At 33.5% G+C, this 118426-nt stretch overlaps 10 protein-coding genes and 2 long non-coding RNA genes across 15 annotated transcripts; 5 read left to right on the top strand and 7 right to left on the bottom strand.

Moving 5' to 3' along the window:
* Positions 1–14202: 14202 nt before the first annotated feature.
* Positions 14203–15996, top strand: LOC107434659 (probable esterase KAI2). Its single transcript, XM_016046144.4, has 2 exons — positions 14203–14721; positions 15305–15996. Exons 1-2 carry the CDS (start codon positions 14354–14356, stop codon positions 15747–15749), a joined length of 813 nt encoding a protein of 270 aa, XP_015901630.2. The 5' UTR covers positions 14203–14353; the 3' UTR covers positions 15750–15996.
* A 3540-nt stretch (positions 15997–19536) lies between these two features.
* LOC107434666 (suppressor of RPS4-RLD 1) lies at positions 19537–31543 on the top strand. The gene is made up of 24 exons (XM_016046153.4): positions 19537–19980; positions 20152–20261; positions 20923–21623; positions 21740–21784; positions 22019–22120; positions 22212–22292; positions 22732–22798; positions 23273–23373; positions 23468–23575; positions 24378–24448; positions 24585–24641; positions 25665–25773; positions 25863–25943; positions 26655–26741; positions 27350–27556; positions 27846–28180; positions 28726–28812; positions 28905–29004; positions 29267–29358; positions 29448–29486; positions 29572–29662; positions 29864–29961; positions 30048–30358; positions 31196–31543. The coding sequence occupies exons 1-23, from the start codon at positions 19859–19861 to the stop codon at positions 30334–30336; spliced, it is 3180 nt and encodes a 1059-aa protein (XP_015901639.2). The 5' UTR covers positions 19537–19858; the 3' UTR covers positions 30337–30358; positions 31196–31543.
* Positions 31544–32039: 496 nt separating this feature from the next.
* LOC107434647 (uncharacterized) lies at positions 32040–34502 on the bottom strand. The gene is made up of 2 exons (XM_016046133.4): positions 32631–34502; positions 32040–32515 (listed from the first exon to the last, which is right to left on the bottom strand). Exons 1-2 carry the CDS (start codon positions 34450–34452, stop codon positions 32301–32303), a joined length of 2037 nt encoding a protein of 678 aa, XP_015901619.2. The 5' UTR covers positions 34453–34502; the 3' UTR covers positions 32040–32300.
* Positions 34503–38976: 4474 nt separating this feature from the next.
* On the top strand, positions 38977–40638 carry LOC125423662 (lysine-rich arabinogalactan protein 18). Its single transcript, XM_048478445.2, has 2 exons — positions 38977–39683; positions 40341–40638. Exons 1-2 carry the CDS (start codon positions 39057–39059, stop codon positions 40422–40424), a joined length of 711 nt encoding a protein of 236 aa, XP_048334402.1. The 5' UTR covers positions 38977–39056; the 3' UTR covers positions 40425–40638.
* Positions 40639–44224: 3586 nt separating this feature from the next.
* Positions 44225–50869, top strand: LOC107434646 (protein DWD HYPERSENSITIVE TO UV-B 1). Of its 3 annotated transcripts, XR_009639693.1 has the most exons (11): positions 44225–44419; positions 44741–44807; positions 45047–45300; positions 46083–46689; positions 46810–47457; positions 47987–48427; positions 48594–48788; positions 48874–48930; positions 49255–49317; positions 50455–50568; positions 50729–50869. XR_009639693.1 is itself a non-coding variant. In XM_048479540.2 (10 exons), exons 1-10 carry the CDS (start codon positions 44385–44387, stop codon positions 49472–49474), a joined length of 2448 nt encoding a protein of 815 aa, XP_048335497.1. In that variant the 5' UTR covers positions 44226–44384; the 3' UTR covers positions 49475–49667. The 3 variants fall into 3 exon arrangements, 2 of the variants coding, with proteins under 2 accessions (XP_048335497.1, XP_048335499.1); XM_048479540.2 differs by lacking the exons at positions 50455–50568; positions 50729–50869 and adding an exon at positions 49394–49667 and having other exon boundaries at positions 44226–44419; XM_048479542.2 differs by lacking the exons at positions 44225–44419; positions 44741–44807; positions 50455–50568; positions 50729–50869 and adding an exon at positions 49394–49667 and having other exon boundaries at positions 45160–45300; positions 46096–46689.
* Positions 50870–51770: 901 nt separating this feature from the next.
* On the bottom strand, positions 51771–59766 carry LOC107434665 (U-box domain-containing protein 4). Of its 2 annotated transcripts, XM_016046152.4 has the most exons (7): positions 59593–59766; positions 58186–58370; positions 55572–55843; positions 54397–54513; positions 52141–54159; positions 51958–52045; positions 51771–51863 (listed from the first exon to the last, which is right to left on the bottom strand). In XM_016046152.4, the coding sequence occupies exons 3-6, from the start codon at positions 55836–55838 to the stop codon at positions 51986–51988; spliced, it is 2463 nt and encodes an 820-aa protein (XP_015901638.1). In that variant the 5' UTR covers positions 55839–55843; positions 58186–58370; positions 59593–59766; the 3' UTR covers positions 51771–51863; positions 51958–51985. The 2 variants fall into 2 exon arrangements, with proteins under 2 accessions (XP_015901638.1, XP_015901637.1); XM_016046151.4 differs by having other exon boundaries at positions 51771–52045; positions 59593–59765.
* A 1371-nt stretch (positions 59767–61137) lies between these two features.
* Positions 61138–66087, bottom strand: LOC107434653 (aspartic proteinase CDR1). The gene is made up of 12 exons (XM_016046138.4): positions 65535–66087; positions 65275–65395; positions 64516–64943; positions 64254–64410; positions 63754–63836; positions 63574–63670; positions 63293–63365; positions 62922–63128; positions 62304–62428; positions 62049–62150; positions 61804–61901; positions 61138–61651 (listed from the first exon to the last, which is right to left on the bottom strand). The coding sequence occupies exons 1-12, from the start codon at positions 65840–65842 to the stop codon at positions 61474–61476; spliced, it is 1977 nt and encodes a 658-aa protein (XP_015901624.1). The 5' UTR covers positions 65843–66087; the 3' UTR covers positions 61138–61473.
* A 2300-nt stretch (positions 66088–68387) lies between these two features.
* Positions 68388–72001, bottom strand: LOC107434654 (FRIGIDA-like protein 3). The gene is made up of 4 exons (XM_016046139.4): positions 71739–72001; positions 69572–70648; positions 69169–69344; positions 68388–69090 (listed from the first exon to the last, which is right to left on the bottom strand). The coding sequence occupies exons 2-4, from the start codon at positions 70611–70613 to the stop codon at positions 68587–68589; spliced, it is 1722 nt and encodes a 573-aa protein (XP_015901625.2). The 5' UTR covers positions 70614–70648; positions 71739–72001; the 3' UTR covers positions 68388–68586.
* A 927-nt stretch (positions 72002–72928) lies between these two features.
* LOC107434671 (metal transporter Nramp3.2) lies at positions 72929–77501 on the bottom strand. The gene is made up of 4 exons (XM_016046158.4): positions 76706–77501; positions 75728–75864; positions 74936–75588; positions 72929–73498 (listed from the first exon to the last, which is right to left on the bottom strand). The coding sequence occupies exons 1-4, from the start codon at positions 77227–77229 to the stop codon at positions 73283–73285; spliced, it is 1530 nt and encodes a 509-aa protein (XP_015901644.2). The 5' UTR covers positions 77230–77501; the 3' UTR covers positions 72929–73282.
* Positions 77502–82917: 5416 nt separating this feature from the next.
* On the bottom strand, positions 82918–85547 carry LOC107434660 (uncharacterized). The gene is made up of 6 exons (XR_007242404.2): positions 85394–85547; positions 85150–85289; positions 84435–84558; positions 84266–84335; positions 83900–84181; positions 82918–83786 (listed from the first exon to the last, which is right to left on the bottom strand). It is a non-coding gene; the product is annotated as an uncharacterized LOC107434660 (long non-coding RNA).
* A 10145-nt stretch (positions 85548–95692) lies between these two features.
* LOC107434645 (probable indole-3-acetic acid-amido synthetase GH3.1) lies at positions 95693–98800 on the bottom strand. The gene is made up of 3 exons (XM_016046131.4): positions 97897–98800; positions 97670–97771; positions 95693–97573 (listed from the first exon to the last, which is right to left on the bottom strand). The coding sequence occupies exons 1-3, from the start codon at positions 98214–98216 to the stop codon at positions 96199–96201; spliced, it is 1797 nt and encodes a 598-aa protein (XP_015901617.2). The 5' UTR covers positions 98217–98800; the 3' UTR covers positions 95693–96198.
* On the top strand, positions 97447–97893 carry LOC132804557 (uncharacterized). The gene is made up of 2 exons (XR_009639767.1): positions 97447–97585; positions 97672–97893. It is a non-coding gene; the product is annotated as an uncharacterized LOC132804557 (long non-coding RNA).
* Positions 98801–118426: the final 19626 nt, after the last annotated feature.

Here is a 118426-nt window from a genome sequence, read left to right as displayed (position 1 = left end):
ATGGATTTTTTTTTTTTATTATTAAACAAATTTGGACATTCACACACACACACACACACAATGTGATGGATTTTTTTTTTTTATTAAACAAATTTGGACATTTACACACACACACACACACACACACACACATATATTTTCTCTATATTGTAACAAGCCCAACTAATTACATTTTTTTAATAAATTGAATAGGTTTCATTTTTTTTAATTTCCTCTAATTTTTTTTTAGAACAATATGATTTTAATATTTTGAGAATGATTTGACATTTACAATAAATAGATAAAAAATTTATATAAAAAATAATCATAGTTCTTCTTTGAAGCAAAAAGAAAAAAAAGAAAATTATTTTAGATTTTATTTTACTTTAAAAGTTTGCTTTCAATCATAAGTTAGTTTTCGTTCTTTTGGAAGACAACTCACTGACAAAGTATTATCATTATATTTTTACAATAATTTTCGAAATCAAATCCACTTAATGATAAGGAAAAAAAAAAAACAAAGTAAGACTTGGAAGCTTGCTTTATCCTTGGTAAATGGTAGGATTTATGTTCTCTCTTGCAATTATTCTATTTGCCATATTAAGAAAGAAAAATCAACTTATGTTCTAGAATTTTGAGAAACAAACTTAGGCCCTTTATACTTGGGGCTTTTTTCCCTGTGAATATTGCATGTCCCTCTTCTTTTTCTTTTTTTTTTTTTTGGTTAGTCTGCCACTTCAACCTGGGCAGAAAAGGTAGATAGCGGTCTTGCCACTCTACCACTTCGAACTTGGGCAGAGATAGTAAAGAAGCCAGGCCTCAGCCAGCACGGATGCGACCGCAGCCGCTTGCATGTCCCTTGTCTAGTCTTCCTCTAAACAAGCATAGTATCACGATCCCACCATTCTAAGCGTACAACGGGGCCTTGCGGTGCTTACTCGCCCCTCGTGGGTAGTAAACCAACCGTTAATGTCCCTCGCAAGCAAATGACCCACACGATATTAGTATTATACATGTACTAAGCAAGCAATAAAATAAAACATGTAATCACAATCGTTAGAAAATGATCAGTAAACAAGGCAATAATACAATGAAATGGAAATGCGTTCGTTTTATTCGGTCTCAATAGAGAGAACAACAAAGAGGTTTACAAGCATACTATCAAGAGTTCTCACCTATGCTAGTGGTCTAGCCCAACATCTCGCCCACTAGCCACCCCCCTCCAAAGAGTTTATTGAGTCATTTTCATTCCGATAGGAATACATATTAAAATATACGAGGAATCATAATGGCACTATTTCGTATAACAAAAGCTAGGAATCTAAGTAAGTGACTATGGGCTTGACGAATGACCCTGGATGAACTTGGCTTGGTATTTACAATCAAAATGCGGAGGTGTGTGCGACTCTTACATCCTCCCCCACTCATTCTATCGATGCGCTCGACGAATCGGCTGCTTTGAACTCCTCGATCTGATGCTTGTAGGGTGCCAAGTTGCCTTCTTTCTCCCAACTGGTTTCTTCTTCTCCTAGTCCTTTCCACTTGATGAGATACTCTCGTACTGGCTGTCGATGCACGCGTCTGGTTCTTTCTGCAAGGATCTCCTCCACTTTCTTGGTTGTCTTCGACAGCTTGGTCTTGACTTCGGCTCTTGCTGGAGTGTTGCGCGCTGGATCCTCCTTGTCGGTATAGTATGGCTTGAGGTTGCTGACGTGAAATACCAGGTGCACTCTCATCCATCCTGGGATAATCACCTTATACGATGCCCTCCCTACTTTGGCGATGATCGGCATTGGTCCCTCATATTTTCTCATCAACCTGGGGTCTCTATCCCTTAACCAGCGAAATTGCTCCTGAGTTAGCTTAACCATCACCATATCCCCTGCATTGAACTCTAGGGGTCCCCGGTCTTTGTTTGCTTTCTTCATCCGATTTGTCGTCTTTTTCAAGTAGGCCTTGACTATTTCCATGTTGTTCTTCCACTCTTTGGTGAAGTTGAAAGCCCTTGGGTTCTTGCCTTGGTACTCATCGACTGTGTGTGGAAGTAAGGGCTTCTGACCGTTAACTATTTCGAATGGGCACTTACTTGTGGGAGATCCCTTTTGTGCGTTGAAGCAGAATTGGGCTACATCAAGGAGTTGCGCCCAATTCTTCTGGTTGGCACTAACAAAGTGTCGTAGGTACTCCTCCAACATGCCATTGAATCTTTCCGTCTGCCCATCCGTTCGCTGGTGATAACTGGAGGAAATGTTGAGCTGGGACCCAAAAAGCTTGAATAGTTCTGTCCAGAAAGATTCCGTGAACTTTGCATCTCTATCGCTTACAATGTGTCGGGGCACACCCCAATATTTCACCACAAACTTGAAGAATAAGCGGGCAGTTTCCTCGGCCGTACAATACTTTGAGGCAGGGATGAATGTTGCATATTTTGAGAATCGATCCATAATAACCAAAATACTCGAAAGATCCCCGATCTTTGGAAGGTTGGTGATGAAATCGATTGACACACTCTCCCATGGGCATGACGGGACGAATAGAGGTTCCAATAGCCTTGGTGGTTTCTGCCTCTCAACTTTGTCCTGTTGGCACACAAGACAGGTTCGGATGTAGTCCATAATATCGTCGCACATCTGTGGTAAATAATATCTCTGTTTGATTAAGGCATACGTTGTCAGGACCCGTCCAGAATTCCTTCCCCGGAACCCTAGACAGCCCTGATCCCAGGGAAACCCTACCGGACCCTCCAAAGGAAAATCCGACAGAGCCTCCCCTAAGGGATTTACTTACCACAAATTACCTGCACTGAAAACACACTTCTAAAAACATCCCCTTATTCCTCCCACAAACTACAAACTGATTCCACAAATTCCAGCACTTCTCAAAGCAACAACAGTCCAGTGCATAAATAAAACAGAAGTATTCCAATAGTATACAAAGCTTTAAGAAGTGCTAAACAACAGAAATACAACAAGGCTGAAAAGAAATAATACACTGAAATGAAAGAGTACAAAGAAACTTCTCGAAACACAACAGCAGCGGAAAACTTGGTTCGCTCCGGAAGAACGTCTACCACCACTTGCACCTAAGGGAACGGAATTTAAGAGTGTGAGATGCTAATCATCTCCGTGAGTAACCCGAACTACTGAACACCTTTTGATAATAATAATAAAATAATAACAATTAAGGAGTGGAACAAATACCAACAATTAATAATAAATAATAATAACCTTTGGAAAATAATGATTTCCCTCAAAACTCTCACCAATCGCTCCGTTTGAAATGTTCCCTTTTTAAAACCTTTTCGCAAAACCCAATGTGCATACCTCCCAAAAACCAAGGGATTAAATAATTTAACAACAACAATTAAATAAATACATACCCCAAATATATAATAAAAATATAATAAATTATAATAAATAAATTTTGAACACCTTTGGGGTTTAAACCATTATTTGCAATTACACCGACAATTACACCTGACGCACCACACCATATACCGGTGATGCCCTCCGATACCCAGCGTCCCGAGCACCGACTGGCGGGAGGTTAAAGAGAGAAACCTGCAGTGGTCACTTCGGCGTCCCGACAGTACCGACTGCTAAAAACCATCACCCGGCCAAGGAGGGGGGCGGCTGTGCGCAACAATAACCTTGCCTGCCCACGGTCCAATGGCAACTCACGGGTGAAGTAATAACCGCACGCTAAACCATATAATAACCGCGTGCTAAACCACGTGTCCATACACCATACACCAGAACACCAATACTGTATGAGTGCGTCTAAAAATAAACATAAACAACCAACCGTACCGTTTTTCCAAAAACCACCGTGGGAAGTATACCAAAATTTCACAAAACACCATCCCACATATTTTATCCAATCACCCGGTACGAAACAGCGATAACAACAAACCACAATTTTCCTCGAAATACGAAATGCAACCATAAAAATACCGCGGGCATAATTTATAAAATTTAACCAAATATTTTCAAAAAATATTTAACCCAATTATGCCCGAGAAATCACATTTGAAACCACGTAAAATTAATACCGAAACATACCTTGCTCATGCATAACAAATAATTTAAATTAAACCGCATTAAAATCATAATTAAACCACACCACATGAGCATAATTAAATACTAAATTAAATACCAATTAAATTTAATTAATTGCCCAAAATAATTTTTGAAGGTGGGTCACTCACCTGGAGAGCGCAAATCAACTAAGATCCTCCTCGGGATCCACTCCACTACTCGCGCGTGCACCTAAACAACCACAGTGCACAAACCAAAAATATTAATATTTTATTCGGGTAATTCCCAAATGGATACCCGGGGAGCGAACACCAAGCGACATCTAAGGGTTACGAGTTATATACCGAATCGAAGCTCGCGTGATGAGGATCACGGATTCGGTCTTACTTTCCGATGATCGTACCCGACGGGGTCGGAATTTTATCGGGAAGCTTTCCGGGTTTCGGCTCCGCAATTCTCCCAAACCGTCGCGAATTGGCGGAAACGGAAGCCGGATTTGGATTCAGGAGGTCAAACACTGCGGACTGGAGCTGGCCGGAATTTTCGGGTACTCGCCGGAACAGTATTTTCACCGTTTGAAGATTTTCGACCCCTCGCCGGAAAACGCTCCGATCCCGGCGCGTTGGTGGTCCGATGGCCGTGATTTTTGGTGGGTAGGCCGGACTTGAGGAGAGGATCAAGGCTGTCAGGCGCGTGTGGCCGGAAAATGGCCGGAACAGTGCCGATTCGCGGTGGCCGACGGTGGAGGGGAAAAATCGCCGCCAAACTTCGGACGTCCGTTCTGGGCGCGTCCGGCGGCCGTTCGCCGTGAAATTTGGAGGTTTTGCCGGAAATGAGGTGGGCAAGCTTTCTGTCCGACGCATGTACAGTAACTCGGCCGGAACAGTGGAAAACTCCGGTGGCCGGCGGTGGCTCTCTCTCTCTCTTTCTCTCTCCTCTCTCTCTTTCTCTCTCTTCTCTCTCTTTCTCTCTCTTCCCCGAGTGTTTTAACAAATAAAATCCCTGCGTGACACTGTTCATGCCACGTGGACCAATCAGAAACTGACACGTGGCGTTTCACTGTTCACCGACCCAAAAAAAAATATTAAAATAATACGGTATCCGGTAAACTTCAAACGTCCATAACTTTTTAACCGGATGTCCGTTTTGAGCGTGCCGCTAGTCTGTGAACTCGTATCGACGAGCACTTCACAACCATGCATGAGTCAAAGCTCAATTCCCCATAAACAAAAAGTCAACTCCAGCACCCCTTGGACAGTTTGGACCGCAACTTGTTTCGTCCATAACTTTCAAACCGTAGCTCCGTTTTCGACGTGCTACCAGTCTACGAACTCGTGGCATCGTGCACTTCACCACGGTACCCTAGTCATCTCGAAATTCCCACCGAGTCAAAAAGTCAACTTTTAACCCCTTTGGTCAACTGTCAACGGTCAACAGTCAACCTCGGTCAACGTGCACGGATTCCGGTGCGATTTGGGACGGGGTGTTACATACGTCCTTTGCCACCCCCGATGTCCAGCCCACAAAGTGTCGTGACATTCTCTCATTAATATCTTTCTTAGGTCTCCAGCCTTTGGGACAAACAACCTATTTCCTTTTGTCCACAGTAAGCCATCCTCCTCCCAAAATTGACGAGTTTTTCCCTCCTTGCACAGTTTGAGGATATGCACATTGATCTCCCCCTAGATGCTGCTTTATCAGCTCTCGCATTGAAGTCGCGATAGTACTTGCAGCCATGTTAGCCAACACCCTTAGTGCCGCAAGCTCTGTCTTACGACTTAGGGCATCCACCGCCTAGTTTTTGGTCCCCGCTTTGTGCTCGAAATGAAGGTCAAACTCCGCAATGAATTCCTGCCAATGAGCTTGTTTTGGGGTTAGTTTTGTTTGTGTAAGGAAGTGACTAACGGCTGAGTTATCAGTCTTTACTACAAAGCTTGACCCCAATAAGTAGTGCCTCCAAGTTCTTAAACAATGAATTACGGCAAGCATCTTCTTTTCTTGAGCCGTATAGTTTCTTTCTGCTGCTGATAACTTTCTGCTTTCGTAGGCGATAGGATGACCATTTTGGAGTAGGACTCCACCAAAAGTGAAGTCAGAAGCATCGGTTTGGACTTCGAAGGGTCTTATGATGTCTGGCAGGGCCAACACCGCGTCTTTCATCATAGCTTCCTTTAGATCCTCAAATGCGCCCTCGCATTCCTTACTCCACTCCCAAGGTACCTCCTTCTTTAGCAATTCCGTTAGGGAAGTTACTTTCTTCGAGTACCTTTTTACGAAACGACGGTAGTAATTTGCCAATTCCAGAAATGATCTAAGTTCTTTCACATTGGTGGGAGTTTTCCACTCTTGGATGGCTTTTACCTTTTCCATGTCCATACGGATCTTCCCCTCCTCGATGATGTGTCCTAGAAACTTGATTCGTCTCTTGCCAAATGCACATTTTGCCTTCTTCACAAATAATTGATTTTCTTGGAGTCTTTGGAATACCATTCGAATGTGTTCGACATGTTCTTCTAAGGTAGGGCTAAAGATTACAATGTCGTCAAAGTACACCACCATAAATTTGTCAAGGAAGTCTCAAAACACTTGGTTCATGAGAGTGCAAAATGTTGCTGGTGCATTCATCAACCCAGAAGGCATCACCAGGAATTCGAAGGCTCCGTATCGTGTAACGCAGGTGGTTTTCTCTTTGTCTCTTTCAACAATTCTCACCTGATAGTATCCCGATCTCAAATTCAATTTAGTGAAAAATTTGGCTCCACTTAGCTGGTCGAACGAGTCAGCTATTAAGGGGGTCAGGTATTTGTTTCTCACCGTGACCTTGTTCAGTGCTCGGTAATCTAGCACAGGCGCAAAGATCAATCTTTCTTCTTCTGGAATAATACTGGAGCGCCATAATGTGCCTTTGAGGGTCTCAGGAACCCTGCTTCCAAAAGTTCCCTAAGTTGTTTCCGTAGTTCTGCCAGCTCAGGTGGGGCCATCCAATAAGGTACTTTTGCTGGAGGTTTCGCTCCCGATATCAGTTCGATTTTGTGGTCAATATCTCGTCGAGGAGGTAGGTTCCTCGGTAAGTTGTCTGGCATCACATCGCCGAATGATTTCAAGGCATCTAGCACCATAGGAGGGGTAGTTTCATCATCTTCACCCTCCCTCGATACCACCAATGCTATGTAAGAGGGTTCTTTGCGTCTTACTCCCTTCTTAAATTAGAGAGCCAATAGAAGTTTAGGGTTGTTCAGTTACTTCCTCTGTATGGGAACTACTCTCGTTTGTTCCCCCATCATCAACAGGCTGTTAGCGGCGGGAATAGGGATTGCCTTCTTCTTCATTAGGAAGTCCATTCCCAAGATTACATCAAAGTCATCCATTGGTACTACAATCAAATCTACACGGTCCTCCCAAGTTCCTAACTTGAGAGGCACTTGTTTCGCCAGACCCATCGTAGGCAAGGCTTTGGAAGTTACTGCTTTCATTTGCCCCGCGTCCTTTTGTAAGCGTAGGCCTAACCTTCGAGCTTTAATCTCTGAACAAAAGTTGTGGGTGGCACCTGTGTCCAACATCACACTCTTTGCGGCCTTTCCATTTATTGCCGCATCCACAAACATAAGACCTTTCTCGTTGGTCTTTCTGGCCTGAATGACCTGTCCATTAAGGGCATTCAAGAATCTCAGCGCTCCCACTTGTGCGCCATCTTCTCCTTCTTCTACTGCCTCCTCTCGTCCTCCTTAGTGCTCTTGGGAGTGAATAGATGCTTGTAAAGCACTAAGAGAGGTCTTATGGGGGCATTCGCCCACTTTGTGGGGACCATTACATAGGAAACATGACATAGGTCGGGATCTAAATCCGAATGCATTGGGGTTCCGCGGTGGAGGCTCTCTCTTGCTCGAAGGTTTCCTATTGTCGCCTCCCCCAGGTCTTGTGAGATTGGTAGGCCTGAAGTGTCTACTGCTATTGGCATTTGAAGGAGGCGGTTGGGGCCTTCTATTGATGGGGCTCTCTGTTGAGTAGTCCATTAGGCGCTCTGCTACCCCTAGTGCGGAGGCTAAGTCTTATACTCTCAATCATTGAAGTTCTGTCCTAGCCCAAGGTTTCAGCCCTTCCAGGAAGTAAAAGAGCTTATCCTTCTCAGACATGTCACATATATCAAGCATGAGTGCCGAGAACGCTTTCACGTAGTCCCTTACATTATCAGTATGTCTCAGTTCTCTCAAATGTCGACGGGCAATGTAGTCCATGTTCTCGGGAAGGAATTAGTTTTTGAGTTCCTTCTGTAGCTGGTCCCATGTGTCAATGATGCATCGGTTGTTTTTGATATCTTCGTATTTAGATCGCCACCACAGTTTTGCATCATTGGTTAGGTACATTGTAGCCATGGTCACCTTCGTTTCCTCCGAATCCGGTTTTATTGCTCGAAAATATTATTCCATATCAAATAAAAAGTTTTCAAACTCCTTTGCATCTCGTGCCCCTTCATACGCTCGGGGCTCAGGCACTTTCATTCGTCCATAGTCCCCGCCCATTGGGACAGCAGGTCGATTTTCTACTGCTCGCATGGTGATGGCGAGCTTTGTATTTATTTGCCCCATTTCCATCTTTAAGGCTTCCATGGTGGCTCGAAGGTCCTCCATCAGTTCGTTGACCGTAGACATCAATCTCTCTATGGCCTCTTCCACGACTCCATCTTGCTCGCCTGCAGTAGAGCTCAAAGGGCCAGTATTCCCCCACGGGGTTTGTTTCCTCTCGAGTGCGCTCACTCGACTAGCTATGTCATCGACTGTCTCCATCTTTTCGAAGGCCTCTTGCCAGTTGTGGCCTTTGATATGTGCATCTACGACGCCAGCAAGCTCCCCGAGCTGCTAGTCAATGGTATCGAACCACATTTCGTTTGTCAGCTTCGGCATCCTGTGCGAGTGACTCCCAACCCCGCTCTGATACCAACTGTCACGGTCCTACCGTTCTAAGCGTACAACAGGGCCGTGCGGTGCTTACTCGCCTCTCGTGGGTAGTAAGCCAACCGTTAATGTCCCTCGCAAGCAAATAACCCACATGATATTAGTATTGTGCATGCACCAAACAAGCAATAAAATAAAGTATGTAATCACAATCGTTAGAAAATGGTCAGTAAACAAGGCAACAATACAATGAAATGGAAATGCGTTCATTTTATTCGGTCTCGATGGAGAGAACAGCAGAGAGGTTTACAAGCATGCTATCAAGAGTTCTCACCTATGCTAGTGGTCTAGCCCAATAACTCGCCGACTAGCCACTCCCCTCCAAAGAGTTTATTGATCATTTTTATTCCGACAGGAATACATATCAAAATATGTGAGGAAATCATAATAGTACTATTTCATATAATAAAAGCTAGGAATCCAAATAAGTGACCATAAATTTAACTAATGACCCTAGATAAATTTGGTTTGATATTTACAATCAAAATATGAAAGTATGTGCAACTCTTACACATAGCACATGTTTTGAATAAACCTTTAGAGCACATGTTTTGAATAAAACTTTGGGCCATTCGCTGTCTTTTCTTCTTTTTGTTGAATGCCTAGTGCCTTACTAAAAACAATATTTATTTTAATAAAAAAGCACTTGTCTCACTTACTTTCACTCTTGTTGGGTTGGTTATAAATGTCACCATGATGTTGTCACTTGTCAGTAACAAAATGCAATAAAACGAAAAATGTAAAACAAAAGTGAAAAACAGGGTAGAATTCTTTTGCCACGTCAAAAATATTTTCTGCCAGATAAGAGCTTCGTATGCAATCGCAATTTAACTTTCTAGAGCTATGTATTATTAGATAGAGATGTTTTGTCCTTATTTCTATCTTACAGTTATAAAAATTCTTTTTTTTAATTGATCGTCATAAAAAAATAAATTTTCCCTATTAAATATTAATATTAAAAAATAAATACTATAAATTAATATTGTTATATATAATTTATGTAATTTATTTTTTTATTAAATTTTTAATATTAAAAAATAAATTTAAAAATAAATATTATAAATTAATATGTTATATATAATTTGTTGATCATATTTCCATTTAATCAATTATAAAACGGATAAGATAGCACATTAATCTTAACTGTGATAAGATAGCACATTAATCATAACTGTCTAGTTATATATTATGACACATAATAAATTTGTATTGCTGGGCCCTTCAAAATTCAACCCCTACTTAATGAATATTAGAACTAAACTACCAACAAGATTTTCTTTCTTTTTTGGGTAAATAAAACTACCAACTGATTTGAAGTGTGAAACCCATTTAAGTAATATATATATATATATATATATGTATATATATGCCCTATATGTATATGCCCATTTAAGAACATATACTGAAGACTAAAGCCAATGCGTTAAAAGCGACATATATATAGTTATTTTATTGAAGTACTAAAGTAGTGGTGTGACTTGTGCCTATATTGATTTGGCTCTACCTCTCAACATTTCTGTTGAATAGTCGCATGACTATATCACTTTCAGTAGTAAACAAAGACAATTAAAAAGGGTATTTAATGGAAATGTACTTTTGTCTACTTAACACTCTATTGGTATACATATATACCAAGTGGAGGAACAAATTAACATTGTATCTTTCACTATAGATGTCTCTTTTCCTTCAGTGTCCTCCATATGATCTTATTTTGAACTTCACCAAAAATTAGCTGATGGCAATAAAAAAAAAAAAGAAAAAAGAAAAAAGAAAAAGACATTAAGCCGTCCTGGGAGGCAATCTTTTCCGTTTTGGAGATGGCTGGTACTCCCGCCTCTGATACACTGAGGATGAATTAGACAGCACATACTCCCGAAAGCATAACAGATTTTTTTCCCTTGGGGAGATATTCTCTAAGTGTTTGGTAGTTGTAGGAAAAGAAGAAAACATTGTGTGCAATATTACTCCATATCAGCATACCTGTTGTGGTGTCAACATTCATTATACGTTGCCATGTGTATAGAGCTATTAAAAAATAAAAAAAAATTACTCCACTTAAAATATTATATTTTTAATTATTAATCAGGTATTTTTTAATTTTCTACATTTAGATGTAGAAATTTAATCGTACTCTCTCTAGATTTTTTTACATTTTTTTTTTTTTTTTTTGGGTAATGTTTTCTCTCCACACTTTGTTAGAGGAGAAGAACTTCCAATATTGCCATCGAGAAGAACCCAGTCGACGTACGCTCATGTTGCCGCCAAAAACAACCCCAGGTCGTGTTGAATCTGAGAAGAATTCAGTGCCTCGTCGACATCCAGAAGAACACAGGCGCTGTTGAGAACAACCCAACCATCCCACCACCGAAAAGAATTGCTTTTTCTTTTCTTTGAACTCCATTTTTGGCGAGAAAATCTGAGTTGTTAATGCTTTATTTTGCTTCTACGGACACCTTTCCCTTTTGTATGACGTTTTCTATAAAAAAACAAAATTGATTTGGAGGACTAAATCATTTTTTGTTGTTGTTTCATTATACATATATGGCAGCATATAAATGAATCTTGACACACCACAATAGATATACTGATGTTCTTTGGAGTAACTACTGCATATAATACTTTCTCAAGAGAAGAGACTAACTGGCAGAATATAATCGGTTTAATTAATTTACTTCCGAACAGCAATTGACTCTTTTCATTGGCTTTAAAGATGGTTACGATTAAGCACTGAATATTACCCATATATATATATATATACACACATAAAGCACTGAAGCGCATAGTTGTTAAGGCTGGACACATTTTAGTTTTGACCAAAATATCAAAAAGTACCCGTCCATTCTATGTGAAAAAATTTACAATAGTTTGGAATATATATTCTGAAAAAAAAAAAAGCCAATTTTCTAGAATATATATTCTTAAAAAATTACAATATTTTCTAAATAAAAATTTTTCTAATTATTATCAATGATAATGATTATTAATGAAATCATTTGACATGACTATTTGTTATTAGTCGTATTTAATCATATAGTGATTTTTACTTTAAAATATAATTTAAAAAAGTGAACTTTTTTGGATATGAATTTCATGCTTATTGATAGTTCACGATCAACTTTCTTTTATAATACTTTATTCTTAGAGGAAGTTAAATCCCCGTTTTCTCTTTGAAAAAGAGATGTCCTGAACTACTAGATAATAAGGACATACTTGGGCCGATACAATAACAACTACTTACTTATGTCATGATATGAGATAAAAGTTAAGAATCCACTTATGTAATAGAATTGATCCCCTAAGGTATTGAGCAACGGTGTAGCATCACATCCTAACTAGTAAGTCTTTTTCTTCTTATGAAGAAAATCTCTTAATTATTTATATTGTTAAATAATATATATATATATATATATATGGATTTGTAGTGTTGATAGCTATCTAGTTAACAAATAACATTTTTTCTTCTCAAATATATATTCTTATACACTAATAACTATAAAATTTTGCAATAAAACGCTAACAAACACATGCATGCTATATTATATATAATTCGCTATTTGAGTACATGTAAAATATAATGTAATAAACCATATATAATTTGATGATATGCATGCGTTTTATAACAAAACTAAACAAATACATACATATATATATATATATATATATATATGTGTGTATGTATGTTATTTGTGGCTCACATCCGGCTCCATGTTATTGTGAAGGTGAGAAAATATATATATATATATATATATATAATGATTTCTTAGCAAGAGGTTGGAATTATAATATACAGAGACTCGAGCAAATCTGCGGGGAGAAAGTTATGTTTTTGTTATTGGGTTCAATAATTTGTTTGTAACCCAGCGAAGAAGTAGGACTGCGTTGTTCCAATATGAAATGGTAGGGTGGTTTTTGAATGCTTTAGTTGGGTTGGTTGGACCACGAGTAGCATATGCTGCAAAGTTGTCTTCGGTCCCCGCACACGCAAAAAATAAGAAAAGAAAGAATATTTTATTAGATAAGAAATTTTGTTTCATCATATGAAACTATGTTTGGGTATAACATTGAGATGGAAACTTGATTACGCACACAGACGATTCCAACAAGTGTTTTTAATTATATATAGTTACTTTTTAACTCGAATCCTTATCTTCATACATGAAACAATGTCAATATTACCACTAAATTACGTGTTAAAGGCCACATATTAAACAAGGTAATTTGATAATAGTTTATTAAGAAACATTATAGTGGTAAAATTGATTATTTTTCACATGTGGCTTTCGTCTAGGATTTTAGTAGATACAATAGATTTAAAAAACCAAATAATACCGCGATGATACTTTTTTTTTTTTTTTTTTTTTTTGGTTTGAGGAAATGAATTTTTCAGTCGGAAATAAACAGATTTTAACAATATCATGTGAATCAGTTGGCACAAATCGATTATTAATTAATAAACCACTTTAGAACTATCTTGCTTTATTCAAACCAAAACTCCCATGTCTTGATAAAAGTGTCACTTTTGCTTGCATTTGATCAATCTATGAGTTTGACGTTATTTTGGTTTATAACATATTTTCACATTTAATTACTTTATTGAGTTAATTAGTATATATATATATATATTTGTCGATGGTAATACAGAATAGTTCTAATAAGATTCAGGATTAATATTCAAATATCCTATCAATTTGTCCATCAACCTCTCTTTTTTTCTTTTTTTTCTTTTTTTTACATATATTCTTACTGGTTTGATTTCGTGTTCTTCATTTTATTTTATTTTTATAAAAGGTCAATTAATTAATATATCTAAATATTTTGATCATTGTGGAAAACTAAAAATTGATACAATTAGTTTACAACTTACTTCAGCAGTGGAGATCAAGACCACCATCGGGAACTTCTATTCTTTTTTATTTGTCTCTATTAATTAATATATATACTATCACCTCATTTAAAAAAATTAACCAAAAGAAATTAAAGAATAAAATTGAATGAAATAAAATTAGTATTTCAGCTGAGATTCTATCATTAGTCATTAATCACAAAGGAATAACGACAGAAAATTAAAGATAGGAGATGGATTCTCCATCTTTTATATATATATATATATATATATTAAAAAGGACGGAGATTCTATCACTGACTAATAAAAGAGTATTCACAGATGACGTGGACATCATGAAAGTAAAATGCTCGTGTACAGTAGTAGAACCGCATAAAACCTCAACCCAACTTATCACCCACCACCTTAGCCTTTCCAAGTTCAAAGCAATTAGTGTTTGCACTCGCAGTTCAAAGTACAGTAAGGCGTGGAAGAGGGTCAGGAGGGATAAGGAAGCTAAAATCAACAACAACCATTGCCAAAAAAAAAAAAAAAAAAAAAACATGGGAATCGTAGAGGAAGCTCACAACGTGAAGGTTCTAGGAACCGGAAAGGAATTTGTGGTTCTAGTCCACGGATTCGGCACGGACCAGTCGGTTTGGAAGCACTTGGTTCCCCACCTTGTGGAAGACTACCGGGTGGTTTTGTACGACAACATGGGCGCTGGAACCACAAACCCTGACTACTTCGATTTCGAAAGGTACGCAACGCTCGAAGGCTTTGCATATGATCTGCTTGCCATCCTTGAAGTCGTCCAAGTCCAATCCTGCATCTTTGTTGGTCACTCTCTCTCCGCCATGGTCGGCGTCATCGCTTCTGTCGCTCGTCCTGATCTTTTCTCTAAGATCGTCATGCTCTCCGCCTCCCCAAGGCAAGGAAATAAAATAAAAAACCGTTTGATGATAAAATCATTTTTTATTTTTCATTTTTATTGTATTTTTTTAAATTGTATATAGTTTGTTTATTTTAATGGTTTGATAATGTTAATTTATGATAATTAAATATATCTATTTACTACTACAAATGTTAAAAAAGAAAACCACAAACAGAAAATAAAATATAATTTAAAAATTATATTGGTTTCAATTTTTGTTTTTCTTTTATTCCTTTAATATTTGTAGGTTATTGAAATATATATATATATAATAAATAATAATTATTATTAATTAATACTAATAAAACTACACAACCATTTAAAAAAAATATAAACAAAATATGAAAAAATAGTTTTGTTATCCAACAGATTATTTCCGCTTTTTTTTTTTAATTATTATTGCAAGTTCAAGCTTTTTTTTTTTTTTAAAAAAAAAAAATTGATACTGGATTATAGTTGAATTTGGAATTAAAAAGCATGTTAACGTATATAACACAATTCCAATCCACACCTCTCTCTCTCTCTCTCAATAAGTTCGTTTTTTTGAGAACACTGGCATCCGCTTTTGAATTCGTGTTAGGTTTTTGAACGATGAGGATTACTATGGGGGATTCGAACAAGAGGATTTGGACCAGCTTTTCAAAGCGATACGGGCGAATTACGAAGCATGGTGCTCCGGTTTGGCCCCGCTGTCAGTAGGAGGAGACATGGACTCACTGGCGGTTCAAGAATTCAGCCGGACGCTGTTCACCATGAGACCGGACATAGCTTTTAGCATCGCAAGGACTATATTCCAGAGCGACATAAGGCAGCTACTGAAGCATGTAACAGTCCCTTGCCACATCATTCAGAGCGTCAAAGACATGGCCGTTCCGGTGGTCGTTTCCGAATACCTGCAACAGAATCTCGGCGGCAAGTCCATCCTGGAGGTAATGTCGACGGGGGGTCATCTGCCTCAGCTGAGTTCCCCGGACATAGTTATTCCGGCGCTTGTCCAACATATTCGATATGACATAGCAGAATAATCATAATCATATTAATAATAATAATAAACAAATTTCCAAGTCATTATATAGGTTTCATCGTTTTCGTTGTTTTTAATTTGTGTGCGAGACTACGTAGGTCTGTAAGGTCTTCTTTCAGTTCTCACGTTGCTTGTGTTTCTTTGGTAGAAATGTCTTTCGTTTGGCCTAGCTAGGCTATTGATAAATAGGAAAAGAGCAGACATGGCCGAATTAAGAAGACTAAGAGCTATTATTATTATTATTATTATTATAAGTGAAGACTAGTGAGAACTAATTCATAGAACAATTATATTCGAATTTGATTGTTACAGATTATAAGGACCCAACAAAAAGAATTGATGCAGTATGTGAAGTTGTAGTAGTAATTGGGACCACGACCAGGGACCATTATTTTTTTTTTTTTGCAATAGTAACAAGTACATATTTCTTACATCATAATAAGTCTACTAAGTTATAATAATGTAAAACTAATTAATAAAGTAAAAGGAAATAAAAGCTAAATTGAACTAAATATGCAAGATATTTATTACTTTATCGTAAAAGTAAATAAACATAATTATTTTACATCTCTTTTTAAATCTGCTTTAATCGGTAGAAGAACTGAACTCGTTGAGTCGTCCCAAGAGTTAACTAGCTACAGAGCTTGTCGCTGCCAGGATGGTTCCTCGACATACCCCAATCTCCAAGGGAAAAAAAAAGACAAAAAATATATATATATATATATATATATATTTATATATATGTAAAAGCAAAAAATTTTACTAGAGAGCCACGTGATGATGTTCCTCCCTTACTTCATAGTTCATGCTATCTAAAACAAATAAAGCTCATAATGTAGATAATTTGAGCAATTTAAAACAATCAAGACACATTTGAAATAAAAGAATAATAGTATTATTTTATTTTTTAGTACTAATGCTCATAATTTTTTTTTATAATAAAAATGCTCGTAATTAAGGTGCTGTTGTTAACCTTTTTGGATTTTTTTTTTTTTTTTTTTTTTTGTGCTTACTAAGATGTGAATAGAAAAAAACCTAAAGAATAGGTTGCAAATATTAACTAGTAATAATTAGACATTTCAATTAACTAGAAACTTAATTCAAGAGTTGAAAAAAAAAACATAAACATTAAATTAAATAAAAAAATGAAATACAATTTTTTTTTAAAGTTTTTTCTTCTTCTTTTTTTTCCTTTGTAATTAATTGATATTTAACACACAGTAATTATTTATAATTAATATTAACAAACAATTAAAATAAAAAAATTAAATACGATTTTAATAAAAACAAAACAAAACACGTTTAATTAAATTCATATCAATTCCAAGGAATAAAAACTTTGTGAAATATGTAAATAGAGTACATGTTATACTACAAAGTTTGCTCTATTTTCAACTCATAAGTTTGTCCGTTTGGGAGATAAGTCAAAGAGCTATTTTGTTGAACAATAATTTTGTAGTTAGAATCCTCCTAATAATAATAATATAATAATAATAATAAAAAGACAATAAAACTTGGAAGCTTGCAAATATTCTAATGGTTAAAATTAATTAAAGCGAAGAATGCCATTTAAGCAAGAAAAGGCAACCAATATTAGAACTTTTCTAGAATTTTCAGAAACAAACTTATATATTAGAATTTTTCTAGAATTTTCAGAAAGAAACTTATAAGGTCTTTTGTATGTTCTGGCTCTTGTATGTTTATCTTCTAGTCTTTCTCTAAACAAGCTCAGGACATGTTTTGGAAACAACTTTAGGCATTTATGTACTCTAGGCCATTCGCCCTTTTTTTTTTTTTTTTTTTTTGGGCCTTTCTATTATTATTATTATTATTTAAAAAAAATTTTTAATACAAAGCATAAGGCACTATATTAATAAAACAATATTTATTTTTAAAAAGCACTTGTTTCACAGATTATAACGTCACAATGATGTTGTCACTATAACAGAATGTTGCTAAACAAAGTGAAGGAGAAAGTAGATTTCTTTTGCCACGCTAAACACTTTTTCGAGCCGATAGGAGCTTCATATGCATCGTAATTAAACTTTGAAAAGTTGTACATTAATGGTTGAAAAACTTTTGTCCTTAAATCATCTTCAAAAGAATCTATTGATTACTAGTTTTTTTTTTTATTATTATATCAAAAAAATAAAAATCAAATTAAATTTTTTTTTTCAATGGATTTGTTTAAACACTTTGTTAAATTGTGATAACAAAGTTTAACATTATCAAATGTGACATTTTATTTTTGAAAAATATGTTAGGAATTCTAAAATTTCATTAAAAAAAAATAAAATAAAATTTTGTTTAAAAGATCAATTCTTTAAAAAAAAAAAAAAAAGCTGATAAAATATTTTATTAATTAACATTCACAGATTGTTAAACATTCTCAAATTTCAATAAAAACATAAAGTTTGTTGAAAAAGTTAATTCTTTCAAAAAAATAAACTGATAAAATATTTAATTAATTAATATTAGTAAATAAATTTATACATATTATTATTAAAAAATAATTTTATAATTAATTTAGTATATATATCATCTACATTTTAATAGTATTAAAATCTATCCTACATATAAAAGTAATTTATGATCATCGTTGAAGATGCTTTTATTATATATATTCGAGCACTTCTAAAAGTGTAACTTATTTAAAAAAACTTATTTTTTTCTCTTTTTCTTTAAATAAAAGGAAAAAAAAAATTATTATACCATGGCCGCAATGTCCCGAACAATTTAATTCATCAACTAAGCTCGTACAATTTCCTTTCTCACTACATGGATGAATTGAATTTCCTTCTTCCATTTTTCTTCTCCTTTTAAGTTATTACAATTTTGTAAACTGGAATATTCTTTATTTTGCTATACATATAATATGTAATAACAAATATATATATATAAATATATAATTCTTTAATAAAATATTTATATTTATATTATAATTGGAGTGAAGATGCAGGTAGGCTTGGCAAAATATTTCACGACCCATTAACATGATACGAATGTACACGATAATTACAGATTTAAATTTATAATATTAGATTTAATCCATATTAATATCATCAAATAAGATTTATTAAAAAAAATGCTAATGGATGGAACACGTTGCCAGGCCTAGATACAAGTTAGTTGGGAGATGGAATCAAATTTTCACCAAAAAAAACAAGATGGAACAAATGAGCAGATAAAAGATAATATGCATTTGACAAGACGTTTTATGTAATGCCGGATTTAATTCTTATAAGTAAAAGATATATTTTTTCTTTTCAATGTCAAGGATACATTTGAATAGATCCAAGTCCAGTGATCCATGAAAATCTTTTCAAACAGAAAAAAAAAAAAAGAAGAAAAGAAAAAGAATATATCCAACTAAAATGATGGTTTTTAATTTTTTTTAATATAATGTTATTTAAACAAAAGAATAAAAAAAGATAAATTAGAAGAAAGAGAAAAATCGATTTAAATTTTAAGTTTTGTTCACACATGTAAGCGAAGAGATGGCAAAATTGTTTTGTCACTGGCTGATCGAACACGGTAATCATTGCATTTTGTAATTGAGTAACAAAATTAAGAATTAAAAATATTGTTTCAACTGGGTTATAATTTCAAAACAAAAACCAAGATCTAAATGTAAAGATTTAAAATTTTAGAAATTAATTGAGATAATGAAAGTTATAAGAACTGAAAATTTTAATTTCATGAAAAGTAAAAACGCCCTAAAAAAGTCAAATAAAGGTACAGACAGGAGAAGTGGATATCATTTAGCATAAGCACAGCTCATAACGTCAAGGCACACGTGTGGTTCGCACGCATGAACACATCCCACCGCATCGCTCCCTTTTCTCCCCACACACCCGTTTCCTTCCTCTCCTTCCTTTCCTTCGCATTTCCAGCTTAGTCAGTTTCAAGTTTCAACCCTGCATTTATTTTTTCATTTTCTTTTTCTTTTTCTCTTCCTTTTTAATTTTCCCATTCTACCCCCACTTTTCCAGAGCCGTTGAAACAAAGAAAGGAATAGAGAGAAAAAGGAAAGACAGATACAAATCGCGAAGAGGCACTTCTCGATCCGTCCGAGCCGACTCAACTCGTCCCCGTTTCCGGTGATTCACTATGGTTTCCGCTATCTCCGAGAGAGTAGAGCTAGCCAAGCTCTGTAGCTCCCGTGACTGGTCCAAGGCAATCCGAGTCCTTGACTCGCTTCTCGCGCAGTCTTTTGCTATCCAAGACATCTGGTCAGAACACTCTCTGCCTCTCACCCTCTCTCTTTCATTTCGATTTACTCGTTTCTCTCTGATTCCGTGACCTTTCTGATCTTTAATCTTTTCCGAATTTGGCGTCTGATTGATTTGTAACTCTAAAATGTCGGGTTTTTTAATTTTTAATTTTTATTTTTATTTTTTCAGTAATCGAGCCTTCTGTTATAGCCAATTGGAGCTCCATAAGCATGTGATTAAGGATTGCGATAAGGCGCTTCAGCTTGACCCCACGCTTCTTCAAGCTTACATTCTCAAAGGTTTTTTCTTTTGTCCAATTTTGCCTCGCAATTTTATCACATTTGTAAAATTTTAGGTTCGATTTTTAATATTCTTTTGTAGGAATTAGTTAAATAATTAATGAGCTTATTTCGCTTCTCAGTGCGAATTCAACTTTGAGAATTGGGATGTCGAATTTGGACTGTGGAAGAAGAAGTCACCGTTTGTTAAATTTTGTATAATTTGAATGCGAATTTTTCAGTGTAAATTACACGGAGTACTGCAATTGAGTTGCATAGTGTATCTGAACGCGTATCTATCTAATTTATGCTGAATAAAAATCTTAATGATTTGTCGGTAGCATTTTTCATATTAATTTATTTATTGATTTTAATTTTTCTAAAATAAAATACTTGTTTGTAATTTTATGATTAAGAATTCTGAAAACTTCCAATTTGTATGCTCTAATTCTGAGTAACGTACTTGTTTGGGGAACTCTGACAGAACTTTTTTGGATACTGTCTTTCTGTGATAATCAAGTTAAACTTAAATCCAATTACAGGTTTTTTATTTTTTATTTTATTTTTAATTTTTCACTCATTGTTTTTATGATCTTTAACCTGATCAAGCTTCTGGTTTTAACTTGGAAATATTGCAATATAATTTATGTGGACTTTGTTTAATTCTTTTGATATAATCCAGGTCGCGCATTTTCTGCTTTGGGAAGGAAAGACGAAGCTCTTTTGGTGTGGGAGAAAGGTCATGAGCATGCTCTCAATCAATCTGCTGATCTAAAGCAATTGCTGGAACTGGAAGAGCTTCTAACAGCTGCGAAACAGGAAAGAAGTATCACACCTGAAATTCATGCAACAGAGTCTGATTCATCTATGCTGGCATCTGAATCTGGACCTCCTATCAGTGACAAGTCAAGTGAAACATTTGAGAATCATCATTCTCTGAGCGGTCATTCTAAATTAAGCTGTGAGCCAAGGGATGCATCTGAGGTCCAGAGTAAATCCAGTGACAATTTTGAATTGTGTAATGGAACAAAAGATAAAGCTAGAGGGAAGGAACATTTTGAATCGTGTAATGGAACAAAAGATAAAGCTAGAGGGAAGGAACATTTTGGTAGCCAAACAAATGGGAATCATTATATTCATGATAAATCGAGCTATGAGTCTGAATCGTCTAATGACTCAAGTGATACATGTAATGAATTATCTATAGTATGCAGCAGCTCAAGTGATTTAAGTCAAAACTCCAGCAAGATGAGCAATAAATTTGAGACAACTTGTGGTGAAATGATTAACGAGTCCAAGAAAAATAAAAAGTTCTGTGTCGCTAGGATTACAAAGTCCAAATCAATCAGTGTGGATTTTCGACTTTCCAGGGGTATAGCGGAGGTATGTTGCAATGCCTTTGCTTGGGAACAGATGCCCCTATTTTAAGTACAGTTATTAATTATTTGAATTGACAGTGTTACTAAGGATATATGTTTATAATCTGCCCTCTTATACAGGTTAATGAGGGGAAATATGCTCATGCTATATCAATCTTTGACCAGGTAAAACTTTAGACCCTATGAGTCACCCTGACAGGAGTTTTGGACATTGGAAATTTGCTCTCTCTCTCTCTCTCTTTATGTATATATGTGTGTTTGTATATATATGCATAAATTAATTTCTGTTCTTTTTCTTAAGGGAGGTTGGAGGGCTGGGATAATAGCTTTAGTCATTAGTCTGATGGGTTGATAAGTATGCGTTATGAAAATTTGCTTCTGCTACCATTGTATACACAGATATTGAAAGAGGATCCTAATTACCCTGAGGCACTGATAGGAAGAGGAACAGCGTATGCATTCCAACGAGAACTAGAGTCTGCAATAACTGATTTTACAAAGGTATTCAAATAACCAATATCTGGAACATGTAGAAAAATAATTAATCTCCTAGATGTAAGTGGTTTATTTGATTTATATATTTATATTTCAGGCCATACAAGTGAATCCATCAGCTTGTGAGGCATGGAAGCGTAGAGGGCAGGCTCGAGCCGCATTGGGATTATTTGTTGAGGTGAGATTGGTTGTCCTACCTCAAATCTGTGTGGCTTATATCCTCTACTTTTCATTTAGGCTCAAAAGCTATGCACAAAAGCTATGGCATATTCATTTACTTTCTTATAAAAATGGTTTTAAACTTTTAATCTTTCTTGTACACAGCAAGCTAGCTCCCAGTTATGATTAAAAAATGTTTTTCTAGTAAGAGAAGTTCATCAGACAAACTAGCAAGATATTTCCAATATCACCACATATTTGCTTCTATTTTTGCATATTCTTTTAGCATTATTTACAATGCATGAAATGGCAATTGCTAGTTCCAATTACTACATAGTACCTCCAAATTATTTGTGAAATAATTTTAAAAAATCTGGTTGCTTGTTATTACACTGGAAGTGGTGCTTGCTATTACAGTTGAACTGGGAGTTACCTATTATATGTTTAACTTCCTTCAGGCCATTGAAGACTTGTCCAAGGCATTAGAATTTGAACCAAACTCAGCAGATATTCTACATGAAAGGGGTAACTTGCTTGAACCCAGCCTTTATCTGTTCAACTGTCATGAAAGGTTGAGAGGTTTTAATTTTCTTTCTCTTGGTGAACAAAATTTTATGATGAAATTTTTAAATATGACAGTTGCATTGGAATTTCTTATAGATGATTTATTTGCATCTTCATTTGGTATGTCTTGGTAAGTACTTTTAAGCAGATGGACCTAATCCTTCCTAGTTGATGGCATAAACATTAAAATTGTAAGTTTGACATTTTAATCACTGAAACTGTACCTATGCAATAAGGGGCAAGTATGTCACTGTAGTTTACTGGCTCTGTTAAATTATTACCAACCATGAGTAACATAGTGGAAAAGGTGGGCATATCTTCATTAACTTCAGTTTATGCATATCGCATCAATAGAAAAATATGAGGATGTTTGTCAGTTAAAAGAGGACAATGAGCAATGTGGTGTACAAGTAATTAATTATTATACCTATGCAGGAATTGTCAATTTCAAGTTCAAGGATTTCTATGCTGCTGTAGATGACCTATCTGCATGTGTAATTCTTGATAAGGATAACACATCGGCATTAACATATTTGGTGAGTCTCCAACTACGCTGGTTTTTAAGTGTGGAAAAAGTTCATACAGTTTTGCTTATTTTGGATGATGTCTCTGACATATTGAATTTCATAGGGTTTGGCATTATCTTCAATTGGTGAATACAAACGGGCTGAGGAGGCACATTTGAAATCAATCCAACTGGATCGGAATTTTGTTGAGGCATGGGGACATCTAACTCAGGTATGATACTGTGTTTACCCAGTGGAATCAATTTTCATTTGATGTTTAGAAAGTATTCTTGGAGTCAACCACATGTCAATGCATTGCATGAATTGAGCATTACCAGTGAAATGATTACGACATTCAATTGTTTAGAGTTTAGACAATCAGGCTCCAGTCCCATTTGTAATAAAATGGTTGCTTACAATTTGATTAAAGCTTGGGAAAGAAGATTCCCTTCCAATGATCTCCTCAACCCCAAAAATATGAGGAGGGGAAAAAAAAAAAAAAAGGAAAGAGAAGATACAATGAAAAATCCAACATCTATGAAACTATGGGAAACTTTAAAATATCCATGAGGATTTTTGGTGCTTCATGGGCAATTGGCAATGTGTGATTATCTACAAAATCCTGTTTGTTACATGCAAGAAAGTACTGCTGAGATGTATTCTTCTTAATATCCAGCATATGCCATGAATACTGATGGAATTATTGCTGCATCAAGTTTTGGAAAATACTAATAATGCTTTGTGAAGAATTTATATTTCCTGTTTTATATGTAGAACCAAATTAGCATTGCCAACGCAATTATCTAGAGCAATATTATACTCTCTCTAGAATTTATATATTTCTGCCATCAGAGGCTCTTTAGTGATGTAGTATTAGTTGGAAATTGCCATGGTGAGGCTCATGCTTTATGGTAGGTTTTAGTTTTATAGTCTACTCTTGGATTGCTCCTCTGTTTTGTATGGGATTTACGTTTTTCGGCCAATACAATTCAAGCAGCTATTACAAGCATTGTTCTTGTGGACACTTGTTGCAGTTCTACCAAGATATGGCAAACCCAGCCAAGGCTTTGGAATGTATTCAGCAAGTGCTGCAAATTGATGCAAGGTGAGTATTGTTGATTCAGAGTTAAGTCATCCATCTTGGCAATGGCTTATGTTGATTTTGAGGTGTGTGATTTTAATATAAACGCCTGTTATTGATGCTTGTGATATAATTAGCAGTCTTTATTCCCTATTGATAGGTTCTCAAAGGCATATCACTTGCGTGGGCTACTTCTCCATGCGATGGGAGAGCACAGGTATATCTATCTCATATCAAATGGTCAGTTTAGAACGGATTGATCTTTTAATTAATGAGAATAGTACATAGTTTTAAAATGTTTATATGATTATTGTGAGCAATAGACGCTATTGAGATAGAACAAGCATCTGTTATGCATGAATGTCAAATATCAGCCTAGTGGTAATCATCCTCTCTTTTTCTCGGTAAAATGTGGGGATAGTGTTTTCTAGACTTCTGTGGTTTATGCTTGTTATATCTTAGTTCTAATATACGGTGAATGGTAAAACTACGTGGATTTTTGATTTTTGATTTATTTTTAATCATATTTGACGGTCATGCATAATAGATGCAAATGCAACTGGACTTCTGTTCTTAGGCTTGTAGTTAATTTTATAGCTATACGTGTTGAAGCAGATTTTGGATTTTCTTTTCAGCTAGAAGCTGCCACAGCTTCTACTTGTATGTTTATTGAATGTCTGCACTCTGCAGCATACCCTTCTAAGAACAGGTTACAACTTGTTCTTGTTAGCTATCCACATTAATTCATAAATTTCCACCTCTATCAATTTCTACTCGGGAGAAACCTAAAAAACTTTGAAAAAGAAAAAAAAAAAATGTCTACTTAAATTGCAACTAACATGCGTCGAATTATTGTTACCCTGCAACACGCTCTAATACTCATGTTTTAGTTTGGATAGGAAACTAAGATGGAAAAACAAAGAAGAGCTGAGAGAACATTTTCTATACAGAGCAAAGAATAAGATGAGAGGCCCATAAATCTGAGATATACAGGGAGAAGAAAAGCTTACAGAAGCTGAAAATATAGGCTTAACAACTGATAAGTAGGGTCCCAAGCTTGATGGCATCACATTTAGTATGATATTGGTCTCATAATTTCATATTGTACCATTTAGATGTTTGTGAATGTGCCTCAATTTGTTATGGTACTTATATTTCATTTTTTTTTTTTTTTTTCTTTCCCTCTCGAGCATGATTTTTCTTTATAGGAGGTTATTTAATGCCTGGGTATGCATTACAGGAAAGCCATCAAAGATTTGTCTACTGAGTTGAGCATTGAGAGTGCTAACGTTGAGTGTTTGTATTTGCGAGCTTCCTGCCATCATGCTATTGGAGAATATAAGGAGGCTGTAGGGGATTATTTTTCTTATTTATTTATTTATTTATTTTTTGGTAGGCTGCATGTTTGTTGCAATTAAATCACTTTTGTTTGGTACAGGTCAAGGATTATGATGCTGCACTAGATTTGGAGCTAGATTCGATGGAAAAGTTTGTGCTCCAATGCCTGGCCTTTTATCAGGTTAGGTTTAACTTGGAATAGTATAGTTTATTTGAATTCTCTCCCATTGGTACTCTCTTGATTTCTGCTTTCTTTACTTTATTGGAGTTAAGCAATATCCTTAACTTAGATTGGTTAGTTCATTTTCATTCAATATGAAAATTAGGCTCATTGCGATCATTTTGTTGTTACTTTGTTCACAAAAACATCTGAAACCCGTGTTTGGCCTTCACCTAGATAATGGACATTTGACTTTTCAAACCTCAACCCATTTGAATGGGATGAGTTGTTTTTCTCTGCTGATATAGCCGTTGACAAAAATGAATAAGCTTCTGAAAGGTGAATGGCATAGTTGGCTTGTGATATGACTGACTTGGTTTGCCTCCATTCTAGTGCCACAAATATGGACCGGGCTTGAGAAACATTATAGGATAGTAAAATTTGGTCTTTGCTTGTTTGTTCTTAGAGAAAACTAGATTACATGTTAGCCTTATTATTGATATCACTCTCTCTCAAATTCTGTTTTAGGTTTACATATGATACTATCCTCTTTCCTGAATAAATTATCATTTGGTTTCTTACATGTCTCTAATGTAAGGCCTGCTAATAGTTGGCCTCTTTTTATTTATTTATTTTTTTTTCCTTTACTATATCTTTTAGTCCTAGTTACTCATTGTGATCCTGGCAAAAACCTGGCACATATTACAAAATTTAACGCTGTACATTTTGCAGAAAGAGATTGCTTTATACACAGCTTCAAAGATCAACACCGAATTTTGCTGGTTTGATATTGATGGTGATTTAGATCCACTTTTCAAGGTAATGTTGTTGGTTTATTCTGTTGGTGATCTTCAGCGCCTTTGCAATTAGGTGCTTTACTTATTAGAAGATGTAAACATTAACACTTTCTTATGATTTCACAAATTTCAGTTCTTTTAAATGTTCATGGGTTCATGGTATGAAATATATCTCTAGGTAACAGCCTCATGGAAATTGGAATTAGTAATGCAATGCATAATGTATATGAAATATTAACTATATTTGTAATTGGGAGAATTGTTGTCTGGGTTTGCCTCTTTTGGAAGAAAATAAGTAGATCCATGCATAAAAAGTAGGTAGCAATCAATTTTTTGTATCCATTGGTTTTTTGGGAAAATTCTTCTAGGGTGGATCTTCTGTAACTGTGTGGTGTACGAATAGTAAGTGCTTTCTTATGCATGTGTAAACAAAAAAACAGCTTAGAGATTGAAATGTTTTCTTTTCAATAGCTTTAGAGGGCTGTTAAATTTGAACCAATGATCACTTGTACTACAGAACAAATAATGTTGCTCATATCGTGACAAACATTAACAAAATGCTTCCTCATGCATTATGTTTATTAATTTTCTTCTATAATGTTGATTTTATGTTCTTTAACAAATACTCAGGAGTATTGGTGTAAACGGTTGCACCCCAAAAATGTATGTGAAAAAGTTTACAGGCAACCTCCCCTACGAGAATCTTTGAAGAAGGGGAAGCTTAGAAAGCAAGATTTCGCTGTGACAAAGCATAAGACTGTTCTTCTACAGGCTGCCAATTCAATAGGCAGGAGAATCCAATATGATTGCGCTGGCTTCTTGCCAAATAGGCGTCAGGTGACTTTGCAGCTAGTTTATGAAGTGTATCTCCAATTGATTTATTGTTGCTTCTTTTGTTTGGTTTCGTACCTTTTTTTTCTTGTATTATTCTGTAGTGTAAATTTGTTCCCCCTCATTTGAAGGTTCAATGTAATAAAAAATATAGCCTTGAAATTGATTTTTGTCTTAGAAGCTGTTCTACCTGCAAAAAATGTCATTAGTTGTCTTTACAATTGTACGTGATCTACATAATGTTTATGTCTTTTTGTAACTTATGTTCTGTTTTCATGTTCTATATATATATCAGCATCGTATGGCGGGATTGGCTGCTATTGAAATTGCACAGAAGGTTTCAAAAGCTTGGCGTTCCTTGCGAGCGGAATGGAGATATTCTAATAAAGGCACAACTAAATCTGGTAAGCGGGCCCGTAGAAGGGAAAGAATCAATATGCCCAGCCAGAACAGGGGTGGTGCTGGCTGTAGTACTAGCAGCTCATCGGAGACCTCGTCTTCATATGGCACTGCAGAAGATAAATCATTTGGATATTCTATAATGTCATGGCAAGATGTTTACTCGTTGGCTGTTAGATGGAGACAAATCTCTGAACCTTGCGATCCTGTTTTGTGGATTAACAAGTTAAGGTACTACATCTTCATGTTGATTATTTTAGCATTACTGAATGAAATGTATTTCTTTAATTTGTAACACAATAAGTTATTCATGTAATCTCTAGCTCTGACAGTTTGACCTGGTAGATTATACGTCTTTACTATCTTTGTAAATCAGCATATGTAAAATATAAAACTTTATAGGTCCGGCATGCATGGACCTGAATTTTTAAGGTATATATGTGCTTAGCATTTTATTTGTAGAAAAGTATGAATTCTATCCATTCAAACAAAATGTGTCTATGATAATAATTAATAAGTTACTTGTATTAACTTTCGTTGGAATTAGAGACGTGGTAGATATGATAATTAAGCACTTGCTCCATTTTGGGAATAGGAAATTTTTTCAAGATGTAGTCAGGTATAGTGTGGCAAAATTTAATACATTCATGATCACTTGCTACTAGAGATTAATCATGTTTGGAAATTTTTTTTTTTTTTCTTTGTTTCTTTATTTTGAGATGATGATGAGCCAACTTGTATTTTTCTTGTGTGAATGCAAACTTCCTGCAATTCAGTGAAGAGTTCAATGCTGGATTTGGTTCTCACACACCATTGATTCTTGGACAAGCTAAAGTTGTTCGCTATTTCCCAAATTTTGAGAGGTAACGGTTATTGCATTTTAGTAGGCAGTAGTTTACACAACTTTATTTGCTTGAGAAAAAATGTCAATTACTTGTTAATGCTATTTCTGTAGAACATTGGATGTTGCGAAGACTGTCATGAAGGATAAGTCGTATGTCTATAACAAGGCAGATGGCATCATTGACCTATCCAGAGATGGGATATTGCAAGATGTGAGTTGTATTCCATGCTGAGAAGGGGCCTAGCGAAGTAAAATTTATATGAAGTTTGTATGGGAGCTTGTTTAGATGTTTTATATATAAGGGTCAATTTATATAGACTGTCATGGGTCTTTCATCAACTATGCTTCTTAAAACATCACTGAATGCATGATTGTTCTATCCTCTGTTTTTTCAGCTTTTTTTTTTTCATGGATGACTCTGCACATTTTTGCTTATAGATAAAGAGTTCACTAATATAACTATATTCTTGCAGATTATGCAAGCAAAATCCTGTTCTGATCTTTACAAAATTGTTGGCGAGGACTTTTGGTTGGCTACGTGGTGCAATAGTACTGCCTTTGAGGGGTAACATCAACATCCAGTTTAAAATTTAATGAAAAGGGCATGCTAAATTCATCCCGTAACTAGTTTCTGTTATTTATGCTTTGTTTCAGGAAGCAACTTGAAGGAACAAGAATTACCTTAGTGAAAATGTACGTCTCTTTGCTTCTGGGCTTGTAATTTTTCTATGGCTTTCTGTTTCTATTTATTTTTTGCCAATTGTTTTCGCTTGTCTAGGGGAGAGAATGGATTTGACTTTGCTATCAGAACACCTTGCACACCTGCTAGGTGGGATCAGTTTGATAGAGAAATGACAATGGCATGGGAGGTATGATACTGTCGACCTTGATGACATTGTCATCGAGTGCTCTAGTCATGATCTAAGATGCAATAACAATATGAATAATATATATTCTTTTTGTGGAGTTCTATACCGCCAAATATTTTTCCAATTGTCAGTAACTTTGTGGCATTACCATTCCACATTTCTTTTTTCGTATATTTAACAAGAGTAGCACATTATTCGCAGGCTGTATGTAATGCTTATTGTGGTGAAAATTATGGATCTACCGACTTCGATGTGCTTGAAAATGTGAGAGATGCAATTTTAAGGATGACATATTACTGGTAAAATACTTAACCGTCACACATGGATATGACATTTTGCTTTCGAATGATTAACAGTTCTGAGAGAAAAATTGAATTGCTTTCAGGTACAATTTTATGCCACTTTCAAGAGGCACAGCTGCAGTTGGGCTTGTGGTTATGCTTGGATTATTTCTTGCTGCTAACATGGAGTTCACCGGAAACATCCCAAAAGGTCTGCAGGTTGATTGGGAAGCTATTCTGAACTTTGATCCAAGCTACTTTGCAGATTCTGTAAAAAGCTGGTTGTATCCATCTCTTAAAATAACAACATCCTGGAAAGATTATCCCGACGTGGCATCAACTTTTGCAACAACAGGATCAGTTGTTGCTGCTCTTAGTTCCTATAATGATTGAGCTTGCTTTAAATCCTTAAGAGGTGAGTTAACCAATGAAATCGCAGTTTTTCTCTCTGCATCTCACATTTCTCAAAATTTAACCCTCGTTCCCCTATAAATTTATTCTAACACACAAGGCCCATTATCTCTTTACATATGAAATTACTTCAGCCAGAGCGCAAATTTTACCATCAAGAAGCCCCCATGTCTTGTACCCAAAACCTTATTCTCTCTTGCGTGATGGTTTGCATTCAGGCAAACGACCATGTTTTCTTGTACTGTATCTAATCTTTGAGAAAGAACAGTAATTTGGGTGCTCTTGATCTTTAGTTTGTGGTCCAAGATAAATAAAAGTTTCCCTTCCCTGAACCGAATTCTCCCCATAGTAGTTTTCTCATAGCTATTTAGACACAGATATGTCCTGAAAGATTTTTTTTTTTTTTTTTTTTTTTTTTTTTGTGGCCAAACTTGTAATCAGTTTAAAATGTGACGTACTTACTCTTATGTCTTATCTACGGTAATGTTTTCAACGTTATGCTGTGTTTGGTAGTAGTGTATTACATCCTGCATACCAACATTTTCAGTTTATAGTGTCATCTAAACTTATAATATGTACCATTCCAGAATTACATGCTGTTATATTATGTAATTGTCAATCTACGGTTATGAAATATGCATGGTGTGAAAATAAAAACTTACTCCATTAATTTTTAAAGATACCACGTTACTGTTGAATTTTTGGAGCTTTTGTTAATTTGTTTTAAGCTCGTTAAACTATGAAAAGCCGCAGCTCATGTTCATTGCCACCATGCATTGATATTGTGGTTTAAATTATATTCGAGTCAACCTAATATTCATGTTTGTCCTTGTGGTAGCAGAACATTTGGCAATTGGTTTTCTTCTCAAAGTTGACTTTAGTGTACGTTGGACCCGTAGAGAAAGGGCAGGTTAACTTACCTCGAGATGTCTCTCCACTTCCCCTGCTTAGCGCTTTGTAAACATGTCCCTGTTGTATGTTTGATTAATTAATAATTGTACAGTACTCTGGGCCAATAAAATTTGCCATTTCTTTTCATTTTTCTTTGGGCTTGATAATTTAGCATTCTATTCGAAGGTCAAAATAGGATTTGCTCTACTTCGTAAGAAATATTTCATCTGTTTTCTCAGCCATTACTTAATTGGAACTGACATGTTTGTGCAATTGAAACTTTAACTTGTTATGATTATTTTTCGTCTGCAATCCAGTTTGTGTAAACATTCTGCTTGAGTGCTTTGGATAAAGAAACAATAATTTTTTCTTGTGTTACATCAAGAGGAGTTATTGGAGTTCTAGTTATTTTATTTATTATTTTGTAATTTGTAATCTTCAGAGACAGGGTTTCAGCTTTGTCAAACAAATTCGATATCATATATATATATATATATATATATATATTTGATAAAAAATTCGATATCAAATATGCGTAGCATCAATACCTACCATTAGATATTTTAGAAGATATATTACTTTGTCAGGTATTTACCAAAAGCATTGAATTTTTTGTGGTGTTTGCTTACGTCGGAGTGCAATTAGACTGTGTTAGGTAGGATACCATTTGCATCAAATCTAATATCGAAATCGATTAGGATTTTTATAGGTTTTATGCGTGTTTTATAATGGTAATTAGGCAATGTGTCTTAATCTGTAAAAGTAGTCGGACTAGAAAAATGGAATCGGGCAAAGGACTAAAAAAAATAATAATAATAAATAAATGTGCTATCAGGTAGATTGCTCACCATATATGCACGATAAAGCAACAGGCCTTCTAGAAAAGTTAAGTTACAGTAACAAAGACATGTAAATATTATTCTTGAGTAATATAGTATGTCAGTTGTCCTACGACCAGTCGTACAGCCAAATCCGCCGTGCCGTATGGGTTATGTTCTTTTAGAATTACATGGAAGTCCTTGGTCCAAGTCCATGTCAGAGCTGATTCTTGCTGATCAACGGTTTGTATTCGTTGATAAAATTCTTCTATCCACCACCTCATGAATTTGTGATGCACAGCTCTTGATCACGTCCCTGTCCCTTACCCTGTTTACACTTTGTGACAATCCAGCAGTGAAACTGATACTTTTTTCACTTCTTCCATCACTTTGAAGCTTTCGTCTCCTCCATTGTTTTTCAACCAAAGGTTCTTCTACGATAGTGGGCTCATCTGTAAAAAGTAAATTGTCTTCGGTAAAAAGTTCAAGATAAGCTAATTTAAACAGTGAAGCTAAAAAAAATAATAATAATAATAAAAAGAGCAAAAAAATAATAATAATAAATACCGTGGAGAATGTTGACCAGGTCAATTTCATTTTGGTCGTTGGATTTTTGTACTTTGTCTTCGTCTTTGTTATATATCCTTGACCCGGATGGAGCAAAAATCCACGTGGCTTCCATCTGCTTGTTAATCATACGTGCTGCGTAGTATGGGATTCTAGCAAGTTTGGCTTTCTTAGACTTGACACGGCCTTTAACAAACAGCAAGCTGTCCATCAAGCTTTCTTTCCCCAACCCTTTCATGTCATAAGCTTGTGATCTTTTCCACAGGCTCTTACCGTGAGGACTAGTCGCACTGGATAAGCATAGAGCTCTGGTCGTGTCACTGATAGCTAAGTCTGGGTTTTTCAGCAGTAAATGACACTGAGCTCTGTTGCTGTGAAGCACAACTCTCTCTTTTCGCATTTTGAGTGGGCACAAATCCAAAGCTTCCGAGTACTTCATCACAGCCTTTTCAATTTCCCCTGACAAAAAGTGTAGATTTCCTTCCTTTTTCATCTGGGTCACAGACAATTTTCTCTTTCGAATTTCTTCATCAGACATTAGTTTCTCTCTCTTTTTCCTGTCAACCTTCAAATCCCAAATTTCCTCCAAAGCTTTCTCAGCATTTATGCTCTTCAATCTCAAACCACCATACCTGACCTTATGGTAATCCAGTAGCAGTGTCTGTGTGATAATCTCTCCAACTTTATGCCTTGCTCCAGTATTGCCTCTGAGTTCGACAAGATCAACGAGAAACAAAACTGCAATATCGATTACTTTGTATCTGGTTTCTGGGTCTTTGAGAAGTAGAAAAAGACAATCTATAGCCATCTCTTGCCAATCATCCGAGGACCTTGAGATATTGCCGAGTGTCTCTACAACTTCATGTAAATCTGCTATGCTTTGTCTTCCTGTTCTGGTGTTACACAGAGTTCTTATAAGTCCAATGCCAGCAGGCGAAGTAGGATTTGTCAAACCACCCCACATTCTGCATAATTTCCTCAAGAATTCTTTCCTGCATATTAAACTCAGAGACTTTTCTCTGCATGCAAAGCAATTTAGGAGATAGAGCGACCAGCATTGAAGCTGGCTAGCCCATTCCTCTGCTTTTCCATTCTCAATCTCCAATCCATCAAGCCCTCTTGTAAGCAGGTTGCAGTGGTATTTCAATCTGTTCGATTCCTTCTGGTCAATGAATTTTTGATAGACCTCGTCGAGACATGTTGAAGCTATCTCCATGACTAATTCTATGATTTCAGATTCATGCACAGCAATGTCTTTGAAGGTTCTGTCGTGGCTGGCAATATGACCCAGAGCTCGTACTGCAACTCGCTGCTCTACCCAAGTAATCCTTCCTCTCAAAAGCTCCAACAGTGCCGAAACCGCGCCTGATTTGATCGCCTTATCCACAAAACGAACCTTGCTCATGGTGTAGGAGCCGATAATATGTGCTGCGTAGTAAGGGATATAGATATTCTGATCTCTAAGCAGCCATTTCTTGTCACCGACGGCTCTGTGGATTAGTTTCGCCATGCATTCAAATATCCCAAGGGACGGGAATTCTGGATCGTCTGGTTTTGTCATGGCGATGTTCCACAGGCTGCTTAATGCGAAGATGAGTTCATCGTCATTCCTGGAAGGCATTTCTTTGAAGCACCGAATGATTTTAACTTTTCGAAGTGATGGATCTGGATCATTCATGGTGCAGAAGAAACATGAAATTTTCATGCAACCCTGCTCATCATCGAGCAGTTTGGTATCTCTCTCGTGGTCTTTTGTATTGTTCAGGTGTAGTGACTCCATGGATGTGTGCAAGAGAGTTGGAATTCTAGTCTCTTTCCTCATTTTTTCTTTTTTCTTTTTTTTGGTTGGTTATGGACATCAGAAAGATATATATATATATATATATATATAATAGGTTCGATAGGGTTAATATTGGTCTTCAAGAAACGACAACTAAGTAAAGCTATATATAAACTACAAGATTATTTATTAGAGTTTAATGCTATGGTTACGTGGAGAGAGATCCTAAACTATAATTATATACCAGTTGGTTAGTCAATAGTACCATCCAAAAACTGGGCCACATCATTGCCTCCCACATCAGATCCAAACATTATTTTTTCGACAAAGCTGCCAATGAAGTAGAGGATGATGATTGACGGCCACCCAGTTCCATTCTCTCTGGGACTAAAAACGAGACATTTGTTTTTTTAATTTTTACCATAAATTCTAATATAAAAGCAAGGGGGTATGGTGTCTCGAGCGCATAATCATATGGGTGTAGATGCGAAAAGCATACCACAATTTATCGAACCTCACTTGATAACTAAAAACAAGATATCGACTAGGATACCTTTTGAGTTTTTCCTTTCTTTTGAAGCAAATTTTGATGCATACCATATATGCTTCTTCTGCAGCCAAATTGACCTGACTAACTCATAGGTTATAATTGAGATTGAACCAAGACCCATAAATGGTAGAGGAACAACAATTCTATTCTGGGTCAATACACGTAGGTCAACTACATTTAAATCTTGTAAAGCAATGAACTAGCTATTGAGATTTTGCGTCTTCCATCATATGACCCTATTTGTTATGGTCACTGATTCCCTTCAATATTAAGCAAAAGTTCTCTCTGTTCTGGTCCCCTCCATAACAGGCCAATGAATGAGCTTGTATTCAAAAAGACATTGCTTGAAATATTGGGTGCTTTTTTAGCTTGGATTCAAAGTCAGTTGAAGTGGAAAAAAGCTGAGTGGAAATCACATAATATAAGGAAGCAAAGTACAAGTGTGTTGGTCTCAAGAAAATGCGGCTAACCATGCAAATGCGAAATTCCAAGCTAAAAGAAACATATATTTAAAAAAAATGCTAACTTGGTATAATAATGCCATTCTGCCTAAAACTATTTTAAGTTTGCTGTTCTGCGCGCGTGACCCCAAGATTTCTAGCCTTTATCTAGGCACGTGTTCTTGCAGATTGGCAACTCAGCAACCACCTCATTTTCCTTTCTTTTTTGTTATTAATCTTCTTTAATTTTGTTTTCCCTCCAAGACAGCGTGATTTATTTGCAAGTACTGCCAAGAGGTGCTTTAAATTGGTGCCACATACTTTGGTATCATAATCATCATCTAGTTACCATGACCAACCCTAACAGTTATTAAACATATTAAATACCAAACTAAAATTAAAAACCAGGATTCACATTATAAATCAAAATTTATTGAAATGAATTTGTCCAGCTCAAAATTAGCCCCCGCGTCGTCAAACAAACTGGAAATCTTGCTTGGATTATTCGTTTCTTGATGTGGTTGTTTCCTTAGAAAACTTAATCCAGATCAAGAAAAATAAAGTGGCCAATGAAGGGTACGTCCCATTAAGGGTTTTTTCGATAAATAGCCACCTTACAACTTCATTTTAGAAAAATAGCAAAAAAAATTTTTTTTTTTTAAAAACTAGCCACCTTGGAACAAAAATACCTTTGATAAAATTGAAAATTACGCAAAAGTTTTTTTTTTACCCTTTCCCTACACAGCCGTTCGTGGGGTTTCTACACAACCGTTCGTGGGGTTTCTCTAAGGTCACTCTTTGCATCTCATCGCCTCTCACTCTCATTTTTTTGTATTTTCTCATATCTCAAACTAAAATCAGGTAAAAATTTTATCTTTTTTCTTATTAGATGAAAGTAAGGAAATATATGTTTTTTTTGTTTTTTCTCTTTCTCTTTTTTCTTGTAAGTTTTATTAGTTTAGGGTTTTTTAAGCTTTTTATTTGATATGGGTATGCAAGAAATTAATTTATGAGATGTTATATGTGATTTTAAAGATATTTAGGTGGCATATGGTTTGAAAATGGGAGAAATTTTATGTAAAACTAAAAAATCGCGAAAAACAGTAAAAACGGAGGAAATTTGGCGAAAAAGATGAACTTCCGCCAATTTCCTCCAGTTTGTCAGTTTTCGCAAAATTTCCGCCAATTTTCCACCAATTTTCCACTTTTCCGCCAATTTTCCACCAGTTTTCCGTTATTTTTCTGCCAGTTCGTGGAAAATGGCGCTGCTTCTAAAGGAAAAGGGAAAATGGCGCTGCTGGTGTGTTTTTTGCTTGAAGTGAAAATGGCGCTGCTGGTGTGTTTCTAAAGGAAAAGGGAAAGCTTTGTTTTTATGCCCTAGTTCTGATTCGAAAGGAAAAGGGAATGGAGGAAAAAAAAAAACCAAAAACAACAAACTAAAACAAAGTTGCATTTCGGTAGAGAAAATAGACCCAAAAAAAAAGTACAAAAGAGTATTTTGGTCCTGATGTACTAAAAGGTGGTTATTTTTAAAAAAAAAAAATTTTTTTGCTATTTTTCTAAAATGAAGTTGTAAAGTAGCTATTTTTCGAAAAAAACCAAATTGAAACTTAGCCCATAATATACCTTGGGTAGACCTAGACTATTTTGTTGATATTGGGCTTTATAGTCCATTGATTAGTATTACACAACCTAGCCCAAATAACAGAGAGGTCTAGAAAAGGCCTATGGATCAATAAACCTTATAAATCCAGTGGTCATCTCCCATGTCATGGTTCAGTTTAAATTACCTTTCTTTTTCTCTTCTCGTCTTCAACTTTTTTTTTGGATAAAAACTTTAAATTACCCTTTCTTTCATCTCTACGGTTAGTGAGTAGATATAAATGAAATTTGATTCTTATTCGTTAGCCGTCAAGCTAAGAAGTGGAATTTTCCCCCTAATCACAATTTAAAAATCAAGAACTTTTAGCCCGTAATTTATGGGTATGTAGTAACCAACATTTTTCTTCAATTCACTGGTAGTAATAAAATTGTCAAGACCAAAGATTTCGTTTGGCAATATCTTTTTTTGGTTGCTCAATGTAATAATTAGTAATAATCAGGCTTTTTTAATTAGTGTTGTCAGAAGATTTTTATTTGTTGGTGGTTCAAATATTTTTGCCAATGAAACTGCTTCCTACGAAGTGTGCGCATAGCTGGGAATTGTTGGTTGCAAGGGATTTAAAATACCATCTGTCGCTTGTTGTAGGTGTTAATTATTGACTTTTTATATATGTTCTCACAAACAATTATTGTGTTGTCAAATTAAAACAGATCATGATTATGGTGCGGACCAAATTATCAAATTGCTCCCATTTTTTTTTTAAATAAAAAAAGGAATTTATGTGTAATAACCAAAAAGAGAACAAAGTGGAAAAATTCATTAACCAAAGGTCAAGTTAACATAAGATTCCTTCTTTAATTATTTGTTTCTCCGAAGCTTTAAAACATTTATTTTTGGGAATAAGATTCAAAATTTCAAGAACAATTCTTACAAATAATATTCAAGCTTTCAAATCTTTACACACACACACACACACACACAAAAAAAAAAAAATGGAGAAGAAAAATCAAAGTCTTCTCTATTGCACTTGTAACGCTTCCAAATCCGAACACTAACCGACACTAGATGGAATCAAATTTTTTTTTTGGTCAATGTCATGTTTCGCGTTTATTAAATTATTAGAGCCTTATTATTACATAATCACAGGCTGTATCTTAGCCAATTTTTATAGCGAACAAACAAGTTTTTAAAATAATGTTATACGAGGTCAAAAGAAAATGCGAGTTAATAACTTCAGAGAATTATGTATTATTTTCTATTTGCCTCTTTCGCTTCACGCCATGGCAAAACCTAGTCACCCGCTAAATATTGCGTTACAAGGCACGCTTACCTAGGCAAGCTTTAGTCGCGGCCCAGTAGGGCCCACAAGTTTTCTGACGGTGGGCTGAAGATCCAAGTAACAAATTTACCCAACCCCTCCGGTGAAGTGCTCCTCCATACAATCATTGTGGCAGCGGCTGACGTGCTCGATTCTCATTGGTTTGTCACACTGGCAAAGGTCCCCACCGAAATTCCATCCAGCTGTGTCAAACTCCGTCCTAACGTCCAAAGCCAGAACACAACCATTTTTATCATCAAAAATTCATTAAAATGCCCCAAAAGCGCGTGATGAAGGCGAACCAGATAGTTCATTCGTGGTCAAGTCCATTTGCAAATCTCTTTGATTCCACATGCACCTAATCACAGCTTGAATGGGCCCCAGCCAGACTGTTGTCGAGCGCCACATTACACGTCCGTTTTGTTTGATTCCATTTTGCCTGGGCCCCACACCTAAGGTAGGAACCTTCTTCTTTTCCTATTTTTATTTTTTTTTTCTTCTATAAAAATTCATCCAACGGCTAGTCTGGGCCCATCTAAAACGTAGGTCCCATTTTTATAATTGGGCGGTCATGATTTATCTACTTTCCACCCGTTACGGCAAGATTGGACCTCTATATGCGGGCCTCTATATATACACACTTCGCTACTATTTCTAATCTCGTCTTCCTCTTACTCTGTTAATCCAATCTTTTCTCTCTCTCTCTGTCTCGCATTCTTTTAGTTTTCCTGAGCGATGGATCGGAGAGGTGTGCTAACGTTCGCATTGATCTGCATTGTGGTTGCCGGCGTCGGAGGTCAATCAACTCCTGCCGCCGCGCCATCAACAACCCCAGCCGCTACTACGCCAGCTGCAGCACCTTCCAAGCCTAAATCACCGGCTCCGGTCGCATCGCCGACATCAACTCCACCGGCTTCAACTCCAGCTTCGGCTCCACCGAAGCCTGCTGCACCAGCTCCGGTGGCTAAAGCTCCTGCGTCTTCTCCACCGGCGGCTACTCCAGTGACCTCACCGCCTGCAGCGGTTCCCGTGAGCTCTCCACCAGCTTCAACTCCGGTTAAATCTCCACCTTCTCCGGCTCCAGTGAGCTCTCCACCTGCAGCAGTTCCAGTGAGCGCACCGACGAAATCTCCTCCGGCACCTGCACCGACAACTCCACCTGTGAGCTCTTCTCCTCCGGCACCGGTTGCCGCTCCGACGGCTGAGGTTCCAGCTCCTGCTCCGAGCAAGAAGAAGACGAAGAAGCATAAATCTCATGCTCCTGCACCAGCTCCAGAGTTGCTGGGTCCACCTGCTCCACCAGCTGAAGCCCCTGGACCAAGCTCTGAAGAGACAGCGCCTTCTCCTGCTCTTGCAGACGAGGTACGTTTTTCTTTCTCGGCTTCTGTTCTGGTTTTGTAATTTTGCGTCTAACATGCGCTTGGAGGAGCAATGCGCTTCCAGATCTGGAGCTTTCAAGTCTCAGATCACAATGTTCATAGATTTGATGTGGTAGTTACAGTTCCTCTGGCGCACAATAGAGAAAATCCGACTCGGTTTCCAAGAAACGAACCGAAGTCTCTCGTGCTTCGCACTAACGCTGTTTGGTCACTAGCTAAGCGTGACCCTCCGAAATGAGAGTGAAAATTAGTAACAATGTCGTACATTACCCTTTCTCACGCGCACCGGAAGCGCGTTGTCACACATTCCCATTGAATTACAGCTGTTCGCCGACAATACACCGTTATCTTAGGAAAATACAAATCATACAAGCCAGTTGGCAAATCTTACGCGCCATTAACGGCGGTGGGTAAGAGTAAGAATAATGATAAAAAATCTAACAGTGTCAGAATCTAATTATAGCGCGTGAGTCGGTGACAGTAATAATTACTGTAAATATTTTAAAATTAAAAAAATAATAACAATAAACAAATTAACAAGGAGATCTGACTTAATTAGAAGTAATTAATTAAAAAAAAAAACCCCAACTAGACGTTAATAATAAATACTGAATTTTGTTTGATTTGATCGAAATTGCAGAGTGGAGCAGAGTCTATCAGGGGAGTGCAGAAGTTGGTGGGAGGCATTGCATTGGGATGGGCTTTGCTGGCTTTGATCCTCTAGAGAGAAGACAGACAGAGACAGACGACGATGGGTTCATTATTGTGTTTATTATTTTAATCTTTTTCTCCTCTCTATGTTCTTGTTAATTATCAGTACGGCCTTACCAAATTGATATTTGTTTTACCATTTTGTTTTTTGTTTTTTTATTTTTTTCATAAAACTATATGGTGGATTGATTCATTTTGGTATATTACCGATTTACCATATTTTCCTACATTCTTTGGCAAGTTTCCTTCATTTTCCTTTGGCATTGATATTTAAAGCTTTATTTCATTTATTCAAATATTTCTAGCTGCAAGACAAATTAAAAAGAATAATTGCTAATGCCAAAGCAAACTATTATCAGACACTACAATTGTAGTTACTTTCCATTAATGCATAGTTCTATCATTTAAACAATTTTTAGACTTTTAATCCGTGTTCATTTTTATTAAATGTTTGAATATTTCAATGATTACGTAAAAACGCATTCGAGTCTCTATTGGTTGGCATAGTAATGGAGAACTTGTGAGGGAAGTTGGATATATATTTTAATTTCGCATCAAACCCAATTATTTATTAGGTTGAGAATGGCAGGTGGTGTTTGATTATTCCTGCCTTCCGGCTTTCATGGATATTGTGTTTGGAATTCGAGTCTGCACTAGTTGAACATTTTGAGCTCTTATTTAATGTATGCTCTTTTTTTTCCAAATGTCCTGCCACTTCTTAAATAAACAGTAATTCAAGACTAAACAAATTTGTTTATCAAATTTTAAATGCCAAATGATATATGTTAGATTAACTGGCTATAATTTAGATTTTGTTAATTTCGCCAACTAAAATCAAACTTTCATCATATTTAAATCCAAAATTCTCTTAAAGGTTTAATGTTCAAAATCTTCTTGTAGTTGTGAAATTCAATGCACAAATCTGCTATACAGTCCTCGTACATGGGGCCATCAGTTAATGAATTGCTTGTTAACGAATTGATTTTATATTTCTCTACAGAAAAAATGATAAAAATAAGTGCATTAAATGTGAAGAAAACACTATTAACATTGCGTGGATGGGCTCTCCATGTTTATCCTATCCGGGACTTTTTAAAGTTAAAATGAATCATTAATGTCGCAAACTCGGAATTCATATTTTCTTTTCTTTTTTTAATTTTTTGTCAAACAGAAAAAGAAAATTTACACCATTTCTTTTTTGTTGGGGTAGCAAATTTTTTTTTAAGAGATTTATTATTATACTTTTTTCCATTCGGACTTACTTTTTGTGACATTATTCTTTACCCAGAGACAGAAAAAAGTTTTCCTATATAATATATATATATATAAATATAAAAGGCATTATTTGTTCACAAGGGAATAAAAATCAGTGTATCACTGTGATTCCTGTGAGTACACAGAAAAAAGGGGAAAACATTGAAAAAGGTGGAGACAGAAGCAAGAAGCAAGAAGCAAAAGCAAATCTGTTTGCTTGTATTACAAGAAGAAGGCACCTTACTTTTGTGCATCACACGGACAGGAGGAGAGGACCACCACATTCCTCAAGAACCGAAAGCTGATATTCACTGACATTTACGTTTCAATTTGCTTTGGAGTTTTATGACATGACACCCAATAACAAAAAAAAAAAAAAAAAAAAAAAAAAAAAAAAAAAAAACTTGCTTTGGTCTTTATTATATAGATTATTTTATTTTATATACGGATAAAAAACTACTATGTGATCTGCAGATAGTAACCTGTGATGTTCGAGTTGGGCCATTGACAGCGGATTACAATCGTATACATTGGGCCAAACCCATGTTTTATTATTATATAATTTTTAATATGCAAACCGATCTTTTTACGAAGGTTTATAAAATATACACTCCTGCTAAACCTGGCAATTTGGATCATGAGACGGCAATACAATTTGAAAACGATACGGAATAAATGAGTTTGGATTTATTATAAATGGGTTTGGATCATAATCGGGTCAACCCGTTTAACACGATTATTAATCGTGTCATTTTCGGATTGATCTATTTAACTCGAAATTGACCCGTTACGACCTATTTATTAAACGTGTCAGTGTCAACCCGACACGATTATATACCTATTACAACCCATTTAAATTTAATTTCAAATTAATATTTTATCACTAATATAATATTTAATAACTAAAAAATATTATAAATTAAAAATTTTATAAAAATAATTTTCTATTACTAATTTTTTAAAAACAAAAAATACATTTTTAATAAAACAAAAACATAAAAATAAAAAAATAAAAAATTCAGGTTAATAGTTTAATTTTCGGATTATCGAGTTAATAGGTTAGTTTTCGGGTTAATAGGTCAATTTCAGGTTAACGGGTTAATAGGTCAACACGACCCTTTAAAATAATCGTGTTAAACGGGTCGTGTCGTGTTGACCTGTTTATAAACAGGTCGGGTTAGTTTTTTAGGTATCTGACACGATTAATAAATGGGTCGTGTTCATGTTAGGCATTTTTGACACGATTATTAAACGGGTTGACACGAACACAACCCACCAACACGAATTGCCAGATATAACTCCAGCTGAGGTGAAAAATATAAGTAGGCCTTTTTTTTTTTTTTTTTTGGTGAATGAAAAATATAAATACGCTTGGTTATCTAAAGTTGTTGAATTGCATACCACATTGTATATGTGTAATTTTCATTTGTTGGGAGCATAAGATAATTAGATATTTAACGATTCTGTTTAATATTAAATTTTATTCAACAATATTAAAGTTATTGAAATGTTTATCAAATGATGCAACATCGATTAATTGGTTTTTTTTTAATATAATTATTTATTTAAAATTTTTTAATATTTATATCATATGAATATATCAACTAATAATTATTTAACGTATTATTTGATAAATAAATTTGATAAATATTTTAATGCTTATAACATTATTGAATTTTATTTACTAAGTTATAAAAATAGACAACCAGTCAAAGAAAAATTTTCTAATAAAAAAAAAGGCACGGACCCTCTAGTAAATTTATCAGATATTCTAAATTTATTTAAAAAATAATTTTTTCTTAAAAATTTAATTATTAAAAAAATAATTAATTAACAAATAGTCACAAATAGTTTTTATTAATATTACAAAAATAACTTTCCAATTGACTACATTTATCCAACCTAAACTTAAATAGTAATAATTTCTATGTCACATATAAAATTTTTCACATCCACTGTTAAAGATGCTTTAAAAATTAATATTTGCTCAACTAAATGAGTTTTAAAGCATTAATTGATTATATTCCAAATCATGGATTTTATTATCTTATTTAGTAGATGTTTAGTCAACCATGGACTTTATTTTGAATATATTTGATTTTTTTTCTATTAAAGTATGTCATATTTCCCTAAATAAAACATATTGTCAAAATTGCTTATGCATGAACCAGCTCTAAAATTCAAATTTAATAGGTAAATTCAAATTTAATAGGTAATGCAATGTATATGAATAAAAATCAGATACCATATACAACCAATCTGCCAAGAATGACAAGAAAGGATAATTTCTGTATATATACTGTACATAAATATCCAATTCAACCTCTCTTTTTTTTATTTTTTTTAATTATTATTTCATTTATAATTAATACCTATACCTAACATTGGAAGTGAAAATTATTAAGTCTTTTTGGGCATCAAAATGTCACATGAACAATGTTATGAAATGTCGTTGACAAGAAGGCAAGGGGCCCGCAGGAGCAAACGTGGGGAGTCAAAAATAATCCGACTGATATTTGAGGTGATATGGAGTGGTTGTGCTTATCTCTTTGACATGTGTTTCTTTCTTCTCTTTATAATCCTATAATTGTACATTTGTACTGTTCATTCACTTTCCCAACCAGCTTGCCTTTTCACCATACCACACACTGCTTCAAACCTCAAATGTAGCTTTACTACCTGAATCTCAGTAGCAACAACAAGAATAAGAAAGAAAACTATGTCCTCCATGGACTTCATCAGCATTGAAGCTCGGTATTTCTCTGTTTATTATTCCATCTTTAATTCATTTTTACAATATATATATATATTTTTTTTCTTTTCTGGTATTCAACGAGCGGTTGACTGTTTTTACAGACATCCATGGAGTAAAAAGAATATTTATTTATTATTATTATTTTTTGTTATATATTGCCCTCCGTGGTTATAATTATATTTTCCAAGGCATGAGTGTGGCTGTGTTCTTTTTAAGATAAATTCTGAGCTAAAATTTCACTGTTTACAGTGTTTTTGTTAATCCTCATCAGTATTTTGTTAACCCATATTCTTAACCATTTTTCTATTTGTGCATGTTAGGTATTTTAGCTCTTGTATGAAGCATGAGGTGCTACCGAACCCAGCAGTACTCTTATGGTTAACTAAGGTATTTATTCATGAATTAGTATTTGTTGCATTCAGAATAATCCTCTCTTTGTGTTACATTGACATTTAGGAAAATAATGCTTTCAGCTAGGCTTCTTTGACTTTCTTTACACATGTATTAAACTTTTTGCTTAGGCTTGAAAATTTTTCCTGTGAAGCCAGCAACATGTTGCAAGGTTTAATGTGTTTTGTTATTTTTAATTTTTAATTTTTTATGTTGTTGTTGTTGTGAAACCTCAGGCCAAGATTGAAATAATCCAGAATGCGAAGTTTAGAATAGCAGTCTCAATAGACCAGCTAAAGGATGCTGATATTTCCCCAATAGTTGATATGGTGACAGGTGATGATTCTGATATTGATGCGGTTGACATAGTTCATGAATCATATGGTATTGTCCTGAGTGAAGAATGCATTATGGCTTTGATGCGTGCAATCAATTTCAAGCTCCGAGTTGTTGATCTCCGGGATATATCACTGGGGAAGGAATTTTTGCGGTCTGTATTCTCTACTGACAAATTTATTGCTTAGTTTAGGAAGTTATCAAATTACTAGCTTGAGAGTGCCTTCTCTGCACCTTTATATTTATATATATATATATATATATTGTCCTCTTTTGATATGTCTAATTTTTCCCCCCCTTTTTTTGGAGGATAAGGGGCTTTCTATGCCAAAAGCTGTTGAATGAACTGATATAAATATAGCCCTGTATTGGCAAATCTTATTTTAAGTACTAGCTTGAGGAATAACATCTTTGTCAAAAACCAAATACATCATGACAAATTCCAATTAAATACACTCACTTTTGAAAACTTATACAAAAACAAAGTCTTTAAGTTTGGTGTAAAATTATCTATTTTAGTGCACTTGTGGATTGACGTTAACTAGGCAAATCTTGGCTTAACAACTGGATACACTTTTGTATCACATTGCTATATTACATCAGATTTGTCAACCACAACATATGCGGACAAAATCAAGTTAGTGAACACCCCTTCCTGGCTCTGATATTCACTTGGAAATTACTTCAGGAGTTCTCGTGAAATCAATAATATAAACTAGTATACTTTTTGGTGATTTTGTGAAATGCATACCGTGCCTTAATGAATGTGCAATTGACCCCTTTTTGGTATTATTTTGATTCCTACAATACTTTTAATAAAGTCTCTTGAGTTTGCAATCTCAAGCTTTGTTGATAAAGTGCACATCTTTGCATTTAGAAAAAAATGTTTATGTTAGTCCCAGTAAATGCTACCATACTGATTTGGGTTTTCCTTAGGGATCTCTGCCAGGGTGGCTTGGCTTGCCAGGTCTTGAACTTAAGGTCTAACCATGTACAAAAACTCAACATGGCTGGAAGATTTATGCGGCTGCACACCCTTAATCTGGATTTTTGTACTGCACTCACTAGTCTGCAGCATGACTGTTTCTCTTGCATGCCAAATCTATCGCGTCTATCAATGTGTGAGACAAGAATCACTAACCTCTGGACAACATCTGCTGCTTTATCCAAACTTCCTTCTTTGACAGAACTACGTTTCCAAAATTGTTTATGCTGCAGTGATACTGGGCCATGTCCTTTATCACATGGTAAAGAAACAACTGCTCATGGGTTTGAGAGTAAAAAAAATGAGTGTTTAAACAATGGAGTCCCACCCACTGATGGTGGAGATGCTATAATCCAAGCTTCAAGAACAGGTGAAACATTCAGGGACACGCTTTATCTGGATCGGTCAATGTTAATTAGTGAGGTTCAAAGAAGAATGGAGAATTTATCAGCCAGCAATGAGGTAAAAGTTTCAAGTTATGACCTTCAGGGAATAGGATTGACAGAACCATCCACTGTTATTCCTGATTTATGTGGACAAGAAAAAAAGCAGAATGAGGTAAGAAAGAAATCTTAATACATGGTGCATATAATTTGACATTGACAAAGTATAAATAATTATTTATTGGAGATAAATTTAAAAGGGTCTAGTTAACAGGCTTCTTATGGTGAATTGCAGATTCAAGCGAAAGATGGATTCCTTACGAGTGTGCCAAAAGAAGATGTGAAGAATGCAGCTGTTGCATTAAAAAAGTATACATCTCATCATCCTGCACCTATATGCTTCGAGAAACATTATAGGGAATACATGATTGCATCACTGCCTTATCTAGAAGTTTTAGATAATAGGCCTGTCAGAAAAATGGACAGGGTGGTGGCCAAGACTATCTGTGCAAAATACTATGAATGCCTACCTTATAAACGACAATGCAAAGAAAGTGTTCTTAGTCTTTTGCATAGACGTGAAATGGGAGCAAGTAATACACACTGCCAAAGAACTTTAAAGCCAAAACAGCTTTATCCTCGTCATGCTAGTGAATATTTTTTCTCGAGGTCCCTTTCTGCTGCCAAACTTGGGTCTTCAGCTTGGCCACTCTTACATTCAGTATCCAAATTTAGGCACACATTTGGAAATGAAAGTAAAATGCTTCGTCCAAGGCAATTTGAGTATCATCCATCAGACCCTCGTCTTATGGTTTTTGGAACATTGGGTGGTGAAATAGTTGTTATCAACCATGAAAATGGTAACATGGTTAGTTATATCCCTTCTGCCGGAGCAATGAGCAGTGTCTTGGGCCTCTGTTGGCTCAAGAAGTATCCCTCAAAGGTATGTTCTCACCATTCCACATCCTTTAAGTTTGTAATGTTGGTGCAACATTTTCATGTTTTATTTTTTACATATTTATGTTCTTTGGAATATAAATATAATTAATCTGTTTATAGAATACGGCCCTTCTCTCAACCATGGGCCCCGGAATTTGACAAAAAATGTGTACGAAGATCTTTTTTATTAGAGCTAATTTGACATACCAACATATTTCTTCTGTTGGCCAAATGTTGTCTGAAGTTTTAGTTTGTTTAACCATGAAATCTCAAATTTTCGTGACCTGTACGAGATCCAACTTCATTGTGCCATGCAATATGCATAATCATGGAAGACTTCCAAATGAGATCATCGGGCAGAGTTTTGCCTATTTATTTGAAAACATAAATATATGAGTATGACACAACAACAGTCAAGGATATAGATTTTGTTCAGTAATTCAGATTCACAATGTGTCTTATTACTCAAAGTTGATCCTTGTCTTATTGCATTTCACTGATTATTTTTTTTCTTTTCCATCTTGAACAAGTAGCTTATTGCAGGTTCTGATAATGGTTCCTTGAAGTTGCTTGACATCAATCTAATGCCACCAGAATTTGTGGACTCCTGTCGCAGCTCTGTCAGGGTAACCTTTGATAAGTTTGATCAGTTAACCTCTCTTCACATCAATTCAACAGATGATCAGTTGCTCGCCAGTGGGTACTCCAAAGATGTTGCTCTATATGACATTGGCAGTGGGAAACGCTTAAAACTGTTCAATAATATTCATAAAGAACCAATCAATGTTGCCAAATTTGCTTGTCATTCCCCTTTCATGTTTGCTACTTCATCCTTTGACCATTGTGTGAAGATGTGGGATGTAAGACAGAACCCAATGCGACCTTGCTATACGGCTTTAAGTTCAAGAGGAAATGTGATGGTCTGCTTTTCTCCTGATGACCTCTACTTGCTGGTGTCGGCTGTTGATAATGAGGTATACCTACATACAAAATATTATTTACTTCGTTGCTGATATAACCAAAATCGAACATAGATCTCATTACACAAGTAGAATTATCCATTGAAGTTTACACTTTCTGGTCAGTAATGAAATGGGATTGCCACCTTCATTTCTAATGCTAACTTTTGAGGCTTACCAGGTTAAGCAACTGTCGGCTGCAGATGGGAGGCTCCACATGAATTTTGAGATCGCTTCCACAGGAAGTGCTCATAACTATACCCGTTCATACTACATGAATGGAAGGGACTATGTTATTAGTGGCAGTTGTGATGAACATGTTGTCCGCATTTGCTGTGCTCAGACTGGAAAGCGACTCAGGGATGTCTATTTGGAGGTATATCATTAGCTTTCATTTAGATTTTCTCTCTTTCCAAGTGTCTTCTCATTTTTGCCTATGCCCAATAACACACGAGCTGCAGGATTGGGAGTCAGGAAATTCAATGTTCGTGCAGTCATTAAGAGGTGATCCTTTTAGGGTAAGTTTCTTTCTTTCCCTTTGCTGATATAGTTGGATACTGTTTTTAATTTCTCCCATCTGGGATGATTCAATTCCAGTAACATGCCCATGAGGCACAATCCATCATCTCAAATGGTATTTATATGTTTATAACTAATCCATGATCAGGTTCTGAAAATTTTGGTTGTCCTCAAGTTTCATTCTTGTTTGGATACTTACCATCCCACAATTTTTATTTTTATTTTTTTATTTTAGTTAGACGAAAGCACATATGGTGTTATGAAATGCCTTGTTGATACAAAGATTGTCTTAATTTTTGTTGAAAAAACTATAAAATATACAGCATTTCAACATGAGCATCTTAGCAGCCTCTACACGTCCAAGCGCCAGGTGGGAGATAATCAAGGTAATTAATTTCCTTGTCTCTTTGTTTTTTGTTGTAAACAACATTGGGTGCTTAAATTAAGTGAAAAATTATGCAGGTGAATTTACTAGCTTCGAGTCACAATACTGAAGAATATAGCCAATTTTCCCCTACTTCTTTTAACAATCTGGGAGGTTGATGTAGTAAACATTTGACATCTTATGCTTCCAACCCCAAATGTATAGAGAATCATGGTTTTTTCATTGGACTCAAGGATGTATATATATATATATATGTATATACACACACACTAAACAGTATCTAATCTTGTTAATGACAGTAACCAATTGTACAGCAATATTCAGATTTTCAGAGCCAAATTTTATCTCTCAGACTGTTTTTCATTGGGAGCACCTTTAATTTCTATCTACCTCTCCACATGCATGCATAACAAATGACCTCAATTTTTTAATGATCAGAGTATTTTATCTGGGTTTTGCTAATTATGCTGTGAAGAAATTTTAAAACAAAATATGTATATATATAAATAATAAGTAAAACGGAACACTCGGACAGCAATGGCACTCGGATGCATTGTTCACCGAGAAAGGAATAATAGGTATAAATAATTACTAGTTGAAAGGAAATGTCCATGTTCTTTGTTAAAATGGTATGGAATCGATCAGGATACCAACTGGCAAAGATTTAGGTGGAAGATATTTTTATTGTTAACGTTACCAACTAGATATATATTTATATATATATATATATATAAAAGATTTAGATGGAAGATATTTTTATTGTTAATGTTACCAACTATATATATATATATATATATTATTCATAAACAATAAAATAAAACTTGATTAGGCCAAAAACTGGACCCCATTTTCCTATAAAGTAAAAACCACTTACTTGTACTACATCTTACAGTCTGGATTAAAGCTGTAAAGTTTGTCTTCCACAAAACCCATTTCTCATTTAGCAGGACAGATGGATTCCCACTTCCAAGAGTGGAGTATATATACCTACATAAAACTCATATATTCCCACTTCCAAGAGTGGAGTATATATACCTACTTAAAAACTCTTATATAGTTCATCACCTAAGGTGGCCTATTTCATAGTGATTCACCTTCTTTTATTACTGTGATCTTTTTTCCATTTCCTGCTACTTAGAAAATAAAGAAAAGATGAAGCTGGTGAATTTGCTATTTGTCTCATTGCTCTTGAGCTCTTCTTGTCTTCAAATCACAATGGCTGTGGCTGAACCACCAACCCTAGCTGCTCCAAGTAAGATCCTCTATACACCAACCACATTGCACATTGCACATAGCACATATCACAGGGCACAACTACTTTTTCTTATTAATATGAGAGAAATGACAGACATGAATACTAGATTGGTAATGGGGGACTAATGGGATTTTGAATTTACCGTGTTTTTTGCAAGGCTTTTGTGACTCGAAATGTGAGGAAAGGTGTGCAAATGCGGGAATGCAAGATCGGTGCAAGAGGTATTGTGGAATATGCTGCCAACAATGCAACTGTGTCCCTTCAGGGACGTATGGAAACAAGTCGGAATGTCCTTGCTATAGAGACAAGTTGAACTCCAAGGGAAAGCCAAAATGTCCTTAGGTTTTCTTTTTAAGATGCTACAAATTTTTCGTAAAATTTCTTTAAGATTCTGTGGTGATTGATATGGTCCATCCATCTTTCCATCGCATCTGATTTTGTTGGACATTGTTTTGGTAGTTGCAATTATTCATATTCAGATTCCTTCTGTGGTGTTCGTTCCTCAAATTCAAAGTAACTAATATGAGAATGTTGTGGTAGTAAGCCCGAATCAAATTAACCTGCCTTGTCTCCTTGGGGAGAGAACCATGGTTTGCTGGTTTTATGGTAATTTAGTATTTTATTTTTATTAAAATTTTATTCTTTCGGTCCACATAAGCTGCATGGTATTTCAATTATCAGAACTGTATCAAGTGAGTATCAATCGGCTGGAATGTTTGGCATATCAGAAGGACCTTCTGCTTCTTTTTCAACTTGGTAATTCACCACTTGAACTAAGCTAATGCTTAGCAACAACGAACCGTACACATATTTGTTCAGGTTTCTCTATTTGTCATCAACGGTATTGACAAACGGTAATGATAGCTGACATAGTAATTGCTAATTAACAATATTTACGTATTAACTTTTTATTCTATAATTTTAATTGGGAAAAATAAACCATTTTTAAATTATTACCTAAATGATACATATATAGCTCCTACTAATAATTGTTAATAATGGTAACAAATAGCTTTTTTTTTTTTTTCTTGTATCTTTTGTTAATAAAGATTCAAACAAGTTAAAATTAAAATTAAATGAGTTAGAAAATATTGTTCAAGGCATGCAAAAGGGAGAGACAAATACGGCCTACAACAGCCAAAATAAAACTGCTATTCATCTGCGAGGATCTTGCGCAAGCTCAAAGCAAAGACTAACAGTACAGGTATAAATTTTCTTCCCACATTCACATATGAGTATTTTACAGGGCTCAACCAAATCCTCCATAAATCGTTCTTTTCTTCTCTACATATCTGGTAAAAATTCACAAAACAAGAACTGCATAAGAATTATTTGCACCATCAAATGTACACACACTGTCTATGGAACTCGACTAGAAAACCTCACGTTACATCAAAAGTTTCCGTTTCCAAAATCAGCCTCGCCCAGCATTACCATGTCTATGGTTTCTGAAGTAGCTGAGAAGTGCCTGAGCCTGAGAAACATCACAAAATTTGTCATGATAAATTTCACAGAAACTGACACTAATAAATAATAAAAGCAAAAGAAGCAATGGTAATAGCTTAATACCTTCTCTTTGGCTCTCGGGGTGCCAGATTGTGACAATGCCACTAACGGTGGGACTGCTCCTTCTTGGAGCACTGCGTTGCAAAATCTACTACTGGTTGTGCAGAGTTGCAAAAGAGCAGCAGCTGCATTCTCCTTCCCTCTTGCAGATCCCAACTCAACAACCTCGACTAGGACAGGGATCCCATTCTCTGAACCAATAGCAGTCCTACCCTCAGGAATTGTCGCAAGATTAGCTAAAACAGCAACTGCCTTGTCCACCATTCCAGCTGCTGGGTCCATTAAATCCACAAGGTGCTTCACAGCACCAGCCTGAACAATACGGGCCTTGTTGTCATGATGTATTGACAAATTGAACAAAGCAGTCGCCGCATCTTTCTTCCCTCGCGGAGTCCCATTCCCCAATAAATCAACCAGAGGTTTAATAGCCCCAGATCTTCCAATCCTAATCTTGTTCTCCTCGATCACTGAAAGGCTAAATAGAGTGGCAGCTGAGTTTTCCTTGGCCTCAGCACTCCCAATCTCAAGGACACGAATCAAAGGTTCAATGGCGTTGGCATTGGCAATTGCACTTTTGTTGTTATCATTGATTGATAAATTCAGAAGTGCTGTAACAGCATTCTCCTGAACCTTTGCGTCTGTGGAGCGGAGCAATTCAACCAGCAAATTAATAGCACCACAATTTGCAATAACAATCCGATTATCCATATTGTGCTTTGCAAGTAACCTAAGTTCAGCCGTTGCCTCTCTTTGAGTGTCAAGTGAAGAGCTTTGCAGGCCCTCAACCAGCTTCCGAACTTCAGCTTCAATGCCAGAAAGATCAGCTCGTGTTTCAACAACAGGTGAAGAAACTATTCTAGTTGCATACCTCTCAGATGGTCGTCGCCAAATTTGACTTCGAGATCTTGTTGGAAGTGGAACAGCAGCCTGTGGCTCTGTTTTCACCTCTCCAGAAGCATCACTACTGTAGCCTGTCAAATTATTTGAAACTTGTAGCACCTCACTGGCACCACCTGGTGTTTCTCGAGGAGAATTTGCGTTAGAAAGTGTGCTCGAAGCTGATGAAGATCTATTATGGCTACGAGACGATTCTTCAGCTCCAGCTACATTAGAAAAATCTTTTCTAGATGGTGTCATAGAGGGTTGAGCAACAGAATCCATACTCTTTTCTACAGAGTTACCAGACCTGTCTTCAGAACCCGTCAGTGATAATCTTGCAACTTCTGAACCCAGTCCATTTTCAGCTACGCTAGACAATGAACCCTCTGATATACAACGAGCATGCAATGGGGAGCCTCCTTCTCTATGGAATCCACCAGATGAAGGTAAGTTCCTAGTTGGTGAACCTACTGAATGAGTTGATTCAGGTGAAACAGATTGGTTGCCCCTCACATGAGAAAAAATAGTCTCCTTGGGGGTGATAGATTCTGCATTCCCTAGATGGTGTGACGGCTGATTTAAGATCATAGATTTTGCTGGATCAGGTAGCTTCACATTATTTGACTCACACCAGTTTGCAATTAATGCCTTAACAGTGTAATTGGGTATTAAATTTGTGTGAGCAAGAGTCTGCCTTGTCTTAGGACAAACGGTGAGCCCAAGGTCAATCCAATTCTTGATGAAAGCCCGCTCATATGTTTGTCCTGATGCCACGATAACTGGATCTGTCATCAGTTCAAGAGAGAGAGGACAACAGAAGTCAGGAGGTATAGGAACTGGGCTGCAGCTCTGTGACTGCTCTATCACAATAAGACGCTCATGCATCCGAGTTACCAGGCCAATCATATTATCGATAAACTCAGCTTCCCCGGTTTTTTCAGATTGTTCAGCATTCTCCTTCAACTTTTCAAGTGCCACAGCCTCAATAAGAATCTCCTGGTTCGACCTCAGGCTAAGGCATTCTGCAATCTTAACCAGGGTCTCTGAGCTGGGTCCAACACCATCCACTTGCTCCCTTATAGCATCTTTAATGACACTGGACATCTGTTCATATTCCATGTGCTTAATTTTCTGTATGCAGTGCTGCAATCAATCATGATGACTATCAGACTTTATAAGAAGACAAACCCATAACCACGTCCACTAAAAAGACAAGCAATCATTTAAAGAATATATGACTGATAATGATTTGACCATCAAATAGACGGCTTTTCATCAAAATGGAACCTAATGAGCAATCAACCAGAGGAACTGATGGTTGAAAAACAATAGTAAAATACAGAATTAAAAACTTATAACTTGTTTACTCTCATTCACAACCTCAAGAGACATTGAGCCCAATTCATCAGGGAGATCTTGATCAGGAGACTTCAGCAGCTGGAAGATGTCCAAGCCAGAAGTCTGAATCTTTGATATCAATGATTCAATTTGCAGAACCTAGACAGCAGTCAAAAGATAAGTATTGTTAAGCAAATGCAAATATCACTTCAACACAATGCACCTTTCTCCATCTGTATTCCAAGGCAATGTCATAGAATCTACCTTGTTATATGCAATAGACATGATCAACTACATATGCAAAGCCTACAAAAACAGCTTATAGTATAGAGTTTGGCATCTTTGTTTTCTAACAGGCAATTATGGTGCAATCAAATTTATTGTAAAACCTACATTCCATCATTTAGAAATTCGCCAAACCAAACCTCCAACAAAAAGCAACTTAAATCCATTAAATCCAACTGGCAAAAGCCTACAAAAACAGCTTATAGTATAGAGTTTGGCATCTTTGTTTTCTGACAGGCAATTATGGTGCTCAAATTTATTGTAAAACCTATATTCCATGATTTAGAAATTCGCCAAACCAAACCTCCAACAAAAAGCAACTTAAATCCATTAAATCCAACTGGCAAAATGACTTCAGAGATGGTGCTGAAAGCAAGAATTGGCACTGGATACTTAATCCCAATTCTTGTATGTTGGGTGCAACCTTTGGTTGAATAATATTCCTAGAAATACATCAAGAAACCTGAAGTAGTAATGTTATTATTTATTCAACTGTTTCACCACCGCAGCTACCTCCAGCAAACACTCAAATTCTCCCACCGATATCACAAGAAACCTTCAAAATGATAACTAGCACCAACTCAAGCAGCTTGTAAGATATAACTGGTACTGACACCACCGTGCCTCATCACCAATCAATTAATACCCTGCCTTCTAACAAAAATCTAACAGAATATATGGCTCATTCAACGGATAGAAAACATGGAAGAACAAATTAAGCTAGAACTGAACAGACAAACAAGTACACTTTTCGAACTATTTAATATGAAACACTACATATATATAGAGACAGACAGACGTACAGACAGACAGATCAATTATGAAGATGCTGACCTCTAGAAGAACAATTTAGGTACTTCCACCTTAAACTAATAAGCAATAAATGAGTTATTCTAATTCACAAACTACAACTGAATAAAGTAGCAACTTACAAAATAAACTTTACTCGACAACGGTTGCCAGTTTTCAAACTGCTCTCTTGAATCATCAATAGAGTGACTTAGTTCTTCAAATGACTTTTTAAACACTTCATCTCTTTGAAAGTGAACAACCTCCAGTACTGTGTTCAACAATTTCAATATTTCTTCTGTCCTTTGGTAATACTTCGAAACTGGTTCCAAATTTATGTTATCACAGGAGGATAAATGGAGAAACGAAGAGATGTTTTTAAGAAGAGCTTTTAACAGCGATATCTCCATCACACCTGGTTCAATATGTCAGAATCATAAATGGTCCTTCGAAGAACCAAATAAACAGTTCAAAAATTAATGGACATGCAAATTTAGTATATATTTCAATCCCAGTGATGATTACATCACACAATTACCTTAACAAAAAGGTCAAGAAGTAATTAATCATTAAAAAATCCATATAATACTCATCTTCTGGAGAAAAAACTACTTACAGTGAAAAATAAACAAATAATTAAAAACTTATTGACAACATTTTTTCAGACAAAGTGCTCATGCATGCCTGTTAATACCAATAACATCGGTGGTCCCAATTGCTCTTTCATGAACATTTTCAATTAAGCAAGGAAATCTATTGTGATAAGAACAAAACAGTTTAGCAACTACAGAGGGAGTAGAGAAGGTAAAGCAGATCTACACAGAAGATTCTCAAAAACAAGAATTAAACTGCTCTCAGCTTTCCTATATTGATTTTATATTAATCCTAGGTTAAGTTACCAAAGAGGTACTTAAAGGTAAGTCTTAAAACTTAATGAAGGTCAACAACTAAAGTGCAACTCATAAAGCTCAAACCATCATAGCAAAAATCTAAACCACAAAAACAGTTTCAAATGGTAACCAAAATTATCAGCATTCATAGAAGACTAAATAAATAACAAACACAAAACTCAAATGCAGGACAAGTAGCCTACTATTTAAAAATTAATCACAAATAAAAATTCAACCTCCCTAGTTTTTGATTATTGAGAAAAACAATAATACGTTGAATCAATTTGTAAAACCTCCATTGTTTTTGGTTAACTTATAAATCCTAAATTGTCAAACATAAAGCAACCATCAAGGCACATTTTTTACTAAGCATTCAACATCATTGAGGTACATGCCTACGAAGTGCATTTTTGAAGGTAATCTACATACCATATCAAGAAAAATTATTTAATGCCATCCATTTAAAGCATGCATCTTTGATGGCTACATTACCAAAGTGAGAAGTAAGGGGTTTTTTTATATGAAAAATAGCTGGAAAGCTGGGTCCACAATATATGCAATAATACTAGAAGTCAAAAACTATTGCACATGAAATAATCCTATAACAAGAAAACATCTCTGTTAACTGATAATATTAAAAATTGCTTTCACTTACTTATAATCTCAAGCTTTTAGTACACAGGGACAAGGAATGAAATGACATTCATGATCAGTTTAGATTAAAAGCCAAGGTAATTTTATCAGGAATTACTGGAATTCCAACTCAATTCTAGTTTGTCAATATGAATTATGAGAGAGAAGAACCCCCCATCTACCTATCTACATTATTATGCCAGTATCAACAATGGTTATGGTTAAAATCAGCACTTCCAAAGAGGAAATACTTGGAAGCAAATTTCCTTCTTAGCCATAAATATTTTCTAGTAGGTATGCCCACTCCGCTACATTAGAAAATATAACAGGAATACCATTTATGTTGCATATGTTCCTGTCAAGAAAGGAAAAAAGACATTCCCTTTTCAGCTTTAGTTCCTTAATTTTGAGACTAAGAAAGAATTGAAGATGTTAAGATCACTTTGGACTTCGAGCCAAGCATCCATCCAATTTAATAATATATTTGAGCAAGTGCAGCGATATACATCTCTTCTGCCAATTTTTTATAGCTTAATTTATTAACATATCAATAAACACTTTGGAACTACGGAAGTCCTTTTAAGACAACGAAAACGGATATCAGCCAGCACCGATTCACCATAACATACTGGGATTTAATTGTTTACACACCACAAAAACTGTGAAATTATGAAATTCTTTAACGAAAATGAGAAATTAGTCAGCACTCATAGATTAAAAAGTATCGGCTAGGAAATGCCAAAAAGAAATAAGTAATGAGTTGAAATCTTAATGATTGCATATCTCATATCATCATAGGAAGTTTGTTGCAGTTTCGATTCTCAAAAAAGCTAAACAAAAGAGAACCTGCTACTGCCATGGAAAATTGATTTTATAGGTCACAGCACACTAGTATCTACAAATGCTATTTTCGGCCTATCACACCAAAACAGCAAAATTGAAAAGGAAATATTGAGATAATTTCGCAAGTCCAAGGTGCCATATTTAGGAATGGAAAGTTTCACAGGAAAATACAAATAATTAACAAATTAAGAACTGGCAAATAAATGATAGTAAGATTTTAGCTCTAATGACTAGTAGTCACTGTAGAATGTTTTTACCACCATTTAACACAATCTAGAGTTATCTCTTATAAACCTTGGCTATCATGTTTTCTTGCACCACTGCCAATTGGTTTCCTTAAAGAAAAAATGGAATAACCACATAAGTTAATGAATAAAGGATTGAACTGTACCTTTCTTCACCAAAAACCTTCAACTTTAAACACCAAAGCAATCTTTCTCACATTTCCGATCCTTAAGCACAAGGTAAACCATAAAAGCAAAGAAAGAATAAGGAATACACAGAAAACAATGACTCCTCGCTACCAAGTGATCAAACCCACATTAAAGAAGTTAAAGTTCTCCACAAGGTAAAAACCTGCACAAACCAAAAGAATTACATGAGCTTCATGTGGAGGCTAAGAATAAAAAGTGATTCCTTTTTTCTAAAGCCGTAATTGGTAGGAGTAAAGGAAATAAAACAGAGTAAGTTAGAAACTTTATACATTCCCAGCCCGTGTATTTAGCTGAACATTTAGGAAAGAAAAGGGGTACCACTTTCCCTGTTTGGTTATGCAGTAAAGACTAAAAAGTGACACAAAAGAGGCCAGCTTCTAATATTTTTACCACCATACCAAAGGGGAACAGAAATCTAAAATGAAAAGTCCGGCTCTTTCCTACCTCCTTTCTATCCAGAACTTTGACAGAAAAGACAAGGTAGGCTAGGTTATCTAGACATGCCCCCTTAAATATTTTCCTTTACCCCCTTACAGCCACACGAAGAGATATACGGCCAAAGTACCTCCTTTACCTCTCCTACAGGTTTTTCCAGTATTCCCAAAACCAGATTGTAAATAAAAGATTACAATAACATATTGAGATTTTCTAATATTTTATTACTATGCATGTAATTCAAATTGACAAAGGTTCTTTCTCTCTTTCTTCTTCTTCTGCAAACCAGTCCTATAAATTTAGAAATTTTATACAGCTTTGACTTCCCAGCTTCCGTACATTTCGACGTAAATTACAAGACAAGACATAGAACCATATATTCAATTTCAAAAATTACTAGTTACCAATTTCTAACCAAGTCCTGTTCCGTCGTCTACGACACCATGCCCAATTATTGGTAAATATGACCAAAAATACCTCGAAAAACATACAAAAATAACCAACAGAAAGTTGCTTTCCCACATATATTTTTTTCATGGAAATTGCTTAAAAACTTTGAGTACATGAACAAATATACAAAAGAATGAATTCCTAGGAGGGATATTGCAGAATTAAAAAAAAAAAAAAGGAAAAAAAATAGAAAAAGGGATTAAACTAAGGTCATGTCACACGCTTGGACGAAACGATGAAAAAACGAATTTTCCCAATTGAAATTGAAGTAGTTTGGATAAAAAGAAAGCAGAAACCGAAATTGAGGAACGGATTTATCATTTTTGAGCCCCAAATGTAGGTAGCACAAGGGCGTGGAAACAGTCAACCAAGAAGACAATGAAAAACGAAAAAGATAAAACCCCAAAAAAAAAAAAATCAATTCAATAAACCCTAGTCCGATCAAACCGAAGAAGATGAACGAGGAAATGAAATTGTACCTGAATGCAGCGGAGAATACGGAAGTGGACGACCAAAGAAGAGGTCGTTTTGGCCAATCTCTCTCTCTCTCTCTCTCTCTCTCTCTCTCTCTCGCTGACCCAGGCCAGCCAGATTTCTCTTATTCTTTGCTGGGTTTTTTTTAATTTATTTAAATTTTTTTTTTTTTCTTTTCCAACTTGTCGTAGCCTCGGAGGGTCTTTCATTTTAAATTTTTTTTATATATTAAATTAAAAAATTATTAAAATTCTGGGATCAGTGTGGTTGGAGCGCGGGACATTCTCGTCATTACATATTTTATCTTGCAGTAAACAATAAATAATATATAATAAAAAATGAGGATTTATTAGGTAGCAGCCAAAAGGCCGGTTTTATGTATTAATGGTGGGAACGTTACCAAAGCTTATTTTAGAAATTAGAATATTCTCAGCGGGAGAGAAAAATTTGTTTTTGAAAAAATTAAAATGTACGCTTTTAGAATAATAAAATTTATTGAATAATAATTTCACATTAGCCATACAAGATTTGGGATTTATTAAAATTTATAGCCACAATTTTATTTTTTTTTAACGAAGAGGTCCATAGTTTAAATCTTATCGTTCCAATGTCAAACTAAAAAAAAAAAAAAAAGGAGAAAGGATTTTTATAGAATACATTTTTTTTCCATTATTTAGTTTTGACAGAAAAATAGAGTTTGTTAGCATCCTATAATTTGCAGTTTTAAGTTAAGAGATCAAATTAACCTATACAAAACGGCAATTAGAAACAATTTATTGTTGCAACTAAAACGTGTGAAAATAAAGTATAACGTTCAACGTACCTCTTTTTAATTTTGTTTTTTTCCATAACCAATATAACTAATACTATTCCAGAACAGTAATATATATATATATATATATATATTTTTATAGCTTATGTAGAGGGAAAACCATTAATAATACTAACGAATATATTCATATAAAAAGAAGAGTGATACCCATTGATTACCCAGGAAAATTTCCCATACTTTATCGACCAATTTTGCAAATTCACGTAATTCAATGCTCTTTGACCAAAACAAGGTTCTATTTTTACACCCAAAAAAAAAAAAAAAATGAAATGAAAAAAAATTCTCCACGCTAATAGGAAAGGAACAAAAACATGGCCGTCAAAAAACAAAAAAACTCAGAAGAGTCCACGTTGACGGCTCTTACTGGTGCTGCATAGAACTGGGATTTCCCCATGTAAGGATGGCCCAAATGGGCAGGTGGCGATAAAAAGCTTGTCTAAGGCACATGGGAATGCAGTGCTATTTGCAAGGTGGAGACCACGGCCATTTATAGCTAAGTTGGTAAATGGCAGCTTTTGCCCTTCGCAGAGAGCTATATCTATATGACTCTGTTTTCTGCTGTTTCTTTTATTATTATTATTATTATTATTTTTGTTTGGCTAAACAGTTTTCACCCGGTTTGGATCCCACAAAATTTTAGCACATGCTAAAACTGGCACTATAATTATGAAATGCTGGAATGGAGACAAAAGCCATGGTCCAGTTAACTTGGTAATAATTAAAAGGCAAATGACCATTTTAAAAATTGGCCTTTATTGAGCAACCTTTTTGATTTCATCTGCATGTTATACAATATTCACATACAAATATTTTTTTGTTTTTTTGGTTATGTTTACATTTCCAAAATGTGAGTTGTACTTTCTATGCCTCTCTAACTGAGGTTCTTAACAAATATCATTTAAAAAAAAAAAAAAAAAAGCACTGAAAGAACGCTTCGTTTTACTTGACAAAAATCTTTTCATCAATTAAAACTGGCATATTCACTTCACCTGTGTGAGTCAAAAATGCAAACAGTGAAAATACTCTAGCAACAGCCTACCAAGCAGAGACAGCTCTAAAAGTTCAGTGGTTGGAGTTCTTGCTCTGGGATAACCTCATCAACAGGCTTATATGCATTGACTGTTTGCTGTCGGCGTCTCCAGATAAACCACAATCCAAAAGTTGATAAGCCGGTGACTAGAGCAACAAAAAATGCTACAATGACCACCAGGTAATTTTGCCGCCACCATGTACTGCACCATTTCAGAAATACTAAATATCAAGGGAAGAGGATAATAGGATAGTAGTAGCATGATTCGTGTCTAAAGGGGAATGAAGCCTCCAGTTTTATGAGGACGAAGTGATGTGATCTTGGAAAATAGATAACAATGGCTACAGACAATACCGTTTTTCCTTGGGTTCAACACTCCATCCAATCAACTCATAATCGCCAAAGGCAGCAGGAAGCTCCAAATGATGTTCAGTAAGCTGGCCAATTATAGTCTGTATTCAAGAAAAAGGTTATCAATATAATAGTTACAATCAACTCAATACACTGGCACAACCACCCCCCAAGAAAAAGAGAAGCAAAAAAAAAAAAAAAAAAAATCCTCCTCGTAGACACTAATTGTTGTACCTGAGCTAACTTACCATTGCAGTCGTATTAGATATGTAACCAGCAGAATCTGCAGGGACTATGGCCCATCTAATGAAGGAATTATTTCCGCTAGAATTAAAATTCAACAAGTGGACCTAAAATCATCCATTCAAGATTAGTATCTCAGAAATATAGTCTGAACTGGAAATAAAGTAAAATGAAAAACGGTTGATATTATGCTCTGACATGGTTAATAAAGAAAAATGAAAAACAGTTGATATTATGCTCTGATATGGTTTTTGTCTAACCTGTGAAACATTAACATCTAACCCATGAGCTATGTATTTGGTCAGTTCTGTAGCGTGAGGCTTTAGCTCTTCATAGCTCATGTTTAGTGACATATCAACTGTTATCTGCCCAATTTGGAGATTCTCTGTCCACCAAGTTAACATTAGAATGCACGAATGTCTCAGTCATATTGGAGAAAAGTTTGAATTCCGAAATTAAATACTTCATTTAAATAAAATTACAAGCATTCCATGTTATTAGCATCATGTTAACCTACAAATTTGTGAAGCTACATTTTGCTTTAGAACATAGGAGTGTCTTCAAATGTATTCTTCTAACTTTCAATATCACTAGTTCACCAAAGACTTAGACCTCCATTTTGCCAGCTCATTTACATCAGTAAATTTTTACCTTAAATATACCTATAATCATATAGAAAAATATGCAAATATACCAATAATCATATAGAAAAACATGCAAATATTCCAATAATCATATAGAAAAACAAGCAACCTAACCCTGAAAAGAGAGAGAGAGAGAGAGAGAGAGAGAGAGAGATGACACAAGCTGAGATCTGAAAGCAACTTTCAGAAGCAAACACACAATAAAAGCTGTTAAAAGGTTTACAGTTTCAAAACCTGGAACTACATGAGGCGGTGCTTCGTTAGGTGCTAGTGTAGGTGGCACTGCCATAGTCGAGTTCTTCTCATTAGAAGCTGGAGACAAGGTTGGAGAGGAAGTGGATATTTGAAGTCTTTCCCATAACTCAGAACAATTAGTTTTCCAGAAACCAATTTTGGAATGCTCACGGTCATACATCACAAGTGTATTGCGAACAACAATTCCTGTTAAAAACCAATAAATTACATCACAGATGAATCTAGCTATTGTTAAATTTTAAACACAAGGAGCTTGATAGTTTAAGATAAAAGTGGAAGTTTCTTTCAGTCAACTGCAATTTCAATCAATAACCATTCACCAGAAAACATGTTTGTAAAGCATCACATACCTCCTAAAAGAGTAGTCGGATCCTTTCCATTCTGGAAAATCCCCAGACAATATGCACCACGCGCTTTTGAATGCTTTAAACAAATGACGTCAAAATCAAATAAAGAGTGGTAATCGATCAGTGATAGATTCAATACCAAGGAGTAGACAGCCAGAACTATAACTAAAATAAAAATCCAAATTTTATTTTAATGACTACTTCATGAATAAACTGTGTTGTTTACAGGAAGCATGTATTTGAAAAATATATTAGAAGAACAACTAAAAAAGTCAACCACTCACACGAAACAAATAATTTTCAGGTGATAGTGACAACTTTTGTCCGCCAGAAAATACCATATCAACTGCTGGAAAGATGTTTGATAGCTGGGAGACATTCCTGAAGTAAAGATTGGTTTATAGTTTATATGGAAGAAAAAGATAAATCAATAAAAACAAAAGAAGTTCTCTTTTACACAATACCTTCCAGCACCAGTAAAGCAGATGTCATTATAATTGGGGTCAGGCCCACGAATCTGCTTAAAAGAATGAAGTTCCTTCATCATCTGCATGCAGATTTGAAGGGGAAAAGAAAGATATAGGGTAAGTAGACTCTGATAGAGTTAATTGACAAGGTGTCAAATGTCAATAGTACCACATAAGATAAATCATTATTACAACTACATTCAATTTCTAATTCATCTATGTTTAATGCGTTTAGGCCATTGCATTTTTACATAGAATACTGCTATTTTCTGAACAAATGAATCCACATGTCCATCAATATAACACTACAAATAGGGCACTCTATCGAGGACAATTGGAAAAAGACAAAATAGGATTGAAAGTATTTAGGTCACCAAACTGCACTATTCTGCAAAATAAACAAGAAGATGGTTTTACAGGTTTTCTTAGATATAAGCAGTAGTTACTCCAACAATAATCAAGAAGGGAAAAATATGATTCAAGGAACAGAAACTTACAGCATCCTTGAATGCAACAAATGCTGATTCAGGTAAGTAAGCATATGTTGTGCCACTATCCAGGACAGTTCCATGCTTTCCATCAAAGACCCTTGGGTTTAAAGATAATGGCTTCCCCGCAACATGAATCTCCTTCAAATCAATATTGTAATATGGACTGTTGCCATCCCGAAACTAGAGTAAATGTGTGAGATGTATCAATTGTAATTGTTAGGAATTGCATGTGGCATTACATCTATAAGAAAAAATGTTTAAGACACACCTTCGCACGGGGTCAGAATGGGCAAAGACCATATCCGAGGGAGGAGAGATATCACCAAGAACCATTGCACCCCCACCAATGTCCATTCCACCATAACATAATGAAAATGAATCACCAATTACACCCTTATCAACAAGTTGGTCCACCACACTAAGATCACCGCGGCCTAATCCCATTATGCCATCAGCATGCTGACTGTAAAGGTCGCCAGTTTCCACGTTTTCACAGCCAAAAACAGCTCGGTGGGGGGCAAGTTCACTCAGATTGCCAAAGGATAAAAGATCCTCGCCAAGCACGCCGCTGCTAGTACTCATCTCAGCATATTGCCTCTCATAAACACATTGCTCCCTTTCATTATCACAAGTGCAATCTATGTTGCATTTTACAGGTTGGTAAGTGCTCGAAAGTTCCGGATCAAACTTTGGGTCCTGTTGCATACAAAAAATTCACATTTTCAAATACAAAGCAATTAAAAAAAAAAAAAAAAAAAAAAAAAAAAAAAAGCCAGAACACAGATGACAATGACACAAAATTACTGTTAAGCCACAATTCAGAAATCAGCAGTTCCAAAAAACTAAATCGTGCAGCACCCGTTTTAACCATGTTGTGTAAGATTCAAATTGACTCGTATTCAACGTGAATTACATGAAAAACAAGATCAACAAAAGCAAAAACGAAAAAGGGATTCCCTAAAACGAGTAAGCGAGTGAAAGTATAGTTCATAAAATCTTAGAAATGGACCGAAATTTGAAAATTCACCTGGTGATTGCCACACTGATCGCAAGTTGAGCAGGGGACATACGTAACAGTGCTCCCTGTATCCACAATAAGCGCAAATCTCTGAGGCGGTGTCCCGATCCAAAGCCGTGTGGTATAATACCTTCAAATAGAATACCAATTTCCAATAAGAAAAAAAAAAAAGAAGAAAAAAGACCCAAAAAAAGAAAGAACGAAAATTAAATTAAAGAAAAAAAATGCAACAAGTACATATGAATAAATATGTATATATATATATATACCCATTGAGGAGGAGATCGTCGTAGAGCCTCATGCGAGCATTGGGGCGAGAGGGTGAGCCGGATCTCTGAAGGAAGCGATGGGGATTTGAGGAGGAGGAGGAAGAAGAAGAAGAAGAAGAATTGGGAGCAGAAGAAGAGCGATGAAGAGGCAATACAAAGGCAGGGCGTGCTTGGGAGTGAGGTGGTCGGAGGATGATAAGCGGACTGCTTAGATTGTCGGAGGCGTAAGCCAGTTGTTGTTGAATGAGAAATATGATGATCACGATGACCATAGAGATTGGGGTGAGTTGACTCAGAGCCCGCGCCATCTTTGTGTCACTGGCTCGGGCGATTCAAACACCGAGTTCGAGCAGATTCAGATCGACAATGGAGAGATAATAAATGCCTGGGTCAGGGTGCGTGTGATGCCACAACGGAAAGAACAGGAGAGAGACAGAGGACAAAGCGAGGGAAGTCAGGAAGAGGTAGGGTTATGAATTATAACGTTTCATCTTCTTTCACCAAACTTCTGCAACCGTAATTTTGTTTTTTTTTTGTTTTTTTTGTTTTAATTTTGTTTCTGACCAAAATTTAAAAAGGATTAACATTTTTTTATTTCCTAAATTTGATCGTTGACTTTTTTGAATCGGCATACCAACCAAATCCAATGCCTGCCGTTTGTATTTTTAAGGGATAAATCCACTAGTAAAAATAAATAAATAAATAAATAAAAAGTAAAAATCCACTAGCTGTTTTGATGCCTAATCTGCTTAAAACATCTCCAAATGAATCTAGATTATTTATTATCTAAATTTAAAAAAAATATATATATATATATATATTATGGTCATTAATTAATTATAAATTTTTTTTTGAAAGAATTAATTTTTGAATAAAAATTTAGTTTTAAAAAAATTTAGAATGTCTTTTTAAAAATAAATATTTATTTTGATAATATTTAAAACAAATTAGTTTTAACATTTATTTCACATATTGCAAACAATTTGTTTAAAATATTATTTTAAGTGATATATTTATTTTTACAATTCATATTTTTATTGAAAATGTTTTTACCATTTTTACGAGGTCAGTTTTTAATTTTTTGGATATAATAGTATTTTTATTCCATTATAATTTAACTTTTTTTCCCCCCCTTTTTGACTATGTTTAATTTGTAGAAGAGTCAAGAGAGATTTTTGAAAATCAAATTTTCTATACTATTTCAACAATGAAAAATTGCATTTTTTGTAGAAACTTAGGCTAAAGATGAGGTTATAGTGAAGAGGTTTTGGGAGATAATGATCTGGGTTTTCTTGAGGGTATTTTCTGTCTCGTGTAATTTTCCACACGACACTTTTCTCTGGTTTGTTTCTTGGTATCCAAGAAAACCAACCTTAGTTAGAGTGGGTGATGAAAGCGTTGGCAACTCTTCTCTATCTTTTGATTACTGTTGCCTGTGCGTCGTTAGTAGACATTGCTTAAATTGTTTAATAATTGACACTGCTTAGATTGTTTAATAATTTCTTTTTGGACGTGGACCAACTCAATTGTTTAATAATCCAACTGAGTGCTTTTAATTTCCATTTTATTTCAATTCAAGCCTTTTATTTTTATTATTTTTTAATGGAGATCTACAATTTTTAGTTCAACTTCAATTTGGCCGGCATTGTATATTTAATCTTTATAGTAGAATAATTTTTCTCTCTTATTTTTTAATATTTTAAGTTTATAATATAATTTTTAAATATATAATAACACATTTGTTTTGCCCAAAATCTTCATTATTTTCTATGCATATTGAGAGAAAAACTCAAATTGAGGATCTCAGCTGAAAAAAAAAAAAATTTAAATGAAGGTATAAATTAAAATCAGAATGAAAATTGAAGAATTAATTCAATTGGGAAAAAAAGAGTTGGATCTTGAGCACCCAATTTTCTTTTTCTTTTTTCTTTTCCTACGAAATAAATTTTCAATTGAATTTGGTAATTTTCAATTGAATTTGTTTAGTGCTGCTGTTAGTGCTACTTTCTCCACTAAAGTTATAGACATCGAAAATCTTAATTTGATAGCAAACCCGTTTTTACTTATGACCAACGCAGAGCCTTCCCTAATAAGTTGGAGGTATTGTTTGGTGGAATGATTGGGTGAGAATGAGATTTTGATTGTGAAAAGAGATGCAAAAAAGGTATTGGCCGTAGTTTGTCAACATTTGGATTATTTGTCTTTAAATTGGTTTTTTATGCTTTGTAAAAGATGTACACGTTTACTGTAAAAGATTGAGCCCTATTGATAGGAGATACGATAATGAAGCAACTTCAATATTAACTCTGAGATTTTCCAAAACTACAAGAAAATTCAGTCTATTTCAAAAATGATTTTATAGATGGTTTACAAATAAAATTGTCTGCCTGTTTAGATGATTCCTAATCTTGCTGATAATGATTTTATTTATTTATTTATTTTTCTGAATATATATATATATATATATATTTACGTGGAGTTTTATAATTAAAATATTACGTTTTCATTTTTTTTATGTTAACGTTGTTTATACCTTTTTTTTTTTTTTTTTTCCTTCTGAAATATGTGATCTTTATGCTCTAATTATGGCAATATGTATAGCTTCTGCTTTTATATTGGCATTAATTACTATAATCGAACGATAAAAGAATCCATGCATGCAAAAGTCTGTGTTAACACTATTTTCTACGAAATTTATTGCTGCTGGATGCAGAATCACTGCCTCATGGATTCCGATAAGTATCAAATTAAGCCTAAAGTCATTTCACATCGAGATTCATTTTTTACAAGTCTACCATAAGCAACCAACATCTACACATTGTACAATAAAAAAAAAAAAAAAAAAACAAAACAAAAAACAAAAAATAAATAAATAAATAAAAAGAGAAGGAAAAAAGCAGAGTGCTATTCTTAAGGCCTTTTGCAATATCGAAAGCCCTGATGTTAAACGGATCCCAACTGGAAAAAAAACTGCTAGCAAACAGAGAACATTCACTGAGTTTGCTCGGATCCCTGCTAAACTGACTCTCCCACAATGCTTTAAAAAGTTAAATTACATGTATGGCTGATGTGAAGGCTGCAATCCATTGCCCACGTAACCACTATAATTTGGAGGAGCAGCGCTATATGAGGCTGCTGGAACCCTGTCATCTTGGGGATAATAGTATAATCTTTGGTCATTCGCTTGCTGAGCATATGCAAGCTGGTTCGGCTGGTAATCATAGACGTGTGGACCTGCGTGAGGATACCTCTCTGACATTCCTGCATACACTGCTCTCTCGCTGAAAACAGGAGGTCCCTGCCTACCAGCAGCAGGAGCTGAAGCAGAGTTGGCACCAGGTCCGCGGTATCCACGGAATCTTCCATTGGCCTTTTGTTTTTTCGATTGTTGGCGTTTACCATATTCTCCACTTCTCTTCTTATCAGCTTTGGATCTTTCCAATTGAGCAACCCTTTTCTGAAGTGGATCAAGTGTGTATTCAGCTTCAAGCTTGTAATCTTCAACACACCTGATTACTGTCTTGAGTGCTGCAAGTTCTTGTGCATTAGCATCATCCTGTACTTTGAAAAGATTTTGTCAGTAAAACAATTTATTGTGATATCCAACATCATGTTGTCAACCTAATAAATGTACCTGAGGACCAGCACCATCTCCTACGTTCTCTCCCTTTCCTTGTGAGTTTCTTCTCAAGTCTTTCAAATATGCTTTAAGGAGTGGCACAATAGGGAAGCTCTCAGTGAGCTGGAAGGCATGAATAAAACGTACAGCATCAATTTGTTTCCCATTGTTGATTAGTGATTCAATTAGCCCTGCACAAGCAATGGGTTTAGAATATTTCTGCATCCAATAACTGAATAGCACATTTTAATAGGGAAACTATCATCAATGCAGCATTAGCATGTTGCGCAAAGTCTCTACTTCCCAAAAGATGTATTATACTACCGAGGCCTAATGGAATTGAGTGCAAGGGACATCTTATCATAACAATGCTTCAGCTCCAGACCCCATCAGGTCAGTTAGTTAAAAGAACACCAACCTGGCATCTTGTGTGTTAAGCCAAGAGAGCGGCAGAGCTCAGGTGCCTGCCTGCGGTGAGCAACTGCATGAACAAGCTTGCAGAGTTCTTCTTCATCAAACTCTGAAGCAATCCTAAAAGTTGCAAGAAGCTGCAAGAATGCCTCTGCTTCCAATGAAATTCCATTGGCAGCATCAATGTCTGCTCTAGCCAACTTAGGCTTCCACTCATCAGCAATAGCTTTGGCTTGCTGCTTGGTCTCAGGGCTCAAAAGGTGATCAGCACCTGGGTCAGCCCTTGCCAATAAGGCGGTCATGGCTTCCATAAACATAATACAAGATTTGCGCATGCCCTGAAGGGCAGCAACCCCCTTACCCCCCACTTGGTTAATTTCATCAGAAGGGTAAAACCCCTCTAGTGAATCCAGCACCAAACAGGCTGGATCGCTTGCACTTTCTAGCGCAACAGAAAGTTCCTCACGAATAACATATAGTTTTTTATAGTTCTCCATGCTATAATTCAGTAAGCCTTTTGTATCCATCTGCTCGCAAAATTGCGTAAGCTCTGGACGTGGCTTAACCTCAACAACAGCCACGCTTTCAGCATTTTCACCTGTTTTAAGAGGAATATCCTCTGGAGAATTTGTATCACCAAGAGAGCTGCTTACCTTGCTGTCTCTGTTATCTCCATCCTCAACAGGCTCTGAAGCTGCTGTCTGGTGGTTTGCTCTTGCCTCCGCAATGACAGCAACAGCAGCATCTTTTAGCTCTTGAATTCGATCCAACAGGTCTTGCTCTTTAGCATTGACAGTTGCCTCTCTCTCTCTGATCAATATGTGATTTTCAGATTCTTTCACCTTAAATGCTCTCTCCTTCGCTTCAAGCTCTTCAAATTTCATCTTCAACATGGTGTCAAGATTGCGAAAGTGCTCCTCAACTTCCATCCACTGAACCCTTTCCTCAGAAGCATCCTTGTAGGCTTCCAGGTCAAGTACTGCCTTACCAAGCTGTTCTATGAAAGAGGAACCGGTATCACTGGCCAAAACTTGCTCTGCATCCACCATGATACATCCAAAGCTGGACTCTTTCAGCAGTATTTCTACACCATGAAAATGAGGCAAGATGAGCATATAACTGAACAACAAAGTAGCGAAACTTACGATTGCTTTGAAAGAAATCAAGTCCTCCACATAGAGAAAATCAAAGAGAATGGTCCAGTCCTCCAAATGAAGTGAATTAATCCCCTCCTAGATATACTAGTAATCTACCATTAGCAAAGTAACCTTTAACTTTTAACATATGATGGTGTGAAAATACAGTACCATTCCTCATTGGCTCAATGAAAAATGTTTGAACATAGAAATACCAATAAACAGCTCATAGAGAAGTGACATTAACAAATAGATAAATAAACTTCTATATTTTGTTATCAACGCTCTACACTAGTTTCTTCTTCTTCTTCTTATTATTTTTCTTTGTTTTTTTTTTTGAGGATATACGTTATGCCACAATAAATGTAAGATGTAAGTAAAGCTCACTGGGCCAAACAAAACTAGGCTTTTTCCCTCGAAAGGTTTAAGATAAAACACAGTCCAAATTTTCATTTTTAATCCTTGATGCAGAATGCCCAGACATCATGAAATAACACGAACACACACACACACACACACACGAATACAAACTTCATTTTTGTTGTTCCAATTGATAAATATCAAATTAATGCATGCACATGTCTTGATAATGTCATCACCACCAATAGGCATTAATATAAATTCCAAAACAATATCCTTAAAACCAAACAAATATCACTAATACCAGATAGCAAAACGGAACTGACTGGAACAAGCTCAGTGTCTCGATCAAATTATCAATCAGTTAAAAAAAAAAAAAACAACAAAACTTGAATAAAACCTTTCCTGCGAATCACCATTTTTTGAATCTTAATGCCAGTTAAGGAAACTCAAAAAATTTTCCCGACGAAGAAACAACGCATTCGACGAAATAAATTACAAAAATTTCGAACTAGCTTCGGTCTTGATTCAAAAAAAAAAAAAAACAAAACAAAAAAACACTGGTCTATCGCAATACGAAAATTGGGGGATTGAAGGGGACAAAATCAAATCATAGAATAAAAAAAAAAAAATTACAAATGGAAAGAAATGGGGAGATTGAGAAAAGGATTGGCGTACCTCAACCGAGTGCAAGTAGACTGTAAATCCCTAGAAATTTACAGAGAGACTCTGACGCATAACGAGCAAAATATATACGGAATTTTTTTTTTAAAATTTTACATAAATTTTAAAGAAGAAGATGAAAAATGATAGTATAATATGAGGCGAAGCAGGAATTTCTGGAAACAAAAGGGTGGACAGTGGAAGTGGCACCTTGGTCTTGAACTGGGAGGAACGAACCCTAAGGCTATGTTTGGCATGATGAAAACACGTACACGTGTACAGCCCATAAACTATAAATAAAGTCAGTTTATGTTAGGGAGAGGCTCTACGTACGCACTACGCTTTACCGGTTAAAGTTCAAAGCCATGAGATAGGTCCCACCTGAAAAAGCCCACTTAATTATTTCCCTTTTTTTTTGTTTTTTTTTTTTTTTAACTGCAAAAACTCGTTCATGCAATCATCCGCTTTATAATTAGATATTACTAAGTAGGTAATTACAACAAAAAAAATTCGTCGTTGTTGTGCAATTATATAGATGAGGATGGAATTAATCTTGTTGTAATTAATCTAGTAGATGTTGACGAGTAACTTCGTTTTTGTACTAAAACTTCCTTTGTGTTGGCAAAAATTCAATTATAATGGGAACCAGGCAATTACCAAATGATATATGTAGTACAATAACATACATAGTTGGAAAATTAATTACATATAATTAAATGAGTTTTTAAATACACATTCTCTCCTGCATTATTACACTTGCTGTCTAAATTTATAAATGTAATTCTTCAATTTTTTCATATAAATTTGGCAAAATGATACCATAAACATTAGTTAAAAATAAAATAAAAGAACATAAAATTATTTTCTAATAGAGTTTATATTAGTTGTGTATAAAATTCATTTATCAAAATAGCATATATGGACTAAGTGACCAAAAAATATATATATTAGTTAGGTCTTTTTTTATTATTATTTTTTTCTTTAATGGTATGACCTGATCGAGTGTTAAACCTTAAGTACTGATGATCAACCTTCTGCATAAAAAAGTCTCACATCCCCTAATTTAACATATGTCTCAAAATTGAAACAGACAAACGTGTGTCTCAGAAAAAGAAAAAAAAAAATGGTACTTCATTTTATGTTCTATCCATTCCATGCTAAATACATACTATTCAAACACAGATAAGTTGAAATGCCAAATGGAATTGAAGAAAAATTCCAATTTATATTGCCCAAGTCTAAATTGTTAATTTTGATCATGTTGTTAGCTGCTAATCGATCAGTGTAGCTACAGCATTATGCGATCAGGTTTTCAAAAGCATACAGAGACTGCTTCCTAGCCTTGTTTCCCTTGGCTCCATGTACAACAGAAATCAAATAAACGAGCTCTTTACCATACAGAAACAACATCTTACTAGTGAGTTACACTTTTGTACACAAATAGATCTATATAGCCGTACACTTAAAAATTGCGCTGTTCAGCCATTCAACTGTTGGCAATTGCTAATGCTGCAGGTTTTGATTTTCTAGCAGCAGGACAGGGCAATGAAGATGGTAATTTAGTTTACTGCATCTGTAGGCCTCTTCTGACCGAACCAGTTTGAAGAAAAGTTGAAGACACGAGAAACAAGGTAAACTATGAATGCAACATATGCAGCAGTGAAAGCGCAGACTACACTGCCAAACACCACTCCTTGCGCTTCAGTGGAAAAGAAATCAACCAAAAGATACCCGTTGATGATCATCACCAGGCCAGCCACAATCCAGGAAACTGTCTGTTGTAGAAACAAAGAAAAAAGGGTGAGTGACTAAAGCATTGGTTTTGCCTGATTACCACATAAACAAAATTAGTATGTCAGATGCAGCTGTTATATGATTAAACTTAATTTCGAGTTATTATATATATATATATATATATATATTTTAAAAGAAAAGAAAAGAAAAAAAAAAAAAAAAAAAAAAAAAAAAAAAAAAAACTAACAGCTGAAGCATGAAATCTCAGAATAAAACATTAATCAAGTACCCTTAAATACTCAAAAAACAAATCTTCCTAACATCTAGATAAACAGGACTGACATGTAATAAAGATGTAACATGGTCAAATTTAGTGCCTAAGGATGAAAAGATCAATAACACCTTTCCTATGTTTACCTTTCCTATGTTTTTTGTATGTATGCTCTTAGTGATTCTTCTGATAAAGACAAAAGGGCCAAAAACTAGCATCAATCCAAGCATTAGAAAGAACTAACAGAGAGCTTGAAAGTCTGGGAGAACGACTGCCAGATTTTTATTTTTGCTAATAATGGCAATTTGTTTCTAAGCGTGTAAAATATAGCCACAAAGAAATCAGCAACTTTGAGGGCGAAAAATCGCTGGGATACACAAGATTATCCTCTGCAGCACATTTTTGCTTACAACATCATAGACGAACTTGGTATTGGGATGTTCGATGTCAAATAAATAAATGCAGTGCAAGTTTCTGATTCTTGACAAAGACACTCAGAATACCTATTAGGCTATTACTAATAACTTCAACTTACAATTTAGGAAATTCATAATAAACTAAAAGCTTCCTGAATGCCATATGTATACGAAGGCAGTAAATCTACAAATCTAGGAGTAATAATATTTATTAATGCCAAACTGATTCCCTATACCAATTCAACACTATTGTTTACAACAAATATAGGACCAAATGACAATTCTGTTTCATGGTGAAATTTGAGCAACGAAAATTATAACATAGATCACAACATGGATTGTATAACCAACACTACTGTGTATTTAAAAACATATTCATATATATATATATATGTATGTATGTATATATATATATATATATATATATATATATGTATATGTATATATATATATATAATATCAAACCACCTGGTGACAAAATCTGGATGCATAAAATGGATGAACTGGTACAACCCAAAAGGTATGAATATGGTTATAGATAACATGAGCAGAAAAAACAACCATACTCAATTGAATGAACTTCATATGAAATTGCCAATGGCGACTTCACAGATACATTTGAATGAACTATATTCACAATATATAACAGGATCCTATGAAAAAGAATATCTAATTTTCAAGCTCATATAGCAAAAGAAAGTTCCTGACTTCAATCAAATTACGATAATGGATGATGTTTAAAGGTTATCCTCTGCTTTACAACATACAGAATAAAAGAGATAACTACATACCTTGAGTATAGAGCCAATTCTGAAAGTTCCCATCACCTGCTCCTTTGACACCAAACAAAGCAGGGGAATAAGTGCAAAAGGGATTTGAATCGACTGAAGCACATTAAGCCACTCGTTCAAAATATCCAGTGAGGACTCCGAGGTATCAAACACAAGAGCAACAATTATAGTTGGAACAATTGCGAAGCTTCGAGTGATCAATGCTCTCATCCATTTTTTCAACCTCATATCTAGGAAACCTCCCATGATAAACTGCCCAGCATAAGTTCCTGTAATGGTGCTACTCTGGCCAGCTGCTAATAACCCAATACCCCAGATGTATAAAATGGGAAACAACCCTCCCCCATATTTATCTTGAAGATACTGCCCAGCATTCACAAGGCCAATACTATCAGCCAGTTCTGTACCATAAAACCCTTTGGCAAAAACGGTTGTGACAAATAAATTGATAATGAAGGAGACTATTAGGGCAAGAGTGGACTCTATGCTATAGTAATTTAGAGCTTCCTGGACTCTGCCTCTCTTGGTGTTATCGATATCCCTTGATTGTACAAGAGCAGAGTGCAGGAATACATTGTGAGGCATGATAATGCAACCTACAACTCCAACAGCCTGCCTTATTGTTCTGGAGCTAAGTTTTGGAACCAAAATACCTACCAAGGGAATACATTTTAAAACAATATTAGACTCAGAGCATAAAATGGCCATAAATTTTACTTTTAGGCCAGAAACTCGGCAAAATTGCTCAAACTTGATAACAAATATTCCAAGGTAAGTAGTACAATGGTTTACCTAAAAGAAGTTCTGTTCCATTAGGCTTAGTTTCACCAAACATCCATGCAAATGAGACTGCCATTATTGCAATTAGAACTGCAAAAACTGCTTCCAATTTCCTCACACCATAATTCTCAAGAAACAGGAAGATAAAACTGCAACAAAGCGATTCAAAAAACGTCAAAAGCAATGCTGACAAAATGTTAAGTAAACAGAGCAGCATCTTGGTTTATAGTGTGAAAATGTTTGGGGAGAAACAGATATTACGAATATCTGGAATATTAGTTTTTGATCCTAAAAACAAATGCCCCGGTTTCAAAAGGATTAGCTGACTTTTATTTCCAATTATCTCATTGTATATATGAGTTTTATTTTCCAGAAACCAGAAGACTCATCTTCTACCCATTTTTCAAAAAAAGTTCAACAATTACTTCCATTTTACCTTTAGAACGCATTTTTTTGAAATTTTTATATTTTATTTCCTTCTTTTTTTTTTTTTCCCCCCTAATTATGTTTTAAGCAAATATAATAAAATAATGTTTTCCTTTCTTTTCTCGAATGGACTCTAAACTCAAAAACAAATTTGACCGATTGGGCGAAACACTGAACTTCACAAGTACAGTATATAGACCCCCTATCAAAACTCAGAACATGGTCAAACACAGTCTTACAAAAGAAGCCCATAGAGAAGGCTTGAAATGAAAATTTTCTTAAACAACCATTGCTCAACCGCAAATTTCCGGTGAAAGAGCAACGTCAAAACCCAAAAGACATCAAACAGAAAATGATTATGTCTAAGCATAAGTTCAACCAGACACAGGCTTTGATCCCAAAAAAAAAAAAAAAAGAGAGAGAGCGGAAATCTAAATAAAAAAGAAACAGGAAAGAAAGTGAGAAACAAACCAAAAAAAAAAAAAAAAAAAAAAAAAAACAACATTGATAAAATTAATATGAATCAGAAGGAAACAAAAACAAAAGAGAAGAAGCTAAAATTACCAATCCAAAGCCGTTATGATAACCCCAGCCCAAAGAGGCAAAATCCCATTAGTCAAAATCTTAAGGGCAATAGCACTCCCAATTACCTCCTGTATATCAGCACCTATCAGAGCCAACTCCGCCATAACCCACAGCACCAATCGAGCCCATCTGGGGTATTCATCCCTGCAAAGCTCGGCCAAGTGGCGCCCAGTAGCCACGCCGAGCCGAGCCGACAGAAGCTGAACGAGGAGACCCATAGCCGTGGCCCAAAGTAGCAGCCACAACAGTGAGTACCCAGCAATGGCACCTGATTGGAGATCACCCTCCAGGTTTCCAGGATCAAGGAAAGCGATGCTCATCAAGAACCCAGGACCCGTGAAGAGCCAGAGCTTCTTCCAAGAAAACGGCGGCGTTCGGTAATCATCGGCGTCGGTTTCTTCGACGCCGACGATGTGTACCTTCTCGTCCGAGTCATAAGCGGTCTCTCTCTGGTCATCGTCGGAATTGATTAACAGTGGCTGTTCGTGCAAGAGGTGAGGCATGGCGTGTGAGTGAAAATTCGAGTGAGGGCGAGTCAACTAATCCCACCAGTGGTCGCTTCAAAACCCTCTTAGAGTAAAATGATTTTTTTGGTGCTATTTGAGTTTTTGATTGATTTGGTTGGTGTTGTTTCACTACTGCTTCTTCTGCTTATGGTTTTATTGTCATCCGACTCTGCAACTTTATCGTTAAAGGAAAGAAGCTCGGAAAAAGTAAAACTACCAGTCCCACTCTTTTTCCTTTTTCTTTTTTTTTTTTTTTTTTTTTTTTTGTGGCCTTTCTTTTTGTCACTTTTCATATTGTGCGTCTTTTTTTTTTTTTTTTTTTTTTTCTTAAGGCAATTTCTGTTCTATTATTAACGATTCATAGCCTGCCACGTAGAGAGAGGGAACTGTTTAAAAATAAAGTATAGAAGGTGGTTTTTGTAATTTAACTCACCTGACGTGTTGCTTGAAATGTTGATTATTATTGTATTGTGATAGGTGACAGGGCTGAAAGAGACTGCCTTTCATCTTTTTATATCAACTTATTTTTTTGAGGATTTTTTTTTTTTTTTTTTATTTTTAAGTTAGGAATGCTTCTTTTAGTTTACTATGTTCTGTTCCGTCGTGTTTTTTATTTTTGGTAATTAAGAAATTTTATACATTTTTTTTTCCCTTTGTAAAAGGAATTTTAGACATTCTTTTTGGTCAAAACTTCAACATTAAAAAATTTATCCCATTAAATTATAAAAAGATGCTAAGAATTTTAAATATTTAACTCTTAAATGTTTTTCCCAAATAAAACTATGGCTTACATATATTAATATAAATTAAGAAGCAAATAATAAAAGTTGTTTTTGACCAAAAACATTTATAACACTAACCATATCATTTTCAAAAAGTTTTGATAATTTTAAAATTATAACTTTTTTATTCAAAAAATTATAAATTTAGAATGTTTGCTATTATAGAATACAACTATAGGGTATCAGATTTATATTACACAAGAGCTATTAAAAGCAAATGATAAATAAAAATAAAAATGAACAAATATTTATATATTACATCAAATGGATTAAAAAAAAAAAAAAAACAACATTCATCTTTGTTTACGATGAAATTTATGTAAGGCATTATTTGATGTTATGTTGTGAATTATATAATTCACCATATACTCAGGCATACCAATAATTCGTTAGCATTATATATTTAAATTATGCAACACATTTTCAATAAAATTAATAGTAAAAGAAGAAGGGACATATATTTGTTCAAACCAAAGGATATATATATATATATATCCTAAAATTCCAAATTCATAATTAAGGCCAGACAAAATATTAAGAAAAAAATCTTAGACATGACATTGCCCATTATTTTTCCTATTTTATTATTTATTTTCTAAAAAAAAAAAAAAAGGCTTTTTCTCACATAACTCGAGTAAATATGTCATGCAACTTGAAAATTCAGTTGGGTAAACACTCATAACTGTACCATCCCCGCGGCCCCACAAGTGGACCCCATATTCTAGTGGCCTATTAAAAGTTTAAAACATAGAGGCAACGATGACATGAAAACCATCTGTACGGGAATAAAAAAAGCGAATCCACGTGGCATCGATCAGGAGGCGAGGGAGCTTTCAAAGTTGACGGTTACGTAAAGCAAAAGCGTGGGGGAGCAGCGTCGGATGGTGGACGTATGTGGATGGAACGGGGCAGCTGATGATTTTATGGTGTATGGCTCGTGCCGTCACGAGTCGCTGTGCTGCCACTTCGCTTACATTGCTTATTGTATTTCTTCGTCTCCACCATTTGTTTTTAGCATCACGATTTACGAGGCCACGTGCACATTTCGCAGCACCCTCCCCCCGTGACTTCTTGGTGGGCCAACGGAATAATAGGATTTTTTTTTTTTTAATATTTATATATAAACATATATATATATTTGTATTTATAATTTTGAATACGTGAGTCAGCCTCAAAACGACATAGGATAGTGAAAGTGATAACGAATTGTTTGTCAATTGGTAAATTAAAGAAGATAATATTAATCTAAAGGAAAAGGTCAAATTTCACTCCAAATGATATTTTCTTCGTCCGGTTTTGAAAATTCTCTTTACAAAGACAGATTTAATTTAAAGTTTTAGTCATCAAAAAATAAAACTAATAAGTTGACAATCAAACATATATATATATCTATACAGTCTTGTCGTCTTATTTTATACTTGATATTCTTATCCTTTATTTAACACCATTTTGTTGTAACCACCAATTTGAAGGAAGTAAAATTTGTATGATATGTAGCAGTTACAGGGTTTATTTATTTATTTTTTTTTTTAAATTGGGTAAAAACAGAACAATGGAGTAGTTTGGCATTTTTATTTTATATTGAAAGCATAAAGAATTTAACTTAATTAAGAAAAAAATAATTATTATTATCCAATAAAATCATGATTATACTATTTTTTTTTTTTTAGTATTGTTTTTTATCGCTATGACAAGTATTATAAATAAAATACATGTTAAATCACCATTCATTCCAAAAATACCGTTTAGCAGGAAGTAGATCTGTTTAGCAGGAATTAAAAGCTTGCCTGGGTTTCATTTGTGTTTGCTCAGCGTTCTTCAAATGCCGTGCTCTCACAAACTAGATTTTCTATTACAAAAGTTAACGTTTGTATTTGGCTTGAAGAAGCACTTTTTTGGCTGCGAGATTTTTTGGATCATTGTGTATCTTCTTTGATGCTTTAATACAAACTATTTGATTCTTTAAAAATAAAAAAGAAATAAAAAAATGAAAGAAGCAAAACACATTACATATATCAAACGTATTCTCAATATACCTTCTTATTGAATCTTACACATGTCAAACAACATTTCAACACAATTGCCAATTCAATCGAAGGCAGCAAGGATCAAATACAAGATTTTTGGTCCCAAAATCCAAAATTCTTATAATATGTTAAATTACTGTTTATGCTAAAGTGATGTCACATAATCAGTTATATTTTCTAATAACATGTTAGACTTTCTAATTATTAAATAATTATAATTAAATTATTTTTAAGCTTTTAAAATTAAAAATTTATATGAGAAAATGAATCAATAGAATAAACAAATCAATAATTAACATATCAGCATGGATTTTAAGATAATATTTTATTGTTTAAGATATTTTTAAAAATAAGATGCAAAATACTTTTTGTATGAGAAATATATTAAATATAAACGGTACAATATATCACGGTGTATCATTTTCAATTATCATATGTAATAATTACTAAGTAGTTGATTAAGAATAACTTATAATCCCATATAAATAATCTAAGCATATTGAACCTATAAAATAATTACTAAGTGTTTAATTATATATAAATTATGATACCATATCATCTATATATGAACCTTTTATATTGCAATGTCTCAATCTCGTACTAGATTTTGGAACCAAGCAGTTGACAAGGTTGGGAAGAATTAATCCTAGACTTAATGGAGCATTTGATGCCAGGAGAGGGAGGCTGGGAGTTCAAACATTACTATCGAACGAATTTATTGGTATTAATGCACATGGTGACATATTTTGGACTGGTCTGTTTCTGGCGTATGATAATATAAATCTTTGTATCATCCTGTTTATTACCTTAAAATGAAGCGCAAACAGCAAGTAAAGTGATTCGCCAATCATTTACTTACTGGTAAAATGATTGATATTAGAGGGGAAAAAAGTTTTAATTCGGTTCTTCACTGTTGGATGAAACTATTTTTTATATTTATCTTTTCATAATTGACGGAAGAAAAAAGTGTTTTTTTTTTTTTTGGCTTAACGTAACAATGAAAATAGTTTTATGTTTTTGTTTTTAATTTTTTTTTGGCTGAAATGGGGAAAAAAAAAAAAAAAGAGTTGGTTATAAAGCAGGAGTGTTATCATACATTCTTAGTTTTCGGACAATAGTCATATCTATTTATTACACTTTACAAAATGAAAAATAATCTTCATAAAATGATTGGTGAAGGAGCCGAAACGTAGAAGGCTCGCCTTCCAAAGGTGTTAAAATCAACTTGTCGCTCTTAAAAAGCGTGTTAGCCTAAATAGAGCTTTAGGAAATGGTAATGGCTGATTGCAAAGAGTCTCTGGGTATAAACACATCGTCACCCACCCGACCCAAATGGACATCAATGGAGAAAAACAGTCAGTGCGTTGCTTTCAAAATGCAAAGTCATATCAAATCCACTAATTAATCTTTTGTCTTTTTTTACTTTCTTCTTTTTGTATTATTTTGGTTACAGTCGTACATTACTCCACGATGTGAATATATAATATTCGGACCAAAAACAAAAAGAATTTTGGGGCTTTTAAAGGCGATGTTAATGGCAAAGTGGCATTTTACATGCAAGTCCACAATTTTCTAGGACAGATAGGGAGAAAAAAAAAAAACAAAGAGTCCACAAATTTTTTCATTAAAAAGAAAACAAATTTCTTCATCATATAAGATAATAAGATAATTGTCCATGTATATAACTTATATAATAAGACACTGTAGCTGCAATTTGATTTTTTTTTTTTTTTTGGGGGGTAGAACATTGAAGGAATAAATAAAATAAAATCAAAAGTTCACAATTTTCTTCATTAAAAAGAAAATAAACTTCTTCATCATATAGGATAATAAGATAATTGGCCATGTATATAACGTATATAATAAGACAACTGTAGCTGCAAAAGAATAAATAAAATAAAGCCGTTTAAATGATGTTTTTTTTTTTTTTAATATTTTATATTTTCAGAAAATATACATTTGATGGTAGCTTAACACTATTTTAGACTTTTAGTTGAATAAAATTAAAATGGTTTATAAACCAAAATTTTCATTAGAGTTTATATTGCTCTATAACAATATCTCCAAATATATATTATTTTGTTCTTTCACAATATGTTCCCTTTTGTAACATTTTTTTTCCATGACTTTTTTGGTTTTGCAAAATTAAGGATGTATCATATATTTTGATGGTAGGTTTTGGTCTGCTATCTCATTAAAATATAGTCTATTTCTCATTTGTCAAAAATAATAATAATAATAATAATAAAAAATAATGCTGAAGCCAAATAGCCACACCACATTGAACCTTCCCCAAGTAAAGATGAAATTGAGGAGATTGCAAGCAAACTTTAGGCCTCAGCAGTAATGCTGTAGCATAAAGAGGCCAACATTCTTTACTATATTAGTGCCTGTCCTTTTCGCTCCTGTGTGTCCATTGCTCTCAACGTTCCAAAATTTGAAGTTTCCCTAGCTAAATATTATATCTAGTACAAATAGAAAGGAGTGCCTTTTTAACTTTTTCTTTTTCTTTTTCTCTTTCATTTCGTCTTTATGTGTTTTTTCTTTTTTTTGGGTTTTTGGAGCTTAGCTTTGAAGACAGTGCTAGAACCCACTTTCATTTTTATAAAAGGGTATCGTGTGCTTATGTGCCTCAATATGTGAGGTTCACGGGGGCTTGAAATATGTGCAAAATCCATTGCATTTTTACCATGATTTTGGAAATGTAGGCCATTTGGTTTGGTTGTTTGGTAAGAATAGAGATTTGACATTTTGTTAGAATTTAATAAAATTAAAAAACATGCCATAAGCCTGTATTTTTATAATATAGACAATATATTAACGAATTAAACATTTTATTGAATGGAAATTTGATTTAAAAAAATAAAAAAGAACAATAAAATTAATAAAAATATTATTAGAGCTAAGTTGGTGGACCTAGCGTACGTCCCTTGTCAACCTTTGTCAAGAAGGACAACTTGGTCTTAGTAATAGCACCGAAAGTAAAAGAAGGAGAAAATAGGATATGGATTAGTTAGGAAATATGTTGTATCACCTGAGGAAAAAAGCCATATGACGCATTGTGTTGTGGCTCGTAAAAACTCGCACTCGATGATTCGCGTACATTCAATGGTCTACAAAAAGGGCTTCAGATCCGAAGAAAAGTATGTATTTCTTCCTTGACGGAACAGAACAGAACCTAGGCCAGCTACCAAATAGATGCCTCCACAAAGTAGACCCTAGATGGTGTGGAAGTTCATAGTCGGAAGTAACATAGATTTTCTCCTAGTTCTGGAAAAATCATTGGGCTTGACATGGACTAGTATTTGAGCAAAAATTTGTCAGACCCAAAAGTTTCTAAATATTGGTGCGGCCCAATGGCACATAGGAAGTATAGGTTTTTCTTTCTTCGTGTAGCCCAAAATTATATAGTCCAATCTTCCCGATGGGTCTTCTAGCTGAGATCTCTTTTGGACCCAGTAATACATGACATGGACACTTTCTTTTTTAACCCAAAAAACTAAATTAATAAAATAATGTACAATTTTTCAATATAATACAGCAAACAGGACTCCAAATTAGCCACATTGCCTGATTGAGACAGTTATTATGTTACCCTTGGTTTTGTGATGAAACCCACAAGGGACAGTAGGAGAGTAACCATATTCATCATTAGAGGTCTCCATCTTATGCGGCAAACAACTTTCTTACTTTGCCAATGCATCTTCTGCATACTGGACAAGTCTTGGTTTCCTCATCAAAAATCCTGCCAAAAATTAAAAAAAAAAAAACGAAAAAGAAGCAAAATTTACATCTTATAATTAATAATTCACCATCGGACACAAAATTTCCAAACTCTTTGATTCCTATATGTAATACCTTTTGGCACAATCATAGCAGGTAGCGCAGTGGCCACAAGGAACAAAAAAACAATTGCGCTGCTCATCATTATGCATATTTTTCCATCATACAACTCCTCCGAAGCGTAATTGCTGCTACTGCTATTACTGCAACTTCCCGATTCTAAATCTTTTGGGCAAGTTCCTTATGTTAGTGGCATTGTTTTCCTTGGCATTATAGGGTCGGTTTCAGTTACTCCTGGACTTGAATTAACGTCGCTGAGAAACTTGAGTATCATAAAGAGTATGATCGCTACCAAAACTGCATTAATGTTATTTTATGGTTCTTAATGGATATCAATTTTGAAACAAAGAAGAAGAAAGAAGTATATAATTAGCTACTTACATAAAACTGCAATGTAAGCAACCAAATGGGCAATCAAAATGATCCTGCTGCACCATTCTTCAAGATCTTCCTGTGTCATTGGTTAGGAAGAACTTAAAATGGGGCATGGAATTAAAATTTCATTGTTCAGAGTGAAATTGACTGGAGGATATAGAGATTGATGGCTTACTTCGTAGGTACCACTTATATTGTAAGGGTTAGAGTTGGTCAAAAATCTTCGATGGTCCACTCCTAATAAGGAACACATTGCCTGTGTCTGCGACATCTCTGTCTCGCTCTGTCTTTTATTTTCACTGCAGTTTGATGAAAGTCAGAAGTTTAGTTTAAGCTTGAAAAACAGGTATACCAAGAAACAGGCATAGACAGTAAAAGAGGGCAAGAAGTTATGAGTCACATGCTCTCCATTTAAAGTCATATTCTTAATTTGTATTTTAATTAAAAATGAGTTGTTTTTCTATAACTTCTTTTATGGGGTATTATATGAATGAAAGCAACACGGATTTTATTATAAAATGTTTTAAACAAAATATTACTGCCAAACATGTTTGATTAATGATCAAAAAGATAAGTATAAAATAGTAGTTGTATTATTAATAATGCCACAGCTACATCCAAGGTCGAGGTTCTATGCATTAAATAGGCTTACGATGCTTCATATCTCCTCAAAAAAGCGTTAGATATCTCATTAAAGCGGATATACAGTATAACTTATAACCCACATACAAATATAAATGCCAATATTCAGGTGTGAAATATGAATGCAGAAGGTAGTTTCTGAAATCCTAAGTAATTAATAATATATTAAATGACTCTTAACCATAGCTAGAAAACAAAATTTGAAATCCCAAATCTAAAAACCAATGAACAAAGGCCTTTTGCATTACCTCAAAAATACCTTGGTTTCGATTTCATGCTCAATTCCATGTTCTTCCAGGAAGCCATGAAGAAAACACTAAATTAATCCGAATACATTTAAAAAACGGAATAAAGAAAATGAGAAAAGCTCTCAATATTCACCACGTCACTGCAAAAGAAGCAACCTCAATTAAGAAATGAGAATGGAACAAAAAAATTGTTTAACAAAACTTTATAAACATGTTTAAAGGTTAGCAATACTGGTCTCTCTACCTACTAAATTTGGTAGCAATCTAACTACACCAAAATTGTTGCAGGTTCTGTAAATGGCAGGGGAAAAAAAAAAAAAAAAAGCAACAATAAATTGCGCTAAGGATTTTTGGGGGACACTTGAAAAAGAAGGAAGAGGATGGCAGATAGAATGGTAGTTGTTCATTCCTCTCTGTGCTTAGTTTCAACTACCAATTCTTTTAGGTGAGTTTGGAAGGCAAATTGGCATTAGAAATATGGAAGTCTCTAACACTCACTTATTTGAACGGTAGGTCATTTTGTACATGGGGTGGGCCCAAAATTCCTGATCCTGAATTTTTTTTGTTCGACATATATATATGTGCTTCAATTTCATCTGAAGCCGATAGTGACAGACAAAAAAAATATTTGGGGCTATTAATTCTCTGTTTCCGAATTGATGGATTTGTATGTATTAGAGTTTTTAATTTGAACCTAATCTAGAATTTTTACCTCCAAATTAATAGAATCATTAACAAAAATATTAATATCAACAATCATTACCAACCAAACTGGATTAAAACTACTCGTTATAGCACTTGTTGCATAGCATCAATCAATGGAAACTTACAATTTGATTGCTTTGACTGCAACATTATAAAACTTCAAACAGGCTATCTATCTAACTTTTGTCGTCAACCTACTTTCTTGTTTTCATAATTCAACTTACTATTTTCTCGTTACCATCTCCAATAAATACATATTGGCAACTTCTATTAATTCAATTAGAAGTAGGCCTTTTATGGAGCACCACACATAAGAAACACCCAGCCCATTAAGTTGCACATTAGACTTTTCAAATCTGAACCTAAAGGAGATTTTTTACCTCCAAATTGATAGAATCGTTAACGAAAAAGATTAATACCAATGATCATTACCTTCCAAACTGTTCTAAAGCTATTAATATAGCACTCATCAGTCAATGAAAACTTACAATTGGATTGCTTTGACTGTGACATTACAAAAATTCAAACAAGTTACCTATGCAACTTTTTTGTTTTTATAATTCAACTTACAAATTTTGTTGTTCCCATCTCCAGAAAATACATATTAACAGCTTCTAGTAATTCAATTTGACAGCATACATAAGAAAAACCCAGCCCACTCCTGTTGGATGCAGCTTATGGACCACTAATGCATACATTATGTCCCGTACAAGTTGGGCTTATTCCAATCAACTGTATAGCACAACCTAGAATAGTAATTGGGCTCAAATGTAAACTTTAGGCCACCGGAAAATTATTTCCATTTTTATTTTTGAACTTTGGAGGTGAGATCATATAAAAGAAAGAAAAGTTAAGCACTTTTGTATGCACTTTTCCACAAAACCAATATAAATATATGCATATGTATTTTCCTCTCCCGTAGCTTTCAAGTACCAAATGCAATTATCCAAGTGTTAACATTTGGACTTTAATGAAAAAGGGCAGAAAAAATTCAAGTCACATCATTTGCTGGGCGAAATACATATATATCTATAAACATTGAAGGGAGTCCACCCCCTCAGGGTTCATAAAAAAACGAAGAAACAAAGAAATTAGCAAACAAGATTTGAAAGGATTAATGAAATTGAATAATTTTATGTGTTTCAAAGACAAACACTTTTTTTTTTCCTTTTATTTATTTATTTTTATTTGATGCACTAAAGTAAATTAGTATCAGACATGTGAGACCCAGAAGGACAAAGGGGAGTACATCCCATTCACCAAAAAAACAAAAATAAATAAATAAATAAATAAATGAAAGGAAAATAAAAGGGGAGCACATCCCAATCTATCTCCACCTGAAAAAAGAGCACAAGTTGAAATAATGGTGTCTGTGATTATTGCACGAAATTGGAAACGATGTTGCTTTATGGTCCATATTATTGGGAATGTTCAGAGCATCTATTTTATAAGTGAAATTGACCTATATAGCTAGTATAATAGTGTGTGTATATATATGGGCATTTGATTGCGGTCCAGTTCAGTTTGAGTTGAGTCGGCTAACATTCTCACTTTAGGCATACTTTCTTGCTTGCCAAACGCAACCACACTTGATAGCATGGGTGGCTGATCAGTCCATTTTTCAGAAAAGTGGATAAAAGGGTAACTGATTGCCTCGCCAATATCGATCTATCTCATCAGATGCTCCAACACTCACCTCCATGATTGGATAAAAAATAATCATCCCAAAGTCTATCTTATATATATACTCGATGATTATACTACTACGTCAACCATATATGTATATATATATATATATATATATATATAGTTTTAATTTAAAAGACTATCTAGTTCGTTTTATCTATAATATATAATTAATAATGATATATACATAATTAATAATGATATGATGTATTATATGATGTTAAACGAGGATAAAAAATAAAATGCATAAATTTTCTTTTTAAAAGAAAAACCCAGTATGATTTACACACCTTATAATAATATATTTTATTGGTATTAAAAAGTTTACCTTCATTTATTAAGTGTTTAATTATTTTGATATTATAATATATATGCTTTATAAAATATGATTATATATACATATAGCTACCTATTAAATAATGACTTAGTTAGAAGAGAGATAGCGGAGATCGAGCTGCTTTGATTTAGCAAAGAGGATTTTATTTTTATTTTTTTTATTAAAATGGGAAATTTAAACTCAAATTATCGAATGAAGCTTTGTGTTTTGCCACTGCCTGACAAAGACTAGTATAAACGATTCTATTAGGGGTTAATTAGTGTGACTTGTCCTAATCTCATTGATCAAGGCTTTATTCCATTTAATCATTTCAAAATAATTGTTAAAAGTACAGTGCTGCTTTAATATCTGATCAAAAGAATAATTGGTTTTTGATAACCCAATACAAAATCGAATTATTTTTTGGATGGAAGAAACAGTAGAAGGATATTGGGCATCTTTTCCCAAGCAATAATCTGTTGTTGGGAAAAGAAAAGCTAGCTTAACAAAGTTTTCAATAGTATTGACTAAATACAATTCATGGAGGCAAAGCATATGACATTTATGCAAAGAAGGAGACAGACAATAGTAGGGGGATTTTGTCTTTGATGTGAAAGAGAAATAAAGATAATAAAGATTGGAAAATAAAACGTACGTGGAGTTAAAGTGGCAAAGCAACAAAAAAAATTTAAAGAAAGAGGGAAGCATGATGGGAGACTTAAAAAAAGTAGAGCAATATTTTTGCTAACTCAGAAACAAATCATATAGACATATTACCTCTGCCAAAAAGTAAATGTGGGTCTGTGACTAGAGGGAAACACATCAACGACTTTTTATTGCTATTCGAAGAAATTACGTACAAAGTACTGCTTTAATTTAAAGGTAAATTTCATCCGCACCTAGAAGGTTTGACGAATATCATTAACATTTACAATGTTTGTAAAATCATCACCTACATCTTTAAAGTTTGAAAAAATTATTATTTTATTATTTTTAGAGTTGATTAGGACTAGATTGATTCAAAAAAAATTCTATTTTATCCTTAGTTTCAAAATAAATATCAAAACTTTATTTTTACGATCTTTTTATACAATTGTATATTAAAAATGTAATTTTTATTTATCTGTTTTATTTATGTTGTTTATAATTATATAAATGAAATCTACAGTAAATGATATATGTTTTTAATACACATTAATATAAAATAAATATTATAAAAATGTAATATTTGTTTGACACATAAAGGTAAGATAAACTTTTCATAAATCAATTTGTCAAAAAGTCAACTCCAAAAGTGATAAATAATAATTATTAAAACCTTAAGGAGATAAATAATGATTCTTCAAACTTTAAAAGTTTTCTGCACACTTTAGATAAAAATTTTCCTTAATTCTATCATCATATTTTCTCTTCCTGAACAATCTAGATTGCTTACTTGGCGAAGAAAACTTAGAAAGCCAAATTGATTTGATCTCATTTTGTTTGGTATAAATTTTGAACTAAATTTCAAATCCCTTAGATAAAACAACTTGTTTTTTATCAGAGAAGTCTTCAGTTTAATACTTTGTTTGTTTATTTGTTTTTTTTTTTCTTTTTTAATAATTCATTTATAAATCTTGTATGGATTTAAAGATTAAAATACGTGAAGAAGTAAGTCAACATTTTAATATTGCATCATTATTGCTTAGCATTAAACTATATAACGACATTCCTTTTTTAAAGTCCTCCACAATTCAGATGGATGAGAATTACAACAGGTGTGAACTTTCAATTTTGGGTTCAGTCAGGCTTGGAGCTAAAAATCTCTTTGGGAAATCAAACTCTTTCACTATATATTGTTATTTTCTACAAATTTTCAGAAAATTAGTAAATTTTAGATGAAGAAGTTTAAAATTTCATTTATGATAATTTTTGGTTGTTCCTTTATAATGTTTTACGTTTAATATTTCATGATTATTAATATAGTTGATCAAGTCCCGTCCACATTCAAAAATCAAAATGTTTTTTTAGGAGGTTGAAAAGTTAGGAATATCCGTATTAACTAGATCTACTATCCAATCTAATGTACAGATTTTGATTCATTTTTAACTTCTTTTTTCCCTCTTTTATTTGTTATAAATTCAAAAAAGAAAACAAATGGATAAAACAAATGTTAATCCAACTTTATTAATAAAAATATAAATAATATGATGATCCAACTCTTGGAGCCAAAAATCTTGAAATCCTAAATTCAAAACTAAATAAATACATATTTAAGCTTTTATAAGAAATGGTTGCCTCTAGCAGATGCAAGCTCTTATGTCTCAACTAAACCACTGTATAACTAAGCTACATTAATATATCCAAATATGCATATTTTCTTGAATTAATTAGCTATTGTTTTTATTTATTAGATTAATTGCTTATTGAAAAAATAACTGTGTTCAACTTGGACACAGGGCGCTACTCCAAGATCCAAAATGTTAAAATACAATTCATTTCAGTTTATCATCAAAGTAATCATAGATCTTAGTGCCCATTAAACCACATAATGATGGTATCTAAATCTAACAAGGCATGCTTTTCGCTGCATCATCGGGGCCTTGTATTGTAATGCTACTTGTTCACATTTATATTTTGATTGGATATTTTGCCTTTTCATTTTGATAAAGAATGTCTAAGATTGAGGGAACATAACAATCATTATTTCTATGCAACCCAAAGCTTCTTTTTTGTTGCCTCAGCCGCCTAATCAAATATTTAATTAAGCCAAACTAACCAAGCATGCAGCTTAAATGGCCATCTTTATATATAAATTAATATACTTTCATGTACTTTTCTCTGTAACTCTGGTTTTTTTTTTTTTTTTTTTTTTTTTTTTTTTTTTTTTTCCGCTTTCAGTTCAAACCTGATAGAGGGAAATCAAAATGAAATTATTACAGTTTTTTTTTTTCTTTGATTTTTTAAATTTGTTTGCTGTTTAGGGTTTAAGCTGCAGACAATGTGACACACAAAGGTATGCTTTTAGCAATAAATGAAGCATTCAGAGAGACATTAGGTTTTTCCTTGATCACTTTTAACAGCATCCAGTTCAATGGGACTTAAAATTATGCCGCCGACCAATATTGTCGCATTGGGTGATGTCGCTGTAGTGCAATTAAGAGAAAAAGGCTGGAATATTAATTTTTATGTCTCATTTCTTTTTTTTTTCACTTTTTCTTTGTTTCTTTTTTATTGCAGTGGAATAAATGAAAAAAAAAAGGAAAAAAAATCAGACTTGGATAAAATTTCTGTGGGTGTGGGGGGGTGTGTGTGTTTTTAATCTTTATTGTCCAAAAGTGAATGGTGATGTTACGTGTAACATTTTTTTTTTTTTGTTTTTGAGTCAATATTCCTGGGATTGTCCTGCATCATACAACTGCACCATGTTTACTTGCCGACTGTCAAAAAATGTTTGCATCTAAGAAAACCCTTATGACATAACCACTTGAATCTTGAAGGTTGAGCCTGATGACAAATGACATCCCATCAGTCACTTTTCCTTTATATATTTCTATTCTATAGATATAAAATTTGCATATACGAAATGAAATTTTTTGCAATGTGTACAAATATATATACTGACAATTGCTGAACAATATTCCGTGATATGTATACATATAAATAATATAAAAACAATAATTTTAAGAGGAAAAAGTTGATAAAGATAGTAGTATAAATACAAAATAATAATAATAAGGCTGTCATGATGTTTTAGAAGTCAGAAAGGAACCATCCACATATTATGAGTCCATATACTAAATGCCTCATGCTATGCTGCCATATGAAAGACCCATTAATACACTCTTGGGGATTGGTACCCATGAGTCAGGCATTTTTTTTTTTTTTTTTGAGGTCATATTTAGCAAAAGGAAAACCTGAAACACTTTAAAATATGCAAGTAAAGACAGAGAATCTGATATTCCATGACATCCTACTTAAACAACAGCAAATTATATTTTTGTAAAAAAAAAAAAAAAAAAAAAGGAAGTAAAAAATTAACAAACTTATCACACAATTAATGCTAGCATGTGCACTGAGATCCTTGCACATGAAGGCCATAGATATAAGTTGTTCAGTTCAGTTAGCAATTCAATAAGTCTTAGTTAAATGCTAACAGTTTAACAGAAATCAATACCATTAAACATAAAAATAATTTAAATTAATGAAAAATTTACTAACCATATTGATCATGAAATATTTGGATACCTTAAAAGGGAAAAAGAAGAAAAGAAAAGGAGTTGTATAGGCATGATCAAGCTCTAACATATTGCCATTTGCATTGTCTTCTACATGTCATTATCATTGTTTTACATTTGTTTTGTTAGGAGGAGACATTGACAAAGAGGTATAGCCTTTCAATTTGCTTTTATAGGTTTATCTCTCCAATTTTAGTTTGATTTATCTTTTCTCAGCTCCAAGAAGTCACTGTTACCGGTAAGATAATTAATATTCTCTAACTAAATTTTATTTAGTTTTGGTTAATTTGTTTTAATACTTTCACGATGTGGTCTATCACATTTTTGGTTGTATAAGACAAAATACGTTCGTGGCATGGCCATGTGCTTTTACAACTCACAATGACTTGGTGAATTTCGGAACAAAGTTGCTGGTGACTCAGACTATATGCAATTACAATTACGTAATTGGGGTAGACATGCATTAATGACCATTTACATTATGAGGAATCTGTTAGTAGAAAGAATATTTCTCAATCTTTTATCGGTAGTCTCAGCAATTTTTCATGTAACATAAAAAATTATTTATAATAAATTTCTCCTTTATTAATTAAGCCAACTTCACTAAAAAAAAAAAATAATAATAATAATAAATGAATACTATTGGATTTGAACAAGTGTGACCTATCACATCGATATATTATGAATAGAATATTATTTATAAGCAAATCAAACAAATTAAAGAGATATGATGATATATTTGACATTATTATTTTCTACGTAGATATAAATTTCAATTATCTTGAGCTGTACGAGGAGAAAACTTCTTATACGTATCTATAGGGCATTGCTCGTCTAGCACAATGAGCTAGTTATCGAATCGAAGCAAAACATTCCAGCGCACAAGACAAGATACTTTCTGTTTTATTATATATATTTCATAATTATATCTATTTTAATACTTAGATAGATATCTATCATATTGCAGTTTCATGTAACAAATATTTTTGTTCCGATAATGGGATGGAAAATCACTGTGTTAAAAAAAAAAAAAAAAAAAAAACTAATTGCTATGCAGCTTTCGTTAAATTCAATTTGGTCAACAAGTATGCAATTGAAACACTAAATTACTTTTTCTTTTTTTAACTTTTTTCCTTGAACAAAAGATATAAGCTATGTTTTTTTTTTTTTTTAGATTGAATGATATACAAGCTATGTTAAAGTTATGAACGAAGTCCTCTAGCATGGCCCTAAAGATCTTAGGAGCTCCTATGTAATTATTATTTTTAAATGTACACCTTTTGCTATCTTTTTTATTTTATGAGAAAAAAAATAGAAGGAAAAAAAAAAGGAAAATACTTATACATATTGAAGAAAGGACTCATTGGCTTTAACGGAGTTGTCTAATCCGCAATCACCTGCAAAAGTTAAACTATAGTACCAAAATATCGATAACATAACATAACATAACATAGTCCATGACAACTATCTCCCTCAAAGTCCAACATGGAAAGTTTTGTAACTCTTTACACAAAATTATGTGCTAGAAAGTGACGTTTTCTCTTTCCTTATAAATAATAAAGTTTGTGATGCATGCATTGATTATCTACATGTTCATATATATATATATATATATACACATCAAACCTTTGTTGTTTTTAGATTACATAAGTAGTGAAATATAGGTTTTCGATATACTAAAATTTTATTTAAAAAAATTGAACTTTGTTGATATTTTATAATTGATAAAAATAATTTTAAATTTCAATTTTTGATACGATCCAAAAATTTTTTTAAAAAAATTATATCCAATTTCATCTTCACTATATCTATCTATATATATATATATTACTAGCAAAACATCCATTATGTGATAGATGAATGGTTAAATCATTTTTTTATTTTATTAAAAAAAATCAAAATTATTTTCACTGGAAATTGCAGGACTAATTTCCAGCTACTATTTCAAAAACATTAATAAGGCAAGAAAATTAACCGCCAAAACAAAGCTCCTTGAAAAATTGTGTTGAACAAGAAAAAGTTACATACTTCCAAAAATCCATATGTAAGGATATTAAAGGCAAGGAATCTACCAAGTGCATGCATATTGCATGCTTTATTTTTCTAGTATGCCAGCAATTAAATTCCACTAGGAAAAACATCATTACCTCTATAGCTACCGACTGACTTCTGAAAAAAAAAAAAAAAATATATATATATATATATATCTTTGTACCTCAAAAGAGGTATACCTGGACCAGGAGGCATTTGGCTTTTGAAAAACTAGCACTTTATTTGTTAGTGGATACCTAACTTTTACAAACAACAACAACAACAACGATAAAATAATATATATTTTAAAAAATATAGAAGTAATTTTTTTTTTTTAGATTTTTCTAGCCAAATAATTTAGTAGTTAATAGGGTATATAGCTAGGCTTATCCATCATCCATATAGTTAACGCACGAATTATTGCATGGAAATTGCTTGATGTATCTATAAATATTTTATAATATCTTCAATTTATTGTAAAAATGACACAATTATAAACAAATCATAAATATATATATATATATATATATACATACAATCATTTTCCTATTCAGATGTTATGATTATTCTCCTATTAAGATGTTTTGATTGTTCTACCATTAGAATGTTTATAATTAATCATTTTATTGCTTAAAGGGTTATGATTTAAAAAAATATTAACAGATTATATAATTTTCTTAAAATTTTAAAATCTTAAGAGGATAAAACGATCCATGTATTAATTTATATGTGTTTTAAATATATTTAAGATTTTAGCTCTTGAAGCAATTTAAAATATAAAAAAGGAAGTCTTAACGGTTTTCTATTAATATGTTTATAACTTGAAAATTCTTATATATATAAATATATATATATATATATATAGTTTTGCTATAAAATATATGCATGCATTTGATATCAAACTATACATGTAAAATTACATATAATCTTTACCTGATTGCATGTAAAAAAACATATGGAATTATATGTAATCAGGCATGCATACATGATACATATTATGTACTTATAATTTATAACAAAATTATATAAATATAAATATATATAAATATATTTATATATATATATATATATATGTATATATATTTGTATGGTGGTATCAATAAGAAATATAAATTATTTATTGGCTACATGATGCGATAGTTTATGTTAAATGCCATTATGGCTTTTTGCTGATAATAGGATGGTAAGTGCCCAGTCTTAAGCTATCCAATGGAGCCATGAATGATTTCTATATATATAAAAATCAAGAGTGGCATCCATAACGTCATGATAGAATATGGTTGATCCATCCAGCATATACGTATAAGGCAAGCATCTACCCATGAAAAAGCTCGTGACGTGCTTCCAAACAAAAAGTGGACCTGAAAAGTAAAAACTAAACAAACCCCTTTCCCCAGCTCTTTGCATCACTTTCTCTCTCTCACATTGTGTGTGTATATATATATATATATTATTCATTTTCCCCAGCTTTTTGTATCTCCCTCTCTTTCTCTCTCATCGTATGTGTGTATATATATATATATATTATTTATCACTGTTATTAAGTAACTAAGTAATTAACACAGATCCCAGAAAATCAAAAACCTAGTTAACAGAAGAAAGGAATATATAGTACGTGCACTAAAATCCATGCGCATAAATCCTACGCATATCTTTAAACAAACAAATATTACACACACCCTTGGAGCACGAATACATTTATATACTTGCCACAAAATCAAAGCGAGCTAACAATTCCATCTCACTTTTTTTCTTTTTGTTTTTTTGGTTGGGGGGGTGGTCGTCGATGTCATTTCTTTCAATAATTTCAAGAAAGCTGAAAGCAAAGACATGGACACGATGGACAAGCAAACATGCGGATACCAGATTACTTGAACTTATTTCACATACAGACACAGACACACACTCCATATTAAGTGCAACCCCAAAAAAAAAAAAATAAAAAAAGACAGAAAAAAGAAAAAGACACTTTTAAAAGCTATAGCATTAACAAACAGAAAGGCTTGCCCTTTTGTTGTTTTGGTTGGTAGCCAAACACAGCTTTTATTCTTCTTTTTTTTTTTTTTTTGGTTCCTTTTTTGTCCCCTGGCTCTTTCAACGACGCCGTTCTGGCGTCCAATGCGGCGCCGATGGGCTGAAATGCACCGAAGCAACCCTTGCGTCAAGCAGTTCGGTGATGGGTGTGGAATTCACGCACCTGGGCACCTTATACTGGTTTATGGAGGCACCTCTTGATATTGCATAGTCCATCAGCTCCTCGAATGTCCCGTTTTTCACCACCCTTATCTCAAGTGGTCCTATCGAATTGTCAGCCACTCGGCTTTGTCTGTAAACCGAGTTTAGCGACTCTTCCATCGCTAAGCAGCACCTGTTCAACACGTCATCAGTCGGTGGGTTCGCTGACTCTCTCACCAACAATTCCCAATAAATCACGTAATGCCCTGGAATCGTTCGTGTATCAGCAAAACTCGTATACTCAACCACGCTGGTATTAAACTCCCTCAGCAGCACCGAAGCGTTCTCAATCGCTTTCTGCAGCTCGGCTTCATCGGTCTTATCCGATTCTATGCTCAGCAAAACATTTTTCCTCCTCACGAACCGAAATTGCGGTGCCGAATTGTAGAACCCAGTGACTTGAAGAATATCGCCGACTCGGTATCTGCAAAGTCCGGAATACGTGGAGACCACTAACTCGTATTCCTTACCGACTTCGACATCGGCCAAGTCGACGAGCCGAGGAGGCGAGTCTCGGGACGGCGGTAGAGCCCAAGGGTCATGAGGCATGAACTCGAAGTAGCCCATGTTGGGCATAATGGTGTATGAAACCTCCGAAGGTTTGCACATTGGTTTGAGGTTTAGGCCGAAATAACACTCGGACGAAGCGTACATGGTACAAGGCTTTGGTAACCCACCGCTGTAGAAATCAAGCGTTGGAATGTACTGGGCCATTGCACCTGTAACTATCACATCGAGGTACTTGGTCTTGGGCCAAATTCTTGGGATTATACGTTCCCAATTCTCATCCGAACATTCTTGAATGATGAAATCGGCGAGCTCGGGATCGGGTTTGAGAACTTTGGACATGCATTCTCGGATGGAAGCGTCTGTGATTTTAGGGCTTAGCGTTCCGGTTGAGATGTCATGGGCCAACTCTCTCCAGTTGAGTTGGAGGAACCGAATGGCTCTAAGAAGTCCGGAAGCGAACACCGCACCGACTCGGAGGACTTCCTGGCGCATGATGAGCCCGCAAAGCATTTGTGTGTACATGCTCTGGAACGAGTCGACGCAGAGGATGGCCTCGTTGGGACTGGTGTACACATTGTACGGATCATAAGGTCTGGTTTTGAATTGTTTGCTGTTGTAGTAGCTTGTCAACACAGGCCGCGCCAACAGACCCCCTGGGGTCTTGGTTGAGTTCTTCACGAACAAGAAGTAGAGTCCCTTCCCTTTGTCTAAACCCGGAACATACCTATATGTAAAGGTATTGAAAGAATAAATATAGGAATTATTTTATTAAAATTCGGGTTTAATTTCTTTTTAAACAGAACTTTGATAGAACACTTACAGGTTCATAACCGGCATAAGAAGGCTGTACAATTTCTGTCTTCGGTCCATTTCTTCAGCGATCGTCGGCATCAATTTCCTTTCTCCTGCAGAAGTTCCAGAACTGCATGCAAATCCAACATCTTTATATCAATAAAAAAAAATAAAAAAATTCTAAACAAAGCCTAAAACAGAGAGAGTTGATTTGAATTATTCTATTAAAAAAAAAAAAAGAAAGAAAGAAAATACCTGGTGAGGAACTCAGAGATGGGATGAGAGGACAAGATGGGGGAGCGATCGCCATTAGCAATACGTTGGATCTCAGGCTGAAGATCCTCGTAAGTAACGACAGGGATTTTGGACTTGAAAGTTTCGCGATGAGTAGCTCCGTTGAGTCCGAAACGCTGAAGGTACTCAGTCTCAGCGTTCTGACTCAGTATCTCACTCAGAACTCTTTCCTGAACAGCATCTGCGTTGCTGGTCATCTCCTTTATGAACTGGAGAGCATATGCATCCTTCTCGGATGAAGGCGGACCCAGTGGAGACGAAATCACTGAATCAACGGCCATGATCGAATCTCAAAGCGGACTGATGATCGATTAAAAATTAAAAAAGAGAGAGAGATTGATATTTTGGTTTATTTATTTATTTTGATTTTATGTTTTTTTGGGTTCAGAAAGAGAGAGCTAGGTAGTCGTAAGAAGGGGTGTGGTTTCTATGTTCACTGAGATGAGAGGTATTTATAGGCAAAAAAATTTTGGATCCGAAAAGAAATTCCCGTTGCCACTTCACGCTCTACGTCACGGGTGTAGCGTATAAGAGCCAGACTAATCGTACCTTGGACGGACGCTGACGGAGGCTGGCTGGTCATACCGGACACAGGAAATATTTTTGTTTGAGCGACTGTGGGTTGAGAGGGGACATCTTGGGCCCACGACACGTCAAGTGGCTATTTTGAGTCCGACATGTGGACCCAATCATTTTGCCAGGTCAGCCTGGCTTTGTCTAGGCATCCTCGTCAGCCAGACCACGCGGCCTTTTTCGAGTGACTTTGTTGTTTCTTTGACAATGATTTTATTTATTTTAAGATGCCGGCTAAATGATCACTCTGTGACTCTGTGTGCGTCTGTGTGTGTGAGAGGCATTGAGACGGCCTGAGATTAAGAAATTTTTATGTTGCAAATAGGGAGGAATCTAACCCTTTGAATAATGATAAGATTAATTAATATATAAAATAAAATAATTTTAAATGCAATCGTTAAGAATGTAATCAGGATAATTATGAGGAAAAGGTAGTAATGGTGCAGTAATCACGTGGACATGACCTAAAATGTTTAGTTTTAATTTATTGAAAAAGAAAAATTGGTTTGGTTAGAATTTTGGTTTGTACCTGTTCTTAATGTCTAGGCTTGTGGGTGAGGATTTTCTATGGGAAGCGTAGGTGGAGTTTTTTGTAATGGTTTTACGTCATGACAGTTGCATTAGAACAACATTGTTTTCTTGGCTATCTTTTAGGAATGATTAAATAAAAAATATCTAATGCATGGTAATTATTTGTGGGCCTTTGCCAATTTTATTTATTTTTTTAATGGTAAGTTTACAATGACATTGAAGGAATCCTATGGATCTTTGGAAGAAAAAAAAAAATGCAAATAAAATATTGAGTTTATGAATTGTAAATAAATCTTGAAAAAAATTCACACTTGAAAACAATAGGGATTGGTACAACTAAAAGATTATGATGAACATATTTTGCAATTTTAACATATAATTAAATATTAGAGTTACCTCATTGAGAAAAAAACCAACGAAAAAAAAGAGAAAAGAAAAGGCAAAGCACATACTTGTTGGAGAAAGACGGTCTCGTTACGGCTCTTGAAAGACAAAAGTTTCACAAATTATAGGGTTTATTTATTTATTTATTTTCTTTTATCCAACTAAAGTGAAATTCTTCACCCCCCCCCCCCCAAAAAAAAAAAAAAAAAAAAAAACAAACAAACAAACAAAAAACAAAAAACAAAAAAACAAAAAAACAAAAGGTAAAAGGAAATGAAATTTATATATATGATTTTCTTGAAGTGCAGAAAGAGATTTCAATACCTCATTTTTGGTTGTGTCCAGGTTTTTCTTTAATATTGAAGAGTTCAAGACTAAAAGCATCAAACCAATCAATTGTCATGAGTTAGCTCTATTATCAATCAATTGCCCTTGATTACCTTTCTGTACATTTATAAATAGGTATGTTTGTTTATATATTAAGAATAATGAAAATGTAAGCTTTGAATTTTTTATTTTGAGGAGATGTAGGTCAATATTTGACCCAATTTGTTCTGTTAATTAGAAAGAAAATTTACGTTGTAGAACCAAATCTCAACTACAAAGAGTTTCTGTGTATTGAGATCTCCAAAGATTGCTTGAAGCAAGCTGGTTCAAACTTCAATTAGAAGCTACCTAAACCTAAAAGAAAAAAACTTCTTGTTGGCCATCCCTATATATATACTGCATAAATATCCATGGTCTAATGAAAGTGATAAGACCGCTAATACATTATTTGGACCAGCCTGAGGTTGGTTGTTCCCTTTACTCTCATGGGCCATAAACCGATACTTCCTCATACCAACGGGGGGGAGAGGCAGATAATTATTGTATATAAATATAAATTTATTTATACACACACACACACACACACACACGCACACACTCTCTCTCTCTCTCCCAATTGTTAATTTATCTACCCATGGAAATTATGAAATTTACCATTGAAGAATTAAAAAAAACCAATGTTAAATTAATCAAAATAATATGTGGCAATTGGATGATCAGAACATATAAATTACCTCTTCAATGACTATTAGAGTGACTTCCTGAGCCATGAAGAAGCCATTGACATGGTTAAGGGCATAATTAGCTAGAGATCGATTAATATTGTTTGGCACCTAATATATATATACATATAATTAGATTTTTCATATTGGAGTAAATGACAGCCATATGATATATTTATTTAAGAAAATAAAAAATAAATAATTAAATAGAAAATTTGGGTTTACATATAGAGAAAGAATCAGATGATCACATAGAATAAAATATTTATATATAAAATTATTGAGAGACAAATTAAGAAAAGCTAGCAAAGCAACATTTTACTGGTAAAAGATTTATCTGGAAGCTACTAAGTGCTAACTGATTAGTCCTTTCATGTAATTACAATTCCACCCACGAAAAGGTTCAAAAACCTTTTAAAGTTGTTTGGCCAGTTTCAGTACGAAAATTGGTGTCACCATGAATGGTTTTAATTAATTTTCACATTATTTGTGAAAGGAAAGGGACAGCTAAAGCGATTAAAGGTTTTGTTCTCCAAAGCACATGTCATTCATAAGTGTGTGGATTTGCTTTCTGGAATTGGAAAAACTAGTCTCAAAAGATATATGAAGGTGTTTGTTCACAATATTGGGGTAGACAAGACGCGGCTTCTGCTAACCGTATATTTTCCAGCTCGTTATATATGAGGAAGGAAGGCTTGTCCTCATTATCATGCATATACCAAAGAGATTGATGGACCAGTTCATTGATTTCGGACACTTTTTTTTTTTTTTGGTGGATGAAGGACACTTTTCTTTAGTTTTTAGTGTTTTTTTTTTTTTTTTTTGGGTTAATTTTTTTTAACTGATAGTCAACCCATATGTATTACTATTAGCGCGCGCGAGAGAGAGAGAGAGAGAGAGAGAGAGAGAGAGAGAGAGAGAGAGAGAGAGAGAGGAGGGGGGGGGGGGGTGGAGAGAATTGTCTTGCATGTCCTAATTAATTATTGAAAAATTAGGCCTTCAATGGAAACAGTTTAGTGACAAAACTGTTAGTTATTGACAAATGTTTAAAATTTGAATTCCCACTTTTCAAACTCAAAACTAAGAAAAATCAGTAACAACCCTACTATTAATTTTCTTAATTTACTTTTATATATTTTTTATATATATGTCTTATTTTAATTGTTAAGAGTACTCGTTCCCTCAATTCGTAAGTGATGATCACAGCATATAATATATAGTACGTATGTTAACCTACTATTTATACTCTTGTTGGGATTTTGAATAAAGATTTTTTTTTTTTTGAATAAAGGAACATATTAATTAAAGTATAGAATCATTAGGTATAATATAAATTATAATACTTGTCTAAATTTAATTAGCATGTGATATGGATTTTTTTATTTATTTATTTTTAGTATTGGGAGATTCACACTTAGAAGTTTTATATGAGTAAATATGAACTTTGTTAATTGTTTTTTGTAGAATGCTAAGTTTATTACACTTTTTTTTTTTTTTTGTGTGTGTGTAAGGATATTTTAATTAAATTATATACATATGCCATATCATTTTATATTTACCACCAAAATTTGACAAGTTGTTGACTATATGTTTGAATATTTCAACATTAGTATCATTGCTTACAAACATGTAAATATAGAAAATTTATGTTAATATCGGATTTTGTAGACTATATATATAGATATATATAAAAGGTTTTAGCCTTTGGGTAGGAAAGAATTAATGTTGGATATTTAAATCAAACTCATGCAATTAGTGAATATCTCAATTTAATCATATTATTAAGGTTTTGTTTAGCATAACTTCTTCTTCTGTTTTTACTATTGCTTCTTATTCTACTTCTTCAAAATTACTTTATAAGGAAGTTATTTTTTATTGATGTTGGTTAAAAATATTTTTAATCTTATTGAAAATTATCCAAACATTCTAACAAACTATTTTTGAGTCTCAAAAGCCCCTTTTGCCTTCCCAAAAACCATGTCAAACATGGCTTAAGACAAAAAAGTAAAAGAATCAAATGAAATTTTTTTTTCCGACATGAAAAAAAAAGAAAAAAAAGAAGAATATATTTGACATGTCAATAAATAAACAAAAATGCAGGCCACCATAGTGTAAATGTTTTTCATTTTTAGTACAGCAACAACATTATGCTTCACACCTAGATGAAATAAAGCCAGTAACATGGGAGAAATTAATTAATTTACTCAAAAAATATAATTAAGAAAAATATGGTGTATATGGAAACCATCATTAGATATCCAGTATGGACTAGGATCCTCTCTATTTCTATGAAAATGGAGAATTTCAAATTAGATAAATAATACACTGCTACATGTTTCAACTTTGAACCATTAAATTTTTTACTTGCTTAAATAAGGTTTACTATCATTAATGATTTGAATAGATTTAGAAAATAAATATGGTTGATAGCTTATATATTTATCACTTTTTTTTTTTAAAGCTATTGCTTAATATTAAATATAAATATTTTCTAAGTAAATACTAAATACAAAAAACAAAATTATTTTTATACATATGAATAAATTTAAAACATATATATATATATATATATATATATATATATATGGGGATAAATTTATAAGGAGCCATTAAAAACTGTAAATCAAATCTTTTTACTATTTTTTTCCAAAAAAAAAAAAAAAAGAAAGAAAGAATTTTTTTGAATTATTGAAAATGTTGAAATTAAAAACATTTCCTATGATAGTTTATATTCTTTAATTTAAATAGCTAGCGCTTATATATTAATTATTACAATATTTCATTTGAGGAAAAAAAAAAGACGATCATATATATATATATATATATATATAATTTTTAAAATAACATAGAAGGAAACTAATGTTATTTAAGATTATTAGATGTGTAGAGAATTGCTTACTTTTAAGTAAAAAAATTGGATTTAGTTTAATGATTAGATAAATATCCAATGATATAGCATAAAATATTTCAGTTAACTTAAGATCCTCCATTTCTATAGAAATGGAGAGGATCCTTATTCAATTAGGATATCTATGGTTTCTATAACAATTGTCTAATAATAAAAACACTACTTTTTCGATAAAAAAAATTCAAATATATGAATCTTTTAATTATATTGTTAAAAATAAATAAATAAAAGAAAAAAAAAACTAATGAGTATTCGCACTCTGGAACAAATTTCCATATACAATCAATTAAGAATCAAAAATTCTACTTAATTATATAATAATCGATGTTGACATGTGGCATCTTTCTTCTTTTGGTGCGTTGATTAACCATACATGTAGTTTGAATAACGAAATGAGAAATGATCAATTCCTTATCCTAACTTTGTTCCTGGTCCTCTAATTTAGTAGTTACTTGGAAGCTTGGTTTTCTAAGTGATAAAAAATAATCAACAAATTGGGGATTTACAAATCGATAAAACTTCCATCATTTATCTACTTGCCCAACTTCCTGTCCTGAAATACTACAACATAGGACTGCTTAACCCCCTAAAATTTCCAAGTGACAATTGACTTTTTTTTGTTTTTACCTTATGATCAAGTCCAAGGAAACATGGTCAATCTGGTTGGCTTGAATAATAGATCTATATATGTAGCCTCATGTGTACATTTTCCTATCTCTCCTAATATATTAATTCGAAGTTGTTGCAGTTAATTGAATATTTTTGCTGTATTATATATATATATATATATACACACACACACACACACGGCATGCTTAGTGCGCGCGACTTATAGCTAATTAGATTTTGTTTTGTCAAGCTCTTCAATTTTGTTTAGTTTTGGTCTTGTTTTCTGTATGCATTGACAATTCTCATTTCGTTTGTCTATATATATATATATATATAGATATAGATATATATTCATGTAAAGGATGAGGAAAATTGAGATCAATGACCAGTAGAATGTGGAAGTATTGCAATTATGAAAAATAATAAAATTTATTTATCATAAATGCGAAAAATTGTGAAAAATGGGTATTCTGGTCATATCCATATCCTTCCAAATGGACGGTAGTTCTGGTTCTTATCAGCTCATAATTAAAAATAGAAATAAAAAACAAAAACAAAAACAAAACCAAACAAAGAAAAGAGAAGTCATACAAGAACTCTGAAGGTTTGGATGTAATTTGTCGTTTCACTCCACATTAAAAGTGGTCCCCTTTAGAAAAAAATGTTGGTGTGGGAACCAACCATTTTGACCCCTCAATGTGTTGAGCCCGATTTGTCATACAGGACTTGTGACTCGGGTGAAGATGGATGATACATTGTATACTATAATAAAAGGTCAAAAAAAACATTTTAAATCACGCGTGCAGGTGTGGGGTATGTCATTTTGGTGCTTGGGGTTGCTATATGCCAGTCATTGAGGTATTAACCTGTAAGCAATGTCAATTTCTGAGTCTTCACAATTTATTGGTTTCCAAGTACATTATATCCTTAATGCTATGACAAACCCTATAAACTATGTAACTATATGTAAGATCAAGAATAATTAGTTAATTTTGTCCATCTAGATAAATATTATATTTCATTAATTTGGACTGAATTACTACTTTTTCTTAAAAATTTAAATTATTAGAAGGTGAGTTATTATTACATCTTATAAGCTAGAACTGATGTGATAATCAAGGATGAAACCATAATAATTTGTTAGAGAGACATGGAGTAAAACAAAATATATATTTATATAATATAAAAAAAAATGTATTCAATTTAGAGTTTGAAAAATTTTAAAAGTGTTTAAAAGTTTGGAGGTATTCAATTTAGATTTTAAAGGAGTTTATACAAATCCAATGGTATTCAATTCGGATTTTAATGGATTTTATAAAAGTTTATTAAAATTCAGATGTGTTCAATTAGGATTTTATATAATTCTTTTAAAATCTAATGGTACTTAAAAAGTTATTGATTTTAAAATATTTTAAAAAATGATGGATTTTAATGGATTTAAAATGATTTTAACAGTGAATTGTGAAAAAAATTATCAATATGAAATCTGGCCTTAATCCCAAAGAATTTCGTTAGATTGTTATAAATTTTTTTATGAAATATATGAAATTCCATTATAATCCATTAAATTCTTTAAAATCTATAATTCATTTTAAATCTATTAAATCTTAGATTGAATACACCCCTAAGTATTGAGTATTTTCACATCTAGTATTTAATACGACTAAAATAATTATCAAATATTTTATTATGCATAAAAATAAAAATAAAAATAAAAATCTGAAAAATTAGTACAAGTATAGAGTAAAAATACCATACAAAGAAAATAGTTGACAAAAGATGTAGTATATGTTATTTAGACAAATTTGCAGTACTTTAACAATTTTAATATTCAGAAAAATACTAATGTGATTATTGCAAATAAAATTAATAAACTGTGATTATTGCAAATAAATAATACAGCAACTATTTGAACAAATTGTATCAATTATCAAATAGAAAAGTAGATTAAAAATCAATAGTAAAATATTGATTAATAACATGTATATAAGAAAAAGAGATTAAATTGTTAATTTAATATATTATCACTAGGAATTAATTAAATACATTTTATTTATTTGCTTAGAAATTGTACAGTAACTACAATTAATTCTAATTATAAGCACAAATTTTAAGTTAATGAGGAAAATTTATTTTAAGTTTTACAATTTCCTTTTTCCTTATTAATTCTACAAATTTGTATACATAAATTAAAGGTCAGAAAATATCAAAAAGGGGAGGGGGGTCATAGGTCAGTTCCTGATGATGAAGCGATCCAAATATTATTGGTAGAGATGAAAATGATTAATAATTTGTTTCACTATTCTATGCCAATGACTCTAATACATATGGAGACACAAAAACACTGTCAAATATATATATATATATATATATATATATTACGTACAAAATTACAAGAAGAAGCTTTCAATAAATCAAAGCCCATTTTAGAGGAGGATTTGCAACGACCAATATTAAAGACAGCTATACATGTCTGGCTGCTTTCCTCGCAAAGATGCTAATTAATATATGCTTTTCACCGATGAAATTTGCAATATATATGCTAAATTACAAGTGGGAAATGGAAATGTTGGCCACCATTTATGCTCATTGTTTAGCAATTTGGTTGTCCTTCTTCATCTTCTTGTAATCTCTCCTCCATTTTCTCTCTCTTTCTCTCTGTCATCTGCTTTGCTTTAGATGGAGGAATGGTGTCATTTCGAGGTGTTTAAATTATTGAAAAAGCTAAACCAAGTTGCGAACGTGCGGTTTGCCAACCTCGTCCTCATTTTCTGCAAGCTTTGATCCCAACATACAGCTATTAGCATATTAATTAGTAATTACTGTATCAATTTGTGGTTTAATTTATATATCTTTGGACTTAAGGAACATTATTTAAGTTTATTCTTATCTGGGCCAATATATATGATCTTCATGTATATTATATATATGTATATAGAAAATTTTCACCTGCTCATGCCCCACTCTTCATCCTCACATTTTCGATCCTTTCAACTGAAATTCAAACTATATCTTATACGACTTTCTAGCAGATTGTATATTGACCAAAAAAAAAAAAAACAAAAAAAAAAATTTACCAATCTCCAGCTTTAATTAAAATTATGAAAAAGAAAAGGGCTTGAATATTTTGAGTGCTTTTGAAGTTTCAAATTCAATCTATATATATATATATATTTGTTTGGTTTTTTAAATAGCAAATTCAACAGATGAAACACGTGTAGTAAGAAGTATTTGCATATTTATCGTTTTGCTACGATTCAAAGATCGATCGAATCCATTTTATTATTATTTTTTGTTAACTATAAATAAATTCCACAATTTATTTGAAGATGACAAATATTTCATATTCTGTTTTTACGATAAATTCTTAATGAAGATGATTATTATCTTTTTGTTCTCCTTTTGGGTCGTTTTCCACACGCGGTGCAGCAAGTCAGCGACCGAGAAAATATGCAATATGGCCAAAAGTTTGAGAATTAATGCATAACTTGTACACAACAAACACAATTTATAAATGCATTCGTTTAGATCTTACGGTGGACCTCATGAGGTTGAACTCTCAAGTTTAATAGCATTATATTTCTTTAATTATATTAATTAGTATGATTTATCAAGCCTGTAAAATAACAATAACAATAATATATTATTTTCTTATTATTATTTTGTTAAATATTAGTTTAATTTAATCTCATAATAAAGGAGATCCAGTACTACACGGCTTATAATTCATGCTAAGAAGAAGAAATGGCAATATCGGGCTATTGAATATGGAGCTTGAGAGAAAATTGCACGTTTAATTTGGGTTTTATTTGAACACCAAAGCTCACGATTGCAGGAAATTATTAACTATCTCCATTTATATATATATATATATATATATAGATTGATGAGGGTGTAGGGAATTTGAACCTGATTTTAATTTGTTTAGAGATAATGGTGGTTTTGCCACCCGTTTGTCACTTATTAATATTAGCATTTATGCAGAAATTTTGGTAAAATAAATTATTTTTATATTATAACATATTTGGATATCATTAAAGTTAATAGGAATTTAATTTTTTTGTTAAAATGACAAGTCTATTTCATTTGGATATTTATTATGAGATGGAAAAGTATAGTTCAGGAAATTAGATTCCCACTAATATAGAAAAATATATAGGAAGTTGTTCCCTTCTAAAAGTGTTATTTTGAAAATTTAAAAAAAAAATAATTTTGAATTTTTTTAAAAATATATATTTATTATTATTTTATTATACAATATTTAATTTAATTACTCATAAATCTCAACTTTTCTATTATTCTCCAAACGTAATAAAAGAAAAATAATTTTTCAGAAAATTAATTTCTAGAAAACTAAATACAAAAAATCAATTTTTCTCCCAACTTTAACACTTCCCAAACAAAACTTTATGGAAAAATAGACTCTCATATGTGTATTTGCATATCCCTTTTTCGTAGCCCTCTACTCACCAATCATGTGAATTTTTTTTGGGGTTGAAATTTCCAGTCTAGAATATATACATATATAGAAGTATTTGATACGTCTACGAATTAAAATGTTATATTATATGTTCATTTTCAAAAGAAAAGAAAAGAAAAAAATAATAATGTAGAGGTGGGGTCCACATGTTCCTCCACAGCGGATCATGCGTTTACCACATTGACTGATTCTAAAAACATAAAAAACAAATCAAACAAATATACATGTACATGTACAAATAGAATTATGATACAATAGGAACCTTTTTTCAGCATGACGTGGGAATATATTAACATGTTAAATTATGATAATATCATATTAGCTAATTATTTAAAATTAATTAGATGAATAATAATCTTTAATAGTTATCATAGTAATAAGTATTCTAACTATGTTTCCAAGGAATTAAAGCCATTTATGTATACATTATTAATTTTATAAGAAATACCATCCTAAAAGACATAATGATGGAGATAAAAAATGTGATCGATATGGTCTAATCCATTTAGTTTTATATATCAATATTTGAGAAAAGAAATTATTTTTAATAATAAAATGTTAATATAAAAAATGAACATTTAAAGCAAAACAATTAAATTCTCAAAAGATTATATAAGTCTCATTTTTAGTTTCACATCAATATATTTCCTAAATAAGCTATTAGATAGTTCTTACAAAATTTTTTTTTGGTATATATATATATATATAGATCTTTTTGTTGAATACATATAAAGGTATATAGATTGATAGACATGAATTTGATCATCGTCTTCTTGAGTCGTTTTTCATATAGACAATGAACTAGCTAGAAATAATTTGACGATATTTATCTTAACCGGACGTTTTCAAGTAGCAACAAAAATACAAATTTATCAGACTACCAGTTATTTATCTCTAAATCATTTGCAATAATTTTTGCAGAGGAACAACAGGAAACGCAAGATGCGTCACAATGCTAAACTCAAAAAAACAAAAACAAAGCAAAACCAAAAAAAAAAAAAAAAAAAAAAGAAAAAAAACTCACACACACACACACGCAAAAGACAATGATGTGTATATAATAGTCTACTAAGGCGGTTCTACTGGGTTTTCTAGCTAAAGAAATAAGAAATGTATTTACGAACAAAAAATATAGTCGTGGCTTTTCACATGCAGTAGTTTTTAGGTACAAAAATTGAGAATGATCATAAAAGAAAACATTCAGTTTGGTAGGCTACATTGACTCTTTAAGTCTTTGTTCGTTTTCAGACGACATTGTCATTAATATTCAGACAAGGCAATAGGTAGAGATATAGAATATGGATCTATGAGGTTAACTATAATTTATAGACTCTTTGAAGTTGCCAGCATTGTCATTTCTGTTTTTTGAAATTTGTTTTTATTTGTTTTTCTTTCTGTAGCTTGGCGGCTACACCGACTATATGAGTCGAGGCCTATGATGAGGAAAACGTGTGAAACATCACATGGTTTTCGTCTGATATCGTGATGGGCTTTCTGTGAATGATTCTTTGGGCCCATTCCATATCTTTCTTGGAAGATGAGTGTGATCCTCTCTCTCTCTCACTTTCTGGTCAAACCCCTAGTTCGTCTCCAATGTCACATGCCTCTCACAGTAGGCCTGCATGGATTTCAAATCGACTCAGATCAAAATTCAAAAACCATCTTGTTTCTTTCCTATTCTTCTTTAGAAAGAGATGTATCGTAAGGTGTTGGGTTTGCTGAAATTCAGAAACATGTTGCGTAGTTTTGCGTTTATAACATGTCTATTTAGTTGTTTATTATTATTATTATTAAAGGAATAAATTAAATTATTTTAATTGGTTGGGATACTCTTAAGGAAAAAAAGAAAAAAGAAAAAATTGGGATTATACTTTGTCTTCTGAAAAACAGTGGTTACAATATGGGTGCTCGTGAATACTATGGATCTAAACATTCCAAAAAAAAACATAGACCTCTAAATTATTTTTGAAAATATTAGCACTGTTGCATACCAAATACTCATCAGAAATGTTCTCAGAAATGAGGAACATGTGCTAGATGTACATGCCACCGTTCAAATAATGTGCTAGGTCAAAAGAAATAAAACAATTGATTCAATACTAACATAAATAGACGCATCACGGGTTCTATATAAAGATAATTTTCAACATAATTTCTATTAAGTTTACTAAAATTTTATATACAGATTCTTAAATACCCACTGTATCGAATCTTACACATTATACCTTAAACAATTTTTTCTATCCCTTTTGTATCCTGAATTTACCAAAACTTTGCACCCTTCCTACTTTTCAATTTTCCGTCAAAATTTTAACAGACTTGGAATGTGCAAAGCACATAACCATAATATAAGGGTATAAAAGTCTCCCGCTTGCTCTCTCTCTTCTTCTTTACCAAGCTCCAGAAAGAACGCCACCATTGAAACCCAAGAACCATCCTTTCCAATTCCGATTCTGATGGTCCTCCGTACAAGCCCTTAATAGACCAGGTCGAACACGCCGAACACAAGCAGAAGCTCCTCAATGCAGCTGGTGTAAATGGATTCGATCTGTCCTGTTCTGCCACCATCTCCCCAAGAAAATCAAGCTCAAATCGTGTGAACTTGCTTAGCGCAAGTTGGTTTTCGAAGAATACCCGAAATTAGAAAAGAGTCGTCAGAGGTTGCGTTGAAATTTGGAAATACAAGTCAATAGTTGGAGGATTCAGACAAGTTATACCTTACAGTCAAAGACTATGCAAAAATCATAATTCTTGAGGCAGGGGATCACATTTTGAACTTGTAAGATCACTTGATAAATGCCCGTATATTAAGAATTTTTCTTATATGATTGTGGGTATATATATATATATATATACACGTACATATGCCAAGATTTTAAGATTAGTTGCCTTGGTTTAACAAGTTTGACAAGATAATTATTACTTTTGCCAAAGAAAAATTCCAAAGAGATGGTATTGATTGAAAACAGATTCAAGTTCAATGGTGGTAAAGGTAGCTGAAAAAAACATCTCTATTAAAGTAAGAGCTACGGGACAATTTATAGCTATCTTGAGCAGAGCTAATTTTCATTTGGGTATAATTTTATTTGTCATTATATTTATTGAGTAGTAAGATGTAATAAAAGTTCATATTCCCATGAAATTAAGCAGAGCAACGGGCGTGCTTTGTATACTAATGAATGGCTGAGAAAGGTTGAATGTGGTAACATATATATATATACTAGGTATGGCCACGTCGCACGTGACTTAGATTAAAATTTGAATGTTAAGCTTTTAAGTAATATGGAAAAGTTTGAATTAAAAAATTGTTAAATTAGTTTTTTTAATTAACATTTTTCAATTTGTTTAGAAGGATTTAATCTTAAATTATTAACAAACATAAAGAAATTAATCATTTTATCCCAAGTTTTTCATAAATTTAATATCCAAATCGCATCATATAATTTTGAAGTAAGAACACTTCCAACTGATACGAACCTAGGATGATCTGCTCCTAAACCTGTATTATATTAGCCCGGATCTTAACTAAGTTCAAGTTCTAATGGAATTGACCTCAACCCCTAACCAACCTGTGGTTAGAAACCTTGGTATAATGTAGATGCCACAATAGGGGATGGAAAACATATTGATAAGTCAAGCTAAAACAACTAATTCTCTAATGGTGTTTTAGGTGTTCTCAAAGAACAAAGAGATAATTAGTCTCACAAGTATTTTCTCAATCAAATCAAAGTTAGTTCTTATTGATAACTAAGCCTTTAAATAGGCTTTGAAAGAAACAAAATAAACCTTAAAAACCCTAGGTAAAACCAGCCACACACATAAAGAATCCTAATTGGCCGCAACTATACTTCCTTTCCTAATCTAAGTTTGATTAATTAATTTCTTTATATTAAATTAGGAATTAATTAATTTACAATAAAATAAAAACCTTCCTAAAGTTATTTGTCCAGAAAATAAATAAATAAAAACCCAAAAAGAAAGAAAGTCAATCGCAAATTAGGTAATGAGTTGACTTTGACATTTAGGCAGAATTATTTCTTCAACCGAACAAAATTATGTCTGCCTGATGTCCGAGCTAACTGATATCTGTCTGAGCTAACTTGTGTTTGGCCGAGCTAACTGATGTCTGTCCGAGCTAAGTTGTGTCTGGCCGAACTTACTGATGTCTGTCCGAGCTAAGTTGTGTCTCGCCGAGCTAAGTTACATCCGATGTCCGAGGCAAGACTCGTCCGAGATCAGATGTCCGAGACATGGGTGTCAGATATAAAATATCCGAGGATAGTGTTGATGTCTGCCTGATGTCCGAGCTAACTTATGGCCTATCCGAGCTAACTGATGTCTGTCTGAGCTAACTTGTGTTTGGCCGAGCTAACTGATGTCTGTTCGAACTAACTGATGTCTTTCCCTATTTTTATACATATTGGATCAAATCAGTATCATATTTTATATATATATATATATATATATACATGCTGGTATATTTGATAAAATATTTAGTAAAAATATTTGATTTTTTTAATTCATTTTAAAATTCAATTTATATGCATACACATGAAACCATAACATATTGTAAACTTGTAGCTGTCCTTACCTTTTTCTCAATAGCTCTTTACATGTTGATTTTTTTAGTAGATTAATTTAATATTATATATAAATAGTATATATTATCTAATATACCATGCTTTTTTAGTCATGATATTATTTAAAATGAAAATTATTTTAATCTGTGTAAATGGTATTAACTTGTTATTTTAATTAAAAGATATATATATAGGAGAATATATATATATATAATGGACATCTAAAATCCTTATCAAGTAAAAACATCAATATAATAAATCTTTTATAAGTGATAAATTTAATATTTATATAAAAAAAATATGTTGAAAAACAAAAAATGATGTGTATTGACATCTATTTATTCTAAGGTTATGTTTATTTATATATAAAAATACCATGCCATACAACATGTTACAACCTCCCGAAGAAAATTTAATTCAACCATAATTATCCACAGAACAAATAACGATGCACTACAATCCAAAATAGGGAAAGAAGGGCAGTAGGTGTGACAAAGGAAAAACAAATTAAGCATGCTTTGACCATACTTGTGAACGATACTAAATGATATGATAGAATCAACTCAAATATAGAAATTTAAGACATAAAACCTGAAATTAGCTTCCCTTGATATAGGTTCGAAGAAGCATGGAGAATGTAGACAATATAATAAAAGCATAGAAAACATACCTTTCTTTCAAAGCAGGTATTAGGAGGGGGTACATTTAACCTTGCTTTCCAATCTTGAGAACTAAGGAGCAAAAAAAAAGGGAGAGAAACTATCAGATTGCATGAAAATTAAGCATCATAATTAAGATATTTGTGGAAAAATTAAGCAAAAAAAGACACCCTAAACCGTAGGAAAACGCTTGAAAACATTCTTTAATATGATTCAAAAATGCTACTGCATAACTATAAACAAACATATCTCTGATGCATAATTGCATCCAAACCAACACACATTGGAAAACATAAGACTATTGTACAGAGCCATTTCCTAACCAGGGATATCCTACATATATAGATACTTGCCACCAATATTTTCAGCTTGTTTCTTCATTTATGGTGGGGTAGAGAGGAGAAGTGTTCTCAATTTTCAAATTGCTAAAACCATTATATCGAAACATATTTATAATGTACCGATATACGTTGCTGGTTTAACTCACCATTTGCTTCAATAATGAAGAAACCATTTGAATTTGGCAATTCTAAAAAATCTCAAGTCAAAAATCAACACTCAGCTATTCTTCTTTTATTATTATTATATTTTTATTTTTCAAATTTAAAAATTTTAATATAGTAAAAAAATTGATAATTAGCTTTGTTCCTAAATTATCAAAACAACAGTGAAAATGAAACTCAATATACTTCTTATATTGTCCTTGTCACATTAAGTAACAGGTGTCAGACAATTAAAATATTTCAAAAGTCAGAAACTACCTCTCACTTAAAACGAATGTTATCACAAATTACCAGATAATTATGCATGACAATAGATGTTGTAGTGTTCAACATGTAGAGAAGCGTGATACATACACAATAGAGCATGTTGGTGGCCAAGTGTGTGCATGTGTATCTGTGTGTACGTACAATGCCCTTGCATCTAGCATCTTAGCCTTAGTGTAGTGTCTAGAAAATCACAAAAACGCTTCAAGATCCCACATGTAGTGCCTAGAAAATCACAAAAAGGCTTAAATATCCTACCTGCTACTGATTTCATGAAAAAAAGTTTCCAGGTAACTAAAAGTTAATAATGAGTCTTGAATGGAAACATCAAACCTGCTTTGGAGATATCCTTTTTAACACAAAGCTTCCAGCCTTGCCACAGTTTAAAATTCCATATTGACATTAACTACACGATTTCCATTTATAAAATGTCAGTTTATCATATTGATTGCGAACATTGTAAAGAACATTCAAAGAAAAATGCATGAGAAATATAGTAAGTCATTAAGATAAATCCAAAGTAATTAGAATTAAAATTCAGACCAAAATAATTCCACTATCTGAGCAGTTAACAGTCAAACTAAGTTGCAAAGAACCTAAATTTATATTACTGACAGAGCAATATGTAAAAGGCTTATGCATATTTTAGAACAAAAAAGCAGTAAAAGTGTAATGCTTCATCGTATTGCCGATCAATTTCTAGTTGCTAATCATCTAAGAGATGTGAGGTCACAATTGATTGGGCAGAGGTGGTCGTACAGAAAGTTTAACTCCCTTTCTTTTTCCCCCAAATAATTCTAAAGTGATGATAACCAATAAATAATACATTTCAATATTTTATGCCCAAAACCATCACAATAGTCAATGCTTTTGTCACAATGTCTGTCCACCCCATATATATGAATTGCATTGCTTTTTAAAATAAAAAATCAGTTTTTGACAGTTAACAGTTAGGAGTGGTAGACACTCGCTTTAATGATTGATCAAAGTCAATATATTACAAAACTTAAGATTACTAAAAAAAAAAAAACAATCATATATGTTCAAAAGCATGATTTCAAATATATAAAAAATGACCAGAAAATTTAAAATAAATAAATAAATAAAAATAACATCAATAATATAAGTAACATACATTGAGCTTACCTATTTGAAGAATTTACTAAACTCAACAATTCATGAAATACAACATTTTTGGTCAATGTATAATCTAATTCATCTATTGAAGGCATAATATTCAAAATTTTTATACATTGTCCCATCTTTGCTCTAGACAAAGCCACATATAACTGACCATGAGAAAAAACTGGTTCCGGTAAATATACACCAACATAGTCTAATGTTTGTCCTTGAGCTTTATTAATTGTCATTGCAAAACATAATCGTATTGGAAATTGTTTACGTTTAAAATGTAAAACATCTTTTACATTCTCTATTGGCATAAATGGAATTCTAGGTAAGAAAACTCTTTTTTCTCGATATTCTCCAATACTAATTTCAGCATCTATCACATTTTGATCAAATCTACGACAAATTAATCTTGTTCCATTGTATAGCCCTTCAGAAGGATTAATATTCCTTAATAGTATAACTAGACAATTTACTTTTAATCTTAATTCATGTGGAGGAAATCCATTAGGCACTAACATATTCAAGAAATTTTCATGAATATCTTGTTGACTTTTATCTAAACATTCATCATAACTATAATATGTTATTGTATCACCTACAAATCTATTTATTAAGACATTATTAATTTGATCCACATAATCATTTTTAGGTGTTAAAATAGCTCTATTTATCATAAAATCCAAGTTTTCAGCATACTTTTCAATTTTAAGAAATACATGTTTAATTAAGTTATCCAATGCATCTTCTTTATTAACATTTGGAACAATCATTTGACATGGCAATTTAATATAATCATCATGAATATATTCTTCAACTCCACCACCAATGCGTAACAAATATTGACTAAATAAAGGATCAAATTGAGCTCGTATATCTGGACTTAATTTTATTTTATGTAATTTTGGCCATAAATATGAATTAACTAAAGATGAATTTATAACTTCTTCTCTAGTACCTTTTGGAACTACAGGAAGAACTTGTCTAAAATCCCCACAAAAAACAACTACTTTACCACCAAATAACAAATCACATTCATTTATATCTTGTAACATCTTATCTAATGATTCAATTGCTTCCGTTTTTACCATCAGAGCTTCATCCCATACTATTAAACTTGCATCTTTCATAAGTTTCGCTAATCCTGATTGTTTACTAACATGACATGTATTATGTTCTTCCATCACTAAAGGAATTTTAAACCTGGAATGAGCTGTTCTTCCACCAGGTAAAATGGAAGCTGCAACTCCTGAAGATGCTGTAGCAAGGGCAATTAAACCTTTTGATCTAACAGCAGCAAGAATTGTTTTATATAAGAAAGTTTTTCCACTTCCGCAGAATGGGCAGAATACATGTGTTGGTATGTTAAATATTGAAAATAAGCGCAACAAACAAATACATATATTAATTTTTATGTGAATGAATCAAATTCCATATATGCAAGCACATATTAGAGGTTTTTTTTTTTTTTTTTTTTTTTTTTTTTTTTTTTTTTTTTTTTTTTTTCTGGGTAACGGACATTTTCTTTGGAAAAGAAAAAAAGAAAAAAGAAAAAAGTAGACTAAAGAAACAGGATATTTTATTTCCACACAACAACACATGGAAAACCTTGATCACCCTATTTGGGGTTTCATTGTCTCTACATTCATAAATAAGATAAATCATAACCCAAAATTCTTTAACAATTTCACCAAGCTTATCAAATATGATCAATAGATTCCAAGTTAATGACTACATTGAAACAATACTGAATTCTAGAACCAACTAAAAGATTTACACGGCTTCTAATAACAAACAAATAAAATACAAATCCTAATATTATTTTCTCTAAAATTGAAACAGATAAATAAACTTGGTTCAAATTGAAAGGCAGAAAAAACCCAATCTATACATGAACATACAGGAAGAGAATATAGATTTTGGTGGAAAATGGAAAGCCCATTAGAGAGAGAGAGACCACGGATGATTGTTGAGGAGGAAGGAAGAATAAATAAGGAAAGAAAGAAAAAATAAAATATAATATACACTCACCAGATGACCCAAGCGACCTTGAAGCACATCCCAGAGTTATTTTTCTTTTCTTCTCTTCTGTTTTTTTTTTTTTTTTTTTTGGATGAATCTAAGCTTCAATGGAAGGAGGAATGAAGAATGCACAGGAGAGGAAAGATTCAACTTCCCGTACAAAAGTTGGTAGATACTTTAAAAGACGTTAACAACCCTCAAATTTCTTCAAATTTCCAAAATACATACAAACTGAAGAGCACAAAATAAAATAAAATGCAAAAAAAATGGTCGTTTTTGAACCATTATGAATAGTAAAATATGACCAAATCCTTTGGCTCTTCTCATTTATATTATAGACTAAAGGATATATTTAGCTAGGGAGAGAGAGAAAGAAAGCAAAACCAGAGCTGAGGAAATCAAGGTAAGCTAGAAGTATGAGACGAGAAATGGGAAAATGAGGGTTAATGGGTAAAACAACCTTTATAACCTTGTATTATAGTCATATGCATAGCACATATTAAGTCTGTTAAAAGATTTTGACAGAAAATTAAAAAAGGACTAACGGTGCAACGTTTTGGTAAGTTTAGAATGCAAAATGCTAAAAAAATTTTTTTAGGATGTAATGTACAAGATTCAATATAGTTCAAAATGCAATAATACCAATATCTTTTATTTTTAAAATTATAAAATCTGACTAATTAGAAAAACAAATCCTTTTAAAATCTTGTTATAATTTCTTCCATTTTTGTTTTCATAAATTGAAATATATGTATTTTAAAGAAAAAATGAATACTGTTGGTTAACTATTATAATTTTATT

This window comes from Ziziphus jujuba, chromosome 7 (assembly GCF_031755915.1).
Source record: "Ziziphus jujuba cultivar Dongzao chromosome 7, ASM3175591v1".
NCBI lineage: Eukaryota > Viridiplantae > Streptophyta > Magnoliopsida > Rosales > Rhamnaceae > Ziziphus > Ziziphus jujuba.
The sequence above is the reverse complement of the archived record's forward strand: the minus strand, read 5'-3'. Positions and strand labels throughout refer to the sequence as shown.

Bases quoted from the DNA above. Each gene is read 5' to 3' on its own strand.
- LOC107434659 (XM_016046144.4), top strand. From the start codon at position 14,354: ATGGGAATCGTAGAGGAAGCTCACAACGTGAAGGTTCTAGGAACCGGA. The intron at 14,722-15,304 runs GCAAGGAAATAA...AATTCGTGTTAG, and splicing joins ATGCTCTCCGCCTCCCCAAG to GTTTTTGAACGATGAGGATT.
- LOC107434666 (XM_016046153.4), top strand. From the start codon at position 19,859: ATGGTTTCCGCTATCTCCGAGAGAGTAGAGCTAGCCAAGCTCTGTAGC. The intron at 22,799-23,272 runs GTAACTTGCTTG...ATACCTATGCAG, and splicing joins AGATATTCTACATGAAAGGG to GAATTGTCAATTTCAAGTTC. The intron at 29,487-29,571 runs GTACGTCTCTTT...TCGCTTGTCTAG, and splicing joins AGAATTACCTTAGTGAAAAT to GGGAGAGAATGGATTTGACT.
- LOC107434647 (XM_016046133.4), bottom strand. From the start codon at position 34,452: ATGAGGAAAGAGACTAGAATTCCAACTCTCTTGCACACATCCATGGAG. The intron at 32,516-32,630 runs GTATTTATTATT...TACTTTTTACAG, and splicing joins CCTGGTCAACATTCTCCACG to ATGAGCCCACTATCGTAGAA.
- LOC125423662 (XM_048478445.2), top strand. From the start codon at position 39,057: ATGGATCGGAGAGGTGTGCTAACGTTCGCATTGATCTGCATTGTGGTT. The intron at 39,684-40,340 runs GTACGTTTTTCT...TCGAAATTGCAG, and splicing joins CTCCTGCTCTTGCAGACGAG to AGTGGAGCAGAGTCTATCAG.
- LOC107434646 (XM_048479540.2), top strand. From the start codon at position 44,385: ATGTCCTCCATGGACTTCATCAGCATTGAAGCTCG. The intron at 48,789-48,873 runs GTATATCATTAG...CACGAGCTGCAG, and splicing joins TCAGGGATGTCTATTTGGAG to GATTGGGAGTCAGGAAATTC. The intron at 49,318-49,393 runs GTAATTAATTTC...AAAATTATGCAG, and splicing joins CCAGGTGGGAGATAATCAAG to GTGAATTTACTAGCTTCGAG.
- LOC107434665 (XM_016046152.4), bottom strand. From the start codon at position 55,838: ATGGAGATATCGCTGTTAAAAGCTCTTCTTAAAAACATCTCTTCGTTT. The intron at 54,514-55,571 runs GTAAGTTGCTAC...ACTGCTGTCTAG, and splicing joins TGTCGAGTAAAGTTTATTTT to GTTCTGCAAATTGAATCATT. The intron at 52,046-52,140 runs GTATTAAGCTAT...GATGTTTCTCAG, and splicing joins CCCCGAGAGCCAAAGAGAAG to GCTCAGGCACTTCTCAGCTA.
- LOC107434653 (XM_016046138.4), bottom strand. From the start codon at position 65,842: ATGGCGCGGGCTCTGAGTCAACTCACCCCAATCTCTATGGTCATCGTG. The intron at 64,411-64,515 runs GTGTGTCTTAAA...GGATGGCAACAG, and splicing joins CATTCTGACCCCGTGCGAAG to TCCATATTACAATATTGATT. The intron at 63,837-64,253 runs GTAAGTTTCTGT...ATCTGCATGCAG, and splicing joins TTGTTGCATTCAAGGATGCT to ATGATGAAGGAACTTCATTC.
- LOC107434654 (XM_016046139.4), bottom strand. From the start codon at position 70,613: ATGGTGGATGCAGAGCAAGTTTTGGCCAGTGATACCGGTTCCTCTTTC. The intron at 69,345-69,571 runs GTTGGTGTTCTT...TTGCTTGTGCAG, and splicing joins CTTAACACACAAGATGCCAG to GGCTAATTGAATCACTAATC. The intron at 69,091-69,168 runs GTACATTTATTA...TTCAAAGTACAG, and splicing joins GAGATGGTGCTGGTCCTCAG to GATGATGCTAATGCACAAGA.
- LOC107434671 (XM_016046158.4), bottom strand. From the start codon at position 77,229: ATGCCTCACCTCTTGCACGAACAGCCACTGTTAATCAATTCCGACGAT. The intron at 75,865-76,705 runs GTAATTTTAGCT...GCTTTGTTGCAG, and splicing joins ATCATAACGGCTTTGGATTG to TTTTATCTTCCTGTTTCTTG. The intron at 73,499-74,935 runs GTATGTAGTTAT...TTTCTACAACAG, and splicing joins GAATTGGCTCTATACTCAAG to ACAGTTTCCTGGATTGTGGC.
- LOC107434645 (XM_016046131.4), bottom strand. From the start codon at position 98,216: ATGGCCGTTGATTCAGTGATTTCGTCTCCACTGGGTCCGCCTTCATCC. The intron at 97,772-97,896 runs GTATTTTCTTTC...ATTTGCATGCAG, and splicing joins ATCTCTGAGTTCCTCACCAG to TTCTGGAACTTCTGCAGGAG. The intron at 97,574-97,669 runs GTAAGTGTTCTA...CTTTACATATAG, and splicing joins CTTATGCCGGTTATGAACCT to GTATGTTCCGGGTTTAGACA.